Source organism: Symphodus melops (assembly GCF_947650265.1).
Source record: "Symphodus melops genome assembly, chromosome: 22".
NCBI classification, from domain to species: domain Eukaryota; kingdom Metazoa; phylum Chordata; class Actinopteri; order Labriformes; family Labridae; genus Symphodus; species Symphodus melops.
The window spans coordinates 10,585,036-10,729,214 of NC_136712.1; the positions used below are offsets into that span (position 1 = coordinate 10,585,036).

The window sequence follows — 144,179 nt, forward strand, 5'->3', positions numbered from 1 at the left end:
GCAACATATTTAAGGCAGATTACTAAAAGAGGAAGGACTTGTTGTCATTCTGAAAACACAGGCACTTTCAGGTGTGGCACACGCACACATGCACAACTGCACCTGACAGAATGGCAGAGTGACAATGGCTACTTTTGGGAACATGAAATCTGCTTAACAACGGCAAAAATAATGTAGCCTATATATGTAGACAAATGAACACTCAGTGAGCTTCGTTCCATTTTTAGCTCTATTACTTCACATAAGGGAACAAAGGTCTGCTATACTATGTTCCCGCAGCAGAGGGGGCTGCAGTTTCAGTCTGTGCATAACAACTGAGAGAACATAAAAAAGGTCCCAACATAAGTCCTATTGCCATGACCAGGATTTTTTTTTAAATGAACACACTACAACTATTCAGTCAAAATGTTTCTACAAGTAATCAAATGAATGCATTCATTGTGTGATCATGCCTCTGATGAACACTTTTGAAAATGCACAAGGACAGCAAGACATTGGTGCATAAAAATAATACAAATAAAGAAATGGATGCTGCTTAAAATTACCCTTTTAACTGATTGTGCCAACTTAAAACTGTAAATTTAACGGGCAGAATACTGTCCTCTTTCAAGAGGGCCGCGTGAACGAAACACTGAAAACCATTGCAGCACAGGTTTTTGTTGGTCGGATGTATAGCTTGGGTTGCTTTATCATTGGGGCATACATTTTGCAAGAGAAAAAATCTGGACAACTATATTCTAAACTGTGTTTACGGCCCTGATCATTCCTAATATAACTGGAAATGTAATTTAGCAATGCTATAACATTTATCAGGCCTTCAGAGCATTGACTTTGTATGTTGGTCACTTGTGCTTTCTTCTTAAGCTTTTCCACAAAACCGGCAATTATGTTAAAAAAATGTCCTTAATTATTTTATTTTTTGTGTGGTACATCTCCGTTATATAGACAAGCTTTGGTTGAATCGGGCTTGCTTGCCGAGGAGAGTCGAATAAAGCCGAAGGACGTCGTACTTCCTTTTTTTTTTTTTTTTTTTTTTGTGACGTTGGTCCCCCCGCCCCTTCTCCCGCCCGGTTCTCCCCACACGTCCTTCCCCCTGCCCGGCTACACTACAGGCTGGAGCCCCGGCAGCACGGCGCGCAACACAACACACTGACAGCTGCCTGCGACTGACTGAAAACGAAAAGGGGGAAAGATGGAGCACAGAGAAGCAGGCTGTAACATAATGTTGATGACCGACTCATACAAGGTACCGTACCCTTTGTGGTTACAGATGAAGGGGGGCCGGCTGATGGTTGAAAAATGGATAAAGTCAAGGTGGTTTCATCATCAGTCCCAAGGCCGTCACTGTGCTCTCTGTGGCCGGTCTCCGTCGCTTCACTGCAGGCCGAATGGGCAAGGGGGGAGTGGGGCCGGATCAGTGATGGAGAAACAGATTGAGATCATCCCTCTTTGACTCATCTTTCTCTGCTTTTTTCTGCCTATCGGGGAGCCAGATCCCCACCGGCTTTGCTAGTCACAGTGGTCTAGCTAACCGTGTGGGCTAGCATGTTAGCTCACTTAGAGCGCTGAAGGAGACCGTAGGGATTGATCATTGATACATAATAAAAGCTAATATTAGCCACTAGCTTAGCAAGTGATGTGTGTGGATGGGACCGGTGAAACTGCACATGGTTAAGTCTCATTCAAAAGCCCAGCTAGTGTATAATGTTAGCCAGCACGGAGCTAGCCACAGTGTCTCCTGTGCGATGCGTCATTTAAGAGAAATCAAAACTGAAAGTTAAAAAGAAACTCTTAATATGACATGGCTACTTTCATGATGCCACACACCATGGACCTTTAGGTTAAATGTAATTTTATATTCTGAACGTTATTGCAAATGTGCCAGTTAGCTAATTTGAAAGAGAGCTGGACAATAATGTAAACAGACCAGATGTGCATGTAGTGTGCGAATGAATGCAGGTTAAAACATGGTTTACAGCAGTCATGTGAAAGCATTGATGGATGATGATGATCTGAGTAAGAGACATCAGCAGAGGTTCAGTTGGAGTTTGAAATAAACCTGCAGTTTTTACACTGAGATCAGTTTGGTTTTTATAAATACAAGAAGTGAAAATTGGATTTTTCAGTTTCAGTATCTGGGCAAAGTAATCTCCAAAACATAATCAAAAAAATGTAATGTTTTTACAGTGTGTTGATACCATTATAACTGCATATAAACTAAGCACTATTTCTTTGAGATTTACTCTAGGTTTTGTTTATTTACCATTCGAATAGATAATATGATTGCTCATTTTCTGTTGTTTCCAAAAAACTAAAACATCACGTTTTCATTTCGTAGACGCCACTTTACCCATTTGTTGTTGATTTGAAAAGTTTAAGTTTGTATATTAGAAGAATTCAGAGTGGATGTGTTTCATGTACTGCCCACTGTGTGCATCTTAAACAGTCAATAATTTGTGTGCATGTCATTGTTTTTAATGCACACTGCTGATTGGGCTTGAGCCGCTGCTGTGTAGAGAAGTGATTCATGGAAAGAGACTTAACTGCTAGCAGGTGTCTGAGTAAGAGGAGCCTGATTCATTGCTATTGCAGCAGAAGTCATAGCCTTGGTTTTGTTTGCTCTGAATCCTAAAGTAAACCATTGTAAAGTAGCTCATGAACATAAGTTACTGTATATATAGCTTGTTGTTCTAATTAAATATCCAGTATCCAGGGTTTCTCCTGCTTTATTGTACATTGACAGATGAGCTGTACAATCATTCAGACTTCTAATAATTGTAAAGGCTGATTGAAGAAGGAAATCTAACTTATTATACAGAAAAAAAGCTGATGTGTTCATGTTCACAGGTAAAGGATGTTGAATTATGTTAAACCTTAGCGGTCTGCATGGGTGTCACATTTCACACTCAAGCACATTTAACATGTTGTCATTCTTTTTTGTAAACCACCCCCCCCTTTTCTAAACCGTCAAGCTGATACTATAGTCTGACTTGTTGATCCTGTAATTATGACCTCGTCATTGCTCTTCATCTTCTATTCTTAGCGTGACTGTTGTGTAATCTGATAGTCTGTTTTATATCAACATATTTTCATCTACAATACGTCAGCTTGGAGCAAACTTTAATCACACACCACAACGCTGGAACCAAGACAGGATGATACTTAATATTTTATTATTAGTGTTCATATATATCATAGTATGACTGTGCCTCAGACAGAGACGATGCACAATCTATCATGTTAGGCGTGTTCACCAAATCGACTGAAGCAGCCAGTTACTAAGACGAAACTAACCATGAAGAAACCAGTCATGTAGAAAAGTTGAGCTTTCGAATGTGTTCAAGATGTTCAGTCATGTCACATCTGGGATGCTGGAAGACTATAGCGGTAGGTGCACTCGCCCCGCATTACGAAGCAGGTTCAAGTCCGACCTGTTGCTCCTTTCCCGCATGTCATTCATCCCCCACTGTTTCTCTCTCTCCCTGATTTATTGTCTCCAAATGAACGCACAAATAGCCCAGTAATAAATCTTTTTTTTTTTCTTTTTCTTTTTTAAAGTTGTATCCGTGTTTACATTGTGTTTGAGTACACATTGTTGCCTGAAACTAGGCAACCATGCATCCGTCCTGTCCCGCCTCATGCCAGTGTGATAATAACCAAGAGAAAAGCAAACAGTGTGCCGGTCTGACCAAGCAGAAGCCTTCACTTCACTTTGTTGGTCGGACACGAAACTACGCTTCACCTGAAGGCCCTTTATGTCTCGTCTCTCTTTTACTCAGTGCTTCTCAATTATTTTCTGTTACGCCCCCCCTAGCAAGAAGAAAACTATTCGCGCTCCCCACCGTGACTATCCATCTCTGCATAACATTTTATCCTTATTAACATTAAAGAAAAGAAAAAAAGAAAGACATATGGTCAAACTTACAAACACACCGGTCTTTCCTCTTCTCCAACTGTAGTGACAGTGAAGCCAAGCGCTAAATACGCTTCGTCGTATTTCCTCGTCTTAGCTTTCGGGTGACTTTCTTTTGCGTCATTATCTTTGTCTCTCTCCGCTTTTCTTTTCATCCCTGTTAAAAACTTTTTCATGTTGGCGGTTGTTATGTTGAATAACGGAGGCTTTAGACAGAACGCAGTCGGAGCTTTCTGTTGACTCAACACTGGTAACCAAGGTAACCAGGTAACCAAGGCAAACCTGTTGTCTTGTAAGTCGTAAAATGTTGCACTGTCGCAAACGTGACAGAAGTAACAATGATAGCGCCACTGCGGCCTACTGTAGTGGATGCGCAATTACACTTTATACTAGTACGGCCCAAAAAAAAGCCTGTTCCCCAGGGTCACACGCGCCCCCCCCAGGTATCGCACCGCGCCCCCTTTGGGGGGCGCGCCCCACTATTTGAGAACCACTGCTCTAACTGAAGAAAGAGGGGAGCAGCCACGTAGCTGAGCGTGCCTATTGTCTGGAAACACACACACACACACACACACACACACACACAGGTGCAGTAAGATCGGGTCATATTAAAGGGTGTTTCCTTGTTCATTTGCATCTTAACCAAAACACTGAATTCTCGGACGCTCCAGCACGTAGCTGAGCTTCACTGTGTAGTTTGTCTTCTCTCTGAGTTTGTCCCTACTTTTATATTACTGTTGCTCTTTATGGTGTATTCTATGAGTGTATATTGGTTGTGTTATGATATTATTATAGATCATCAGTGATTGTTCTTAATCCTCAGATGTTAAAGAGCACTCAAACAGTTATTGTGTTATTGTTTTTTTTTGTTTTTTTTTGTTTACATCGACTCGTCGGCCGGCTAATGTTTGCACACACGCGGTCGGGCCTAGTGTCATGTTGTGTGTCTTGACTCTATTTTGAGTCCTCGAAAGCTCACGGGGAAAGGACAGTGACGGGGGTCAAAGACACGGTGGAGTTCATTGACATTTATCTCCTCTGTGAAGTGAAGACGTGAGGAAGCCAGTGTGCTTCTAATGTAACCCCACCCCCCCCACCCGTGTGTTGACGGAGCTGACAAATCCCACGTGTTACAAGGTTGTAGACTTGAGGACAAACCTTTCACTTACAGTCTGCCTCTTTTTATGGGAAATGACTCCCTTTAATACTGAACACGTGGAACTATTTCCCAGCTTTATTTTGCACAGATTGGATATTGAAAATGCGGTGGATTAGAAAAATGAGTGGCTGCTCCCGTCATGTTGTCACAACCTTATTTTTGGAAGAATTGACTCTCAGCGCCCCCAGTGTACTCAGCTGAAAACCCCTCGACTCATTGGGGATTTAATTGACGGCCAGATGTCTACAGTGAACTCTGAATCTATTCCCTCGATGCATGTTTGTGTAGTTCTAAAAACGGTTTATCCTTCCTGTGTGAGACGTGTCTGGACAAGTCTCAAACTTGTGTTGTCTTTAATTCAAGCTGTCTTTGTTCGTCTTATCATGCCGTTGAGGAGAAACACGAAGATTAGCCAAAGCTCACTCATTCAAGATAGAATAATAAATGAAAGAACGGGCAATGGTGGGAAATGGCCTTTGACATGCCTCGCCCAGACGGGGACATTTTCAGACTTCTTTCTCTTGTTCATCTGGAATGTTTGCTATCATGGCAGAGTAATGGCAGAGCTCCTTAAACGTTCAGCTGTGTGATCCTGAATCTGAATCTTTTTCTCTGTTCAAAGGGCAGCCACTGAATTCTTCTTCAGTGCCGAGGATGAAAATCAGATTTGCTGCCTGTTAGTGTTAATGTTTGCTTCATCTCAGAATACTGCCTCGAAAAACATCCCACAAATAAGACGTGTGACCCGACGTTTTGAGCCCTTCATTTAAAGTTCACATCTCTCTTGTGTTACAACATACCGATCGAAGTTTCATCAGGCTTTTTGGTCAAGTATTTCACATTTTGAAATGTTAAAAAGCTGTTTTACAATGCGAATATAGGACGTGATGAGCTTGTCCTGTGCTTGCTCGACACATTTGGAATAACTTAAACCACTTTGTACCTTTTATGAATGAAACGGGCACTTTTTAATTGTCCTGATAGGCAATTGAATGTGGCTCCTTTGAACAGGGAGAGCTTGTTTCCTTGAATACCTTGAGGTAAAGAACAGTACAGAGATAGCAAACCATGAACATGAATCTTCTCATTAATCATGCTGCTTAAAGTGTGCGTGTGTGTGTGTGTGTGTTGTTTGGGGCCACTGCCAGCACTATCACTCTTGGCCTGAGGTTTAGACGTATAAAAGATCCTGTTAGAGATGATGTTCTGATTTTAGGAGGTATACATTCAGGGCTGACTAAAGGGAGTCTGGTAGTGAGTCGGCCTTCATTGAGAATATTTCAGCTTTGATGACAAACACTGCTATTACTATGAGGGTTGTGCGCTGACTTTACACCCATATGACCACTGGAAGATACCCAGAAGGTTGCTGTATCAAATCCCTTTTAATAATGAATGCAACAGTGTCGGACAATTTTAGTACAGGTCGTTGTTTCGCTAAGCTGCGATGCTGCAGACTGTTTAAAGGCGACACATTGTAATCCTTTTCAACAAGTTTACAACAAGTCTCAGAGCTCCCCAAAAAAAGTCGGTCAAGTTTCTCCTTTAAAAAAATCCACCCTGATCTTGTATTTTAAACCCTCATAGTTCAGCCCTGCTCAGAACAGGCTGTTTTTGTGTGTATAGCTTTAAATGCAAATGAGCTGGGTCAGGCCACGCCCTATCCTGGACGGCTCGGTTTCTCGCTTCGTGCACAATTTCTTCACAGCGGAAAGGTGCACTCAGACGACAGGACAAACACCTTGTCGTGTGGGGTGTCACCCACCTGGGGGAGGGGCTACTTCCCTTTATGATGTCACAAACAGCCTGTTTGAGCAAAGGATGGTGGGAAAAAAAACTGAAGCAGGCAAAAGATGGAGATGATGGACTTTTCTCATAGTTTGTGGGTTTGTACATAGACTCAGGATATATACAATAAAAGTGTCCAAAAAAACATGGCTCAGAGGGAATTGCATAATATGTGACCTTTAAAGAGTTTTCTAAGCTTTTAAAATCACATTATGTCCAGTATTGAATGTGTTATATCAGTGCATATTGTAAAAACATACATATAGGCTGATACAGTGAGTCGGTGTAGTACTATATAACCCCCTTAACAACGACTCTGTTTGGCCTGTGGGAACTATATTTATGCTTTATTTAAAATGTATTGCTGGAAGTTCTAATGTGTGGTTCTCTGTCTGTGCAGGTAACACATTACAAACAGTACCCTCCCAACACGAGTAAAGTGTACTCCTACTTTGAGTGCCGTGAGAAGAGGACCGACCCGAGCAAAAGCAGAAAGGTCAAATATGACAAAACCGTCTTCTACGGCCTGCAGTACATCCTCCAGAAATACCTTAAAGGTAAGTGAGTGCTCAGATTTCACCTTTGCGGCACTAAAGGGGCCTCTCGTTGTGGCGTCGTCTCGAGCACGGCCCAGCTTTTCAGGAACAAACGCTGCCCGAGTCAACGGCTCTAAAGCCACCTTTATTAACGATTCTCCTGAGTGTTTGTGTAACGACAAATGTGTTTCCAGTCAACTTCACAAATTAAATAAGGGTGACATTACAATATTAGGATTACATAACCCAAGCATTGACTCACAATATTCTACTGTTGTTCACTTTGCATTCAGGTCACATACCAAAAGCCTTTTGTGATGCATTATGGGTCCCTTTGGGAGCATTTTACCTCTTTACTCCCTCCTCCCTCCAGGACAAGGTGGGACTCGTGCTGGGTCGGCTGCAGAAAAGCTCTGCTCTCTAGCTACTCTAGATTCAGTGCATTGCTCAAGGACTCTTCAGCAGGACAGGTGCTTGCTGTCGTCGTCTGCAGCAACAGCCCGGTTACACTCAGAGATTAGACGGAGAGTTCACAAAAAAGCCAGCAAAAGTGTTCATGTACACAATGCATTCTTTGCTCTCATCAACTTGAGTCTTTGTAAAAGTGGAGGTTAAAGCTGGTTACGGTGATCCTGAGGGGCATGAGAGAGTGCAAGAGAGACTGAAAAAAGAAGGGAGTGGAAAGAAAGAGAACGCAAGCATCTCCCTCCTGTCTCTTAAAAGGATTTCATGGTGCGGTAGCAGAGGTGCGGGGGAGAACAGAGAGAGGGAGAGAGAGAGAAGACAAAAGCACAGCTGCTCTTTCACCGTGTGCGTGAGAAAGGCCAGCTGCCTGCACAGAGCGCCGCCTCGGAGCCCTGTGATTAGGCCGAGCGTTAGAGATGCGTCCCCGATCCCTGCAACTTGTGAAACCAAAAGTGTGCATCACGATTCTCCCGGACTGAGACACGACGAGTTGGAGTTGAATCGCTGCTGAAAACATGTTCAAAAAGTTTCCCCGACGAGGACCAGACCGAAGCCTCGAGCAGAACCCGAGTCATGTTGAACGGCCATCTGCCACCACTGTGACGGCCTAGGGAAGAGGGCGAGAGGGAGATGAAGACAGAAAGAGGAGGATGAAGACAAATGAAGCAAAAACAACAAATAAAACAGATACCAAGGTCAAAGTCAGGATGCATGGAAACAGATTGACCAGTCTAATTTTGACTTAAGCAGCTGTAATGTCAGTAAAACTATGCATACAGCGAGAGAGAGATAACTGGAAGTTAAAGTGGGCGAGGTTCAATGACAGTCTAACTCAGCGCTGGTTACCTGATCCATCCCGAACTACAGTGTAAACTTGTGCGTCTTTGCTGCTTTACACCTGTTTTCCCTCCCATTCCTTCCCAGCTTTTGTGCTAAGCTAACTGGCTACTCACAGTAGTTTCATATTTACTGTAAAGACTTGACAGTGGTATCAGTGGTTTTGTTTTTTTGTCCATCCCACTGAGATGAGAGCAACAGCAACAAGCACATTTCTAGGGTACAACAGTTTCTTTGGTTTTATGAAGTTGAATGTGACCAAAAAAAACAACAAAAAAAAACGTGTTGGTGAGGGTTTGTTCGAACAAAAAGACTCCATGTCGATGTGCATGCGATGCTTCGGATTCAGTTACAAGCAACATTCGCTGCACATTCTCTTTAGTGTTTCTCCTTCTAGCGTCTCTCTTTGTTGTGTTTCTGTTTTCCCTTTTTTTTTTACTCTCGACTGTGTGTCGCTCATTTCTTTACCCCTCTTCTTCCAGGAAAGGTAGTGACTCCGGAGAAGATCCAGGAGGCTAAGGAGGTATACAGGGAACACTTCCAGGATGATGTCTTCAACGAGAAGGGATGGACTTACATTTTGGAGGTAATATTTGAAGGACATGGAAAAGCGAGTCGAAGAACACAAAAGGTTTTTGAAACAACATTTGATCATAAAAACTGCAGTTCCGAAGTAAAAAAAACAAAAAACAAAACCCAAACCAAGGTGTGTGATGGAACGGTGTCTTTGTGCATAAAGAAAGTGATATGAAGGGATTTGACAATATTGTAATGTGACGATATCACCCATCAAGGTGAAAAACTGTCTCGCGGTATCAGTGCACAGACGCAGAGCAGCAGCTATCATGAAAGAGTGTCAAACTGGAGATGAATGCAGAAGATTCCACCGACACGTTTAAGTCTTTTGTATGGCAGGAAGCATTTTGGGTAGCTTCTGGAAACAGAGTAAGAGATTAGAGGCGAACAATATGTAAGCAGTGAGAGTCGTAAGAAGAGGATTACTAGTTCTAACAATTTAAAATGGACCTGCTTTGTTTTGCATTTTGTGTTGTTTTTTTTAATTATTATTTGGTGTTTTTTTTAATTGAACCACTGACTATTTTTGCAGTTATTTTACAGAAATAAGAAGCGCATGTAGCCTAGTGGTTAGTGTGCACGCCATGTCCGGAGGCTGAATCCCTCAGTGGAGGGTCAAAACTGACCTGCGGCTCCTTTTCCGCACGTCATTCCAAACTCTCTCTTTAGCCCCGTTTCCACACAGCAGTCCGGTACGGATCAGTACAGTTTGGTTCGTTTCCACAGCCCCTATGTGGTAGGCGGCGTGTAAGCCGGATGCTGATAGCGTCACATGATAGCAGCTAACCGCTAACTGCTAACTAGTAAATTCAACAAAGTAGAAAAACGCGACCGCTCGGTAGAAACGGGGCTTTTGATAGATAGATAGATAGATAGATAGATAGATAGATAGATAGATAGATAGATAGATAGATAGATAGATACTTTATTGATCCTGAGGGAAATTCAAGGCATCCAGTAGCAGTATACAGACAGGCAGGACACAAGACATTAGTTACAATACACACCCGCTGTCCCCCCCCCCCCCCCCCCCCCCCTCCCCTCTGTATACAATAATCCCCCAAACAAGATTTAGCAGCCCCTATGTGACTAAGAATAAACATAATTATATGTTAAACCTGTGCAGTTAGCATTAGCAATTAGACTTAAAACTTATATAGCATAATGTACATAACCTGTGAGGAGAGAAAAACATGTGCTGGTTAAAAGAGACCTGTAAACAGTTAAAGAGCCTTAGAAACAAAGTGCTGACCTTTTAGAAACTAGTTACATGTGCATGTACAGAGGTGTTGGAGGTGGTGCCAGAGGTGTGAGTACAGTCGTTAAACAGTCAATGCAGGAATGTAAATTGGCTCACCAACTTAAAGGAGCAGTGATTTGCATTAAGTGTCCTAGACAATAACCTGAAACCAGGAGTGCTTAGGGTGATTATCATTGAGTGTGTTTAATGTGTAATGAAAGCCTAAACAGCAAAACATGAAAACTGGAAGCTCATTTCTTCATGAAATGATTTAAAGGCTGGAAAAGAAAAGCTTCGAGTGGAATGAAACATCTCGAAGTCATTCAATCTTTCACAGTCAATGTGTGTGTGTGTGTGTAATGTTCCTTGTTATAAAGAGGGGCCCCCTTTTCAGCACCTTGGAGAGAGCACAGCCCAGTTTTTCCCCTCCATCGTTTTTTTTTTTTTTTTCACCTCATTCCTTCATCAGCTCTCAGCAGCCTTGTTTTCTGCAGAGCGCTCTAACGTGGCGACCAGGTGGCAAACAGAAACGTGAAAGGTCGAATCTCATCATGGGCTGCGTCGCTTCCAAATCTGTGTCCTTTATCTGCATTCTGAGGTCGTCTCTTTCAAGAGGAAAATGTTCCCCTTCTATGTGAAAGCACTGCGTGAGTCTGATTCTGGGTTGGTGTAACTGTGCCTGCACTTTTGCTTTTTGTGTTTACAGAAATACAACGGACACCTGCCTATTGAAATCAAGGCAGTGCCGGAGGGGAGTGTCATCCCTCGAGGCAATGTTTTGTTCACAGTGGAGAGCACGGACCCTGAATGCTATTGGCTCACCAACTGGGTGGAGGTAAAGCTTGTTTTGTTTGTCCTCTGGGGCCAGCGTGGATAGGGGTGGTGGGGTAAATTCCTGCTGGTGGATACATGACACAAGTGTACGCATTGTTCAATTAGACTGTGGGAGAGCGAGCGGTCCAAAAGATGCGCTTGCACGCGCCGTGGTTGTGTCGGATTTTGGAGCTGAAGCCGTCCCCACGAAGACATTTTCAAAACCCTTTGCCCCTCATCTCACCGTGTCAATGTGAAGTGCTGCTCTTATAGCTGCTACGCCACGTTTCCATGCATTTCATCCAGATTGAACAGTTATCCTTAATGGATTATTGATTGCAAGCTTAACTATATCATTAACATTTATCCTCTTTTTAATTGGGAGACCGGGCAGCAGTCCCGCTCACGCCTCTTACCTCTCCTTAAATCTTCCTGAATTACAGTCGTGTCGTGTCGTATTACTCGGCGGCTGCTCAGAGAGGAGCTGTGATTGCAGCACAGTCGTTCATACAGCTTGAATGGAAAAAGTCTAAATGGAGAGTAAGGAGCTGGGAAAAAGAGACAGGGTTGAGTGTTTTTTAGTTGGCTGGGTAAACGAAGCTAAATCAAAGGTTTGCCCTGAGCAATGTTCAGTTCCCTTCAGAGCACCACATCTTTGGAATGGCTCCCGACACTGACGAATGTACGTCGAGTGTATTTACTTATTTCATTTGACTCTAAGGCTGCCTCAGATATAACTTTTTTTAATCCTCTTCATGAAGCGTGATGTTCAATTTGAAAATCAAAGAGAGGAGAAGTCAGGACGCGGCTTCCTTTGATTGACGAGTCACAGTAAGATCAAGGCAGGATCGACGGGCGTAGCTCTGCAGAGATGAAGAAAGCCAGAACGCTCCACCGCAAACCAGCGGATGACAACATGATGGCTCCGCCCACATCTAATAAAGAGCCATTCACAACCAACACAATCACTTTGTCAGACTTTTCACCTGATCCTCCACATTAAAGCACTGTGTGTGTGTGTGTGTGGGGGTGGGGGTGGGTGTGGGTGTGGGTGGGTGTGGGTGTGTCCCAGGAGATAAAGAACATGTAATAAATGTAATGGCCCGTGAACAGACTCGACACAATGACTCGGCAGAACTAAATTCATTTACCGTGAGCATTATCTCCGCTCTGTGTGTCGTCCTTTCTCCAAAGTGCTCTCTTGTTGACTCATCCTCTCTCAGCCTCTTCTTTCTCCACAACCACCAATATCATCATTCATTAAGAAGTTGTTGTTGTTGTTTTTTTACCTCAAGTGTTCGAGCAGGTTTTTGAAATTGTCTGCTGCGCACGTCTGGGACTTAATGTACATACACTCAGCTAGAATGCTAAATACACTGAGGGACAGAGTTTGGACATAAGGCCGAGTCATAACTCTCACACACACTGTCCCGATACATTTAGACTTACACACACGCATACACACGCTTGGTCAGTCTCTACAGCTGATAAAAATACACACACACACACTGTCATTCTTCATGGGTGGTCTAAAATTAGCCTGCTGTCCTTGGGCTTCTTTTCGTCTTCCCCAATGCTCTTCCTTTTGCTTTCATTGTCCACCCCCCCACCCCCCCCCAATCGAGTCCTCACATCCTGGCCTTTTTTTTAATTTATTTATATATTTTTATTCATGTTATGTTTTTCTTTTTGACTCTTCACCTTCATTGTCATCCCCTCTCTCCTTCTATGACCTCCCTCCATTTTGTTCTGGGACGCTGACCGGGAAGATATGTTGGCACGTGTGTGCATGAGAGAGCGCGAACATTCCTTGCTGAGTGTTTTTTTTGGGGGTTTTTTCTACAGTACAGTACTACCCGATAGGCCGCCATTAATCACAGAAATTATTGGCATAATATTATTGGCACATTATTGGAATATTTAGATAGTGTTCTTTGTGTATAATAATTCCTCACAGTCAGCCTACAACTTTAAAAAGGGTGTTCGTCCTATCACTGTGTTCTATTTCTCACATCAGAGATACTTCATGAAAAGGTCGACATGCAGATAAGGCACGCTGCTCGTGTGTCCCTGTCAGGACGGGAGTCGTGCTCTGGCAGTCACATGAGACCATATTATGCTTTAGATTATGATTAGTCTGAGGAGGCATGTGACTCTGCTCAGGGTCAGAAAGTGAAGAGGCACGCCGTAAAGAATTAGCACACAAAGTCAAAGAGGAACCTGAACAGGAAGTTAACAGAGACGTGTTTCTTTTCTTTCTTTTTTTTGTCCCCTCCCTCCTTTTTAAGAAAAAAAAAGTGACATTGGGGAAGGGGAAATGAAAAAGACATCCTGGTGTTTTGAATATTTGTCATTCTCCTGTGCCTGACTTTACTTCTTATTTTTCACACCTCCTTTTGTGCGTGTGTTGTGAAATGTTTCAAATCATCTCACTGGCTGCAGAACAAGTCCAGCAGCTACGCTTTCGAAAGAAGTAACCGGAACGAAACCTGAGCCTGAACCCAGCACGTGATTATAAGAAAACACCCGTAGATAACATTTGTCAGCACATTGGATTTGAACCCGCATTCAATGTGGGGAACAGGCGGGAGTGATTATGTAATCCATCCTGAGTATTATTAAATCGGACAGTATTTACCTACGTATGGATTCATGTACAGAGGCATAAGCTTACTGAGTTTCTCACACACGTCTGAGATACTAGTTCTGGTCAAATGTGTGTTTTTAAAAGGTGACTGTGAGCACGGATAAGCCACTTGTTTTCATTTTGAAATGTGTGACACTCATCCAGAGTTGACATGAGGCATGGAGGAATGTATTTTTCCCAGAGTTTGTCTTGTGTGAATAAGCAGCCCTCTTTGATCCCCTGAGCCTGTTAGCTTGGGGTCTTAGAACCAGTCGAATTCTGGGACGACAAGGTTTTGTGTTCAGTGCTGAAAAAACAGTTTTCGCTGCAAGAAGATGATTCTGCGAAATTGCTTTTACAGCTGGAGTTGATTCATTGGTGCATGCGTGAAATGGCACAAGTATCTAGGGAACTGGACTGATGTGAACTGTCCGTACTTCATTCCTCCATCAGACCATCCTGGTTCAGATCTGGTACCCCATCACCGTGGCGACCAACTCCAGAGAGCAGAAGAAGATCCTCGCTAAGTACCTGCTGGAGACCTCTGGGAACCTGGAGGGCCTGGAGTATAAACTACACGACTTTGGTTACAGAGGCGTCTCCTCTCAAGAGGTATTATAATCACAATCCATCACGCATCGCTCTGCACGCGATGAGGAGGGAGAGGTGACAAATACATGGGGATAATGTACAATCCAGCCTTCATTGGGAATGTAAATGATAGAGATCAGTTATTTTAAACGCTCATGTCTGTCACTTCCTAGTCTTAACGATTAAAAAAGATTTAAAAAAAAAAAAAAAAAAAAACTCAACATAAAAACACCTCGGACCTAACATTTTCTCAAAGTTTATAAAATGAATTATTTGAAAAGTATAAATGTAGCCTCATTCTATCGTGGCAAATTACTCCATAGTACATGAATACACTGTTTTAATGTATGCTTTTCAATGTTACAATAATGACGGGGTCCTTGGAAAAATTCCTCGTCTGAAAGGGTTCCATGGTCTAAAGAAGTTTGAGAACCCCTGTGTTACAGGACAGCTTTTGTTTCGAGCTTTAATATTTAAGATTGGATGTTACTGAAAATGTAACATAAATTAATAGACGACAAGCTTAATAATGGGTGCCCAAAGTAAAAGGATTAATTATATGAAAAATAACCTTATAAAAGAATCCCTTGCCCTCTGCTCAGCATATTTTTAAAATATGATCAAAATATTACGTAGAAGTCCACCAACCCTCGTCTCCAATGATTCATCTACTTCCTGTTTGCAGACTGCAGGGATCGGGGCCTCTGCCCATCTGGTCAACTTCAAGGGCACAGACACAGTCGCTGGCATCGGCGTCATTAAGAAGTACTACGGCACCAAGGATCCGGTGCCAGGCTTCTCAGTGCCCGCAGCAGAGCACAGGTAACTGACACCCACACACTGTGTTCTGACATGGCAGTGTATGCTACCTGTACACAAGCCGGGGCCTAGTCATGACAAGACCCGATACACCTGCTGACCGCCGAGCACACCACAGGTGATACGTCCAGATTGCACCACCTCTTTTATTTACAAAAGGTTTTTGTGTATGTATTAGTTTTTTTTACGTAAAAAAAACCAAAAAACCTCAACGGACCGCTCATTCAAAACAAATATTCACCTTATGACATTCAACATTTTACTTTTTTATCTTTCCTTTGAGCTGTGTGCTAACTTTCTATTTACCAGAAGGTCCTAACTTTATTTCAAAATAAAAGCAGGGTTTAATTCAAAAAGCAAGCACAACTACTCTCTACTCTCTTGCTTAAGAACAGTACAAACATTCAAAATAAAAGCCCAACATTTTTTTTGAAATGTGAAATAATGGAATTTCAAACATTAAAAAAAATAAAAATAAAATCAACATTTTGCAGTTTATCACAATAAAAAAAAGTAGTATTTTGACAGCCTGAGAATATATGTAGAGTATGTAGCCTGTATCTGTTAGCTGTAGAGAGCTTCCTAGCTTTTCCAGAGGCCTGGTAGTTCACCACTCACTTTTGATAATGACAGAAACAATAAACGTCCTCCGAGGTATGAGTGGGGTCTGCCAACATGTCCAACACTTCTTTGAACACGCATGCAAAGAGGAAGAGAAACTTTTGAGCGTGACATTCTGCCTCTGGAGGTCGCCGAATTCCTGCGTAAATTGTTAATTAACGGCATGCGTTCACAATCCGAAGGGGCCCACTGCCTGTCAGCGTATTTACTGAAACCTTACTTTTTTTTTTTATTAACAAACTATAACTAAAGTTAAAAAAAAGTTGGTTATCTGCAAAGTATGTCAATGGAGAGAAGTTATGATAGATCAGCCAGAGAGAGAATTAACTCATCATTTGGCTGAGGTCGGTGGTAATTTGTTTCCCCCGTTTGCAGTGTCAAACTAATTATCTACTTCATATGTGCCATCTTTTTACATGGGGCTGTGATTGGCTGGAGCTAAAGGCTGTGATAGCCAGCTGCCCTAAAGCACATGTGCCTTACATGTCTCTGCGGGGTTTTATGGCACTGATCTATTTAGCCTACACACATATACATACATACACACACACACACACACACACACACACACACACATATTCCCCCTCCCTTTCTGTTGCTCTCCTGCACACACAGGCTCTTCTTCCTGGCCACCAGGGCAGTTACTGCTGCTCCAGCGCACCCTTCTTCCCTTGCACCAGTGCATTGTGGGATGGTGGCAGTAGTTGTCATGGTAACCGTTGCGCAATACGTCCAGCAATACCCCCCCTTCCGTTCGAATCTGTCTCGACCTCAGAGGGAGGAGCCACGGGGAAATTCCACTTTGGTTTTTAATGGAGAGGGAAAGGGCTGGGTGCTGGAGCAAAGTTGTGTCACCTTCAGAGTTTTTAAATGTAGAACTTGGAGCGCCCTCTAGTGTGTGAAGAAAATTTGAATATTAAAGGGAATAAAAAAAACAATAGAGACCAGTTTGCTTCCTTAAATATAACTTTTAAGGACTAGTTTGTAACTTAGCGCCTGGAATGTTCACTCCGTTTACAGGTTTCACTTTGTTTGTATCGTAGTGGCAAAAAACGACTAAATCTCACAGCCTCAAGTTCATTAAGGTCAGATTGGACTTGGTAAAATTACGTCTTTTTTCTTTGTAGATTCTTTTTTTTAAACTCACCTTATTGGACAAAAAAGCTTTTCTCTTAAATGCCATCAGCCTACAATAAGGTGAAAATGTAAATCGTGTTTTGCACTGCCCTCTGCTGGTTCATTGTCTTGTGACAGTGCTTCCTCTCCATATTTCTCACCTATTATTAAACGCCCGTCATGTTAAGTGTTTCTTGTACTCACTGTATCAAATTCCAGATCTGAAGGTTGCTTTTCCTTCACTGTGCTCGTCACTTTTTCTCCCCAGTTTCTTGCTGTTAAAACCCTCCACTCCGTTTCCGTCTTTGAGTTTTGAGTAAATGCTGGGAAGTGGTGTGCTGGCCTTTTTTTTGGGGCTGTTTTTGGATCAACCTTAACACTGATTTCGCTGCCCTTTTCTCTGAAGTACCATCACAGCGTGGGGGAAGGACCATGAAAAAGACGCCTTTGAGCACATCATCAAGCAGTTCCCCAGCGTGCCTGTGTCCATAGTCAGCGACAGCTACGACATCTACAACGCCTGTGAGAAGATCTGGGGAGAGGACCTACGGGGGCTGATAGAGAAACGCGGTGCAGACGCCCCGCTTGTTGTTCGACCAGACTCTGGGAACCCTCTTGATACAGTTTTGAAGGTTTGTAGCTTACTATTAATTTCTTTTTATTATTATTTTTATTTTTTTTAACATTCTTGGTCTTAAAAACAAGCCAAGGCATTAACGTTCCCACTTTTAATCGCTTCAGGTTTTGGAGATCTTGGGTAAGAAATTTATTCCAACGGAGAACTCAAAAGGATTTAAGGTCCTCCCTCCTTACATCAGAGTTATACAAGGAGACGGAGTCGACATCAACACACTGCAAGAGGTATGCACCACTGCTTTAAGTTTTAAATGTATTACTCTTTAAGAGACGGAACAGACTATGGGAACAAGTTCTGTTGCAAACTGTTTGACTCTGTGTGCTTTTCCTCACAGATCGTGGAAGGCATGAAGGAGCACAGGTGGTCCATTGAGAACATTGCCTTCGGGTCCGGAGGGGCTCTGCTGCAGAAACTGACCAGAGATCTGCTCAACTGCTCCTTCAAATGCAGTTACGTGGTGACTAACGGCCTTGGGGTGAGTACCAGCACATGTGAATGTAGTAGCTGTTGAACTACCTTAGCTTTTTTTTTTTCTTTCTTTTTTTTCCCCGTCACATATATACTGTATATGCCTGCAAAGAATGATGTCTGATTGACTTGATCATGTTTCTCTGTGTGGTGGAAAAAGGTAAATGTCTTCAAGGATCCAGTGGCGGACCCCAACAAGAGGTCAAAGAAAGGTCGCCTGTCTCTGCACCGGACACAGAGCGGAGACTTTGTCACTCTCGAAGAAGGGAAGGGTGACCTTGAGGAGTATGGCGTGGTGAGTTCAATGCCCACATGTAATCCACAGACACTTTTTGTACACACGTAAAAGAACTCCAGGAGGTTCATGAGAACAACATTTTTCTTCTTTTTTTTTTCTGACTTTTGTGTTTTCCGTTTTCCTCCTCATCAATGTGTCCTTCTTTCTGTTTCATTCACCCTCCCTCCTCCGACTGCAGGACCTGCTGCACACCGTCTTTCAAGACGGGAAGATTGTGAAGATGTACACATTCGACGACGTCAGAGACAATGCGAAGCTGAAAGAGAGTGAGCTGGAGGAGCTGCTGCACTGAATGCAGCACTACTGAACCCCCAACTTTCCCCCCTAACCCCCCACCCACCCAAATAACCCCCCCTTCTTCATTTCACCTTTTGCCTCTGACGTCACCTCCGACAAACGGTGGTAACGTGCACTGCTAGTACAACCCACTCCCCAAAATATTCCTCAAAACCTGAGATCTACCTTCCACAGAACTTCCCTTCACAATTAAAAAAAAAAAAAAAAAAACCTACTCTGGGTCTCGAACAGAGTCAGGAATTTGGAATCTACACACACCTGAGATGTAAGACATTAAATACAGATGAGTTAGAGGGACAGAAGTCACCATAATGACGACTTCTTAAACCTCCGCCCCAAACTTGAAAAAAAACAGACAAACAAAAACAGCGTGTTCCACTGATAGGTTAGACATGTTGAAAAGCTAGACTGTGATTGGCCATCGGGGGGCGAAGTGTGAGCAGACTTTTTCATGCTGAAACACAAGATCAGAAGATTGTATTGTTTTTTTTTTTTTCTTTCAATAAGCTCTGAGTGCAGTGAACCCACGCTAAGTCCAAGTGAGGACGATCATGACTGAGAGATATACCGAATTATGAAGCCACGCCCACACCAATGACTGGCCCCGTGTATTGTGTACAGAACTGTTTAGAAAATATATACGTGTCTGAATCTACTTAGCTTTGTCTTTTATGTAAAGGATGATGATGGTAGTGTATAATGATGCACCAATAACATTGACCCACAAAACTGTTAATATGTTGCTTCATAATTATTAAAGCTATATTTCTGGCTGGTCAATAAATTCACCCACCTAGCTTGCTCTTTAGCTTTGGCCCAAGTTAGTCATCATATACTACCTGAATATTTTCTACTCTTATTCTGCCAAATCATATGTTATTGGTGCATCTCTGAAGTATATATTAATGATCATCTACTTGCCATTATGTTGTCCAAAGAGTATCGCCATAATGACAGATAATTTAAATAATGAGATCATTTCCTTGAGATCATTTCAAATTCTAAATGAGCCCAATATCTTAACAAGAATTTCAATTCCAGTAAAAAAAAAAAAGTTTGGGATTAAGCCTTCATGATGGTGAATGCTCTGAAAACCAGTCTTTGGAAGACCAAGAGTAAAAAATAAAAAAAAAACCTACACTGAAATTGTCTTCACCGGACTGAAGATGATCTAATTAATTGTGTTCGTGAAAGATTAGATATGTGGCTCCTGGGCAGACATATGTTAAATGTTGGTTCTGATGTGCGGGAATGATAGAACGTGTGTGTGTGTATGTGTGTGTGTGTGTGTGTGTGTGAGTGTGTACTGATAATTTCTTCCTCTGAACGATCGTCTCGTATCCCTTTATGCAAATGAACTTATTGATCGAGGGAATAACCAAGAACACTCTTCCATTGACTTTGCCGGCCTTTTATTTTGAAAGGAAAACGCAGCGTTGTGACATACAAGTGAGTGAAAGTTACCAACGGTCAGACCAGTGAGTTTCAGACCCGCATAATGTCGATATCACTGCCCTAAAAGAGGGAAGAGGAGGGAAACGACTGTTTCCAGAAACATCTTAAATATTCCCAGTGATGGCAAATTGTACTCCAGTTTGGATTTGTTGCCAAGTGAACCTCTCCAGAGTGGAGAGTGCCACGCCTCTTTGTGTTTGTGTTTAGTCACATGGCTGAGTTGGCCCTTTTCGGAGCAAGGAGTTAATGACATCACAGGTTAAAAAAAAAAAAAGTTTGTTTAAGACCAAAAGCAAGATGTTGTGTGCAGTTTTCACTGTGTTTGTCCTACTTAGGTTTTTGGCACATATTATGTAGACGCACTGCCAGTAACAACTCAAAAGATTCCAACATGTATTTCTATCTATGCTGGTAGCCACACTGTTGGATTTACTTTTATAGATTTAATTAATAAATCGAAAAGTAGTTTGAGACCAGATACCTGCAAAACTGATGACATTCCTATCAGGCTCAACTGCAATTTGTGGGTTTCCAAGGTGCCACATTCTGCTCAAATACCAACATATAGCTCCAGGTGTGGCCTTAAAAGGCTGCTAGCATAGCTGTAGACTTTCTTGTAATTATTTGTTACACACTCTTTTTGGGCCCCAGCTGCTTTAAAATTTACACATTTTCTCCAGGCAGCTGACGACTGCTAACAGAGTCTCTTAGCTGTTAGCTCCTCCTGGGCAGCCTCAGCAGATCTATTAGGGCATCAGTGACCTTTTCATTAACCCTGCAAGTTTTCTGCATTTTTTTTTTCTTTTTGGGGGGGGGGGCTTGAAGATACCTGTGATGTCACTTACTCCAGTTTCCCGCTCTGGCTCCGACAAAGCTGCTCCTACACGGACAAAGCTGGCAAAGAAGACATGCAAAAACCAGATCACACTCGTTTAGTTTTCCTTTCTCTTCTAACCTGTCACACCATTTGTTATCCAGCTTTTTCTGAAGCAACAACACAGTTCACCGTTTGTTTTTGTTCTCTTTTATTTCTCAAATTAAATTCGTAAAATGTTGACGTCACTATTTCGATACTGTCGGTTCTTACCTCAAACTTTATTTTGTATGACCAAGGAGGGAGAAAAATGCCAGAACAATTGCAGTAAATATCTTCATTTACAATGCGGCCATACTGCCTTCTCACTTGTACATACAACAACTAGTTTGACTGAAAGCAGTGCGAGCAGGTTAGAGAGACAACCACACTAGATAGTATTATTATTTTCGTTGTAACAACTGTTTTTGTACCAACAGAAGAATATCCAAAACAGCTTGTGTGAATTGGGCGCGTGACTGTTTTTGTGACTGTCAAGCTTTTTAGCTTTTGTTTGCGCATGAGTGTGTGAGTGTGAGTGTGTGTGTGCGAGTGTGTGACTGCCTTCTGTATATGGATGAAAAAGTGTTTGTGGATACTTTATTTTCTTTATGTTGTTGTTGTTTTACTTGTATGTATATGTTGGTTGTCCCAAGTCCTCTCCCAACACAACTGATATTTTAACTAATATAACTTACTATATTGTCAACAATACATTGATTAAAGATGCCACCCTGTCAATTTGAAATGATTGGTTTTTTTAACACACACACATATGGCTATTTTTTGTCTGACCTCTGTTTTAGCTGATTTGAACTGTACATGTTCAATATTCCAACTAAGTTTGATTACCTATGGCAAGGGTTGCAAACCTTTTTTTCCTTGGCTTGTAGCTAAGGACACGTCACCCTCAAAGTCCTTTTTTTTTTGACTCATGTTATTTCTTTGTTCCGCGCTCAAGTACGGTTCTTCTTTGGCCCTGGTGCAGATGGAAGAGGTGTGCTTCGGCACGGTACAGTTGCTCATGCATGAGCACAAGCGCAGGTAGACAATGTATACATGAAGTATCATCAATCCCCACGTCCGTTGTTGTGAATTCCCGGAGTGTTATGGCTGTAGCTGACTAAAGTGACTTAAACTGATACATGGTGTCAGATCAACTGAGCCCCCCTCAAGACCTGCACAAGATTTTAAAGTTATACATTGCTGCCAAAAATGAACATCAATTTCAATGAAGTGTGACATCATGATTTTACTTCAAATTTGCTTAACTCATTTTGACAACTTCAGAGCTGTTTCCACAAATGTAACTGAAAACTTTACTTTTAATGTTTCATCAATTGAGTTCTTGTCTGTCGTCAAACTTCCTGTTTTTGTATATACAGCTCACAAGATAACACTGATAAATGTGTTCTTACTACCAGTATACAAACATCAAAGATGTTCTATCTTTTCCTGTGCTCTATTAAATGTGAGTTTCTGTGTCAGATAGGACTGACTTGAATTTGATGGATTCAACTTTGAGCTGAAATACTGATGACTCGTCAGACTTGATGTGCAAATGTTGGTAGAGTCCCTCTTTGAATTCATTCATTCAGGCGCATCTTTTTAAAACAAGAGTGTAATTAAAAGTTTATTAAGTTAGGATCATTGACTTAAACGTAGACCGATATCTAGGAGTAGTCAAACTTACCAACTTCTTAATTTTTTGTCCACCAGTTGCTTTTGGTCCCACAGAGATTGCCCTGGCCTTGGTTGAAATACTTTCAAGAGTCTGTGGTTTGATCTGAGAGTCATATGACCCAGTCAGCACCGAGGAGGCGTCACGCAGGATCTGCGAACTCAGCAAGGAGGAGGAGGCCGCCCGCGTCCTCTGGCGGATGGATCCAATGAAAACGCAGCTGGACGCTTTTGATGCTTCTCGGTGTTCGGAATAAAAGTTTGTCTTGGTAGTTTCCTTGAGTTACTCTGCATAAGTTTTCCTATGGTAAATGACTGAGCTGCATACAGTTACATTTGTTTTCGGTGTGTTTGATCGCATTTATCGTTCGATAGTTGCAGTTTTTATTGGTTTCTTCCATCCAGTAGAAGAAAACCAAAATTAACTTTAAACACTTTGAAACCTTTCAAATGCGACGTTTTCTTAAATCTGCAATGTCTTTCTGTTTATACGCATGACGCAGAATGTGCACGTAATTTGGCACCCTTTACGCTTTTTATCCTCCTTGCGTATTTTGCGCATCACTGAGCGGAGCGCGAGGTACTCGATTTTCAAGCCACACTACAAAAAAAAAGAAAAAAATCGAACTAAACTAATAACTTTTTTTCCATTGACTGTCTTTAGCGTTCTTTAAATGCTTAAATATGTTATTGCAGTAACTTTGATTGTGTCACTTAGATGTTTGTCTTTTTATTAATTTGCTTTAGCGGAAACTTGTGTTGTCAAACTGACTTTGGATCACATCTGCTGGTCATTTTTTGCAGCGTCGGCAGCAAAACCACGTCATTCAGTGAAAGAACTCCCTATTTTTCTCTCTGTTGGTCCAACATCCACATATAAGAAACAACTGGACCAAGATTTTGGGTCAGAAGCACAGTCATTATGACCGGATTTCGGCTGAACTTCTCACCGCTGAAGGAGCCTCTTGGCTTCGTCAAACTAGTGGAGTGGGTAAGTTAGATGCATATTCTTTTTTCGTCCGTTAGTGCTTGTGTCAGTATGTGTGGGAGAGGGAGAGAGATACCCAGAGGACAGGGAGGTTCAATCCTTGGATTTTCCCTTTTCCATACACTCTTGAGAAAAAACCCTATAAAGTACCCCTCATTTGTTTCGGGGTTTTCTTATAAGAATGCATATGACATTAATATTCATAAACCACACAAACATGACCTTAGAATGCAAATACCAACTTTTCTCTCTACATGCAGCTTTGATGTTTTGCACTTTAGAAGACTGAATAATATTTATACAGTAATGTAATTTGGTTCATAAACCTTAAGATCTAAGCTCAAGAAGTGTTTATTAAGCAAGAATAATCCAGCTAATGCCCAATTATAGGCCCGTTTTCCATGAAATATTTAATATGGACTGATTAAAAAGTTTGAATGAACCTTTTTCTTTGAAGAAAACTGAACTCAAACAAGAGTAGCTCGCTGCATTTGGATCATTTTGCTCATTGCATGCCCTTCAGAGGCAAACAGTTAGGGATTAATGCACCGCTCTGTAATAATTTAACTCGGGGTAGAACTGTGCAGGAGGTTAAAAGACTGGAAACACTTAGAGACTTTCATAAAGAAGGTCCAGTAATCAGTTTTGCTCTACACAACTGGGTCAGAGGAATCTGGCTCAAACTACAGCTTCTCTCAGCTGTTCTATTTTCTCCACACATACAGAAGAGAAAAAAAACACACAAACACAAAGAGTTATGAAGCAGCAGTAACACCCAGTCATCTGACTCCATGTGATTGTGTGGTTCACTGTGTTCGCCTAATGCCATCTGACATATTTTGTTATTAACAGGGGTCTGGATGATACATTTGGCAATATTTTATATACAACATGTAATGCTACTAATGTCCTAAAGAAGCTTCCCTGCTCAGTCAGCAGTTTGTTGAGACAGCATTTTTTGATTGCAATAAGCAGGCTCAGGAGTTTTAAACATCTGCAAACTAATAGCTGAACAAACCTAGTTTTCTTTTGATGTAGTAACAGTATTGCCATACTGAAGCTTTAGCTGCTCTTATACAGAAGTCAAAGGTTGACATATTTAACGCCCTGCTTTGCATGAATATATCTGGTAAGCACTGCATTTCAGGCTGGACATTAGAACTGAAAACATGATCAAGTTTACTTGTTAAGGTAATCAAACAAAATAAAATAAGATTATTTCTGACATTGAGCAGTTGAAAGTATGTAGGCCTGTCTCCATTTTTGAATAACATACAGTAACTATTCAAATATAAAGAACTTCCAGGTCACAGAAGTCGACAGTGCGTCGGTTTTTACATCTTCAAAAAGCTAGTTTACATGTTGCATGAGTGATTTGGCCTGAACGCTCATACCTCCATCGATATTATCATCCATGGAGTAGTAAACAGGAAGTCGGGTACGGAATAACAAAGGCTCCAAGGCTGCCACACTCTCACTCAACATATTGAATAATGATGATAAAATTGCTCATCCCTTTTTGGAGTGTCAGTGTAAAATTTTCTTTTCTATAAGAACCAATAAATGAACTTTAAATTCATGTTTGGGTAGTTTCATATGTTTGTAAAATGTATTACTGTATGCTCTCTCACAGATTGGCTGCGAGTGTAGCCTGCCTGTAGCTTCGTTTGAGTGTTTCTGGTATGTCTATAAATTGCTACAGAGGGAATGCAGATGTCTTGAATGCCACTGAAAAATAAATGAAGGACTGGTAAGATACTGCTTTGTCTTCAGAGTAGTTGGTATTGTTTGCACCAGGTTTTAACAAAAGCAACACCTGTTGCATCAAATAAGGACCAAACAGTGAAATTGGGAGACAAAATACCCGGCATTCAGCACACTGTTGAAGTAGAGAATTTATGCTTTTATTAATAATGTCAACATAAATACAATAATCAAAATGTTGGTTCCTGCTGGCTGTTACAGAAGTCATTTCAGTGGCTTCTTGACCTCGTTGTGGGAGAATAAAGTAGCTTACATTGGTGTGTGCAGCCGGAAAAACAGGAAGTGGCAGTCAGTGACATCTGGAAACACATCTGGAGAGAGGCCTCGAGGTGTGTGTGGGAATGTAACTGGATGCAAAGTACATTATGTGTTTGGGTCTTGTGGTGTGAAGGATAAAAGTTGAGTTGGCCTGTTGTAAGCATTTTTTAAGGATGTGATACAGTTTTGTAAGTTATGCAGGATTGCAGCTCTACTTTTGTCTTTGTCTTTTGTCTAATATTCAGTTTCTTCAATTTGTTGTCCAGAAAATGTATGTTTTATATATTTTCTGTCAATGATTGTGTCTCGTCTGTTGTATGCAATAATTGAAATGAACAGTGGATTAAATGCCTGATGTAACAATCTGACTGATGTGATCACCAGTTTCCCTCAGCACTTTAGAGCATTTAAATGCCTTTTGGTTAAATGCTTTGGTTGTCAAGCCCACAACTAAACTGTTTCAGTTAAATCTCACAGTTCTCATTTGTGCGGCAGGCAAATAAAAATGTATCCAGTGCTGAGCCCTGAAAACAACACTGGAAACTACCCACCAATTGCCAATAAACAGGCCAGATTTTTATTTTTATTTTTTTAATTAATGAACTTTGCCTCATGAACGCATGATTGTTATGTGAAAAGGTTAAAGACAGCAACAAAACAGCCAACAGCTGAGCTAAAGACCAGTTAGCCTTTTGATGTACAGTTTCCAACCCACAAAGACAAAATACTAAGATGTTAAATATGTTTCATACCATTACAGGGATTGGCACTGTTAATTAGTTACAGCTATGAATGATGTGGTATGTAGCGTTGGTTTACTTGTAAAATAGTTGTCACTACAGCTAATAGAAACAGAATAAATCTTGAAATTCCTGTTGTACTGTTAAACTGCTGTTGTCGTACTGAGAGCTTCAGTACAGATGTGTGATGACAGATTGCGCCATAAAGTAATGCATGCTAAGTTAAACTGATACATAATTCATGACAATGCCAGTTCAGCACAACCCATAAAGTTTGAGAAACTTCACAAGCATTCAAGTCTAAATGACCTCAATACCTACAAATTATATGATCATTGTTTGGCCGGCTGCAATTGGAGGGTTAAGCCGAGTGCCTGCCACCCTGACTAAAAGAATTCAGTATGTGTTGGTTTTAAGGAGAGTATTAGTGTCACATGGTCTACACACTGAATCAGATGCTTTCTGCCTCTGCAAGAAAGAATTTAAGAGCTGAATGGTAGCATTAGTGCAGCCATGTAAAGCCTCATTTTATTGTATTCTAGCAGATAGCCATTTTATTACTGGAAAGGATGCCAAAGTGTTTCAGAAAACATGAAGTTATAAGACATTTCTTGCTTTTTTTGTGTTCTGGTAACAAGATGGCTGGTTACGATTAGCAAAGAATAACATTTTTAAAAAGCTGTTCTTGTGAAAATAGTTGAGTAGTGAGTCTTATTTTGGCTGCCTGTGTCAGTAAAATGCTGGCCATCTGTTCTCTCTTGGTTTATAGAGTTCATCAGATAAGGATTCTTATTATATGGGAAATTTGGGTCAGTTTAGACATTGCATATAAGTGTTAAAACAACTTACTTTTTAAATGGTGAAATGCTTCATTTGATTTATTATTGTGTTTGTTTATTGGACTTAAAACAAACAAACATAATTGGTGAAATGAGAAAAAAAACAGACAGGATGATTAGTTAAAAACAGTGTTGGTAATTTTTCAAAACGAGTAGGATTTTGAAAGTAGCATCTTCTCTGTTCTCCGTATCGACCCACCCCCTCCCCTCTGTGCTCCCTCAAAAGCCACGCCCCCTCACTTACATGCACTAGCGCCATTGGTCCAGAAGCGGATTTCAGCTCTTGCTTTGAGCGTGGGCTCATGCATGCATGGGGTCGAGAGGCTTGATTGGTTGATAAAACGTGGTCGAGTGCCGACATTGGTCAACGTTTTTACAGCAGCTACAGATGACAGATTTTTGTTCCCGTTTCTTTTTCAGAGCACGTGACTTATTAGTTACTGTCAGGACATAAAGACAATTTCAACTAAAATCTTAAAAAGTGTATCTGGAGAAAATTACCGAAACTGCCTTTGTGCAGGGGGAGCCACATAAACCCAGAGGGGCTTGTCGAGTGGCTCTCCTGAAGTGGGCGTGGCCTTATTGGGCGTGTCACAATTGCTAAAGAACAACGCAAGCTTTCAACAGCTTTTCACCATCGAGGTCTTTTCATTATACAGACAAAGTTGATATAGACTGTATGAAGACCCGAGGTGGTATAAGTTGGGATATTGATTTTGTAAGTAGCAAAAACCACGGCAAATATCATGCTCGTCAATTTAACTTTCTTGACTAGATCACGCCATTCTCAACCATCACCTTCGTTTCTTGCTCTCTCTTGTGTCCGTATGAACAGCTCACTGCAGTGTTTGCGTTTGGAAGCTGCGGTGGATTCTCAGGGAGGAACATCCTAACAGTCTTATGTGGTGATGGCCGAAATGAAACTCTCAACGCAAATTTCCACTATCCATTTAGGTAAGACAAAGAATACATAGTGGGGATTTTTCAATGCTCTTGCAAAGATGTTTAATGTCCCTTCCTGAAAGTTGTGTAATATGTTGCAAAAAGATCAACAGAAAAAGATGGATGATACTTGAAATAGAAAAACCATATTGAATTCTTCTGAACACAGTCATAGTGATGGTTTTAATCTCTTTTAATGTCGGACAGGTTGAGCCAAGTCCCGCTCATTGAGGGCAACGCCACTGTCTGTAATCACTCTGTCACGTTGACACACATGGTTGGAGACTCTGCTTCCTCAGCGGAGTTCTTTGTGGGCGTCGCCATCATTTGCTTCCTGCACAGCATGGTGGCTCTGCTGGTGTATCTTGGCTACATGCATGTTTACAAGAACTCTGAGTTTGGACCCATTTTTGTGAGTATTCACCTTTCTGCTCTGCTATCAGTCAAATAATTCCGCTGCGGAAATGATTTAATTAAACACAAGGGTTTGTTGTTCACTGAAAATAAGACATTTGTAGCGTCTGTCCTGTTGAGCTGATATGTCCCTTCTTGCTTCCAGGATTTCGTTGTCACAGCAATCTTGGTCTTCCTGTGGCTTGTGAGTGCATCTGCCTGGGCGAAAGGATTGCAGAATGTAAAGTATGCTACGGACACTGAAGGCCTCAGTGCCACGCTGGATCTCTGCAAGGAGAGCGGCATCACCTGTGAGGTCACGGAGTACTCCAACCTACGGACGCTCAACATTTCTGTGGTGAGAAGAAACGCAGACAATTGAGAAGTTTTTGGTTTCAGTTACAGCAGCGTCAGCCTATTCATGCCCGACGTCAACGCTCCTTCAGCTTATTGAGACATTTTGATCTGTTTTATGCTTTAAATTACAAGAAGCAGAATGACTCGCAGTCATGAGCCTCTCAGTCATAACTCTTTGATGCTCACTGTCCCAATCCGAAGCAAATTTATTGTAATGAACAGAAGTGTGACCGGAAAGGGCTTGTGACCGATCTTACATATCTTACAGCAAGTTTGAATGTCTTCTCTCAAGACAATAAGAGACAGACTGATCTAGCTTACTGTCTCTGGTCATAAATTACAGATTTGTTTGCAAATCTCTTTGTCTAATTCAGTTTTTATGTTGTTGCACTACGCAAATCAAGGAGATGCTTTACTGATTTGTCAATTTGCACAAAGACAATGTGCAAAATCATGAATCATGAACACAATAATTACGACTTGTCTTTCCACAACTTTTAATTCATACTATTTTCTTCCATTTGTCTCTTTCCAGGTATTCGGCTTCCTCAACATGTTGGTGTGGGCATTCAACGCCTGGTTTGTCTACAAGGAGACTCGTTGGCACTCCCAGAAATTCTCCTCTCCTCCCGGACCTGGAAGGCAACATGTCCCTGCAACCATCTAACATAAAAAACAACAAAAAACAAGAACACAAACACACAGTCACATGCAAATAATCAAACTGCAGATATCAATTTGTGCCTTCCACACATGACTGCAGGGACAAAAAATGTGAGCACATGCACACTATTAGTTTATAACAGTATGACAACATGTGAGTAATAATCAAAATGAAGGATACATTGATGTATGGTCAGTTTAAAAAACAGACCTCAAAATTATGTCATTCTTGACACCCCTATGGTGTACATGAACTGAGAATAGTTCTAAAAGCAAGTTACATTTCCTAAAAGAAGCCCTGCAGTGATGGGAAGCACATAGAGGAGTATGTTTTTTTTTTATTACACATTTTTATGTTTTATTAATCTGTTTCATTTACAACTGTACTATAGCAATGTAAGAGTAAAATGAGTAAATGAACTCATTTAAAAGTGCCTTCTGACATGGTTTCTTGTGCTTAATTTAAGCAGAAACGTGCACAGACAGTGAGTGAATATTTATGAAAAATCTAAATCTGAGCATTATAGCTGAATTATGAATTGTGGGTGAATGAGGAAAAAAATTCAATTTAAGGTAACTGGCTGGGTTTATGTTTGTTATACTACATGGGCCTTCTGATGAATGTACGGTACGTTAAACTCTCCGTCTATGACATCAAACCAACCAAAAGGTTTAAATCTGCAGTATTGTCATGTACGTTGCTGTCATGGTACCATAGACTTTCTGTAGTGCAATATGAAATGTAATACTCTATGCCATACTACTACATCAGGAAATGATATTAATTGTGAATTAGTTACAAACAGCACAGGTCTGATATTGGACATGAAAGTGGGGCTTACTTTATGTGATGATGTTAATTTTATTGTGTCTCTAAGATATTAACTTGTGTGAGTGAGGGATTCATTCAATCCCTCATTTGCAGTTTGCCCGCACTTGCCAACTAGTGGTTGCTGACAGGTACTGCAATGTCTGAACAAACATCACACTTTTTTATGAAGCACACTGATCTGATTAATCCATTTGAAAGTCTTTATCCTGCACAGATTGCCCTACACAAGGTCTGTCTATGTGCATGGAGATGGATGCAGCATGATGTGCAACCAAAATATCACAAAGACAGTTTGCACATTTATTGTAGGAAGTTCTGATAGTGACATGCACTCTTGCACTTGTTTGTTGCTTAGTATGCTTTATGAAATGCTTTTTTTTGTTTTGCTTTAAGAGTGTAAGTTCATGAAGGGGACTTGAGTGAGAAGTATTTCAGGAAACTCTTGCTTTGTCTGCATCCAAAGTGATTATTTAAATTCTACATGTACCAGGTAAAGGCTTAATATTTCAAAAACTTTTTGTCGTCAGTGTTTTAAATTTGTGGGGACTCTGTCGAAATGTCTTTTTTCCTAGTTTCACTTATAAACTGAAGTACTTGATGTACTTTTTTTTTTTTTTTTTTTTACATTTTTCAGATGAAGTCATATATCTCTTTATGTTGTATTCAAAACAGTTTTGTTTTATTTGTTTGTCAAACCTTCCTGAGATAGTTGGCTGGTGCTGTGTTCTTAAACTTCTTTGTCTTTTTTTATCTGAAGTATGTGATGATGATTGTTTGCAGGAATCTCTCATTTTATTATTATTTTTCCATTGCCTTTTGATATATATATACAAATGCAAGTTGGATAAAACCATTTGAAACGACTATACTGGTTATGCCTTTTCACTCTTGTAATCCTCATCAAATTTCAGCAAGCTTTGTCAGTGATCTATTTGCATTCAACCTGCCAGAGTGACATATATTCTCTCCGTGACAAGCACAAGTTCCATGTACAGTACCTTTGTTTGTTTGTTTTTCAATAAAAATGAATGATTTTTTTCAAGAACTTGCTTTTGAACCAGCTAGAATGGTGTAACAGAATTATAATTTTGTTTTTAGTTCAGATACAATATACAAACAGATCCAGGGTGTTAGATTGAAGGTGAAAGCATTTGAAGAGGTTGAAGCCACTGTGAACCATCATGACCCTTGAAGAGACAGAACAATACTTCTCTCACTGGTTTGTGCCATTCCTTTGTGTCCTGTGACCTTGGATCATTCGGTGGTCATGCTTTGTATGTATATGTGAGTGTAAAAAAGGCATGGGGAAAACAACAGATGTGGCCTCAAGAATCTGATTTTAAAATGATATGGAATTAATTCAACAGATTATTCTTGCTTTTGAGCTGTGCATGAGATTCTGCCTAATAGATGCAAACATACTGGTTGCCCTAATTTAAGAATACAATTATTCTTTATCTCCTCCAGAGTACCCATCTAATTCAGGAGAAACAGGGGACTTTACATGACATCCTGTGATCTCCTCCGGTTTGAATTATACACCAAATAATAGCGATAGATGTAGAGGTGGATTTTAAGTACCGTATAAAGTTTAAAATGCAGTTTCTGTTTTCAGCCACAAGAGGTCAATGTAGTGCCATTAGCCCGACCTACTGAGCCACCTGAAAAACAAATATCTTGGGACAATTTCTTTCAATTCAGACATATCCAGTCAATGTTTGCCTCCCTCAAAAAATACGTCTTTATAAAAGACACCTTCTCTGTTACTCTTGCAGCTTCAAAGTAAAAGTTGCCTATGTTACAAACAAAACAAGTCATTATAAGAAGGTATTTGCTGTTGAATCTTGGATCTGACTTGCACGAGGTAAAGGATTTAGACACCTTAAGATAGATAGATAGATAGATAGATAGATACTTTATTGATCCCGAGGGAAAGGACCTAATTGAAGTAAAACAATACAAAAGAAATCGTTAGGTACAATTTTAAACAAGCCATAGAGATGCAGTAGCTGTATATGCTTACAATCTAACCAGATAAACAAAAAGCACAAAGGAGCTCAGCGATATGAACTCATATTGTACATATATTCAAGGAAGTTCTCGTCTGAAAATCTCCACCCTTAATACAAACCATAAAGATTTGCAAAATACCCAGGTGATCTATGATATGAAGCATACTTTGAAATTATGTTGTGCTTTTGCCAGATTATTTTATTGTCTCTTTCGAACTCTAAATGTCTACTCCTAACAATCTTTCAGCTTTATTTTCTCTTATTGGAGACAACAACAGTAACGTTAATCCCCACCACCCCCCACCTCTTTTTTTTAAATGTAATTTATGTGTGCAGTAAAATAGCCCAAGCATGTACTGGCACTGTTTTGTTTTTACCCCTCTTCAACATGATGTAATATTTTCAAATGCACATTAATGTCGGCGTCCAACGGTGAGAAACATGTGTCCAAAGAATAGGCTGTAAATTGGCCTTTAAATACTGAACTTTTGAACTCGACAACAGCTCCCTCTCTGTCGCTCGTGCTCTCAACACTGAGCCGAAGCCGCCCGAGGACGACGTCAGCATATCTCGTTCTTTCGTTTTTCGCCTGCTGCGTGCGAAGGAGAGAGAGAGAGAGGAAAAAACGGCTCTCAGCAAAGCAACAAGAAGGAAGAGCAATGGCGACACTGGCTCGCCAAATACCAAGTCTGGATACCTTCCTTTGCGAGCCTTGGTCTTCCTTCGTCAGTGCCACTAAATTACGTGTTGTTGACAGTAAGTTCGCACGTCGGTAGCGTTTGTTGTTTTTGCTGGCAAAGTGTCGGGAAGTGCGTGGTCCAAACTGTCTGTGATTGAGTTGAGTAAGCCCCTCCACCATGCAGGGTCTGTCAAAGCGCAGCAAAGTAACTGTCAAAAATATTACTACGAAATGCAAAATTAATGGGTTGGTTTAATTAGCCGGGCACGTGCTGGTGAGAAAAAGCTCCACGCGACGGTGCGGAGTTTGTCCAATCGGCGCGTGTCGTAATGTTACCCTGAACTGTCCAGCTGCAAGTTTGTTAGCTCTGACAGCTTCACTTGCTTGAAGGGAGCCAGCTTAAAGGCGCTAACAAGCTAATGCTAAAGTGATAGCCAGCCCTCCTCCTCGGACCAGCATGGCTCCACGCATGGCCCCAAAGTTTGTTGTGAATGCTGCTGCGTGTTTGTAAGTGGGCTGTCGTGTTTGTTCAGACGCAGACTCGCCTTTGGATAACAGCGACGGAGAGCTTTACTGCCTCGGTGAAGCTGTGAAGCTCAGCAAGGAAGGTAAGGAAGTTACACTGATGAATACATGACACTGTCACCGACACACTTATGGTTTGTTATGGTTTTATTTAACTGTATCGTGAAACGATTGTTTTCCAATCAAACCTCTTGTGAAGGATATTTTCATTATTGTGTTTAACTAAAATTTTTTATTTTTTTATTTTTTTTTCAGCTTTAATGGTAAACAACAGTAGCCTATCTGCGTTACAGTAAGCATCTTGCATAGGGCTGTGACTATAATCCTTGATTAATCCTTGAATAGATTGTTAGGCATTTCAAAATGTCAGGATTTATTTTTTTAATGCAACATCATTCATAAATTTGTTTTACCAAAGAGAAATACACCAGACCTTCACATTTGAGAAGCTGCAATCATTTCATGTGTGACATTTTACTTGAGTCATGATTCATTGACCGTCAAAATCTTTGCCTTTTTGTTTATGCCCAGGTTTATGGGCAATAATGTCACCTCGACCTGTATCATATAGTGTTATGAGATGTTACATTAGTCTCTGCTGTTGGTAATTAATATGTAGCTAGGAAACAAGGCCTCAAATGTGTTTGAGGATGAGTACAAGACAAACTGTACTTTCATCAATTATGGATGTGTTACTCACAATTCTCTTGAACTGTGTGTGTTTTGGTTATTACATTGTTGTTACATTGATACTTAATTTTCCGCTCTATGATTGTTATAGTATAAATACTGTCTTTAGCATTTGCGCTTTCATACAACACAGTCAACCATGTGTATGTGTCAGGAGTTAGGGGGTGTCCCCAAGCAGTGAGTGGGTACCTTCCTGTCCCCAGAAGAAAGAAATGGAGTTTCCCCCACACCTCACCACGTATATTTATATACATATATACATAGCCACAGGAGCACGCGCTGCACACTAACACACTTGAGTCATCCCCGAAAGTTTTAGCATACTGCAGCCCTCGTCGGGATACACTGACGCACACAAGCAGCCGGGGAAACACTTCTCACTCTCCCTGGTCAAATACCACCCCCACCTCCCACACACACACACACACACACACACATGCACACACATGCACACACTTACTCACTCACATGCCTCATCTTCCTCTCTCAGAGCCAAACCTGAGCGGTGTTCCCAGAATTGCTGATCTGTTGGCAACTTGACACCAAGGCCTGCTAAGAGTGATATGCAAGCTCACTCGCAAGAGCCCCATGAACACACAGGGAAACACGTCTTTCATGCTCTTGTTGCGTTGTGATCTACTGTACATTTCTATGTTCTGTGTTTGGTGGACACGCGTCAGGTTAACATTGCAGGACGTGATTGGTATCGGTCTTTTTCCTCACTCTGTCATATATTTACACACAAACGTACACACACACACGACTGATGACACCCAGCAGCAGCTAAGTACTGCTAGACTGTCCTATTGAGACTGCCAGCCTGTCCTTGTGACGTCTCACCTTCACTGTGAATGTCAACGAGGCGTAATCATGTGATGAATCTGTACTGTCTTCGGATGTAGCGAGAGGCGTTAACAGGGCGAGACGGGATCGGCGGCGTCAGTGGGAGGGGAGAGCAGAACTTTGTGTGTGCGCATGTGGAAGTGCGTGTATGTGCAGCCTCTGCTGCGCGTCGCGCATCTGCAACACCTCGACTGTGACTGACGGACTGAGTCACTGATATTAAGCCACATAGAAAGATGTAATGACAGCTGAGTGTAGTTACAGCACTGTTGCAGGAACTCAATCTGAAGAGGGGTTATCATCTCACGAGAAGTACTCAGTGCTGTGACGCTGCTGTTTGTGTGTTTATCACTGACTTAAGACAGGATGGAAAGCATCAGGATCATCAAGCTATTAACTCTGATATAATGTATGATAAGGATGTTTCTCAAAGCATGCTTTGAATGTTTTTCCCATACCCGATGTGCATCCAACACAAGGGAGCAAACCACATGATTTTGAACAGTTCATTAACTCTTCTTTCTTTCTGTTTTTTTTTTTTTTTTTTTTTAAACCAGAGAAGTGTCAGATATCGACTGCTTGAAATTAGTCATTCAGGAAAAGTGGTACTTTTTTTTTTTTCTTCCTGCATTTAAATGAGTTGAGCTGAAACTACTCATGACATTACGCTGTCATCTTTTGAATCAGGTCGAAGGAAATGGTGCACTTACGCTGACAGATACATGACGCATTGACTTTTGAAAGGTTACCCGTGTAAAAACAAAAAAATAAAATGGATTGAATCCAAACAGTGTACTGTAAAGTGTATGTCAAAAAAGCAACAGCTAAGTAATGACTTATAAATAATACATGATTGATGAATAAATTATGATTCTTCCAGTATTTTGATTAAAAAAAACAAAAAAAAAACAGTTTTCTTGCAAAGATGCCAAACCTTTAAGTATTCACAGATCTTCTTCTTCTTAATCAATATACAGCTAAATATCTGTGTTTCTAAGTGTTGAATGGTGATAATGGAGGGGCAACTGATAACAGAAAATGAATTTGTTTATAAAAATGATCTGCTGATGATAACATGAAACATGCAGGTTCTCCTAACTAAAGAATGCTTATAACAAAGATCATTCGGGACTATAAGAGTAATGCATTTGGTTCCTTTTTTTTATTTAAACATGAATGGAATGAGATTGTTTTTATTTATTTTTTTAATAGTAACTTCTCGACTTTAAACCACTTATCGTGAAGTCATTTGCATACTTCGTTTCAAAAGCAGCCTCAGTTTGTCTGTTCTGCCCGTCACATCCTGCTTACGCGGCGTCGACTCTTGTGTAAGCCTCAACTGGCATGAAAAAGTTCTGCTGCGCTGAAAGGGTTAAGATATTCATTTTTTAAATCATTGTCGTAAGTGTTATCCAGATAAATATCTGGGATGTTTTAGTTTGAGGAGAGAAAGATGTTGCATGTCGTCGTGTTGGAGGAGCTGCCAGCTCTTCGTCTGTGAAGGCTGGTATGCTCCAGCAGACTTTTCGGTGCTACATGTAATTATCTGGTGTGCCAGATCAAAACAAACAACTTCAGTTGAAGCGGTTGCTGTGGCCTGTGCCCTCGTCTGAAACTGTCGATTACTCAAACGCAGCTTCTACTGGGCCAGATTTCCGCTAAGTTGGTTCACTTTTGCTCTCAGTCAAACTTGTTCCTTGGCACGGCGTGGTTCTTACTCTGCTCTACAGTTTGCCAAACCTCCGTTTTCTAGAGTAGTGCTGAGTAACTGTGTGTTCTCTTCTTCTCATGTTTATAGTTACTGTTTGTTCACCAGGAAGCTCACAACTCCAACCAATGGGAAGTTGATTTACATGCTCGGTGTCCTGTGATGTGTTGACTTGCTTATTCGCTGGTGAGTGATGTTTTGGTAGGTCATTTTTGGGCCTGTCAGTCATTTGTCAGCCTGTGAAACTTGGCTTGAGAGACGCACACAATCCAAGCCGAAGAAATAGGTTACGCACTTCACTTGCATTTGACTTGGCAGATTCAGAGGAAGTTGCATTCCTTCCTTTTTTTTTTTTCTCACTACTCCCACTAAACTCCTTTTCTCTTACTGTAAACACTGAGATTATCTCTTTGCCAGAAAACGCATTTTTCTCATGATCTTTTTTTTTTTTTTGCCTAACTTTATTAAACGTTGAAAAGCGACAAAAAAATAGACAAACCGTAGTGCCCAGCTAACCTGCCAGCGTTTTATCCATCTCCTTTCAGCTGCTCACATTTTGAGGTTACGAGCTCCGATCTAACATTTTTCCGTTAAGTGAAAATCGAACACTGCACTTGATTTGCTACGGAGGGAAAGCGGTTCTTATGGAAACAGGGGATTTTGAGAGTTTGTTTCGTAGCTTTAAATCAAAGAGCATTAAAGAGAAATAATCTCCTCCTCTGTATCGACAAGTTGAACTAGTGTAAAGCGTCTTACCACAAACTGCTTCAGTGCATCTGCTTAGCATCTTTAACTCGGCCTGACGTGAAAACCGTTTCTTTTTTTCATCTGTGGATGGTATCGGTTTATTTAAAATCTCTAATACTCCCGACAGCCTTAGAGTGAGTGAGCGCGAGCGTTCAAAGCGCCTCACAGATCACATTCATGCGTGTGTTTTGACCGTCCGTGGCGTTGTGCGGAGTAGCTCCCACATGGGAGCGCGCCGGTGCTCGGCATGACGGAGACGTGACCCAGCAAGGTCATGATGCTTTGCACCCATCCATACACTCTGAGACATACATAAATTCCTTAATTCCCCCCCCCAACACACACACACACACACATACACACACACTCCCTTGTTAGCTGTCAAGAACAAACATCCACACACCACCACCCCTCAGTGATTCCGGCTAAGCCCCATGCTAATAAGTACTGTGATTTCTGTCAGCAGAGCTTGTTTGGGTACAGGAAGATTAGCTTCTCAAAGCTTAGCCAGAGGAGATAATTGCCATTTTCCGTTGGACATATTTGTTTTTCCTCCATATTTCTAATAATCCTCGGTTTGTGTTGAGTGGGTGTCTCTTGTAAACCCAGGCACAATGTTGCTGTCTGCTGGATGTTTTTTGTGTGTTTGGAAGGACTGTTCGTCCGTCTGTGTTTTTTTTTTTTTTTTTTCTTTTTTTTTTAATGCCTGTCTGTTAAGTGAACACTTATTACAATCTGGGTCTTTGTTGGGTATTATTAGCTAGAATGTGTTTGGGAGCATTTTAGTGACAGGTTCCTGGCATTATTCAACAGGTTTGTGCATATTTTAGAGCTTTGAGCAGCTCCATAGCTAAATGCTAATGTCAAGAATCCTGTTTCAAAGTCTGCTCATTTGTTCCTTTGTTTTTGCTCTCATGGGTTTTTTTTATTCTTAATGCAAACTTTGAAGAGCTAGATATGTCATAAGGTAAAGGGTATCAGCAGTTTGTTGATCAACCTTTTTGTTTCAGTTTTGATTTTATCTTGGATATAAATAAGCATCAAGCAGATCATTTTATCGCCTCTTCTCCTCATGTCTTTCCAGGGATGCTCGTCTACAGCCAGTTTCCTGCGCTGGAGGATTTTTGTCTTGTTGTCTGCCATGTCTGCGATCAGGTGGTCACTCCTCAGGGCATCCTCACACACTATGGTGAGATGCATACACACACACACAAACACACACACGAAATTCCAAGAGCCACGGTTCCTCACACACACACACACACACACACACACACACGTACACACACGCACAAAACCCCCCCCAAAAACACACCTCAGGGCATAGTCACACACTTCACAGAGGTACTCACACACACACACACACACACCCACACACTCTCCTCGGGGTACGGGGTAGCTCCTGTTGTCACACAGAAGCCCTGAAGAAACCGGCTCATACACACATTAGCATACACAGAAACAGATCCGTTCAGAGAAAGTTCTTCAACAATAATAATCACAGTAGTCCTGCAGGGCGGTCGAACTTCTCCTCCATAAACAAACTCCACTTGGTTATCCCTGCTAATGCTTACCAGGCAGATTATAATAATTATACTGGACCACATGTAGCATCATGCACAGCCTTTTCTTTAATTCAAGGACAAAACACAGACAAAACTATTTCTTAGTATGAGATAACCGTTCTTGAGTTAATACCTGTAGAGTAGGCTGATATTCTACTAAAGGCAGTTGTAAGGCAAAGACTGTTTAATTGAAAAATTGTTCTTTCCTTTCATTCCTTCTTCTTGTTTTTTAAGGAAATCTGCATTTGTAATAGGAAAGTTGCTCAAGATGTGTCAGACTTTTTTTTTTTTTTATACTTATAGCCTTACCATCATGTCCTAAAAAATTCAATATTAGTTGCTATGGAGACTGCAGTCCTATGGAACCAACCCTACTGGTCTATTTATGATGCAGCTCAGCCACAATAAGCTATCACATTTCAAATCAAAAGAGGCATTCATAGCTTTATTCAAATCATCAGAAGGACACATTTTGTGTTTTGTTGTTGAAGTGTTGATCCCGACTCTGATTGGCTCTCCAGCCTGTCCGTCTTCCTCTTGTTTGCTTCTGATGGAGGCCCTAACCGAGCGTGCTCGCATCTGCCCGCGAGCTGCTACTTCCTTCTGTTAGCAGCACGTGCACCAGACTGAGCCGTCTGTTTGAGAGGGGAGGGGAGACACATGGTCACGCTTAATGAGCACGCAGTCGCACGAGCACGGACACACACACACACACACACACACACACATATATACACACACACATACACGCACAAACAAACGCACAAACAAACGCAGACATACTTCTCCCCGCGAGGAGAGAGAGGCCGGTGGAGTTGCATGCACACACATTCTCACTTTCTGGTTCTCAGCAGAAAGAGGTCAGTGGTTTTGTGAGGCACACACACACACACACACACACACACACACACACACACACACACACACACGCACACACACACACTTATAGACTCCTGGCAGGCGCTGTTGTTTTGTCCCCACTCCTGCCCCCTGCAGGTCCCCGCCACCCCCCCTCCTCTCTTTTTGGCAGAGGTTCTGCTTGCTGACACGCACACAGAGTCGGGTAACAACAGGTCTAAAATGCACACACACACACACACACACACATATCAAATGAAGAGAGGGAATCTCCTGAGAGGTCCCTGATAAAACAAAACAATCCTCGAGCAAAGATGTGATAACAAGAACGCCAAGTCCATTGCAGACGAGTGGAAAAACTCTTTGGTTTTAATCATTTGTGATTTCTACTTTAATGCAGTGACCTTAAAGTCAAACTGTATAGCTGCTAAAGGTGATTCATTGACTTCAGAGTTCCACTTGGAGCCTTACGTACACCGAAACGCTTTGTCATGACATGAAAAATGCTCCCTCCGACCTCTGCTGAGTGCATCGCCTCTGGGGCCTGACCCTGTCAAGATATCCTCTTGATGTTTTATGCATTTCCTCCCATTGTTGCCCATTCACATCATGTCACTGTAATATCCTCAAAAGCATAGCGCCATTATTATTATTTTTCTCCTGCTGGTGGTTTCTACCTTTTTTTATTTATTTTTTTAAATATAGCATTTTGATTCATTGCCACGGCCTTGTACGTGTGTGTGTGTGCGTGTGTGCGCACGTGTGTGTGTGTCCGATCATGGAAGACTGCTTTCATGCTCGAGAGTGCATCGAATCAGCGTTAAGGCCCTGCATATACAGAAATGCATGCATGCACAAACTCACACAGACAGAGAGAGAGAGAGAGAGAGAGAGAGGGCTTGCTGCCTCAGGGGTCAGTGGCTCTGATTTATCTACGCCTAGTTTGCTGCTCAAGTTTTCCTGTGTGGAGAACAGAGAGAGTTCACAAGGTAGGCAAGAGACCTGCACTGGATGCATGCTGGGTATATTCCACGTGTGTGTGTATATATGTATATGTATATGTGTGTATATATAAAATAATACATATAGTGCATTGGATACCTCAGAAGCATGCTCCATTTAGTGGATTTGTTTATTTAAATCTCCTCAGAGAAAAGCATGCATGTATAATCTCAGCATAAGTGGCCCCAGTGGGATATCAAACAAGTCCTTCACGCTTGCTGGGGCCGTACCATACAGTCTCCTGTTAGCTTGCGAAGAGAGAAAATATGCAAAGAAATCCTTTTTAATGCCTTTTGAATGATGCTCAGATCTTATTACGGACAGATATGTTTCTTGTCGGGAAAAAAAAAAAAATCAGCACTTCACGATGCGATTCTTTCCGAATCGCTCATCCTCTACCGTACATGCTCATCTCTCCTCTCATTGGCTCCTCTTCCCTGATGGTGGCCTGCTTGTGTGAGGGAGTCAAGTGCAAGATGAAAATGTCCCGTTGCTGCTCTCTCGATGACCCTTGCAGCTTTTCTCCGTGCTGTTGGATTAATTGAGAAGAAGAACAAATCCTCTGTTTTCACTTGGTTTCGTCTCACTGTGAACTTCAACGCTTCAGCTCCTCCGTCTCTATTTCCTCTTCTCGGTTTGTTGTTGTGTTAAAGTGTGTGCGAGCCTTGGCTGTGGTGTCATCATACATTTCACATGCCCTTAACCACACAGGCTCTGCTTAGGTTTGTTGGGTTTTTTTTTTGTGGGGATGTCGGAACGTCTTGTGTTATTGTTATTGCGGCCCGGCTGTGTGTCAGCCATTAACTGAGACTCCGACCAATTAAAATGCCAGTTGCTGGTGTAGATGAGAAGGAGTTCTTTTTGCTTCTTTTCTTGACAGTGAAGCTTGCTCTGTTGAGAAAAGCAAAGTGTATGACATCATAGGAAGAGCTCACCTTTTATGCACATAAACACAACGCAGGGCTGCTCGATTCTGTCTAAAATCCTAATCCGGATTATTTAGATCGACAATGAGACAAGCATAACTACACACAGTTACTCGTTGATTTGAAAAACATCTGCATCATGTGTATGTAGTCGACATAAACGTAAATAACACTGACATTACAAACGCTTCAAATGATAAGAGAAAACCAGCAGTCGTTGATTAATCTGGATTATTTTGGTTACTTCATCCTGAGAAGCCAGAAGTTGGGATTGAAATGCTGATGCTGTAGCCGTTATTAAACGAGAGGATCTCAAAATAGTTCCAGATGAAACAGTAACACCGGCTTCACAGGAGAGCCATGTGAAGTTCAGAATGTGTTACTGTTTTTTTTTCTTAAGGCCAGTGGAATTTACAACCTGTTCGGTCATGTGTCCAGGCCAGCCAGCCAGTTATAATGTCGAGACCTGCACATCCTTAGAAAAATACTCTGTTTGGTGTGTCTTTGTTGTCTGGACTTTCTTCATCACGGCTTTTTGTACGAAGGAGCCAAATCAAATAAAAACCTGCATGCATCTTGGGGAATCTCTTTCTGACGTTATCGGCTCCAATATCCTCCGTCTCTCAGAGCTCCACTCAAAGTGCAAAATCTTCCAGATGTAGAAGTTTATTTCTTCTTGTTCATGTTTGATTTCCTGATATAAAATGTAAAAATCAGGTTACGCAAGGTGTCCTTAAATAATCTCTCGGGTAAAACTCCCCCTTGTTTTGTTAACTAGATTTGCAAATCTAGTCTTTAATCTCACTGCTTTCTCAGTAGCATTTTGGAAGCTTGTTCTGCAGTAAAAGAGGAGTTAAGTTGTTTATTCAATGCTTGTACATAACTTGCATGGCTGGAAGTGTGTGCAAGTGCTACTCTTTTTCTCACCACTGCTCTGTCACTCGCCTCTCAATGTAAACGCACCTCAGCTGAGCTCTTCAAGCCACTGCTTCCTCATCATGCAACAGCTCCACCCACGTAATGAGTCAGCAGCCAATCAGCTACCAGCTGGGCTCTCAGCATTGCCATAACGACAGACAGACAGACAGGCAGGAGATCGTAGTAGAGGAGGGTGCCCTTGTGGTCGGAGCGCCTTGGTGACCTTGCACAGGCAGCCATCCCTGCATTGTAAATCAGTGGGATTAACTCCCAGCAGGCTCTGTACTCGCAGAACGAGCGCTGGTGCACAGCATTATCATTCTGGGTTTGTACATTTGTTGTACGTATGTGCTGTGCTGACTGGCAGAATCGCTGTAAAGGATGCAGTCATTTTAAAAAGCCAGAAAACTTATGTGAATATCTTTTTACTGTTCATATCTCTTTCTCTCCTCAATCATCACCTGGACTTTTTTAATAATATTTTTTTTTACATAATAACCTTCTGCTTTTCTATCTAAATCCTCATTTTCTATTTTGGAACATAAAAAAACATCTTTTTTTTTTTTTTAATCATTAAAAAAGAACAAAATGAATCACAACAGAACGTTTAATCAAAGTGGGGGAAAAAAACAACAACAAAAAAACAAGTGTTGAGTTGAACCCACCAAATCAAAGGTTACGATTAATTTGGCTTGGCTGAATATCCAAAGTGATGGTTGTGTTAACTGTTTATACTGTTTTTGTTTGGAAATATAAGAAAATGCTGAAATATACATTTAGATCAGAAATACACACACACACACAAACTGTTTTCCTAGTTAATTTGTGCAGTAGTGCTTCATTGAACTGTGCTGTTGAACTCACTGCGAGAGGTGATTTTGCCAAATGATGTGTGATTCCATGTGTAAAGTTTTAGCTGCTGTAGCTGCATACCTGCAAATGTGCCTCTGGACTTTGATCCTTCTACTCTCAATACAGCTGCCTGTGCTGCAACTGGCCTATTTACACACCTGCCCCACACACACAAACACACATACATACACACACACACACACACTCTGTATTCTCATTTTTAAGCTCATAGGACGTATTCTCTTACATACCACACACAGATTTCTGCACACTCTGCAGCCATCTACTTACAGCCTATAGCGTGGACTGACGCACTCCCTTGCAGCATAAAAGTTCTCAGGACGCTATCTTTCCCCCGCACAGATCTATTATACTTGCACATGTGCGGCTAATCTCTTTCATACACACGCCAACAATGCGCACCCACACACACATTGCACACACACTGTCCCCAGATCACCTGCAGCACTCGTCTATTCTGAGTAAACACACGCTGGGTTTGTCGGTCGTCTGTCTGCCGTTTGTCTCCCTCGCCTGCTGCTGGTTGATTACTGATACACTCATTAACCTGCTTGTACAACATTGTTACACACTCAAAAGCACAAACTCACAACCCCCCCCCCCCCTCAAAGCATAACTGCTTCTTGATCAGGAGTTGGTTAAACACATGGGAGGCCTCTGACTTGTAGCAGTATATCTGCTGGATGCTCCGGTAGTAACAACTCCACTCTTTAGGCTGCGTGTGAGCTGCTGATCACTCGCTGTACAAATAGGAAGTCAAGTCAGTCTTTTCAACTATAATTGTAGGTTTTCATGGGCGTTCTCACAGAAATGTGTTGATGGTTACTTTGTTTCAAACTTGACTTTTTTTTTTCCTCCGTTTCATTCCCAGTGTCTGCGTTTTCTTATTTAGAAATGTCGCATCAGTAACGTCACAACGTCAAAATCAGACGCCTACTTTGACTTGTGTTGTCTGAATGCAGGTATGAAGTGCAGCTGCAGCCAGTGCACACACACTCAGCACACACACACACACACACACACACACACACACACACATACACAAAACAAAAGAAAACAGTGAAAGTTACATGTTCAAAGCTTCATCTTCAGTTCTATTTCCTTCTACAGACACCTGACATGTTACACATCCTTGACTGACACACTCTGCTGTCACTCTTTACATGGAGCACGTTTTGAGTTGAATACTTAAAAACCATGGGGACCAAATATGAACTTGACTGCAGTTGAAATGAAAAATGAATCTATATAAAAGTAAAAAAATCTGTTCACCTTCCAGGCCTTCCAATCATTTTAAACATCATTGTTTAAACTTGTTGTAGCGAAATGCTCACAAGGTCATCTTTATTGGTGAGATTCTTGACTTAGTGTGTCTCCCCTAACTTCAGTGATGTCAGGCTCGGATTTCCTGCTAGCATAAAAATGGATATCAAATGAATCTAGAGTTCATTGATTTGGTTGATATCAACTTTACGCTAGTTCAATGGGAACAATGCCAAATAATGCTCCAGGGTGGACTGTCTTTACAACAACAACGTGCTATTTCTAGAAGTAAGGCGTCATGAATGTTTAACTTTAGAGGTGATTAATTTGATAAATGTTTACATAAAAAAAAAAAATCTCTGTGAGATTTACAATTTAATACGAATGATAATGAGCTAATGTTCTAATCATTTTAGGGAGCTTAAAAGGGAGCTTTTCTGCCTTGGGGAGAAAGCATAGCTGTGAGTTGATTGGCTGGTGTGAGGAAGAGGGAGGATGTGTTGCAGGTCTGTTGAGCCTCAGGGGTGTTTGACGAGGAGACAACCACTCACGGTTGGGACTTTATTAAAGGTTTTCGGGCTACGGCTGGAGAAGGAGATATTTTAAGCCGAGGCTTGATACACATGTTTGGAAATGTCCTGTGTGGAGTATGTTTTGTTTCCCCACATACTTCTCTGCTTTTCTGACATTTTGACCCCTCTTGTTTTCCCTCCAGGTAGCTGGGGTATAGTTTCCCTGTGAGCCAGTCAGAGAGAGACATACAGTCCCGGACCACACCCCCTCATTCCCTCCCCACCCTTCTCCCACAAAGACATGCATAGCAAAAACCGTAAGTGTAAACACCACTCCTACCCTACTCCCCCCCCCCCCCTCGCCCCACAGCCTTGTGATTTATCTCTCTCCGTACAATTCTTCCTGCATCTCAGCATCCATGCACTCGAGTATTGTGATCAGATCTGGGTCAAAAATGTTATTATAATTGTTGCTCTTGGAGATGGAGTCACGCAAGGTGCTCATTAGAGTGAATAGCACTTAATTGATTTCTAAGTACTTTATTTTGAAAGGTTGTGGCATGGATTGGTGTCTCCCATGCTCCATTGCAGCCACCTGGCACCCAAGCAGGTTAACAAAAAAATTAAAAAAAGAAGTAGTTTAAGTGTCAAACTGTATCTCAGCAGAATCGGTTGCTAATTGGATGCTAATCAGATCAGCTCCCCCCCTTGCAATGCTTGATCTTTATAGTTGGAGTGTTTCATGATTCTTTGTCACGCACCTTTTTTTTTCTCTGCTTCTTTCTTTGACTGGATTTCAGAAAAGCGCCATGTGTCCCCTGTCTCCTACCGGAGCGCCCTGGTCCCCATGAAGCCCAAAGCGCCTGCTGTGGCCCCTGCTGAGGCTCCCAGTCCTGGGGACACGTTGGCCTTCAGGGTCCCTAAAGACTACCCTCACTCTCGCTTCAGCAAGGCCCCACTCGCCGTCTACCCACCAAAGGGATCTCGGATCAAGACGTGGTTGGCACACATTTATTTTCCTGATAGCTCAGTGTGGTTTTTTTTGTTTGTTTTTTTTAAGGCTTCATACCTCCAAAACATTTATTCAAACCGTTTTTTTTCCTTCTCTTTACCTCTCTCTAGTGTTTCCCTTCCAGTGGTAAGCCTGGAGAAGATGCCGTGCCTCAACCGAGCCACCCCGGCGTCCCACGTGCGCCTCACCTCCTCCACCTCTCCCTCCTCCAACAAGCCCTCATCCCTCACACCCCCGTCCTCGCAACGCTCCACCGAGAAGCTTTCCAACGGTCGCTGCGTCAGCGGGCCGTCCACGCCGCGCTCAAACACATCGCCCTCTTCTTCTCTGGACAGGCGGCCCAGTCCTGCACGATCTCCCCTCGACAAGCGGCCGCCTTCCACGCCTTCTTCCTCTTCTTCCCCTCTGGACAGAAAAGCCTCCCCGTCACCTTCCCCTGCGCACCGACCCGGCGCCTTGCCGTCATCATCCTTGTCACATTCGGAGAAGAAGCACCAAAATGGAACTAAGGCTTCCTCCAAGTCTCATAGAAGACTCTCAGGTGAGTCTTTGGACGTTTTTTTTTATCCTCGAGCGGTCGTTTGTTTTCTGGAAACGGAATCATTCGAGCTTCCATGTGCACTCACATTTTTTTATATATACGATTATAATAGGTGGAATTAAGAGTTGAAATGTATGAGTGTATGTTGAGTCATTTCCTGCCTGCATTGTTTATGGTTTGTTTATGAGTGTGATTCATCAATTTGTTAGCTCAGAACACAAGCGCACAGTCCTGAGCTGGATGAGGTACATGTTTCTTTCTTTTCGCCTCACACTGTTGTGACACAACACAGATAAACACACACGAAAATGTGCTCAGCCTCATGGAAGAATACAATTTCTTATCTCCGTATCATCTGGAGAGCGTCAGTGTTTTTAAGTTCCAGACAGGACAGACTCACCATTTTTTCTTTCTTTTTTATCTATACAAGCCTTCAAGCCTTCGTTTTGTTATTTGAAATAAACTTTGCGCTGTCACGTTCAGCTCCTGGTCATCCCAAAGGCAGACAAGTAAAAACATGCACAGCACTTAAAGACCTTTTTTTTTTTTTTTTTGCTTCAGATTCTTCTTTTTCACGTCACATTTCTTCATCCAGTGTTTCTTCTTCCTCCGCTCCTCGTTTCTCTCTTCTTTTCTCCCCGTTTGCTCGGCGTCTTGCTGTGCGCCGAGCGTCTGATTTACACCGTCTAATTCACGAGCTCCCCGCTGCCAAAAAAGCTGCTCGTCTTCTTGAGAGATTTCCCCCCCACCTGCCGTGTCTCTACATATTTACATCCCCTCTCTCTCTCTCCCTCTCTCTCTCTCCCCCTCTCTCTCTCCCTCTCTCTCTCTCCCCCTCCCTCTCTCTCTCTCTCTGTCCCCCTCCCTCTCGCTCTCTCTCTCTCTCTGTCCCCCTCCCTCTCTCTGTCTCTCTCTCTCTTCACCTCCTGCCTCGACCTCTTCGTTAAACTCTTTCTTACGCACTCCTCCTCTGGCCTGTTTTTTTTTTTTTTTCATGGTCTCGTTTTGTCTTGTCCTTTTCACTTTTTTGAGTTGTGTGGTTTCTCATCAGTCTGTTCACACTACCCATCCTGCTCTTAAAGGGCGAGAGCGTGCGAGTTTGACACGACATGCTTGTTTGTTGTTCATTTGTTTTGTCAGTCCTTCTGTGTCCATGCTGCAAACACAAATAGATTACAGGGATTACAGGGAAGGCCAGCTCTAGATTACAGCCCGCTGACAGTTCAACAGTTTACTATAACCAAGCTTGACCACAGGTTGTTGTTAGGTGGCCAGTTTGAATAGCAAAACAGAGTACTTTGTTTCTTAGCTGTGTTTTTATGATTGGTGTCATCATGACGTATGTTGCTGCCCTCTTGGCCAGGTCACCCTTAGGTTAATAAAGGTTAAATAAATTTTTTTTTTAAATCATCATGTACGGTTAATATCACTATTTCACCCCAAATGACCTGCTGTAGAAAGTGTTTAATTTCTTGTCATCATTTGAGGCTGTTGGAATGAAATGTTCACCAGCTTTATTTCTAAGATGATAAGTGATGGCAACAACTGGAACAACTGTACGCATGATCAAGTTTTACAACTAAAAGCAGATTTAGTCTTTTCACTGAAGCTGAACTCGCAACTTGATATCATCAATCCCGTAGATCTAGCAGACCAAGTTTCTGGGTGACCTTTGACCTTCTTTGTGCAAACCCACAGTGCACAGATCTGACAGATTTTGATTATTTCAGAGGATTTGTTTTATGAATTGTCAACACTCGTTTCTGCGTGAAGGTCTGTAAAACACCTTCATGAAGATGATTCCTATTTGCGCAGCAGAACTTCATGGCGCCGACAGAAACTACGTAAATGCCGCCTTAGTTTCGTTGAGAAGGCTGCGCAGGGGTTTAGCAAGCGGTGCATTTATTTTACACAGTGATCCCGCTGATGGATCTGAGCTCTGCACGGATCAACTGTGATCAGCTGCACGCTCGTAACGACTAACCCAGCCTTGGCTTGTAACGGAGCCATATACAGTAGGAGCCAATCATCACATCACTTTCATGTCATTAGTTTGTTTCTTTACACATTGGATTCCATTCAACACACTTTTCTTTACACATTTGAGACACTAGCAGCCAACTGCTAAGCTCTTCAAAGTTGAGGGTTACATTTTGTGCTTCTTTTTTTTTTTTTTTTTTAAGTCACTCTCTGATTCTATTCAGAGAGCGTTTCCTCGCGCTGTCGGTCACAGTTGACTCTTGTCAGACTGCCAGCATGTCCTGTCTAGAATGATTAGTCACAGCATGCAGGATGTGTCCAGTAGATCTGTTTGAGAGTGGTAGCATCGTAACAATGTCACACTTGAAGAGCACTATGAGACGACAGAAAAGCTGAGGCTGCATCCCAACGATTGAATAAACAAAAAGACCCACGTCAAAGAGTGAGCGATCACGAACGAGACAAATGAACAATCTTGTGACACTCAGAGGCTCGAGCGAGCAGAAAATGGGATTTGATGCTTGAAGGAAGGATGGAGACGTCGCTTTAAGTAGCTGTCTAATGTGTGTTTACATGTTACACAGGGAGAGTGTTTGATCCAAACAAGCACTGCGGAGTCCAGGATCCTGAGACCAAACGGCCTTGCACGAGGTCGCTCACCTGCAAGGTAACTCCGACGCACAAGTACTCCCATCAAACACACTCACAGGCTTCTTTCTCGTCCTGATTCTTCGTTAAAGCAGAGCTGGAGCGTAACAGCTCCTGCACTTCCCTTGATGTGCTAATTATAGATGTTGGATGAGGCGACATCTTTCAGCTGTAAAACTCAATGTAACTGCCCTTTAATTACTCCTATTAAGCTTTCCTAATCACTTCAAACTGCTTGTTAAGTAAATAAAGATGAACGAGGCCAACAGATGGACCTTTTTTTTTTTTTTTTTTTTGCGGTTGGTGAGAATAAGCACATCTACAGTATATCTTGTTTTTGTGTACTTACGGCAGCGTTCATACCAAAATGAAGCTTTGCATGTTTCCAGACAAGTTATTAGTCATCATTCAAGATACGTTTTAGTACGTTGAAGGTTCAGCCTCCAGGATCGTCTCAAAGTGAGAATAAAGAATGTTTTTGTTTAAGACGCCAAGCAACCTGTTCAAACTTCACCGGCTTCACACACTCACTCTCACTCACACACACACACACGCACACACACACAGAGTCTGATGCCCGGCTATACTCCAAAGTAGTTGGAAGGATAGACAAGCTCACCATCCACTGGCAATATTTACCCATGTTAGTCTGCTGTGATGATGGCAGCAGCATGGAGCGGCGATTATGGAGACTTTCCAGAAAGCAGGGAGCCACGACTCAAGCCGGCGTGTGTCCAAAAATCAGCCCTGCCAAAGAATGTTTGAATTCTCGTCACACCAAAACTTGAATCGGCACAGCCTCTGTGATATTACTTTACGCTCGTTAATTATAAGCTCTTTAAAGTATGTGATTGCTGTTCAGCTTTTATTTATTTAATTTTTTCCCCTTCTGTTTTTTCTCGGCTGCCGCAGACTCACTCGCTAACTCACCGTCGAGCCGTTCCTGGCCGAAGGAAAGCTTTCGACATCCTGCTGGCCGAACACAAGGGGCGAGCGAAGGAGAAGGAGGTAGTGAAGGAGAAGGAAAAAGACAGGGACCCAGGGCAGGGAGGAAAAGAAGGCAGCAGCCAGAGCGTTCTGTCACAGGAGACGGGATCTCCCATCAAGCCTCACTGCCCTAACGGACGACCCTTATCCACGCTGAAGCTACGACTGGCCAACGCACACATACCAAGGTAGGAGAGTGGAGCCCGAACACACAGCGAGAGCACTGCAGGTTTACAAAGGGTAGAATAGAATACATAAAATAGGGTTTTCTGGCAAAACTTTACCAACGTTTAAGGTGCATGGAAAAAGAAAAGAATTCTTGACGAGGACAAAAAAGCTCCCTCAACACTTAGGCTTCGTTCTTGTTTCCCCAAAATCAGATCAGAATCCGCTCTGACTGACTGACTGTCCACATTCCAGATTGTAAGTGACCTGATCTGATCTGCCTGTCCGTATTGACGCGGTCTGATCCACATTGATTTCTATGGTAACAGGTTACGAATGACAGAGAAGTATCTATTTCTGACAGAAACTTTTTTGAAGCAGTCCGTCCACGGGCTGTTGTTTTGCTTCACATTTGTTTTTATATTCCTGTTGTTTTCCTCGATCAAAAGCTTCGACTAGGTTGTAGAATGCGCCTTGAATTAACTTCCGGGTCTACGTCGTCGTTGTTATTGTCGATGGTGTCGCAGTGCTGCAGAAGACGCATTGAGGCGTTCAGATTGATTCGGATCTGGAGGAATCAGATTATGCGTATGTAGTTTAAATCAGATTTGGAAAAATCAGATCTCATGCTTTTTAGTTTCCAAACTGGCAAAAAAATAAACTACATACAATCTGGATGTGCTAAAAGCCCGATTTGGAGGTGCAATGTGAAGAAGGCCTTATAAAGAACAACTTCATTAGGCCAATGAGTTTCAGCTTGTTTCAGGTTCAGTCTCTCACGGTTTCCAGAGTTTACAAATTAAGGTTGAATTGTACATTTTAAATCTACCCTTTGACACCGAGCCTAAAAAAATTGAAGATGCCTAAATGACATTTGTGTAACTCAAAACAAAGAACAGGATTAATGCATGTCTGTGTGTTACTGTGCTGGTCTCAGACATGTGCTCAGACATCCCTGTCAGTTCCTGTTGTTCCCACCAGAGGGGGCTGTAAAAGAGTGTTGAATGAGGGAAAGGCAGAGTCTGCTGGGTGAAATAGTTCACAGAAAACATGTTCCTCTTCCTCCTTTAAAGATGATTCTCTGAGGTTGTCTGTCGGTTGTGTCACCGTGGAAACATTGAGAATGACATACATTGCGTCACATGTGACATCAGCTTGTAATACTTATCTATTTTCTCTTCTGTGCCTCTCTTCCCCCTCCTCCTTTGTTTTCATTTATTTTATCTTTGTTCTATTTTTATACCTTCTCTTCCACTTTTTCTTCCACTCTGTTTATGTTTCTCTTCAAATATCCTCGCTGTTATTCACATTGATCCTTTTCTCTACCCTCGTTTCTAAACCACTCCTGTGTCTCTCACTTCTCTCTTTTTTTTCTTCCACCCAAGGGTTCCTGGCTCCACCAGCTCCACCTCCAGCCCCCTGCCTACAGCACCCGCCCCCGCCCAGGTCGCCAACCCCGAGCAGCCAGCCCACAGTTGGGCAGCGGGAGACGGCAGTCGACTCTCGAGCGACGAGGGAGACGCGGAGACTCCAGAGGACTCTGAACGGCCAGCTTATCACTACTCCAATCACCACCCACAGCCTTTAGGGGTAAATACTACCACTACTTACACTGTCATAATCCAAAACCTTGCATTAAATATTAAACACCCAAGGCAATCTTTGCTCTGCCGGGCCTCTTTCTAAATGTCAAATAGACAAATTATGTTTGTGAGTTTTCAAGCACAGGAGTAGCTCACATTGTTTTCAAGATACAAGTCATGTATCATGTTATGCCTTTATGTTAGTTACATCACAGTCATTTGTTTGAAATATTGATAGCACGCCGCTATGCTTCCTGTGGTTGAATATGCATATTGAAAACGACTGTTTTCCTGCCAAACTGAGCAGCTTAAAGCATAATCGATCTGAAAACGGAGGATTCATTCCCTTCAACTTTCTGACCAAATGTGGGTCAAGTCTATACGGGGGTCACAGGAAGGATACGCGACTCCTTTTCCTGTCTTTATGAAACCACATGAGACTTAGTGAAGCAGTCACATTTAAAGCTGACGCTACAAACAAGGCTTTGATTTGGTGAGGTTGCTTTCCGTATACCCTCCACAGATGTTTGGACCGAAAACATTTTTAGATGTTTAAACTTGTTTCAAATTTTGTTTTGATTTTTCTTTTGCTTGTGAAATATCGCCGGCCCATTTTAGACTTTGTGTGGCCTCCTCTGCACTCTCGCTTGGTCATATGCTATTTCCATCTATGACGCTCTTTGCTTGCACATCCTGATCTGTCTCCCCATCTTGTGTTTCCCTCCCTCTTTTTATTTCTCTCAAACTCTTATTTTATTCTTGTTTTATCTCCTCTCATCTACCTGGCCTTTTTATTCCGTCCTACGTACCTCTATCTAATGCGCCTCCTGTTCTACCATCAATATTTCTGTCTATGCCTCACTTTACTTCCCATCTGTTCCAATCCCCTCCTCCTCCTGTCTCTCTCCAGTGTTGCGTATTCAGCAGCAGACTCATGGGACGGGGCCACTACGTGTTCGACAGGCGATGGGACAGGATGAGGCTGGCGCTGCAGAACACGGTGGAGAAGCACCTTAATGCACAAATGTGGAGGTGAGCGCGCTCGAACGGACAACGTGATGTTTATATGACATCTTGATTTGGTCGAGCGAAGTGTATCTCTTTTATAGATGTATATATTTAAACATTTATGTTTGGAAGGATGGGATTTGTTGTGGTGTAAACGACAGAAGGGATTACATGAAGTAAATGTATGGACACTTTGGAGTATCCCCTTGTGATGTTCCGTAAAATACACAAGTCCTTTTAATAATAAAAGTGACACCGCCAATCCAATCTGCTTTACTTAGCACATTTTAAAAAAAATCATTTACAACCAGAAAACAAAAAAGGACAAGCGCACTGTGAAACGGTTGAACTTTTTGCCTACCTGTTACTGGTGAATTCAAAAACATACCAGCCACTCTTCTTTTTTACCTGCCCCTGTAATTTAACCGGCAGTGTAATGTAATGACGTATCATATCAAGTCAAGGCTAACAGTATTCAAGTATTAGGCCTTTTTATGAAGGGAAGTGTTTTGCATTTGCTCTCACTTATAAACAAAAAAAACAAATATATCATTTTGAGGCTGCTCAGAGTTTCCATTTCAGCCTCAAAGGCTAAATCATTCAGCTGATTCGCTGCAAACAAACCTGGAGAGACAACATAATCAATTTGTTGTTTTTAAATGGACTTTAGCAGCCACTGTGACTCGTAATGTGATCAAATTCAGCCGTCACGGGAAAAAATCCCCCAACAACTCATATTTGTCGGGAAACAGTTTGTAGCTCTGCTTTGAACTACTTGAACACATTAAAATCACATACATGTAAACTTTTAGATAGACACAAACAAAGCACATGCTGCCCTCACTTCCTAAAAGGTTGGGTTGTTGTTTAAAAAATGTAATGTTTTATTACAAGGAACTTAAGTCGAATTTGCTTGCCCCATTGTCAGATATTTTTTGAATTATTTAAAGCATTTCAAGCATTTTTTACTTTTTATATCTCAAAATAAGATGTTTAAAAATGTTAAACTAACCACTACGCTCGTAGCGTTGTGGTTAGTGTGCGTGCGCCATATACGGAGGCTCTAGTTTAAATCGGACCTCTCTCTTTCTCCCCAGTCTCTGAGTCTATCCGCTGTTCTGTCTTGACATACAGACATAAAAAGCCCTAAAGATTAGATGCAGACACTTGCTAAGATTTGAGCGTCTGCAGAGCGTGCACTGATTACAGGTCTCATGGCGTTCACCTGGAGGATGAGCTGTCCAGGATCACAGTCCATTTACAGCGAGCTCAGAGCCACAGAATGCAGGGACCTTTTGGGATCTGGTTTCTATTCTTCATAGGAGAGTTTCAGCCAGTGTTTGTAAACGCACTGATGAACTGTGTTCACACACAGATGACTTCTGGAAGACTTCCTGAGCTCCTGCACTGATGTGTTTTTAATGCAGGGCAGTCTGAGGGACTTTTTCCATTTGATTTCTTTAAATTCTCTGAATGTTATTATTATCTTATATTATTGTTATTTACTGTAGATGATGAAATCCCCAGATTCTTCACACTTTTACATTAAAATAAACCTTTATTGTTTAAGGGTCTCACTACATGCAAGCACAGTCTTTCACAGAGAGGTGAACCCCTCCCCATCATTAATTCAGACACACTCAGCCCGTCGGGGATCCTCTTTTTATATTAAATCATGTTACTAATATCAGCCAGTTCATCTCATTAACTATGAACTACTCCATCAGGTATGTGTTTCACATCTTTGTACTGTCAAAGTCTATTGTTGCCACGAATCATGTTTTTGATATGTTGTCTTTGTGCTGTTTTGTCATTTATGCATTGTTTATAAAGATGGTGTTGCAATGTTTTTGGTTTCATCCATGTTTGATGAAAGAATTGCCGGCGTTTAAAGGGTTTAAAAAACATTTTTACATTGAAAGAAAGTCAAGGGAGGAGCCACCGAAGCTTATTGTTTAGAAATGGTGTCATAGTCTGATAAGATTAGACTAAATATCTGTAGACCAAACTCATTGTTTGATCACTCACAGCGTATTGATTAAGCACTGAAGGTTTAGAGTCAATCTATGAGAGTGATAATGCTGCTTTGTTTGTTCATTTCTGACGAAATGAATCTCTTCCTGTTTCAGGAAGGTGCCTCTGGCTCCTGAGAGTCTTCTTTCCCTCTCCTCCTCTGGTACCTCCCCCATCGCTTCACAGCGGACGCCGTCTCCCAACTCCGTCACTTCTCCTCTCCTCTCCCCCCCCTCCAACTGCCTCTCCTACACCGCCTCATTCCCTCAGTCTGCATCCGCGGCCGGAGCGTTCAGCATTCGAGAGGCAGCGCAGCCTGTCGCCCCAGTTTCTGCGCCGGGTAAAGCGCGAAACAGCACGCACAAAGCCAGCCGCCCATCCAAAAGCACGGAGGACGGCGCGGCGGGGTTCAAGAAGAGAAAGAACTCTTCCCACTGCTCCTCCTCCTCCTCACCCTTTTCTCCTTCTTCTTCTTCCTCGTTGACGGTGGATAATCACAAGAGGAACGGCAGCAGTTATCATCCGACGTCGCAAGGTGCAGGGGGAACGGCGGCAACCACGGTTAGGAAAAAGGGACTAGAGCGCGGGGGAAGCGGAGATGATTGGTTATCGAGAGCTGAGGGGTCTCAAAGCATCAACTCACAGAACAGGTACTAACACTGTCTGTCTTTTTTTTTTTTTACATTGTAAGGGAAGATTGGAACAAGAAGCTTTAAGGCGAACAAAAAGACGCAGTAGGTTTAAGGAGAAGTACGTGTTAAAAGTTATTATTAAAAGTGACCAACAGTGTGGCCATTTCACTGAAGCAAGAGTCTTCTCCTCAGGCCTTTTTATCTTGCCGCTACAAAGATCTTTAGGAAGTAGGTGTCGTGTTTACTTAGCCTTTCAGGGATCAGTCCAAGCTGGATTTTTGAAACGTTTTACTGGTTTTTGGATGTTATTGTTGCAGTGTCCTCCTTGAAGGTCTAAATGAAGGGTTAACACTCATTAAAAGTCTCCTCTATTTAAGGGCACACCATCAAATGAAAGGGTTTTATCTTAATTGGTCCAATAAAGGACGTTTTGATTGCAGTCGGGGATTGAAATAACCTCATTTGAGCTGGGCATAACTGGCTGAGTGATTTATTAAAAATAGAGCAGTGTGTAAACAGAGGGGACAGTGCCAGCAGTGCAGAGGCTGCATGACAAGTGTTTAACTTTCCTCTTAAATATACTGCGCTGGAAAATAAATCTGACTTTCTGTTATTAATAGAGGCAATTTTCTTCCTCTTCTGGCTTTCTCTAGTCACGAACTTGGCACGACCAGTATACCCTACTCACCCAACAGAGAGCCCTCCTGCGCCCCCCATCAGCCCCTGGCTCCCCCCTCCGGACCCTTGGCGTATGTAGGAGGAGCAGAGGGGAGGAAGAGGAAGAGTCCCAGTTCGTACAAGGGGAAGGCGAGCAAGCTGAGCAGGCCGGGGGGCTTGGAGAGCCTCTTTGGGAATGGGACTGAAAGAGGGAGAATACTGGCGTCGGGACCTGAGTCACCCAGACAGGTTAGTGTTACGTAAATACATACGTCCAGTACTAACAGTGTTCTGGTACTGGCTATATGTCGACCACCTTTAAATGTTACTTACTGTGATAGATGGATGACACAGGGATGTCTGCTTATGGAGCCCGGCTAGCAGCTACCTCCATGGATTGCACATCACTTTTGACTATAGTATCTCGTCAACTTTGACATGCATTGTTTAGAGATTTGGTTCAGACATCGCCACTGACTTTAGTTCCCCTATCCTGCAATTAACTATCAATGCAATACTGCAATACTTAAATTTTCAACCTAGAACCTGAAAAAATACGTTTAATATCCCCAAATGCACGATTAATAAAGTTGATCTTATCTTTCTCTATCAAGTTTACTTTTAAGTACATTGATGTTTTCACACATGCACAAAACTCCCAGAAATGTTCGCAAATGTTTTGAGGTGAGCTCAAGTTTGTGATAGTGAACTGACAGATTTTTCGCCCCAACTCTACCCAGATTTTTTCACATGTTCCCGTTCTACAGGGAAATCCTCACACTGTGAAGGACATATATGACTAACAACTTTGGAGCATTTCAGGAGTGCATATGTGAAAACAGAGCATCACTTTTCTGCTTAGCAGCTAATGCTAGCGTGGTTACAGGCTAAACAAAGTTGTTGATGGGTGTAAGTGTGGGGATTGTTAGTTTTCTAACATGCGCACAAAAAAAAAAAAAAGAAAAAGAAGCTTAAAGAAATAAAAATCTGTGAACTGAACCAGTTGAAAAAGTAATAAATGAAAGTAAGTAAACTGTTCTCTGCCCTCTTCTCCCTACAGGCCAAGATGCATCACTGACACAAACCTGTTTCATGGACTGAATGTTGTGCAGCTGTGCAGGCCACCACCGTTTGTGACCTTTGACCTCACCACTCTTCCACTGACAGCACCAATCAGGCTGCTTGGTCTTGGCGATGTCACCCCCCTATTTGGCCAATGACAGCGCAGTTCACCCGCCGCGACACCGGCAGTCACTTTCACTCTTCACCTCTTGCGTTTTACAGGCCTCGCCGTAAACGCTTCAGTTTATAACGAGACAGTGGAGGCCAAAAAACTTGATGTCTGAGAAGGGAATTTGCTTCACAAAGTTTTCAAGGCATATTAATAACTCCACCGCTGTATACATTCTGGGGAGAGATGCATTTAAAGCAATTGGAATTATATTTTCTTCTCTGCTCTGTTTTCTTCTGTCTGCTAACAAGGACAGTGATTGTTTTTGGGAGTTAGATGGTTGGAGAACCTACTGACACAGTAACTGTAGGACTCCTACTTGCCTTCAACTATACCACCTTAACCCATACCTCCTTAACCCCCCCCTTCTTTTTCTGTCCTTCTCTCGATTTGTGCTTCTCCTCTTCCCAATATGAAATAGCAGCAACTTTGGTTGGGTTTCTCTTATCTGTATCTTTCTGTACATCCCTAGATTTCTCTTTTTCTTTTTTTTTTTTTCGTCCTTGCTCCCCATTCCTCCCAGCATGCCTGTGTTCAAAGTGCACTTACTGCCCCCACTCCCCCCCCGTTTTTTGCGTCCCTCCTCACTAGTCCCCAGCAGTGCCACAAGAGGACACGCTCACACAAGGGAAGAAAACAACGAAAACACTGTTAGTGTTACCGTGTCAATGCATTGTATGTCAGTATAGGAAGGAATCAGATTTTATTTTTGGGTTTTTTTTAGAAGACTGTTTTGATTGTTGCAAGAAACACAAACTCCTGTCTTGTGTGTCAGGACTTGCATCCAACAAGGAATTACTTCTTCGGTGTTGGATCTCTTCTTTTTTCTTTTTTCTTTTTTTTTTTTGTATTATAATTTATCGTTTGTTTTCTAACTGACCGTCAAGGTTGAGAGACTTTTTGTTGGCAAAAAAAAACAACTTCTGTGCGTTTTGAAGAAATGTTAAAAGTATTATGGTAGTTCATATTGTTGAAAATGTGTACATATCTGTTATTATTTTTGTATTTATTATTAATTGTCCCCTTTTTACTTATTATGAACTTAAAGGGGGGGGGGGGGTGTTTTGCTACCTTGGTCCGTGGTCAATAATGTCGAACAATCTCGTGTGGTTCTCAAAAATCTTTTTCGAGAGAAGTTCATTGGAACCGTAAAGAATTTGTTCATTCAAAAGTATTTGATTGAATACTACAACAAAGCCAAAAAATAAGCTTTGACTACAGCTGCTGTGTATGTCATTCCCATTTCAAAAACAACCTGTGGCCAATTTGAGAAAAAGACTTGAAGAGAGCTTTACTCATAATTGTTTCCACAGAAACCCAGCCAATTATGTCTGGTGACAAACATAATATCTCAGTTCAGACTTTGTTATGGACACATGCCGTGTCCTAATCAAGCAACGGTGAGAACACAATGAATCAACAGCTTTATGCGAAAAAGGAAATATACCAGTTATATGCATTTATTTTGTTTGATCTTTTGGATCTTTCTTGCAGTAATGACCTTTTAAACATTCATTCTTAAAAAAGTATACTGCCTTTTTTAAAATCTTCTGGATATTGTTTCTTTCCCTAGTTTGTGTGCATGCTCCGAGTATGTAGTGTATTCAGTTTGTTTTATTTTGAATTTTTGGACAGAGCTGTATCTGATTCCACACCTTGTCCAGGTTCTCCTCTGCCTTTCAAATTGCATCTTTCTTTTTTTTTTTACGACAGTACGTTCTTGCTGCTGCCCTTGGAAAATAACATGCTTTGCATACAGTATGCAAACAGTTGGGACGTCTTACTTGGTCATAATAACACAACTTTGACCTCTCGCTCTAATTGGATTTAGTGTGTAGTTAATGATATCTTTTATATTTTTTGATTTAAAATAAAATAGAAAAAGGTGGAGGGGAAACAAAGCCATTTGCTGTACTAGCAAGAGAAACCCAGGTCCGTGAGAAGTGTGTTAAAACAGCCAAAAAAAAAAAAAACATGCTATCGACGTGCAACTGCATGTAGTCGGACATTCGAGTTATTTTTGTATACTGCCTTTGAAAAACAAGTATGTTGGCTTATTCAACCAAATCACACTAAATGATATGGACGTTTGGGCCTTTCACTTACCAAATGTAACAGATGATGGTCCAAAATGTCAGTTTCCAGTTAAACTTTTACACCAGTATTTCTTAACACCTCTAATATTTCTCTTCCCCCCCCCATTGACTTCTTTGTTGTTTGCTAACAAACAATTCTGAAGGTTGTTATGAAACCAAGCCCCAGGTTAGAATTTTCATATAAAGGGCCCCCACATTCCTGTTTGCCTGTGGTTCTTCCCTTTCTCATACTTTATCCGATGTTCAAAACTATCATTTTATTTTTCAACCATCTTAATCTTCCAGGGCCGGTTAGGTCGATCCTCTGCTGTGTTTGAGGTCAAAGCTTGCTTCTCATCTGTAAACACAACAAGTGGCGATGCGAAACAGCCATTCCTGCAACCAGAAATCTATTTCAGTATGATGCACGAGTGCAAGAGTTCGAAATGAGTGCTAGTTTAAGAGAAAACTGCCGAGTGTAAAAGGAAACCTCAAGATCAGAGCTTGCGGAGGACATTATACCCGGAACAGGAAATGTTTAAATTCAACAAGACTGAGAGGATTTCCTCTCAGAATTAAAGTGAGCCCTTCACGTGTCAGAAACAAATAGTTAAAAAAAAAAAAAACCTAAGAAAGAAATCTGTGGTTGCCTATTGGTGCAGTGATGAAGCTAAACCAACTGAAATCATTTTTATTGGCTTGACGTCAATGTGGCACCGCGAGCGCGACCCGACCTGCTATAGTACTTTCAAAGTTCTTCAAAAACTGTTCATTTAGGTTTTAGTTGTATTTATCTAAAGCCTCTGAGCACTAACGATGAATGAATTGCACCTAATCGGATGTGTTTGTGCTTCCCATGGTGACATTGGATTCATCAGATTGCAGAACCGCTCTTGGATCAGTTTAGGGATACGGGCTCCATAGTCTTTTTGTTACTGTAGATAAGCATGGTGTGTCAGATGACTGGTGAACCCCCACACAGTTTTCTCAAATGTACAAGTATGAAGATGTTTCTAAGGATGGTGTAGATGTTGATTTATGCTCAATAACTTCACATCTGTTTACAGATCAAAGAAAGAACAAGATGTTTTTTTTGGGGAAATGCCACCCAGACTTTTTGTTTGCAGTCTTGGAAACAGAAGGTTAAAGCCTGTTGCAGCTAAAAATTTTACAATGAAGCTCATGGATGTTCGATTTGAGAGCATTTTGTACAGTTGATGATTTGCTGTTGAATTTTTGTGGGGGGGAGGTATTAACCCTTTTTGTTTGAAAAATTCCTCTTCCTTTTTTTTTTTTTCTTCTTTGTTGCACTTTGTCATAACGCCTCAGATCTTTAATCAACTTCTATTTATATAAATTTTTGAAGAAGAAAAAAAACAACTGTATCTTTATATTTGTGAAAAGTCTTTTCTTGCAGCTACAGGTGAGGTAGATGAGGAGTTTTTGCTTCAAAAACCCCGAAACCAGCGTGTTGTTTTTTTTGGTTTGTTGTATCTGATCCAGACTGAAGTGAAAGTTGATTGTATGAAAAGTTGCCTTGTAAGAGTCAGGGTTGAATTCAATCTCACTGCGGTAAGGATGAGAAGAAAAGATTCCCCCAAACAACTGAACACTTGCTGTAAAAAGAAAATGGTCTTATATTCAAGCTTTTATTAAATGATTGAAAGTGGCTGTTGTGTTATTTGTAAAACAAAATGTGCTGCCTTTGAATAGGGAGGAAAATACCCACTGATGATTAATGGCTGTTTTGTGTGAAGACTTGTTATTGCGAATGTGTGTTGAATGTTTTCTGTCAAAGCAACTCATGATCGTCGCTGTGTCACAGGATATTTTTGTGTTGCCGGAGACAGGAAAAGTACTCCTCCTGTGTCTTTCAGTGTTCACAAAGGAGCTTCCATTGTATATTTTGCTCAAGTTTTACCACATTAATCTGTTGTTTCCTTTTCTATTATTGAAACACTGAGCCCTGCCTACTTCTAAGCCAAAACCTGAGTATTGTAGCAGAATGTGACACTTCTGCTTTGTCTTGTTTCCAGATTTTTTTCCCAATCAGAATCCTGCCTCCAGTGAGGATGTTCGAACCCAACAATTCCCATTGTCCAGCCTGAAACAACTCGACTATTAGAAGAACATGACCAAACAAGCTAATTGTGGTGACCCTCTGACTTTTCCTTTTTCATTGATCCCATAAACAGGTTGACATTTGAAGCTTTTAAAGGCAGGGTTGGTAATTTTCTCTACATACACGTTTTAAGATTGTGGTCTTTAGGTACTGATAGTAATTAATAACTCAAGCGCTCTGAAAAATAAACCAGGAGCATTTGTCGTCTGTAGCAATTGTAAGCCCGTAAAAACTTTGACCAATATCTGCCTCAAGGTACCAATATGATGAACCAATCACGTCTCCCTGCTCGTTCTCTACCACATGCATGCACGAGCCCACACTCAATGCATGAGCTGAGGTCTTCTTCTGGACCAATGGCGCATGTGCATGTAAGTGAGGGGCGTGGCATTTGAGGGAGCACAGAGGGGAGGGGGTGGATGCTAATGCTAACACTGAAGGGGAATGCTACTTACAAAATCATGCTAGTTTTGAAAATAACCACGCCTGCCTTCAGCTAAACGTATGGTACAGATACACAGCATAGCCCCCCATGGATACTTACTTTCTGTGATCATTGGTAAAAATAATATTGTTAATTCAGTTAACTACATTAAATGTAATCTTATTTGTTTTAGTTGTGTAAATCTTCACAGAACACAGTCTTGTGCACAGCCCTGCGTCAATGCTGAATCTGTTTCCTTAAAAATCAAGAAAATTGACACATTTTGAAGTAGCATTAATACAGCTGCAAACATGGTAAAATATGTGCAAAAGAAAGCATAAAAATAGTTATCGGCAGTAATCATGTAAAGGCTCACAGTTGTTTTTGGTTACATATATATTCAACTGCAGTTACATGAAGTCAGTTCACCTGATAAAATATGTATTTTTTTATTCATGGGATGTTTATTAAGTTATTCACACAGTCATTATGTAGAGTTGTATAGCACCTCATCATAATGTTGGAAAAACAAATATTTTGAGGTTGTCAGGATGAACTTTTTCTTTGAGGAAATGCTACAGAGAAGTTTAAATTTGAGTCACTTGTTTGTTTCTCTAGTGTCTCCATCAGCTGAATAGTTCAACTGCTCTTTTATTTTCTGTGTGATTTCATGCCTTGCCGAACAAATTTAGTTTTCCTCCCATTCGGCGGGAGTGTTTACATGCAATGTAGCAAACTGTTAGAATGCTAACGTGGTAAACATTTCAAATGCTGTGTTAGCATGCTAGCTTGAGCTCAAAGCAATTGTGCATTCTTACAAGTAGCGATTCTAGAGTCTGCCTCAGCAAAAATCTATCATGTCTGCCAGTGTAGTTATGCTTACTCCTGTTTCCCATTTCTTTTTCTATCCTATAGTTGGATAATTCCTCTTCACTTTTCTTTGTTAACCTTTAATGACAAACTTTGGTTTTCATTGGAATGATGCAAACAACACCAAGCAGCATACTGTCAGAAAGGGGGCCCTAAAGGGGGGTTTTCTACTGTCATTACAGAATTTGCACATTTTGGGCCAGTGCTTTGGTTTAAGTGTGTGAGTCCTCAGGGGGGCCCCCTGCTGGCCAGGGGCCTAAAGCAGTTGTCTGCTTCTTACCATTTTATCCTATTTTCACATCCCTATTACAATGAGGAAGTAATCACATTTAAAGTGACAGCTGCAGCATTTTAAAGCTTCCACAGTCTACTAGTAAACATCAGGCTGTGCTAGATACTGTACTGACTTAAAACCTAACATACATGTTGTAATTGAGTAACATCCCTTCTAATCATCTAATGAAATAGGATCCTGGATCGTTGCTCTGAGGCTCCTTGTCCTTCAGTGTGATGATCTGTAAGGTTGAGGTCCAGCTCTAATGACTGATAACACGAGCACCACTTGTTCTTTTGAAAGTGTGGCTCAGCAGGCAAATTAAACATGTTTGCCTGGAAATTAAACCAAAAGCACCTCTTTTTGGATCATCTAATTAATTACATAACAAGTGATCTTTGGGGAATTCCTCTTGGAGTTTGTAATTGGAGCTCAACTAAATCTTAATTCCACCCATATCATCCGTTAAACAGTGCTTATTAGCTGAACAGATGAAACTCCAAGATTAAACATTTTTCTTCGAGGATGTTCATGTGATGAAGTGGGAATTTTGCCAGCAGTACACATTTCTTTTGCTTTAATCGTACCACTTCACTGCCTTTTCTCTTTTATTGTTTTCAGCCGAAAGTGGACTACTGAGACCGTCTTCGCTCTTTCTGTTCATTCATCACAATCGCTACTCAGCTTGAGAAAGGACATTGCTGACAGTTTTCCAGCGCTGACGAATAATTTCTCTCCAGGGCTCTCGTTACTCGACCTTACCTGCGAAGCTTTATGATCAGAGGTCAGGAAAATGTAAATAGTTTTGTATCTTGTTATCTTCAATGCAGAACATTTTGATGTGCAGTTAATTGTCTTATATATACATCTATTTGTACAGTATTTCTGCATCTTTTCTTCAGCAGAAACACTCAAGATTGACCGTGAGCGTGCTATTTACCTTCGAGCTCACAATTCTAAATAATTGCAGGAAAAAGCTGATGTTCATTTAACAATAACCTCAAAACAGTTTTAAACATTTTACTGAAATGTTTTAAAAGTAAATGTTCATATGGAGTGTCAATCAACAATAATCGTTTTGTATGTAGTTACAGAGCAGTAGAGGTGGATACTCTTAGCTTTATTTCCTGCCTTTACTTTCAAGGAGAAGAGCGTTGATGTATCTACTTTACCCATCTCAATTGCAAAGAATTAGGCATTTCTAATATCTCCACTGCGTATCATCATCGCTGAACAGATAGCTTTTTGCAAATTAAACCATCTAAATGTGCAGTTGATTGTTATTACATTTTGTAATTTAATAGTACAACTAGGAAACATTTGTAGTATAATTTATCCTTTTTGTTTCTTGATCTTTTCACCCACATTTTCCATTCAGAGATGATAAACTCGGTCCTCTGGCCAACCCCTGGAAGTGCCACTGTTGTGGAGAGCAGTGTGAGTCAGATGTGACAGTCGACCCTGAGAGCGTGGTGACTACAGACTAAGAAGGAGAAAAAGAAAAAAAAAGGAACACAATGGACATAAGGAGTACTGCAGCTGAAGGCAAAGTAATAAGGAAAACACTCCTCTCACACTTCCCCTGTATAAGCCTTGATTTTCTTAAAACGTTACACATGTAGTTCATGTTCGCTTTCCAGCGTCTTCTATCCCCATCGGAAAAGTTATTGGGTAATAATGGAGAGTGAAACATTGTCAGTGAGTTGACACTTAATATGTTGAAACACACTTTACCATCAAAAGTGTATCAGGAAGAGCAATACAGTGTTTAATAGCTGATTATGTTTTTATTCTTCATTCTAAGTAGAAGACTGGGGGAATTTCTACATTTGCTTCTAACGATAAGACGGGCACTGATGATGCGTGAACATGTAAACGCCTCTTTCTAGGCGTCTGAAAAAAATCCCACAACTCGTGCTTGACTCATGTTTATTGACTCAGACTCAGCGTTCGATACCATACTCCCTCAGTTTCTGTTAGACGAGCTGTAACAGGGTGAGGTGGCCCACATATAACCAGGTGGTGCTGTTTATATCTCCCTGACTTAAAGAGGATTGCAGCCCAGTTGTCATCAACAGGAAGTGAGTTGAGCAGGTAACACCATTCAAGTACTTCAGGCATTTAATGTCATGCTCAAGTACAATAGGCTCATCAAGTGGAGAGTCTTTCTTCACAAATCATTCAGCGTTCCCTGTGAAGACTCGAGGCCCAGGAGGTGGATAGAGCCATTATGCTATTGTTCTAGAGGGCACCCATTGTTCCGACATGGTTTAGTAAGCATGAGTAAGAGTCAGATCACAACCCTAGAACCTGATCATCTGCGTCTAAAAAAAGATGCCATTCTGCCCCAAACTTGTCTCCGGGAGATATTTGAGGATCCAGTGAGAAAGAAGCTTCTCCATGAAGAATACAGTATTTTAGGGCTTCTGCCTATTATTTAGTGTTAAGGCACCACTGTAACGTGTTGTCAGCTTTCACTGTGATTTTTATTGTTATGAGCATCTGTGCGATATTTTCTTTTACGGTATCAGTGCATTGATTTTGGAGTAAAACATCTGAGCAGTATCCAGGTGTCAGGTACCTGTGCAGCAGGGGAGGCTCCAGACTTTATGGACTGGGGTGGTCTTGTGCAGGGGTGGCCTGTAGTGTGCGCATGCACATCAATGAAGAGGATTAATTCACCCCTTCTGTCTGCACTAATCACATAGACTTTTAAGTAAAACAAGATAATGGCAACATATACATCTCTTTAGCTTAAATCATCAAGGATTCAAAGCAATATGTACATCCAAATTCACAATTTAAAGTATTTTAAAAGTTGCAACGCAGCCTGAATCGAAGATTTTAACAAGTCCCACCTCTGGCCAGGCAAATAGCCAATAACAGTCAGGAATTTGGTGTAGCACCTGGGGTGGACAAGAGGATTTCAAGGGGGTCCATGCCACCTCTGGACACACTCTCGACACGCCCCTGCTGCGCATTGTTTTGGTGTAGGATCTCAGAGCACTTCCGTGGCGTTCTGCTGTTCAAAATCAGTCATGCGCTACCACGTCACCTGCAATTAGACGGTACATATTGTACATGCACAATGTTTTCCTGAAAAAGACGACATGGGTTTATTAAATCTAATCTGTGGACAGCTGTTTTTATGTATGTATGTATATATATATATTTAAAAAAAAGTTATGTTTGATGACATATAACTCACTTTCTTGTAACAGGCCTAATAGATAAACAATCTCCAAAATGTTGATCTTTACTTTTCTTGTTTCTGAGATTGAAGGACAGTATCGTAAACCGTCGGGCATTATACTGATATAACATCAGCGGTCAAATTTCTACATGTTGCTCAAGTTGGAAAGACTTCAGACACCATTATTGCTTCTTCGCCTTAATTGACCAATCCAAGAAAAGGAGGCGGCATGTGACAAAGGTCAGATACAGTTCAAAGTGAAATTACACCTGCAAGCAAAGGACACTGGCTGAAGCACACTTCACTGAATGGCAATGGTTTTGTGGTGCCTTTTATGTGTAGCTCCACACATTGTTCCAACATTTCCGTCTTAGGCAGAGCTTGCTGAGATTTTCCCCACAAAAGCAACTACTGCATTATTTTTTCATGATGGCGGTCCTGTTTTGTGGTATCCCTCATACGCTTTTTCCATTTTTCTTTTAAAAAGAAAGCCTCTCCCTATAACATACTGGATCATTTTAACCTTTCCCTGTTACATGGACCAGTTGTAGATGATGGTAAAGAGCTAATATGTGTGTTAAGTCATAGAGCAGTGGCACTAGTTACATGTACAGTACAAATGCATCTACTCCCGTCTGTGACTACTCTCCAGACAGATCGCTTCTTCCAATTAGATTTCAGCATGACATCTAACAGGCATTTTTCTACTTACTGCTCTCCTCTGTGATTTCTACATTAATGGACTGAAATTGACGCAGAGAGAAAAAAAAACCAAACACATTCCCAACAACATTGACACCTTGTGGTCAGTTCCCTCTAACACGACCCCTAAATCTCATCAGCAGCAAATCAGATCAAAAGCACTCAGAAAGAAATGAATGCTGGACAAATTATGTTAACCTCAAAGTGGGGAACTGCTCTTATTTATGCTTTATTTATTCAGATACGCCTGCTGGGATGAACAATTACTGCACAGGTCATCTGCTGAATCCATAATCACAGCAGCGACTGTGCAACTTCCAGGAATGTCAAAATTGTCACGCATCCAAGGAAGTGTAACAGATGATTTCAAATTAAATGACTCTTTTTCAACAGATCACAACAACACATATTGTATCTGATAACAAAATGATGTTTTGGGATTGTCATTTTTGCTCCGACTGAAATGCTACATAAAGAAAGACTTGGGATTTTTTCAGACCAATCTGCTCAGCTTGATTGTGTTTATCGAAGTGGATCTCAGTGGAATCAAGTTGTACCCTAATCTGCAGCATCTTCAAACAAGGCCCACTTGTGGACCCTGCTATAATTATAAACAGGCTATTTAAATAAGCAGTGTAAACTAATTATTTAGCATGCCTAAAAAACTGTCCAAACATGTCACTAGGTGGTGTGATAAATGCAGCCTGCATGTAATTGAGAAGATAAAAGCTCTGGGCTCTATTCGGCTACGTCTATGAATGCCGAGGAGTTTCTCCCCCCATTGCAAACAGCATTCTTATGATAATGCAATAATGCTGGTGCTTTAGTTAATTGTGTATAGGCGATAGTGGTGGGCACCCTTTGTTGAGAGCTCTCATGAGCCTAAAGGAAAGAGCTGGTAGGGATTATAACTCTCATAGAACTTCTCAAATTCCCCCAAACGACCACTTTGCATTCAGTGAGTTGAGGGTTTTACTTATTTGACATAGGATCTTTTGTAAAATGTATTCATGATAGGTAGCAGATGTTTTGTATTACTTTACTCATTTGAAATATATAAGTTTTTTCAAGTTATTTTTAGGCTGTTTGCTCTTATTGGATAGGACAGCTGAAGACAAACAATAACAGTGCGAGAAAAGGTGACATGCAGCAAACTGTAGAGGCCAGATTTGAACCCATGGCCACTGCAATGAGGACCATAGCCTCCATACATGGTGCGCAAAGCATAACTGCTTGGCTATTTGGCACCCCCCATGAAATAAAAATAAAAATACTAAATATAATGTATGAGTGGCTTGAAATGGCACTAGATTAAGAAGGGTTTTTGGACAACAGGTCACTTGAAATTGCTCACAATGTGTCCAAATCCAAATTTCTGCTGAACCTCAGCATCCTAAAGGCTTAATAGCCTCTCAACATCTTCTAAACCATTCTTGCATACTTTGACTCGATCTCCTAATGCAGGGTTCCAGTTCCAGTTTAATGAGGGTATCTACTGTGTTTACATTTTGCATCATTAGGTTTCTGAGCTTATCCACTTTTCTCATTAAAATGTGTCAACAGGTTGGCTTGCTCATTGGCTGGTTTGACAGCATCTTAACACAGATCCTGTTAATGGTGTTTTAAACAGCTGATGACGCCTTGCTGTCCTTAATCGTTATTGTTAACCCCACCAAGTAGCAAAACAAATAAGAAAACACACTTTGAAAGTATAGCTCTGAGATACTTGATATACTTTGATAAGATGTTTTTTTTGTCATTGTAATTCCGTTTGGACCTGTAAAACAACTACTGAAAAATGACCTAAACCTTTAGTAGGCTGGAGTACTTATTACATGTTCTACTTGTGTCATACAAAGTTTCTTAAGGCTACTGTTCACCACAATGTAAAATAGTTTTATTATTATGCCACCTCCAGAGCAAAAGCATGAATATTTCACAGACTTTTATTGTACTGCAAAATTACTTAATGTGTGTCCCAGATGTTAACAGAGTCTCGCCATATTTCTTTGGTTAGAGTAGCATACTGTACTGTTTCATACTAAGCTTTTGCATCAATATGAAATTCTTTAGTTTGAGTAAAGTTGTGCCACAAATGATTTTCCTTCAGTTAAAGTTGATAAAACACCATGATCAACAAAGAAAACCACATGATTCTTCTATAAAATAGTCAACATGGCATTTGACTGGCCTCAGCTGCATTCATGGAGGAACATAAAGTGTATTATTTTATCTCAGCTTCTTATCCTTTTATTTGTATCCACACGTTTAGCTGTCTTCTTCTCCAATCAAGTCAAACTTACTTTTCTCCATTACTAATAGGCTATGAGAAATAGTCCTCAATCTAGTCTGTCATTGCTAGAACATAAACTGTATTTCAAATACAAATAATCTACCAATGATATAATACGTATAGAACCCAGCCTTGAAAGTAGCTTTCTAACCCCACCTTCATCATTTACGTTCAACATGGTCCTATCTGTCAAATATCTGAGCCAGCTGTCATTAATTACAGACATTTCTACATAAAAGAGCTTCGTTGTCCTGTTAGCTTTATATCTGTGAAGCAGGTCTACTCTGCACGGTAAATCAATATTTCGTTATTTTGATGTTGTTTGGTCTAATTAACTTGTAAAAAATGACGTGTCCTAAACAACTGTTGTCATTAGACTGAGAAATATTGAAATATCAGCTGAATGTATACATATTGCCTGTTGCATTTAAGCTAGCTGACTGTTGAAAAGTGAATATATCCTAAATTATTCCACAGCTTTCATTTTGTAGAGCTTTTTGTTTCATGTCGTGGTTCTTATAGTTGTCTATGAGCAAATTCAAATTTTTATTTATTTTTTTTATGGACAGTTAATGCTAAAAAGTTAATGAACATAATTGACCTAGCTAAAACTCAGTTAGCTTATATTTACTCCAGTTGAATACTAAGTAAATAAAACGCGTTATAATATAACTTTAATAATTATATATATAATAGTTATAAGAAAGGAACATCAATTTCCTGTCGATACATTAGGTCATATGTAGGCTATTAATCGTGTTTATGTTAGCTTTTGAGATGTTATAATTCACCTAAAGCTGAAACAAATCATGATATCTGATTAAATAATGAGTCTGTGCTCTTAACTTTTAATTGAATTTGTGCTGCTTGTGTTGGACTTCATTAGTTTGGAGTTTGGTGGGTTGTATTTTTTTCATATGATGAATTTGTGACCAGTTATTGTCATATTTTATTGTAGTATAGAGTTTCTATAAAAGCTTCGTTATCACGCGTTGTTCACTGTTCATGTTCTCAGTGCAGGAAGTGATGTAAAGAAAGTCAACCCGAACTTGTCACATCATTAAACTGAACATGAATTTCTCAAATTCTCTGAATCTGAGAGACATACCAGATGTGTCTCAACTTTGGAAGAGACTTGTTGAGTGTTTTAATGAGGCCTACGACACATGAAGATAACTTTTTAATAAGTCTTCTTATTGCTGTTATGTCAAGTGACAGACTGTTTTCCCCGGTTTGATGTATTTTTAAATCCTTGACGATACAAATGTTTGAGTTTTCATCCCTTTATGTCGTTGAGTGTTTGCGTCGTGCTCCAGTGAAGAGCTGTGCCCTCACATGGTTGCGCGTTTTGGAGCATATATCAGAGCACTAATGTTAGCATTCTGTTAAAACCGTGAAGTGATTGAACTTATCCTATTTTTAAAAATAGTCAGGTGCTTTCTATTTCCCCAAATGCTGTCCTGAAGTCCCTCTATTTTCAGCTCCAACTGGACGTAGAGGGTGCACCTTTGCGCAGAGACTGGTTATTGCTGAGAGGCTCCTCTGGGTGCACAAAGACAGCACGGCTCGCAGAGGAACTTGTTCAGAGTGAACCGGGGACGCTGGGAGGCGAAATAAACAATCTCCGGACTCCAAGTAGCCACAGCGGCTCCGTTTCCCCCCTCTTCAAACACACAGATCACCAACGGATTCAACAAATACAAGGTAAGGACTTGTTTCGATTGGTTTCAGCGGGAGGAGAGGTCTGCGGAGCGGGTTAAACCTCCTTCGCTTTGGCTTCCCGAGCATGGTTGTTTTTGCAGAAAATGGCGTCATCGCCCTCTTGTTTCTGCTTGGCCGCGATGGGAAGAGGAATAGTTTCAGAGAGTTGTAACAGCCTGCACATGCAGCGTTTGCCTCTTAAACGATGAAATCACCAACTGCGATGTGTTATATTTCACATTTAACAGTCAAAATAGGAGAGAGTGGAGGATTTCGCTCGGTAGAAGGACGCGCAAAGATGGAAGGGTCACCGGTTCTGTGCGCCAAGCTGCTTCTTGGAAAAGGTGGCACGGAACCGCAAAAACGCAGCGATTTTCACTCACGATTATGCCACCCTAACCGACTCGAAGCCAAGCCAAATGACCGCGGATGGTTTCGTGTTATGACCAGGGAGGCGATGGATGTGTTTGTGTTCGTACTGCACCTTGTCTTTGTGTGTATTTTATTCGGGTTAGCTCGTTTTTTACGCCGTACTCCCCTGCCATGCTGCAATCGTTACAAGGGGGCCTCTCCAACGGCTTAAAAGGTGCACCACGTCCTTAGCTTTTCCTTTGATCAAGTCAAGCTTGCCCCTTTGTTAGTGGAAATAGTGGCGTTTTTCTTCTCGGCTGACAATATAACCGTGTAAAAGGAGATTTTCGGGGATAATGGGGGCGATGCAAATCGTGCCATGAGAACGGCAACTGCTCTGCGCGTTTGGCTCACTTCTTGCAAGACGAGGAGAGCCCGAATGAGTGAAATATGAAAGTGTCTTTTTTGGCGAATCATATAGTTTGCACGAAAACTGGGGAAAGTCCGGCGCTGCGCAATGAGTGTGCTGCCGCTTTGCGCAGAGCAACGGTGGCAGCTGCTGTAACCGCCGCCACCATTTCGCCGCGATATTTTTGTGTGTGTTGGCCAACCTTTTGTAAATAGTTGGGGACTCTTGGATAAAAGAGCACAATAGTATTCATGCGGGCCCTTTTATGGCCTTTGAATGCGGTCCTAAGTCCCCACTCCGGCTGTCCTGTCTCTCCCTGTCAGCTACGTGCATGCGTCCTAGCACTGGCCACCACACATCCACCATAGCGAGGCCACTCGGTTCCCTGTGCAGACGCTCTGCTGAGGTTCCTCCTGTGGCCAAAACTCGGAACTTATCGTGTGCTGAGTGTTGTGGTGCAGGCCATGCTGATCAAATCGAAACAACAACGAACACATCAGCCACGGAGACTGCACATCACTCGCTCCGTGCACATTTTTATTAAGTTTCCTGAGTTATGCAACCGCATCCCCGTTGAGCGAACTGCTCATCCGCCTCTATTTACTCGTCAGCCACCATCGGACGGGTATTTGTGTGTTAAATCTGGTGAATTGGACCAATCCCCCGTGGCGACGACACTGATTGAGGAAGATATGTTATTTGCAAATCACCCAGTGCCATTTGCGTCACAGCCCGCGGCCTCGCACGCCCATGGGGGGCGATGGAGTTGCAAATGGAGACCGTGTGTGTGTGTATGTGTGTGTGTGTGCTGACGCTGCCCCAGCTGAAAAGGAACCAATAGACACGGACCCGGGCGGCAACAATCGCCGTGCGCTTCCACTCTCCTGTAGAGCACAGACAGGGGGATCGTGTTTGAACGCGGAAGATCGCGCAGTATATTCGCGATGGCTCGCTCTCCTTCGCCCTGCCTGGGATGCGTAAGTGGATGCGTGCACACACACTGGCTAAACCAGCTTAAGGGCTCGACAGGCCGGCCGGAGAGGAGTGTATCCGTCCGGTCCTCCCCTCATGGTGCCCGATGCATGTGGCTGTGGTGGACTCGCTCATGTGTAAGATAAATCCTTCGAGTGGATCGGGATGATAACGCCGTATAGCCTTTACTAACGGCTCGGACTAAAGTCGGATTGTTATTGGGACACTGGACACGCTGCCGAGTTAGTTTCTATATCCACAGCGCGCCATGCGTTCCAGCTATGGAGATGTGCTGGGGCGTTTTATATCGAGGAACGTTTATTTCTTGCTCCTGCGCTTTTGGGCACTGCGCATGGTTTCATCCAGCAGGGCTCCGAGAACTTGTTCACGAGGCAGAAAGTCGCGAAAGTGTCAGTAAAAGTGCATTTTCAATCAGCATGGTAATCCTGTATATGGTCCTAGGATCCTATCCTATCCTATCCTATCCTGGTTGTGTTTTAGAATAAATATTCAGTGCTAACATGCTCGTACAATAACACCCCCTTTTACTGTCTGATCTTTGAAGCATGTAATGAGAATTTGAATATGAAAGAATGTTAAATTAAGTTCTCTGTATCATCAGTTGTACTGTCTGTTACACTATACACAAGCATTTAAATTGTAAACAGATACACTGCCTAATCTTGCCTTATGTTTAATGTGGCACAGTTAAAGTTGTATGACAGGATGGTGTGTTATAAACGCTTCAGAATCACTCACATGTGGATGAATAATATCTGTTCTAGGCCCCGTTACTAAACACTTTGGGGAAAATAAATTCTTAACCTGCATCCAGAAAAGTTCTTCCCTAGGGGGCAGATTCACCCCGAGAGGTCCTGAGTCAGGCCGCCCTGCTGCTGCTGCTGCTGCTTTGGGCTATTTTTATCTTCTATAATTGAATGTTCAATTCAAGGTCCGTCGGTGCAACCAGTATGTGTCTGTTATTCTCATGCCATTTGTATGACTGGACGCTGATTTTTCTATTTTTGATTTGCACGTTTCGGCCCAGACCGTGGCTCAGAGACGTTTCTAAACATGTGTTGGGAAGTTAATTCATCAGTTCTTTCAGGCCCATCAGCAGCTGTACACAGAAAACAGACAAGGCCAGTCTGTGTGTTTACTCACTGATGCTGGTGGCTTTTTATTCTTTATTGGAAATACCAAAAAAAAGAATTAAAAAGAATTAGATGGCTAGTCTAACCTTAAGAAGGAAGTGAATGTGTAACTAGGACATGAGGGCAGATAATAAAGTGGGTTATAAGGAACTAAAATAAAATCAGAAGGAAAGATTAGTTGCCATTATTGACAAAATACTTTATATTTGATGTTAAAATATGCAAATTATGATTTAAATTCATCCCCATTTGCACGTTTTCTAAGAGCCTCAGCGGGCCTCCCATTATCTCCTGAGACTTTGGGGTTGAAGCAGCCTCAGATGAGTCTTTCCTCATTAGAACAGCAGCCAGATCTGCCTTCATTTAAGTCAGTCAACAAATTCATTAACCTGCCAGGCCTTACAACCCGTCAGTAAGCAAACTAGCAAATTAGACATTGAAACATTTATTCAGACATCAATCAGAAAAGGCAGTGTTAGCCAGTTATTAAAAAAAAAACTCTCGTCCTGTACTGTTGTCTGGCCAACACCAACCTGTCAGAGAGCCCCGACGTTCTCTGCTCATTTTCAAGAAAGCTGCTCCCACAACCTCAGTTCACTTGTCTCCTTGCAATCTCTTTCAAGTTCTTTTTGGATATCACTTTTCCACAGCTTTTTTCTGTTCCCATTTTGTTTTGACTGTTCTCAAATAGCTGGAGAGCCTTGCTTTTAATCATCGTAGGCTGTGCTTGCACACCTGCCCTGAAAATAAAAAATCTTAAGACATCTTTCATGGCCACTTTATTCCAATCCGTGTCCGTGTTGATTTCCACATTCTGCTGCTCTGAGCATGTGTGCAGTGTCATCACTTTAAAATCAAGACTGCACAATATACTGTGCAGAATTTCTTTTACTTTTCTTCTCTTTTCTATATACATATATATATATATTTTTTTTTTGGAGGGGAGTTTCATATTGAGCCAAATCAGTTTATTATTACTGGCGGCGGTGCTGCGCGGTATGTTCTGGCCTGATAGGCTCATGGAAGTTATCACAGTGAGAAAAGAAACAGTGGCGCTTATGGCAGAAAATGAATTAAAACTGCATTTAGAAGTTTGTTGAGCAGTGGAACCTGGTAGGAAACTCATTTTGTTGTTCGTTGATAAATCATTTGGAGTAACGTGTGTATGTGTGCACGAGAGTTTGAAAGTGTGAAACTTGTGTGCATGCGTGCGTGTGTGCATATGTGTGTGTGTGCAACACAAATGTAGTCCCGTTTGCAAGTAAACCTGTTTTTGGAAATTTCCTAGTCTTTTTCTTTTTCTTCAAACTTTGACACTGAAGCCATGTGAGATTGTGTGTGTTCATGTGCGCATATGTCCACTGACAGTAGGAGTGAGACACTGATGAGTGGCAATGTGTTTGTTTCCCTCCTGGAAGGTCTGATTTCCTCTCCTCTTGATTTGTTGTTCTAGTTGTCAGTTTAACAGTCACAGATCTGAGACAGTGACACGTTTATCAAACATGAGACGGTCTGTTGATGAAATACACCTGCTGATTTCACCTGTTCCAAAGAAGCTTTCAGGTCGTTTTATTTCATACTGTACTGTTCTTATTGATATGTGTTTGTGGCACACAAGCTTAAATCTTTGTGTGGCTTTGAAATTGAACTTAAGTCATTTACAGAGTGAGTGTTGAACGTATCTGTGAGGATGGTAGTCTTCTTCAGGAGAATCATTCGTGAGGCAGAAGAACGTCCGAGCCCCAGAACATGAGCAGAGAGTAAAAAAGCTGTAGTTCGAAGCACAGGGGAAATCTCTAAGAGTCAGTCCTGTTCCCATCCTGTCCTGTGGTCAGGTTGTACTGATGGTTTGTCCGCCAGCAGTCGGCATCGTGTCAGCGAGCGTGGAGTCCCTCCATTAACAGGAAGTCCTGTCAGATCGCCCCCACACTGCCATCAGATATAACCGAGAGTCTCGGCTATGAGCATTTCAGGCTCCCATTTATTTTGCTGGAAACACACGCGTGTATATATTACACGCACAGTGTGCGTGCACAATCGCATAATGAAGCAAGAGAGCAGAGAATCTGAGGCTTCATCGACAATAAAGTTCTTCTCTGACATGATTTCATCCCATCAGTTGCCTCTGAGAGGACAAATAAGGATTTGTCTGATACAATAAGAGATGGAATCGCTTTGATAAACTGATTTCAGGCCGGTCTAAATGAAACCACCATGGATTATGGCTGGAGATTGAATTTAAACACATCTGGTCATGAATATGTTACACTGGACGATATATTGCAGGTGTATCAATCAAAGATGCAGCACTCATAGTGAGGGTTTAAAAATACATGTTTAAATATCACAGGACAGTCGAAGTTTTATTTTCTCCTGGATCTTTTGATTTTGTGCTTTGGACTTGTAGAGCAGGTAAACAACACCACGTCTACCTTTTCTGTTGTTTGTGCCATCAGTGTGCACCAACAACTGTAAGTCCTAATCTGGAGCTTAGATAGCTGCATGTTGTTGAACTGTCCTCAGAAGACTTTAGCATGTTTCAGGAGTAGATTTTTAAACTTGAATATGTCATCCATCAACACTGAAAGTGTCCATTAGTAAGCAGAGAGAAGATTAGGAGGCCTAACCACCGACATCAAGCATCAGTTTGAACACCTTCGCTCTCATTACCTGAGTCACAACAGGACAGCACTACCTCACAACCACAGTCTGTCTGTTGCCACGGAAACGGAAGAGTCCCTCGTGCTCGTCTGTGTGTGTGTGTGCATCATTGGCACGTGTGCTTGTGTGGCTGGAAGTGTTTTGTTTTCAGCCCGGTCGTAGCACTCGCAGCCTGTTAAAGAAGTGAGTAAAGTGAGCGTTTATGTTCTCAGACAGCTGTCCCGTTCTGGGCTTCGTTCTCCTCCGGCGGCCTCTCAGCTTCTTATTGAAACGCGTCTCAACGGAGTGATGAGGCTGCTGTTGGTCCTGGTGCGGGAATTGCAACCTTCCCAGTGCCACGGCAGATAGAAAGAAGACACCGAACCCAAGACAAACAGAGCTGTTGATTTCCAGATAAGTGTATTGTAAGTGAGTGACGATAAAACATGTTGGGTTGTAACAATTTGAAACCATTTAAGAGCACAGCCAATACAACACTTTTATAAAACCCTGTGACTGCCAGTTTGAATCCAAACATATTCCTCTGGTATCTGCTGGGATCCCAGGTCCTTAAGATCATGGTTAACAAACTCTCTAGCCTTTCTGGTATTGTTCTTACTGCTCCTCTTGGAGACATTTATAAAATAAAAAAAAATGTGAAAATTCCCTCAAGTATCTCAGAGATTGTCACATTGCTGACCCTCATATTAGTCATGGATCACTTTCTGTGAGAAATCTATTTTATGGCATTACCTCATGTGGTTGAACAAGTACCTCTTTATGGCCATCCCTGTATAGCCACGCACTGATGGCATGTGGTTGGCAGCACTTTCTCGTTACACAACATAGAAAATATTCCCTTCTTGTAGGACTGAGTTTGGTATTTTTCCTTTGCGTATTCCTAACGTCAGGACTTCTATAAAATATTATTTAGAAGTATCATTCAGATCAGACCTGGGTGACATGGAGCTTCTTATGAAAGAGGCCTTCGATGATTTCTTTGTGTACACCTCACCTGACTTGAGTTTACGGGTTAGAACACACAATTCTTTTTTGCATCACTGTGTACTTTATTTTACGTCGATGCCTCCACACAAGTTTCCACCTGCAGTGTTTTTCCTCCAGTTTCTCCTTTTGTCCAAATATTCTGATCTACGTGCATGCATGTATTTCCTGCTGATTTCTGACAGGTTGCAAGAGTGTATCCCAGCATGCATCAGGTGAAATGCTGTGAAACACACTCAACAGGTCATCAGGGGTCTTTGATGTGATTTGTCCCCCTGCTGTAGGAAACCACTGAATTGTCTTTAAATAATAGAATAAGACCTTTTTTAGGAGGTTGTTTCCTGACTTGAGTGGTTGGTATGGAAGACAGTTTTAATTTCCCATTCTAGTTGATGCTCGTGTTGATGTGCAGTCTCAGTGAAAAGATGGCAGCGTTTATATTATGCATGCATGCACCATGTAGATCCCCTGTACAATTAAGAAGACAATGTAGTCTTTGTAAAAGGATCATTTTGGATAGTTTTATGTCACTGTTGTTTTGTTTCTTTGGCTGTTCTCGTTTCCTCATTCAAGCAGCTGTCACTTGGTGGCTGTATCTTTAAACTGTTACAGAGCGCCGTGTTCAGTCCATAACTGTAGATACAGTTCCTAAACAAATGAGCCCAGTTTGTTTTGTCTGACTGTGCAGCACGCGCTGCTACGCAGATAGTGCTCAGACATGCACGTCTACTTAACGCAGTGGTTCTCTAACTTTTTCTGTTGTTCTTCTTTGGCAGATGAAAATACTTTAAAGCGCCCCCATGAACAAAAACCAAACACACTGTCAGTCTCACTCTTTAATACAGAAAAGCAACTGAAAACACGGGCCGCGTTTGAAGAGGTAGTAGAGGAGGGCGCCGGTGGCCTTGCGGTAATAGACCTCCAAGCAGGCGGGCTGGGGTTCCAGTCCAAGCTGTGGTTCTTTTCCTGCATGTCATTCCTCTCTCTCTCTCTCTCTCTCTCTCTCTCTCTCTCTCTCTCTCTCTCTCTCTCTCTCTCTCTCTCTCTCTCTCTCTCTCTCTCTCTCTCTCTCTCTCTCTCTCTCTCTCTCTCTCTCTCTCTCTCTCTCTCTGTCTCTGTCTCTGTCTCTGTGTCTCTCTCTCTCTCTCTCTCTCTCAAATAAAGGCATAAAAAGCCCCAAGATCTTTTACAAATAAAGTGCAACCAGTTCAAAGTAGAGATGGGAGCGATCCAATGTAATATCAGAATTGGGTCCGATATTGAAGTAACTTCTTTACATGATATCGGACTGACCGCGCGTATCACATCTAAAAGTGAAATTCTTACACTTTAGTTTCAAAGATTTAATTTGAAAACCTGACGGTTGTTGCTGCTGCTTCCTGTTTGTATGTGCAGCCAGCACAATGCAATGCAGAGTTTACTACAGCTCTGTGTAGCCTTGCACATACTACCAACAACAACAGTAACACTATTAGTTATATCAAAATATCGGAATAAGTATCGAAACGGAAAAAAAGTGCATCGGAGCATTTCTAGTTACAAATGTATCCTCGAACTCCACCATGAGTGATGTGTCACAGCCTTACATTTGCTCGCTGTGACAAGCGGCCCCCTCTCTGTGAATCCCTGCCTTCAATCAATCTTTATTTGTATAGCGTCAATTCATAACAGGCGTTATCTCGAGACACTTTACAAGAGCAGGTAAAGGACCTTACTGTTTGTCTGTTAACATTAACAAAAGGGCAGGTAACAAGACCATGCTCATCGTTATGTTTACAAAAAGCAGGTAAAGGACCTTACTTATGGCTATATTACAAGAGCCCAGCTGAATCCGTCATAGCGTGGCAAGAAAAAAACTTCCTTTTAACAGGCAGAAATCTTCAGCAGAACCGGGCTCATGACGGAACAGCCATCTGCTAAAGTGTAAACCTTCATGAACAGTGCCTGTATGTAACGTGTTCAACAATTGCAAAGCACGTATAGGAGCTAAAGATCACAACAATGAATGGCTGGGAGCGTGCGGATCATTTTTATTCTCAGACTCAATCTGTGAAATGTTCCACTCATATCACATACTTTGTGTATCATACGTACTTAACATATTGAACCCCTCCCTGTGGCTGCTCTCCTGTGTTAGTTAGCGCTCCGTGTCTCGTCTTTTGAAGAAATCACCAGGCCACAATTTTCCACCTGAAGTTGAGTACAAGCTCTGTCTCCCTCTGCTGGACTTTTGGTGGAACTACAACTCTGCTGGCTTGTGTGTTCTCAGCCTGGAAGCGTCTGAACGTGTAGGTTCAAGAGACGTTAACAGCAGGCTTTTTAAACCAAAGTGTCTTTTCTGTCACGTTCCCAAAGTATTCTTCATTGAACTGTCCCAGACTATTTCTAGCTTTAAGTCTGTGTATGAACTTACATTTCGATAGTTTCCCTTTAAAATGACATGATTAAAAATTGTATCTTGGACCTAGAAACAGATGATTTACTCTTAAGTAAAGAACAAGCTCTTACTCTGCTAAGTTGAATGTAGCTGTCATGCTGTTCGCTTGTTGTCGGGGACTCTTTTGCTTTATCTTCTACAAGCTGCATTAAGCACTTGTCACCTGCAGCTAATCCTACAAATACACCATTCTGCCCCTGGGACATCCAAAGTGAATCCACTGACAAATGTTCATTTATCAAAATTGGAGTTGGAGTTATCGGATTTGTTTTTGTTTTGGCGGAAACAAACCCGGAACCTTCTCAGATGATTCACTGAATCTAATGAATCACCAGTGAGACCGTTTGGCATTGCTCGAGTGAAGTTTAAAGACGCCACTCTGATCCAGTTGAATTGAGCATCCTTGTAGAGTCAGGTGGATGTGGCTGAGTTGGAGCTGTTTTAATCAAGACTGCCACTAGAGGGCAGCAGTGAGTTTAATTTCACCATAGATGTGATGTGTGGGAAAAAAAGCTCCCATTTCTTAGATGAGGTTGTGAAAATGATTTAGATGGACCCCTCAGGATAATAAGACTGAATGGGACCTTAATTGATCCTCCAGTAGAGGATTCAACAGAATGAAAACTGGTACAAATATTGATCTTGAAACGATCTCTTATATGGCAGAAATAAGTTATGAAGCGGAGAAGATAAACATTCATCCAAACTTAGAGTTCAGGTTTGAATTACTGGTGTGGAAGTTTTGTGATACTCTCCATACAGTAACAGTGTTAGCGCCATTTCAAGGCCCCACTGGGAAAGGCACCAGTACATATGCTGTGTTAAAAAGGCCGCAGTTGTCATTTGTAACGCACACGGCAAGGATATTATTCGTGGTGCAGAGTAAGGGTGAAGGTAACGTGGGTTTAATTTCCCTGACAGTAATATGCGGAGCAGCCAAATTAGCATTGTGGGAAATCTTCTCTGTGACCTTAAATGATTTATTTCTGTTTATATTTAGATCATGTTTGTGGCCTGCTGCTTTCCAAACACTGCAGCCAGGAAAGACAGGAAGCTGTTGTGTTGCTTGTGGGATTTCTAATGCATCATCAACTGGTTCAAAAGGAATATCTACACAGTGCTGTGGATGTACTGTTTGGATACAGAAGTAAAATATACAGAGGTGGTTGATCCCAATGTGCGTGCGGGTGTGTGTATATATGTATACATATTGCTGATGGCAGAATATGACAAAATGAAAAAGAAACGAGTGTTCTTTCAAATAGATCACTATTTGAAAGAACACTCTTGTTTAGAGATGTTTGTGGCAGAGTTAGATTTGCTAACCATTCCAATGTTAAACGTTCAGCTCCTCGGCATAACTTCAACAACATAATTCAACCTCAATTACTATGAACACTACGAACAAATGTTGTCTCCATCGCACTTCATTTAAATGTGAAATGTACTCGTTTCAGTGACACTACAGGTAGGCTGTGTGAAGTTAAAGCTATATGTTGTGTACAGTTTGTGGTTGCAGGAACATCTGGCTAATATGTTTACATCCATGCACAAGACAAAAAAAAAAATAGAATTATGGGAGATCTCTGAACTTTTCTCCTTAGTTTTCTCTTCAGCTCATGTGGATTGTTGTTGCACGTTCCAGGTGTGCTGGTTGTGAACCTGCAGGAGGACAGTGTTGGCAGCATGGTGAAGGCCCAGAAGTCAGCTGGAAGGAAGAGTTCTCTCTGCCAACGCAGACAGGTACCGCAAGAAATAACAATGTCTGCATGCTATTGTCATGTGTTTCTGTCCTGACTGTGATTGTAGCTGCTGCAGCAGTGCACTTTCCTGCAGAGGATTATGAAATATCTAAGTTATGAAGTCTTTACCATTTTAAGTTATGGTTCTTAGTGAACACCAACACAAGTACATTTTACACTGTGTCAGTGGAGGGATTTTACACGTCACAGCAAGTCTCACTTAACATGTTAACTAGGCAGAGGGACCACTTCTGTCTTTGCACTTCACCCTTTTGTATAAAGCTTTGTATCATTAGAAACCTGGTAGTATTTTTAAACGGTCGTGAATCTCTCCCTCCTTTTCGTCGTGAAGAGGATCCTCCAATGACGCAAAAATCGTCGTCTTGCGCCATCAGCGGCTGCTGTGGTTAGAGGGGGTTCAAACTCTATCGCTAGTTGTCCATGTTTTTCCTGAACCTATTAAACATCAGGGGCGGGACCTCACTGCCAGATTATAATAGCAATGTCTGTCAAAACGAAGAAAGAAAAAAAAAGTTCACTTCAACTTCCAGCTGATATGATGAAGGGATTTAGAAGGTCTTGTGCTCGAAAGGGATGTTCATGGCTCCTTCCCCATGCCTAACAAATTTCCAAGATGCCAGTTCCTTCTTGAGGAAATCTCAGAATCCGTTAAAGGGATACTTCACCCATTGAAACATGAATCGGTTGTGAAATTGGGTCATAAATGTAGTAGAAATGTGAAATAATTGTTTTTATTTGGTGCCTTCTTGATTGAGAAAAAGCAGAAAATCTATTTTAAACTGAATTTTATCAAATACTACAACTCCCAGAATGCACAGTGCCGAAGTCCGATAGTCCCTGATCCCACTGAACACCAGAGCGAGCCTTCAGGCTACAAGCTATAAGCTAACCTGTTTGCAGATCCAGTAAGACTTCTGAACGTACTTTGTTTGTTTCTCTTTCGAAATGGTGAATTGTTGTTTTGTACCGGGTTGTTTAATCCGAACAAGGACAAGAAGTAAGTTTACACAGGCTGTGGGTGGATACGGCAGCAGAGGAAACCGACATCCGAGGTAAGACTATGTTTCTGTGGATGAAAACATGAGAAACTCATAGTTCTTCCCTGCCAGCCTAAAATTCTTTACATGATGCAATATGACGATTTGTGCTTCATATAAAGAAAACTTTCAGAATGAGGGCTGGATTCACGATAATGAAACAAAGCTTAATGCAAATGGGTGAAGTGTCCCTTTAAGGAAACACGCGCATGTGTTGTAGACTGTAAATAGAGCAGCTTCAGTGGGAGTGGCCTGCGGTGCTGGGAGTTGTTGTCTTTCATCCACGAGCCAAAAATACACTTTTCTGCTCTTTCTCAGTCAAGAAGGCTCCAACTTAAAAAATGCATTTCACATCTCTACTACATAAATGACACGACTTCAATTCAGATTCACATTTGAACGGGTGAAGTGTCTCTCTAAATAAACAGCTGCGTTACGTTATTTGTTTGCCTGCAGCTTGTGTTCGATGATCGTGTAAATGGACTTGAGCTTTTCTACTCCAAGCTTTTACACTGCAGGTCACTCCTACACATTCACACACTGAGGACACTCCGAGGTAACTCATCCCACCAACGAAGCAGTAGGAGCAGTATGGGGTTAAGTGTCTTGCCCAAGGGCACATCGGACATGTTGCTTCACCCATTACTTCAGACATCACGTTTTCTATTTCAGGAGCCCCTCCCCTACTTTAAAAAAAAGAATTATCATATCAAAGAGGTGCATTTCACTGTTTTATAGTATTTGTTCAAACTTTGCTGTGGATCTGATCGGGTTGACGTTTGACTAATGGGGGCTTTAATGGTTTTTACATTTTGTACTGCACAGGTGGCTCCACTGAGCTTGCAGTTCAGCTTTTTCTGTCATCATGTGATGATGCTGTGGTACGCACTCTGTGTGTGTGTGTGACACACAAGTGTCCAAGTGGCCCACTTGTTCTGCGGTGATGTGCTCTAATGTGCCTGAACGCCGGAGTCATTCATCCCTCGTGAAGGGCGACGAGGACACGAGGAGCAGCAGAGACGGACACCCAGAACATGAGGATAAATGGTTGGCTGGGACAACGAGAAAGATGGGGATTTAGAGAAAAGAGAGGTCTGGTTAGGGACGCAGCCCCTCACATGCACGCACAGACACAATGCTGATGGATGCATGTGTGTCCATTGGGTCAGTGAAAAGTCACTTCTTTGCTGAAGGGTGGGTTTGTGTGACAAGGTTAATGTCGCCCTGAAAAGTCTCTGGACGCTCGGGAGACATGACAGAAACACACACACACACACACGCACACGCACACACACACACACACACACACACGCATGCACACTCTCATTTGCTCTTACACCTGCTGTGACCCCTCCCACTGCTGCCCTGCACCGTGCGCATTTTCAGTAAGCAGTGAAAAGACATGAGAGAGAGTGTGAGTTGTGTGTCTAATGCTCAGCAGGTCACACCTTCTTGTCTGATAAAGAAACACAGTGATGATCTAGATAATTAAGATTTGCAATGCAAAGTTGAGGCGAGCGATATCTTAAATCTTCTAATTAGATTTTTTTTTTCCGTTTATCTCTCTCGATGTTAATGTTTTGATTTCCAGTGGTAGTTTTAAGGAGCGTAATCTGCCTGCTGCTTTCCCAACCACTCACAGATCTGACCCGGGACGCTCAGACAGTCTGAAGAATATATGTTCATATTCTTTTCCATGTATCATCAATCTGGCAGAGAATTGTCCAGATTACAAAACACATTTGGTATTTCTCTGAACAGAAATATTAATGTACATCTGTTTGCACCTTTCAGTCCTGTGTTAATGTTTCAGGAGCTCATGTTGTCATGTGTGCTTTTTGTACCCTCCCTCAGAGTGGTGGTGAGGCGGAGATGGAGGAAGGCCAGCTCGACGCAGACGTCCAGGAGCCACCTCAGGAGCAGCCCGAAGAAGGGGAGCGGGCCCGCGACGAAGCTCAACCCGAGAGCTCGGCGGTGACCGAGGCTCCGTCGGAGAACTCGCTCCTGGAGGAAGCTCCGATGGACCCCCAGGACAAGGGCGACTCTCCCTCCCATCTCCAGGCCAAACCGCTGTGGAAGCCCATCCCTCCTCTGATGCCCGAGCTCCACGGCAGTAACGGCGCACAGACCAGGGACCAAAGCTGTCAGACTGAGGAGCAGCTGCAGTACAACAGTCACAACACAGGTGGGGAAAGTTTTCTTCCATCTGTGCTCCCTGCTGCTGTGAGTCACACCCCCACAGGCTAAAACTGTCTGTCAGCCTCCTGTGGAGCTTTAGCCGCACATCCACGTCTGACATATACATGAAAGTTTTATCAGGAACTGAGTTTATTACACGAGCTCCAGGATGACAACTACAATGGATCGAGGAACTTGAAAGTCGTGTTTAATCTCCCAGTGAAAGCTGCTCAGGCCCCTAACTGAGCTAAACTCTTGTGTTCATACCTACAAAATTAATCCTATGTATATCCACGGGTGCTACACCCTAAAATCAGGGACTATTAAAACCATTAGCTTTAAAGAAAGTTTAATCTGATGTTAATCCACATTAGTGGCTATTTATATGAAGGATCTGCATTGTTTGTTTGTTGTTTCTTGTAGTCTGTAACTTTGTTTATTAATCTTCCTGCAGAGTGAGACAACTCACCACAGGTTGTCCCGTTTCATCCTTGCGCACGCATCCAGGGGTTTGCAAGATGTCCAAACATAATTCAAGAAAGTAAAGACTTGTGATCATACTGTGAGAAAGAGCACACGGGTGTTGTGGAATTTTATTCCTAATATCAAAAAGTGAGAAGATCTATTTTTAAAAAAGAACCCCAAGATCGATCTGGTCTCAATGAACATTTATTCGAAGGCAGAATCCGCGTTGGAAGACCCCTCTCTCACACGGTGAGGAGAGAGAGGCCCAGAGAAAAGGCAAACATGAACACATATACATTTCCATCACATTACACAGGGCACTCCCCATCACCACATAGGGCCACTGCCCACCTGACAGGCCACGATCTATCTCCACGTGTGAGAAAAAGACCCTACGTGACTATTTACCAACTCCCAAGGCTGAGAAGGAGATGGAATCTAGTGAGAAAGAGCCCGGGTGACTATTCCCACATGTACAAACGGTGAGAAATAGAATAAAGGGTGAGTAATGATTGAAAACAAAACACCCAATAGGCTGTGCATGTAGACATTTCAGATACATTTTATACGACAAATTATATGAGACCTTTGTACAACGCATATAATACACGTGGAGTATCATTTTCCATAACACACATTAGATTTTAGCCCAGATTTTGGTTCAGTTCAGAAGTACTTTCTGACACTGGGAGTACATCTGTGACTGTGCTGCTAGAAGTTTCTGCACTCACGGTGAAAAAAGAAGCTGTTGACGTCTCGCGCTGTCCCTGATTGGTTGATCTTTGACCCTCTTGCAGAGAGGGGGCGTGGAGGTCAGTCGGTCACTGACCTGGCTTGCTGGGATTATGGTAGCCTGTATGGGAGAGGTGCAGGGGGGGGATGGGTTTGGGTACATTCTGTCACTCATGCATAACCTGTCTCTCTCCTCCCTCCAAAACAAAACTCACCAAATGTTCGTTTACATGTGAAGTCCTGCGTCTGTTTGTTTTTTGTTGCGTTTTTTTTTCTGGGCATGTCCGTCTTTCTGCTGCTGGCCTTTTAGCCTTCTGTCTGTCTCTCTCCACCGCCTACAACCACACACAAGTTGTCCCACATTGCTCCACTTACCCAGAACTTGGCTTTGTGTGGAGAGCAGCATGTGTGGGGCCACAAAGGGTGTCTCGAATACTTGTCTCATCATATGAGCAGACTCTACTTCCTCTTTTAAAAAAAATCAATGCTCTCATCACTCAAAACAAAACACACACATTATGTAGCTTTGATTTGCCATTAGCTCATGTAAAATAAAGCATTTTGCTAGGATTCTGTGCATATTGGCTAAACATTAGTTGCAGTTTGTTAACAGCAGTTGAAGTTCTGTGCCTGGAAGCCGAACACACACTGGCTGTTTGTCACAGCTGGTAACGCTGACAGTGTTTAATTTGGAGCCATGTCCCCGATCAACACTGTTACAGAGCGTCGGTTTGTTGCCGCAAAGAAAAAAATAAAAGTCCTCTACCTGTCACCATATTCACCTCCTAATGTGATCAACTACACGTAATCTTTTGAAGGCTCTGTCAATCTGTTTGAGAGTGGAGGTGTCTCTTTTGATTCCCGTCTGCCTGAAAAGTTCAGATGATGTCGAGGGGAAAAGAAAAAAACAGCAGCCGCCTGCTGGGCAGGGCGGCTGCTGCAAATAATGAAAGGAACATCTTTCTCGGTCCTCTTTTCTTTTTGATACTTAATAACAACAATTGAAAGCTAACATGAACTGGATGTAGAACAGGATTGTGTTGTAACTTTGGATGTTGATGGCGTTGAAGGCCTCCGTGACGCTCTCAACTGGATTTGTTTACGATTTGAACACAAGTGGATTTGTTTCGAGATCAAGACAGCTTATAAGTGTGAATGTGAGGGACAGAGGGTGATGATGCGAGGCCTGTACTGTCACACTGAGGCAGCGGATTTGTAAAAAGCAATGAAGAGACAGTCCTGTTAAAGCCGGCCAGTAAATCAAACAGACGTAAAATCCCTATGGCTGTTCTCCAGATGACCCTGCACTCTTTGCTGTTTGTATCGAGTCAAAGCAAATCATTTTTCAATACCCATTAATACGCGTCTGTTTGGTCAGTCACACTCCTGCTCTGGCTGATTGAGGGTGCAGGCTGACGTATCAGATGATCCGCTGGCTCTGAGCACATCTTTCCCCCCCTCCCTCGTCCGAACGACACATCACAGCGATTCAACGTGTGAAGTCACTGTGACGTGTCGTTCATCTTTTAAACGCCCGCAACATGTTTTTCCTTTCTGATCACAAAATAAGCTCATCTCACATTCGGTAAGCGAGACTGTGCGTGTGTGTGTGTGCCAGTGTGAATAGCTGCCTCATTCAGACTGTACTTTGTGTCTTTTCCCAGGTGATGCTGTTACTTTCAAAGAGTGTCATACTTCGATGTATTTATTTATTCTACTTTTATAAAGTGCAATCTCCCCCCCACCTCTCTCTCTCTCTCTCTCTCTCTCTCTCTGTCTCTGTCTGTCTAGGTCTCTGTGTGGAGCCCGGAGACCCTCCTCTGCTCCAGCAGCCACTGCAGACCTCCAAGTCTGGTATTCAGCAGATAATAGAATGCTTCCGTTCAGGTGTGTGACATAATTCATTTCTTACGAATGATCCTTTGAATTCGGTTACGGCACCAGTGTTTTTCTAAAAGGCACAACTGAACTGTATAGAGAAAGAGAGTGGGGAATGACATGCAGGAAAGGAGAAGCTCGGCGGCCCGGACTACAACCTGCGTACATGGGGAGCATGCAATAACCACTCTTCCAGCATACAGACTAGTTATGATCAGAAAAAAATGGTCTGCAGTTTGTCACTAGTCGTCCAGGATTCAAATCCTGATGAGAAGCACTTGAGGTAAACGCATTGTGGAAAAATCTCATTAACCACGAGGGCAATGCTTGCCAAGGGAAAAGATTTCTTTGTTGATAAAAAAAAATACTCAGTGATGATTATAAGTTTGTCTTTTTTTCTTACATTTGTTATTGTTTAATTGAGGTGGGGGTTGAGAGATAACACCTATATTTGCTCTTGCATACAGATATCTTACAGAATATTAATAAGGAGCAATTTATTTATTTTTTTGTTGATGAAAGCACAAGGCCGATACTTCAGCCTCCTTTTCTCTCCAACCAAAGCCTGCTAAATCGGTGACAAGTTCAGCCCTTACACATCCCCCTCCAAAAAAACCCCCAAGAAAACCTTCTCCTGTGTGTCGAGGCACTCATATTGTGCTGTTTATAAAGAATAGATCAGCGTTTGCACAGCAGCAGACTCTTTCGGCTCCAGTTCCTTTGTCATGTTAGAGCATAAAACCTTTCAATCTGTTTCTTATTCTCACGTCGCCTGCATGGCCACCTGCATCTATCGTACTGTTGGTCAGCGAGGTTTACCCCTTGCTGCTGTGGTATGCCATCCTGCCTCAAAACAGCCAAGCCAGTGGAAAGAGCAGAACGTGCACATCTTAAAGAGGAGAAAAAGTGACACATGAAAGGAGACAACAATGTGTGTGTGTGACCGTAGCATGTGCAGGTTCTCGCATCTGGGGGACTCAACACGAACGTGGTCAGGCAGCGGTTTTATCAAGTGTGCGTTTGTGCGCTCGCACAGTCCCGTAGACGGAGCAGTTGATCTGTTTGTGTGCAAATATGAGTCACAAATCCCAACCGAGCGCCGACTGCTTCTTCATGGACACATTTGGCATCGGACAAATGAGTCAGCGTGCTGACGACAAAGACGGGAAATGTAAAGATGATGTCAGCGGTGACGCAAAAAAAAAAAAAAAAAAAACAGCACTTAAAGTCACAAAGGCCAGGGGGTCTCACTCATGAAAGAGTCCGTAGAATCCATACGGAAAATGTACGCGCGCCAAATACCTGTGCACAGAAAACAATTCAGATTTTATAAAACTGTTCACATGCACACCTGCATGCAATGTTCACTTTTATAAATCACAATCCACCTGGAAAAGTGCACGCGTAGACTAGCCCCATGTTCCGCCCTCTACTAAAAGTTGCGGATGTGTTTTTGGGGGAAGAGGAAATTCGACCAGCTTTTGTTTCACGTATAAAACAATCAGCTTAGTTTCTTAATTCCAAGTCTTGTTTATTCTATATAAAGGAAATCAAATGTTACTCATAAACTATTCCTGAAATATCATTTATAGTCATATTGGAGCTTTCAAGTAAGATATTTAGCTTCGGGGACACTGGGCTCATCACTACTAAACAGCCTGGCAGACTTCTATCTGGCGTCTAAGAGAGTAGACGTGATTGAATTTCGATTCACGGTGATGTAACAGCTGCTGGCTCCCTGTGATAAAAGGTTTGATACCAAATGTCTTGTATCTTTCCCTGGGGTTGATGTTACTAACTGTCCCTTCTTTGTCTGGCAGGCACCAGCCAGCTGAGGCACATGCTGCTGAGGGAGGTGGACACCATCTTTGAGTGTAAACTGTGCCGCAGTCTGTTCAGAGGTCTGCCCAACCTCATCACACACAAGGAGTACTACTGCCTGTCGAGGCTGCCCGAACCCGACGGTCAGTGACCCAACACAGCGTTCAGACATCCGTCAGCTAATGCCGCGCGCATGCAGTCACATGACACATTTCACATTTCTACGTGTGCTCATCATGCCACAAGAGTGGCAAACAGCATCTTTAAAACTGTGACAGGTTTGAAGGGACTTTAATTTGATTTTGTAGCAAGTAATGAAGCATCGAGAGTTGAAAGCCTGCGAGACAAAGAGGAGGGAAAGCATCATCCCAGCAGTTCACTCTAACGAAAGATGTCCAGTTGAGGCGTGTGGACAACTTATTTACAATGTACCGTAGATCAGCAGAACTTTCATCATTCTGTTCTGTGTTTCTCCTTTTGTTTGAGAGAGTGGACTGAGCAGAAATGTAGCAGTGTTTGACACTAAGTAACCTCCAACAATAAGATATAAACGCTTCACGAGCTGGTTCAGTCCAGAAACATCTTCCTTCATGTACATCAGGTCTACACTTCTTAAACGCCGCTTTCTTTTCACTCAGACTTTATGACCTACACAAGAAATGTAGCAGTTTTGCTTCAAAGTGAAATAAATGGAATAGAAGTTTTTTTAAATTTTATTTTAACTATAAAGTTCCTGTAAAGACTTGCCTGAAACTCTAAAGAATGGGGGGGGGAAAACAGCCTTCAGAACTGAAACGAAAACTGTGACCAAAAAAAGAAGGTATTCATTGAACCGTGGGCAGAGCGTTTTGTCGGCCCCATACGCAGACCTGTGCTCACAATAAATGATTGTTTCATTGTATTTCACACCGAAGCTTCTTTCACATTCGGCCACGCCGACGTTTCTCCTCTCACCATCCAAACATCTGTCTCCTGCTCAGTATTGTCCGCCTGCACGCCGCGGCCTTTCAATCCACGACAAACATAACACACACCGTACAGTGTTCAATCCTTCAGTCTCGTCTGCTACCCAAAGTCTGTCCTCTCCTCGCCTCTTGAATCACCAAGAAAATTGACTTTGATCTCCCAGCGTTGGTGTTTTATCTACTTCTCATTAGCCACCATATGTGTCTCTTATTTTGATGCTTAGAAGTGCGAGCAGACTGAGGGAAAGGATGAAGCTTCGGAGAGTCGGAAAGTAATTTCTTTGTTACCCAACTCTCCTCTCATCTCCGCCCGAAAGAGAAATCAATCTCAACAGAAATGGTCAATTATAATTCCCTCAGCTTTATCCCCTGTAATGATCGCCGTCGTAACAGAAGAGCCTTGTTTCATCATAATCTTCCTTTCATCTGCCTGTTCTCTTAATGATTGTGTTCCTTGCACCAGCAACTTCATTTTTCTCAATCAAGAGTCAATTACGAGTGGCTGAATATGTATCGCATTGTTATTTTGATTAATGACTTTGTTGGCGTCTGTTTTTCCCCAACAAAGACGCTCCGCATTAATTCCACAGATACAAGATAAACAAAAGTGTTTTACTTAAAAAGCTTAATGTTTCTCCGTCCAGCCCTGACACTGGACTCATTCACTGTCCAAACGATTGGTGCTCCATTTTTTTTTTAAGTGCATAAAATCCAATTCCCTTCTTTCCTCCTCTTCTTTCTCTTTAGTTATGAAGACTTCTACCAAAGAAACATGTTCATTTACTAAAGGTGGATTATTGAAAATGTTGGATGGCACTACAGCCGCTCCTCTTCAGCTCATAAATGGACATATTCACATCAATGTTCATGCTGCATGTCGTTGTTTTTTTCCCCTCTTGAGGCCATCATCATTTTTTTATTTTATTTTTTATTTTTTTGCAACAAAAAAGTCAACAATAATGCTGATCGACCTGTGTGAGATTATCTCCTCAGATATTCACACTCTCATCTGATGCCCTTGTTGGCAACCAGAATAAAGACAGACCTTTTTTTTTTTCAACTGAAAAGTGTGCTGTGTCCTATATACAGAGACCTATATACCAGCATAACATTCTGAGACCATTGCACGCTCATCGTGCAGCTGCCACGGTCAACCTAAAGCAAAGGAACATTAGCCCTGATTACTTGTGTAGCTCACTGTGTGAAAAACATGCCGGCATGTATTATACAAGTAAAGCGGCCTTGTGGCACCACTTCAACAATTTTTCTGCCTCATTAGGTCATAATTATGCCTTTTAAAGAAAACAGTGGTATACTGTGAATTAAATCAAAGTTATGAGTGCTGGTTTGATACAAAGGACTCCTAAACTAAAATCCAACAAGTGACCAGCCAATTGGTCGAGGGCTGTGGGTGCCGACCTCACTCACAACTATCAATGTCACCGTATGCTGAGAGCTCAACTACCTTCTCAGTAGTGAGCAGGATTGCAAACTCGAGATGGTGACAGCAGATGGCACTAGAAAGAGCTCCACGGAAGCTGCATGTTGTTGATGTTACTAAACCTAATCAGTAAATAGTCACACAGGAAGACACATTGCCCTCTGAAAGACCCCCCCCCTCGAAAAAAAAAATATATATATATGTATATGTGTGTGTATATATATATATATATATATATATATATATATATATATATATATATATATATATATATATATATATATATATATGTCACATGCCTTGTAAAAGCTTGCGATTTATATTCTTCTTTTCTTACTCTACTCTATTATTACTAAGTATTAACTGAAAATGTAAAACAAAGTTGCTATTTTAAGGCTAAGAATGCCTCCTTATCTAAATCAAACCGCACCGGATAATAACTAATGTACTGTGGAGATGTGCATGTTAGATAATATTCTAACAAAGCAGTAGGTTGTGTGACTGACCTTGGCAGCGTCATGTTTTGCCGACGGTCTCTTGAAGTGCTGCACAAGGCGAAAGTTTAAGACAATCACTCAAAAACACAGATCAGCAAAGTACGATAAGATGCAATGACTTTTCTGCTGCCATAAGAGTAAGAACTGGTTCTACTGGTTCCAGTCTAGTGTTGGACCTGTAGTAAACAACTGAGACTAAACACCAAATTTACTGTTTGCTTTTTTTCCCCCGATGTTCTATAGTGGATGATCGACAGAGTGTAGCCATGAAGGACTTAGTGGATGCCATATATCCCAGAGCTGAACGGCCAGACTACGTTGTCCGACTGGAGCCCATTCAGACCACGACCAAGGCTGTGTTCCAATACCTCACCACCGAGGAGGAGCTGGCTAGATATCCATCGCACAACCCCAGGTGCGTGGATTGCTAGTGGATGAAAGTGCACTCAGTCTACTGCAGTTTTATTTCTGTCGACTTCTTGTTTGAATGGGATTCCAAGTCACTCTCTGCTTTCCATTCATCTCAGGCTGTTTTGTCTCATTGTCCTTCACAGTGCCAGGGAGAGTCCAGTGGCTTGGGAAGGGGAACAAGTGGAGGGTGTAGAAGGCAACAAGCCGAGCCAGCAGGGGGGGCCAGAGAGCCCTGGGCTCAATCACGCACAGAGGAGATGGGAGGCGGAGGAGGAGAATAAAGAGGAGCAGCCGCAGCCTGAAGACGAAGAATCCACCAGCGGGGTAGGAGGCTGGAGACGCTGCTTTAACTACCGGGGGACATGATGCTTTTGAAATCAGAAGACAGGCAGTCCACAACCAGCTGTTGATCGTAGTGTGTCATACCTGTTCTCTCCCACCTGTCCAGGTTGAAGATGTGACAATCTCTTGTTGCCTGTGCGGTCAGGACTTTAACTCTCGCCGCAGCATCAGGCGTCACTGTCGAAAGATGCACCAGACCAAACTGGAAGAGCTCCGAAAGTTCACAGAGACGCGTACAGTTCCCACAAGCCTGCTCTCTATGGTCAAAGGTAAGAAAAGTCATCTTAATGAAAGGTAACTATCAGTACTTTAATATGGTGATTAGGAAAACTACCTGACATGGACCTACTTTTAAATTGGCAACTTCAACTTTGAGTGTGAGTACAGGGTTTGGTGTGTAAGAATTTATTCACACTTGACCAGTTTTTTTTTTGTTTCTTATATCACGAAGGGAAATTGTGCCTGTTAAAGAAATTACCTGGAATTAAAAATTGAATTGTCTGCTTTTATTTTGGAGGTCGTCAGAGGACTCTTAGCACACCGACTGGGAAATCCTGCCCAGTGTGCCTCAAAAGCTTTGCAACCAAAGCCAACGTGCGTCGCCATTTCGACGAGGTGCACCGGGGCCTGCGAAGGGACACCATAACACCCGGCTTCACCTCTCGGCCCGGCCAGCCCTTCAGTCTGGAGGCCACGCCCCCCAGGAAGAGCAGCAACTCCTCTCCAACGCGCGGGCAAAACGCCAAGTCCCCCCCCGTCAGCTCAAAGACGCCGCCTCCAAACCTCAACCAGTCCAAACCTCAGAGTCCGGCCCCAGCCTCTCCGCAGGCGAACCCGGCGTCATGCCGCTGCACTCTCTGCAAGAGAAACTACAGCTCCCAGGTTTGTTGTCCTGTTTGTGACACTTTGTCATGTTGTCGAATTTTTGTCTGGGTCACGCCACTCAAATGAGCAATTATAGATTCAATCCGAACAAACAGCGTTAAATACAAAAAGACACTGAAAACTAAAACGTGTTTTCTTTCCATAAAAAACTTGAATATCAGTAATTTGTGTCATATTTTGATTGACTTTGGATTGTATAAAAATGAGAGGGCCTCCCAGGCACTTTAAAGTCTAGGGAGTTATCTGGGTCATCCTAAGTGTATATTACTTCTGTCTCTTCTCCAGAAGGAAAAAGTCTTGTTTTTGTTTCTGTTTCAGCTCATGTTGAAGAGACACATGCGCATCGTCCACAAAATATACAGCATCAAAAGTAACAAGAACGCCACCACGCCGACTCCCTCCACTCCAGCAGCCACTCCAAACAGCAGCAGCTCTCACGTCGCACCAAGCAACAACGTGCAAGTGAAGGAGGAAGCAGTGAAAGCCTCGGAGGGAGACGAGGAGGAGGAGGAGGAGGAGGACGTGGAGAGCAGCCCGGCGCCCTCGCCGAGCGGCAGCACTGGAGCGGCTAAAGGTGCTTCCGTGGCCCAGAAAGCCACGAAGGTAAAGGAGGAAGACGCTCCCCCGAGCCCAAAGGTGCCGCCTTCCTTGTCGTCTTCGAGCTCGCGCGGCGGAAACGTGTGCAGCGCGGCGCTGCCCGCCAAGTTGACCAAACTCTCCGTGGGCTTTGACTTCAAGCAGCTCTTCTGCAAGCTGTGCAAGCGGCAGTTCAGCTCCCGGCAGAATCTAACGAAGCACATTGAGCTGCACACGGACGGCAACGACATCTTCATCAAGTTCTACCGCTGCCCTCTCTGCCGCTACGAGTCGCGCCGCAAACGCGACGTCCTTCGCCATGTGACCGTGGTTCATAAGAAGTCATCCGCGTACCTGGCCAAGATCATGCCCAAACTGGAAAGCCGGGCGGTGAAGAGGCTCGCCGAGGTCGTCCTCAACAGCCCGAACCCCAGCAAGAGGACGAGCAGCAGCGTCAAAGAAGAAGTGAACGGACGCCACGTTTCCTCGTCGTCCTCCTCTTCCTCCCCCTCCCCCCCGGTCACTCGCAAGCAAGAGTGCACCGCAGCGCCTTCGGCCACCACTTCAACTTCCTCCTCCTCCTCCTCCTCCTCCTCCTCTTCCTCCTCCTCTGCCCCGCCTCCGCCTCCCCCCATCACTCGCAAACAGCAGGACCTTTCATCGCCCGTGTTGAGCCCGTCGCCCCCCGTCACCCGCAAGCAGGAGAGACAGCAGACCCACCAGCAGCATCGCCCCGTCAGCCCCCCGCTGACCCGTCGCAGCGACAAACACACGCATCAGCGCAATTCCTCCTCTGGCAGTCAAACCCCGCACACCCGACGACAGGACACCCAATCAGAGAGCTGCGGCACAGGGTCGTCCACTGAGGTCAGAGTGACCAGGAACTTCTCGCTCCACGCCTGCGACCAGTGTGGACGAGCCTTCGCCAAGAAGGTAATGGACTCTGACCAGTCTCTCCTCTTGTAAAAGAACAAGTCAAATACTCCACTGCATCAATATCAGTGTGAGGCTAATGTAAAGACTCAATGGAGGGTTCAATGGGCTTCTTTTTTTAATTTGGATCAAAATCCTTTTATTAAATATGACTCAACATTTAGAGGTTTATTACATACATTATTTAAACTCTCAAGATTGTTCCTGCCAAAAATAACACAAAACCACTTGTTCACTCTGAAATAAAATACAAATTAAAGATGTAAAGCATGTATGAACCACATCAAAAAAAAGTTTTTATACATTGATTTGGTGCCTGTGGCTTTTTATCTACAATGCAATAAATATGTGTAGAATTCTAAAGGTTTAATGCAGAATCAGATGCAATATCACTTTTTACTGAACACTAAAGAAATAACCGAAATGATTGAAATAGAAATTGGAAAGTAATCACAAAGCAGTAGATGTGCTCGTCGCAGTTTGTTCATGATCAAAATAACACTAACTTCTATTTATTAGAGCACTTTCTAAAATCCAAGTTATTAAGCCCTTCAAAATAAAACAGACAGGCCATAAGAGTCCTTTTTTTTGAAGTGAGATTGACATGAAATAAGTTTTTCTAACTCAAACTCTTCAAAAGGTTTAAGTCACGTGAAACTCGCTCCCTAATAAAGCTCCATCAAGATTGAAAGGGGTCCTTAGGAACGCTGTCACTCAATGTGTTGGAAGCTGAATAACATGCATACTTGACTGAATGAATTTCTTCATTAAAACACGAACACCTGATCTTATTTTTGTGTTCTTCTTCCCTTCAGAGGTACCTGGAGTCTCACAAGCGGAGTCATCGTAACGCAGTGACAGCAGCAGCCAGCAGGAGGAAAGGAGTCAGCACCCGCTCCAAATCTCTGGTCTGGTGAGACGCACAACACTGTAAGTATACCGAGTCTGCTGAGACTGTGTTTCTTCACGCCTGTCTGCACCTCCTCTTCTCATTCCCCCCTCCTTCTTCTTCTCGGACTCACAGTACATATATTCCCACCGTCTTGTTTTCTCTCGGCTGCAGCCGTGTTTTCAAAAACCACAACGACACGCCGCCGTGTGCTCTGCTCTTGAGCACGTGTGTGAAAGTCTGTCTGAGTTTCCTTTTGTGGTAAAAGATGCGTGTGTTGTTTGCGAACCTGACCAAAGAATGAGGAGGGGGAGTCATTCTGTAGACTTTAATAGACCAATCCTCCGTTTCCCATCTTCCTCCTTTTCATTTCTGCGTTTTAATCAGAACCATAGGCTTCGTTTTCTTGTCTTGCTTTTTGTTTATTTACCTGATTCCTCCTCGTCCTTCTGTTTTGCTCTTTTCTCACAACTTTAACTCTTCTTCTTCCTCCTCGTCTTCTCCTCTCTAGTCAGTCTGCCGGTGTTTATGAAGGGGACACACACTTAGGAAGAGGAGACCGGTACGATGAAGAGTTTCAATTTCGACAAACAATGGAGGAGTGGAACGAGCTGAGCGCAGAGATGAAGGAAACAAACAAGAGGATTGAAGTACAAAGGATTTCCTCCTTTTGCTTTGGAACCAAATACATTGTTGGAATCCGACACAATTTTTATTTTTATTTTTATTTTTTTGTCTGTGTAGTTAAATTATGAAGCCAGTCCACTGCTACGAGAAGAGAGACTGGTGACAAGAAGACACTGCGGCTGTTTCTATCTGTGTTTACTTACAACAGTGTGTACATAGAGTTCCATATGCAGGACTGACTCGTAGGGCTTTGCTCTCTGTAAAAATCCTTCAGCAAAGAGACAACAGAAGGACGAGTGTGTCCATGAAGAGGGAGGGAATCAACTGGATCGTGGACTCGACAGACAACTGGAAACAATGCACACAAACCGACCTGCCTTTTTTAGCTATCAGCATTTCAAAACAGTTTGAAAAGTAAACACTTCCTTTTCTTCCACAGCCTGAATTTGTGTTATCAGCTTTGCCGTGACCAACAGCAGCCATTTTTTTTCATCACAGGATGAATTGTTTGATTGATTGCAGGATTTGGTCAAAACAAGGAAGAAAAAGAAGAAAAAAAAAGTTTAATTTGTAGTTTTTCTTGAAAATTACATTTGTTTTTTTTTGTTTTTTTTCCTAGTTTTTGAAACTCTTCTATCCATTTCCACTCCTGTGTGTTTTCTTGTTATTTTCCCTCTTGTTTGTCGGACTGCAAGGGGGAAAAAAAATGTTCAGAAGACTTTTTCTGACTTTGACCAACCCCTGTTCACGCCCTTAAATCTTGAGCCAACTAGTCCAAATTCTCGCTGTCTTAAGACGCCCGTTAGCCTACGCCTGTGAGCTAAGGGACCGAGACAGACAGAACACCAACACCAAAAGAAATCACCGAAGTGGCACTAATTATGACGGGCTGAAGGTGACGCAATGACAATACAACCCTTTTAGAGATGCTTGATGAATATTAAATCACACCAGCTTTACGTTAATGTTCTGCTAAACGCGGATTATTTTTTACATTTAACAGCTGACATTGTTAACTCTGAGGTGTGCAACCACAGGCGGAACATCCAAAGCATCAAATGAACACGCTTATCATCCCCTTTATTGTAAATCCCTCCTGCTAATGCGCAAGAATCCAATTTACAGTCAGAGGGACGAGACGCCTGCACATACTGTATAATTGCTCTTGTGTGTTTGAATACGTTATGTGGAGAAGTTGCCGTCGGTGTCACAATAACTCTTATTTAAATCGTAGCGACCATTAATTAGTGGCTTATCGCGTTACTCCATGTGGCTCTCCAGAAATTAGTCCTCGACGTCCGATTGGCAAAAGTGCATCTTCACAGCAACGTGGCGCCCAGTGATTTCTTTATGAGGCAGTCGTGGTGGGATAACAGGATTCAACTGATACCAGCTGTTTGTGGCTCTCATCCTGACACAACGGGGGCGAAAAAGAAAGCTCAAGAGCTCTTTCCTCCAATCTGTACAATGTCGATTACACATCAAATGCTGTTTCTCACCTCCTGTCAACTTGTCCAAACCTTCACCTTGCGTGGAATCTCTTGCTTTTGCGGCCCGACGTCGTTGTCGTCGTCGTCGTCTCTGCTTTGTGCTCAAACCTCCACGGGCAGCTTTTGTTTGTTCACAGCAACAGTACCCAGAGGTAGTCTAGAAACACTGGCACGTGGTTCAAGAGGAAGATATGAAGAAAGACCAAATGTAGATACGTCTTAATGTTCAAACAGAAAGCCATGAAATGGAACAAAACCGAGAGAAAGTGAAAGACCAAACTTTCTTTTTTATAACTGCTGCAACAAGGTCTTGAAAACATGTAAATACGGATTCATCCTGGACCGGATGATATAAATAATAGTTATATCAGTCAAACTAGTTACTGAATTGTACTTAACTGTTGGTTGACCATTTCCTTTAAACATGTCTGACTAGTTACAATCTGTACGCTTTACGTTGTTCCACCATTAGTTGTTTTGTTTTTTTTCGATCTCATTCCTTTTAAAGAAGGTTTTGTTGGATTGAGTCATGAAGACCTCGACATGTTTCTTTGTGTTAGTATCACTTCTCTCATCATCAGTTGTAACGTGTTACTAAAGCTCACCTTCTGCAGAAACCTGAGGAGAGTTCCAGAAGCCTTTCAGATGTGACAAGAATGTTAAAACGAACCACTTAATAAATAAAAATGTACTGCTTCAAACCTCACCGGGTGACTTTGTGTGGCTTTTTCTTCTTTATATGACTCATAAACTTCCATCAATCATGTTTGTTTACTGTGTTTGCACAGAGGGGATTTCATTTGCCTTCTCAGGAATTGCTTCTTTCGACATTTGCATTTTCACCTTCTTTTTTTTTTTTTTTCTTTTCCTAAGATTACTCGTTTCCCTGCCTGCATTATTTCCTGTGCTGCAATACGTCATTTCTTTTGACGTCTCAAAGAGTGATACAAGGATTTATGCTGTGAATTGAATATGAGTTTGAACACATAACGAAGAGCATATGGTAAAAAGAATCAGTCTCTTTCTGCACTATGAATTAAAAAGTTTAAAAGCACACAACAGTTTCTTTACTGCTGCCAAGAAAACAAGGTTTGTTCTGTTGTTTGGTGTGGAGGTACACTTGTCAACAATGTTGGGAGGAGGTAAATGATGTGAAACTGAAAGATGCATCCAACCTTTTCCTCATGTATGAATGTTTGCATTTTCCAGTTGAGCAGGTTCTGAAGATGGTTGCATCATGGGATATGCAGGACAGGATTGGAAAGTCATGGTATCTCTGTGTTCAAGCTTGTAAAAACAAAAAAACACTCAACACTTCAAAAAGGTTGTATTTCTCAGCAGCCTCATATTGAAAGCCATGGCTAGTTAAAGACTTGTACATCTTTTATTTTGGAGGGTTCTCTCAATAGACCATGAAGGATCCTCTGGCCAAACAAAGAAACATGTCTATCAAGCAGTAGAACTGTCATGGACAACTCTGAATGGATGTGGATGAAAAAATACACCACAGCGACACCCCCCCCCCCCCCCCCCCCCCCCCCCGCCGCTGCAATTACAAACCTTTGGTCACAAGATGGCGCCATTGCCCTGAGTTCCTTTCACCTTCTTCTGCAGTGCCAAAGTCACAAATTGGACATGTTGCGCACATCTTCCACATTGTCACATGAGTGAACACCCGGGTCCGCTTTGATTGCCTGCTTTCTCTCTCCTCACAGCTTATCAAATTGTTATTACACAGCAGATGGGACGCGGTTCATTTATTTAATTCCATTCAGCCCCAAAGAGCCGTGCGTGGCGCTCTGCTTTTACAAGGGGAATCAATGGGCGCTGTAAAAATGGATTGAAGTTGAGGCAATTAAAGAGTGTGTGGCGCAACGCCTGTGTGAGCATATTTTTATGACTTATTAATGTGTTCAAATAACCAAAGCTTTCCACTGTGGAAACTATCGATCCGATTGATTAGTCATAAACTTGATTGAATGTGCGGACGACAGTGGCGCAATTAGAAGAAGATTTGGTGGCTGGAATAGGCATATGTTTCATGTTTGGTGGTGGTGTTTCATCGGTTGTGGAGTCGTGCGCTGTCCCTTTCAGCACCGACGACCGACCTGAGGAGTGTGTGTGTGTGCGCGCGCGCGCGCGCGTCAGTGTAGAAGCGACACGAGTGGACTTCACGCGGGGAAAGGGTCTATGCGCCAAGTGCGTAAAGCTTCGAGAGGGAGAAAAGGAGCACCGTGGATGGAAATCAGGTGGGTTTTACCAACAATATTGATTATGACTGACAGATTCCGTCTATGATGGATTCTCCCCTTCTCTCTCTCTCTCTCTCTCTCTCTCTCTCTCTCTCTCTCTCCCTCTCCCTCCCTCGCTCTCTCTCTCTTTCTCTCTCTCTCTATCCCTCGCTCTCTCTCTCTTTCCCTCTCTGTAGCTCACTCACATTCTTTGGTTTTGACTTCATTACAGGCAGCCTCCCTGTTTTTGTCACATTAAACAAGCGCAGGCGTAATTGCGTTTCACCGGGAAACTGCGCTGCTGGTCACGACTGCGCACTTTTTAAAAATTGAATACTTAACATCGACCACCTAAAGATGCTTTTCATTGTCTTGTCTTCGCCATTGGGATTATCATATCGGCTGTAAATCCGTTTGCTGTTGTGGAAAACATCTCTCTCTCTCTCTCTCACTCCAGGAGGACTGATATATTTGGGCGTAAAAACTGCTGAGCTCCGCAAGGAAGTTGCCTGAGGCGGACAGGGACCCTGAGGAGTCCGTGGGGGAGGCTGGAGAGACGGAGCTCCTCACCCTTCACACGCTGTCGGATCAATTTGATTTCCTGAGGTACTTCATGCAATCATTCTGTATTTTTATTTTTTTTAAGCACCTCCTGTTTTTCTCTGGGTGTTTTCCCTCTAGTGATGAGTACTCTGGCTTATTTATTGTCTCAGTTCCTTTTGCTGCCTATTTCTTATGGGACTCTATTCATATCCCGATTTATTCTTTTCATTTCACCTGGAATCTGCGTTAGGTGAGTAGAAAGAGGTATGTTTCATTTAGAGGAACTCAATATTACCCTGCTTTAAACAGCCATGAGCAAAAGCCCCATAATTTGCCTTCCCTAAAGATATCAATGTGATGGTGTACCTCTGCTTTCACAGTGGATGGCACTGTCTTAATTAGGGTGCAATCAGAATACCATCAATTCTGTGCAGAAAGGAAGCCTATAGCGCTGTATAATGAGCTCCAACCATAGACTTTGATCTCCCATTTTTATATCTGAACCTGTAGGCTGCGTTTTATCTCCAGACACATGACTTAATCATGTTAGAAGCATGGGCTTTCAGAAATAAAGGCTGTGCTATAGTCTGTCTGTTCCTAAGCAATGTAAGCTATGGGACTTCAATGAATTATTATGTATAAAAATCAATCCAAACATGACATAGAACATGGGTTGTAAGTCTTTCCATTTGGTGATGTTGTAGAGAAAATGTGTAGGATTTGCACACAGTTTTGATTAAATGCCGTGCATGGGTGTCTTTTCCATATACTGTGTGTATTTTTAGGAAATGCCTCATTATGAATGTATTCACATAAGCCAGTGCCTCACTGAATTAGGGGGTGTATCCACAGAGGGGGTGTGTGTGGGTGGGTGAAGATGGAAGGATCACCATTCTGCCCACGATCTTGATTGATTCACAGAAAAATCCGCTTAAAAGTGGTGAAGACGGTTGAGCAAAAGGCATTAAGAAGAGTAACATATCAATAGAAAGAGACGTAGAAGGAGGTGACAGAGATTGTGAGGTAAAATAGACAGAAATGGTTGAATGGAAGCCTCAGAGAAACACCTACTATGATAGGGAGAGAGAGAGAGAGGGAGAGGGAGAGAGAGAGAGAGAGAGAAAAGCTATCAGTTTTTGAAAAGAGCAGCACACTCCCCAGAGAAATGAGGAGGTGACGACGAGGAGACAGTGGCAGAGAAGAATGGAATGATAGAAAAAGAAAAGGTGTGAATGAGAAAAGGAAGAAAAAAAGCAGATGGAGACAATTAAAGAATCTAGGGAGGAGGAAGAAGTGAAGGAATGTGGGAAAGGAAGCGGGGCAAGAAGGCCAAATGAGAGGAAAAAATAGATGCAGAGAAACCAAAAAGCAGACGGGATAAAACAAGTGAAGAACAAGAAGTGGGGAACACTCACCTGCACAGCCAGGCAGGGGTTTAAATGAAAACGAGGGATGAGCCAGCTGAAGCCTCCCAGGGTTTGACCCTCTTCATGTTTGAGTCAGGGAACCTCCTTTTTGGTACGTTTGGTGCCTTCCATTAGGCTGCCACATGGGGGGGGAAAGTCTTTCTTTTTTTTTTTGCCTTTGTAAGGCGTCATAAAGGCCAAGGTCTCCCATGGGTGCTTAGGACTAAAAGAGTAATAGCCGAGATCAGGTTGTTGGGTGAGAAATACTGTGTCGATGCACCGTATGACCACGCAGTCAGACAGGAGCGTCATCAGCGTAAATGAGACGTGAAACATTTAATAACCTCAGGGCCTTAGTTCACTCATGAAACGCATACATCTGATTTATGTTGACACATCTCCTAAGAGCGTTGCATGTAGTTACATCATGAATTAACTTTTTTTTTTTAAATCATGAATATGCTCTCCCCAGATTAAAGACATCCATTAGGTCAATTTAAGTCCGTGTGGAAGCTCCCCCTGATGGGAAGATCCCATTTCCGAGAACGGAAAAGATGAAACGCCAGAGAGAGATGATCAACAGAAACTGAGTCTGAGAGCTACAGTGGCTCCTATTAGGGCTATATTTAGCCTGAGTCCAAGGAAAAAGTGTTGAATAAACAATATTGTGGCAAGAAGAGTAGTGGCTAACCTATATGTAAAGCAGGGGTTCTAATCATAGAGGGTTGGCTGAGTATGAGTGGCTTTGACCTAATTCTTTACAGGGAGGAAGCAGCGGGGGAGAGACAGCTTGCGCCAATGTTTTGAAGTTGGACCGCAATACCCAATTTAACCCACTAGGTGTGAGAGTTACACATGGCTCCTTGAAGAAAGCTTTAAGCGTGTAAAAGAGTAGTTTCTGATCCTTAGGCAGTAGAAAAGATGCTGTTAAAATAATCATCAGGGCCTCATATGACATGATGGAGGGACTCTGGATCAAACCAGAGCAGAAGGCCTATCAATGGTGTAAAAATGATCTTCCACATTCAGGTTGATAATGTGCTTTAGAGATGTGTACAGTACAGACAGTCACATTTGCAATTCATTAAATTACCTCACTCTAACTTCCCCAAAGCAAGCCTGAAGTCCTTTGGCCCCTTTGGGTCCATTGCCCACGGCAGTTTTACCTACTTGGTATTCTAGCCTTGAATATAGCCTGAGTTCATAAATGCATATAATCCACTCTTGGATGTTTGAAAGTGAAATGTGAATATGCTAATGGAACACTATAGCTTCCATACTCCTAGCACTATAGCAAAGAGAGGGTTAGCTTAGCTTAGCATAAAGACTAAAAGCAAGGAGGGATAGCTTGCCTATTTGTGTCCCTGAGAGAAAAAAAAAAACTGCCAGTTTAACTTAAGCCCAACTGAAATGTTTATTTTTTTGCTCAGTCTGGGCTAAATGATGAGAGGTTTTGCAACAGATGGACCTGCAATAAACAAAAAAAATCCTCTTCTTTATACTTAAGATGTTTCCTACTTTTCTAAGTCTTTTCAATAAGGCTGAGCTAACTAGCTGCTTGGTGGACACCAGAGTTACATTGATCCTCATATGTAAAGCAGCCTTGAATTATTAGATGAATCCAATATCGTGAGTAATTCTTTACGCAGCAAATGTTTTTTTTTAAGAAAACGTGACTACTAAGAGATCTCATGCTAACAATTGATCTAGCTATGCATACCTGTTTTCAAATCTGTTCCCACAGTTTACAAATACATGTGCATGGATATGCAATTGATTGGCACAGTTTCCGAAACTGTGCGCACAGATTTGTAAACTGTAGGAAGGGATTGACGAACATCCTTTTTGCCTTGCAGGGCTCCATATATGACTACTTAAGGACAAAACTTTGCAAAAACTTTGCTCTGACATTCTCCACCATTAATATCCTGAACTGAAAGCACATTAGCTGAAAGCACATTAGCACTTGTATCATGACCAGGTTGGTTCACTTTTCAGCACATAATGCTGTTAACGAGTCAAAACAACATTGAAAATTTAAACTACCTCTTAAGATTTCAAGCCCTGTGTTTGTTTGTTTGCGTATGTGTGTCTGTTTGTAGCTAGCTTAAGAGGATGTAATATGTTCATTTAGCTGCAGCAGAAACAACAGGTGTCGTTGAAAGATGCAGCATGCTTGCTCCAAGGTGCCACTCTCGTTTTCACCGCCGTCTCCTGTTTCTCTCACACTGTCTCACATGGTTTCACTTTCTGTCTCTCCTCCTTCATCTTCCCTCTCCTCAGTCTGTGTCTCTCTCTCCCCCCTCCCCCCTTCCTCTCCTGCTCTCCTCATCTCCGCTGCAGCAGGTAGTCTGAGCCTCTGCGCGTATAGCCCAGGGTTCTCCACTGTCAATTTAACAGCTGTTCCACTCATCGATATGCCAAGAGAGGAGTGTGAATGTGTGTGTTTGTGCAGAGGTGATTATAAACTGACAGACTTTGGGTTTTCAATTATAGAATGTAAGTGCAAATTTGACAGCTCCTCCTGGAAAGATACACATGTGAGTGTGTACAGGTAAATGAGCGTGTGTGTATTTGGGATTTTTTAAAAACATTTTTATGCTTGGCTGCATTTTTCTTGAGCCCGTGAGTGTTTTACTCATGTTTGTCATGTGGACCATGCATCCCAACAGCCAACAGCAGCTTGATGTTCACATCACACTGGTGCTCAAACTTCCCCTCTCTCTCTCTCTCTCTCTCTCTCTCTCTCTCTCTCTCTCTCTCTCTCTCTCTCTGTCTCTTTTTAACAGGCTCTGCTGAAGATGTGACTTGTGGATAACAGCATCAACCAGAGCTACATTTCTACAGTACTGCCACATTTGAACGAAATCCTTCTCTGCATCACGCTGCCTTTTCTGGAATATGATTTGCTCATGGGGCTCGGCTAGCTCCACCCCCGGGGACCTTTTCCCCTCCCTTTTTGACCAATAGGAAGACCCCTGGTTGTATTCCTCAATACTCATCCTGAGTTTTAGAATATCTTTTGTAAAGATCACATTGGCTGTTGTCTGGTAATCATTAGTTGATCATGCAACCACAGTGGAACCCGGCATCCTCCCGAGGTTCTCCCTCTGCCTTCTTCCTGCTTATGGCGACTTCCTACACCTGGCTCCTTCCTGTCACCTCCCCTCAAAGGATCCCAATAGACCCCCAGGCCGCACCTGAGTATGCCCACTCCATCCGTCTGGATGGGGACATCATCCTCGGTGGATTATTTCCTGTGCACTCAAGGGGGGATCGCGGCACACCCTGCGGGGAGCTGAAAAAGGAAAAGGGCATCCATCGTTTAGAGGCCATGATGTTCGCCATTGATCTGATCAACAAGGACCCCGAGTTGCTGCCTAACATCACACTGGGGGCCCGAATCTTGGATACCTGCTCCAGGGACACATACGCGCTGGAGCAGTCCCTGACGTTTGTGCAAGCCTTAATAGAGAGGGATGGATCTGATGTTCGCTGCGCTAATGGAGACCCTCCGATCTTCACAAAGCCAGATAAAATCGTAGGGGTGATTGGAGCTGCAGCTAGCTCTGTGTCCATCATGGTGGCCAACATCTTGCGCCTGTTCAAGGTAAGATTTAACGAATCTCTTCCTGTCTTTGTTTTTATCTTGGTGTGAAGAATTCAGTGCATTCGATTTGCACCCGTCCCCTTACAGAACTTATTTCTTCTTCAACATTTTTTAGCCTGTGCGTTAGCCTTAAAGATCCCAAAGTGTGGATTTATCTCCCATGTATGTGTGGGGAGAGATGTGTCAAGATGTTTCAAGTGGTGCTTGTAAAGAAAGCCTGTGTGTGTGTGTGTGTGTGTGCGTGTGCGTGTGTGTGTGTTTGTGCTGGGGAGCTTAGATCATTCCTGGCTTGTGGTCGAGCCAAATAAAAATGGCTGCCAAACACGGGTATCAATTACAGCTGAAATCTGTCAACAGCCACTTCATTCAGTGCGTGCGCATGAATGTGTTTGTGCGGTGCCCGATTGGACATGTCTTTGTGTTGATGTGTTTTAAACATGTGTGGGCTTAATTGAGCATCCTCAAGGGTTCTCATGTGAATGCATGTGGCTGTGTTCCTCTTCTTTGTGCTGCACCTGTCTGCAATGGAGAACACTCTCTAGGTGTGTGTTTGTATGAGCACTTTACGAGTGTGTGTGTGTGTGTGTGTGTGTGTGCGTGTGTGTGTGTGTTGGCATTGTCATCATTAGCTGAACAGGGGCTGATGGATGGCCGTATGATTGTGAAATATGGTTCCCGTAATGACGCCCATGGCATTTCACATCCACATCTATCCCAGGCACTTGCACAGCAAGTCTGTGCGTTTGCTGCCGCATGATTTCTGGTTCCTTTTCCCTCAGAAATCCTTACCTTAGTGTGTGTGTAAAGGTGTGTGTGTGTTTGAAATGCTTGTTAACAACGACTCTGTGCTTTGAGTGAGAGATTTGCACATTAAAAAAAACAACAACGAAACGTGATTTATGTCAGGTTCCTTCACAGAGCGCCTTCTTGACTGCACACTGCCTCCTTCACATTTACCTAATGCGATTAGGTGTGTCCTCTGTGTGTGCGTGTGCGTGTGCGTGTGTGTGTGTGTGTGTGTGTGTGTGTGTGTGTGTACATGTGTGAAAATTGTATATCAGTGTGGGAGTGAATCTTGAGTGTCCACCGATGTCTAACAGCATGTTTGAGTAAGTGTTCAACTGATTGTATGTGTGGGAGTTTTAAGGATTAGTCAACGTACCTGTGTGTGTGTGTGCGTGCGTGTGTGTGTGTGTGTGTGTGTGTGTGTGTGTGTGTGTGTGTGTGTGTGTGTGTGATGGTATCAAATAATCCAGCAGAAGCCTGTGACATTGGTATTATATGACATAAGACTGTATCTCTCTGCACGGTTTAACATGAATAATGCAGCATGCATCACAGACTGTAAATAGTACTGTATGTAGCATGCACACGCGCGCACACACACACACACACACACACACACACACACACACACATGCTGCAATAAACATATGTCTTTATAAATGGGCTAATCTGACAGTGCCAGTCACAGCTAGTCGCCCACTCAACACAAGGGGCTCAGTAGCCGCAGCGAGTGTGTGTGTGTGCGTGCGTGTGTGTGTGTGTTACTTCTTATCTAGCTGCAGACAAAAGAGATTCAAACAACAGATTGTGTGAAAATTCCACATCCAAATCCCCAAGAAAACACACGCTTTCTTTTCTAGAATTTTTTTTCTCTTCCGGCAAGGAAACGCTCGGCTCTCAGTCACAAAGAAAATCTGAGTTGAACCAAAGTTATTGGTGTCCCTTTTGTTGGATTTTCTTTTGAAGATAATCTTTAACCGTTCTCGCTTTGTGGGGATGATACAGAGTGGAGAGAGGGGATGACATGAGATGTAATATGAAGAAACTTTGTTAATCCTTTTGGGGAAACCAGGCTGTCCCAGCAGTGTAGCTCAGAGGAAATTCCAAAGGAACTTAGCATATAAAAGAAACAGTGCAAATGGAGGTCATCCAAACACACGACGCAGGCAATTTCACAACTGCATTTAACGTCAACAGATGGATAACAGTGTTTAAAATAGCTGTGATGTATTATTTTGATGGCTGTGGACACGTCACTTGTGATAACTTTATACTCACAGGCGTAATGGCTGACGTCAGAGAATGTTAGGCGTGTGAAGGGTAAACGTTGTTGTTTCCCTTCTGTGAACGTTGGTGTCACTTTGAGATCGTTTGAACACGTACCAACACGTTTCTTCTTTTCAGAGAAATCTTGCTGGTGCCGTACGCCGTTATTAATAGTGTAACGAATGATCGGGGGAAAAAAGTCTCAGAACAAGACTTTATACGGCTGTATCCTTAAAAAGAAAAGGACATGTACCACTTAGTGGTGGTTTTGTATGTGCAATTAAAAAAAACATTTTTAAGGTATAAAAAGAAAGAATCGCCATCTGATAATACAAAACTAGTTGGTTTGTAAAAAGATCATGATTTGGGTTAAAAGACACACACACACACACACACACATGCCGATGTCGACATTTTAGGTATTTTCTAATGTATGTATTTTTCTGCTGTAATCACTGATCCTCAGTAAGTTAATGCTCATTGATTGTTTTTGTACAAAGTATGTATTTACAGCACAGGATTTTTGAGCCTAAAGGACTTTTGTTCATTTTTCAAATCATTTACAGGCAAATTTATCAGCTTAAGTTTTCACTTTACAATCTTATTACATATATAAACTTGTGTATATTGTGTATATAAACTGTGTGTGTGTGTGTGTGTGTGTGTGTGTGTGTGTGTGTGTGTGTAACGGGGGACATCCTCACTCTCTCACAATGCAATGAATGGCGCCTCTTTACTCAGTGTCTCTCACGCTGTGTATTGGACGCTGACAATGAGATTCAATTCATAAATTGATAAGTGGTGTGTGTCCCCTGGTGAGAGCAAATGGAATGACTTTGCCTAAGGGAATTTAGAAAACACTGTCTCCCCTTTCATTCAATCAGCGTCAGTTCCACTTGATTCCACTTGGGGCTTTCAAACACACGCACGCACACACACACACACACACACACACACACACACACACACACACACACACACACACACTCAGACTTTTTTTTTTTTCCTTTTCAAAAGACAACTTATTATTTGTGTCTCTGCTGGTGGTTTTAACAAAGTTATGTGTTCCAAAGCCAAGGTCAGAAGCCGAAATCTTTCCCACGCTCTCCTGTAGTTCGGCTGTGCAGGAGACGGCGTGTGAGCAATGTGTGTGGGTGTGCTATTACTCAAGGTTTGCATCCTAGTTAAGTATGTCTTATATGCATCCATCCATCTGTGTACATATGTATGAGGAAAAATAGCTCCAGACGAGCCTTACAATTGCTTCCATAATTCAGCCGCAGCCTTCTGTCCTCTCTACCTGTCGGGGGAATTAACTACTGCACCGTGTGATATCGCTGATGTATTCATCTGCTTGTGTATCACCATCGCCATGATTGCTTTTCTGAGGACTGCTCTGTGATATTTGAGGGGTGGATATTGTGCCACGCTTTCTGCGACATGAGCATCCTCGGTCCCAGGAGGTGACACTATGAGAATGATTCCACAGCACATGCATAAAGGAAATGTTTTTTTTTTCTTCCTCTTCTTCTTCTTCTTCTTTGTGCAGAAAATCTGTTCTGAACACAGCGCCCGCATGCACATGCAAAATCAAATCTTACATTTTCTGCCGTTGAGCAAATTAGCGAGAGCAAATGTTTGCTCAAACCCCTTGAAGTGTACAGAAGGCTGGGGCTCCTGTGCACTTAAAAGCTGTGCCTGAACTATCTTCTTTTCAGGCACAGCAACACCCTCTGAATTACAAATCAATTTGCTTCACGAGGATGGCAACAGCTGCATTAAAATGCAATTAACAGGAGATGCGCTAATTTTATTCAGACTGCAATTCAGACCTAATTCCTTGCTGATTTGCTATTATGTGCCAAGGTCAAGCAGAGTTTGGGGTACAGTCTTGTCCTAATCCTGCAGACTATTTGATTAAATAATTACAGGCAAGGGGGGAAAGAGTGTAAGAGACATTTGCGGGAAGAGAAAGAACAAGGGTGTAGGACACTAACAAAGAGAAAGGCTTTAATGAGAGAAGAAGCAGAGCAAAGAAAGACAAAGACAAGATAAAAATGGCAAGGAGACAAAGCGAGCTGCAGCTACAGTAGCATCCTCTAGAGTGTAATGATGTGGTGTTGATTGCTTTCATTGAGGCATTCTGCATTGAGAGGGTGATGATAATGAAGGCACAGTGCACACTGAGCAAACAGGGAAACTCATTAAGACACAAGTGGGGCTCTGTTTTTTTTTTTTTTTTTTTGTGCCAACTTCCTTGTTTGTGCCTGAACATGTGTGCACTCACATCGCTTCACTTTTGGCAGCAGGAAAATATCGGCGTCGTGACAGACTGGCAGGACGCGATCATCCAACCTCTACTAACGAAGGCAGACTTAATGAGCAAATGGTTAATGAAGGGAGACTTAATTGTCCTTCTGAAATTATTTATTACTTTAATTTATTGAGTGTTGCCTGGAGAGGAGTCATTTACAAGAGCCGTGTGAAAAGTGCGAACATGTTCTAAATTGGATTTGTTAGCAGTTGAATAGAGCAAATCCTTTTGATCTGGGTTTGGAAGTGACTAGCAGGAAAGTTGGATGTACAGTTTTTCCAGGTATTAAGGTGCTTGAAATTGTGTTAATGCAAAGCTGAACCGGATTTTTGAAGTGCATAATTTGTCAAACGCCTTCCTTAAAAAGGCAACGTTTGCTTTAAAGCGCTCTACAGTCAGTGCAATGCATCCATCTTGTTTACTTCTTTGAATCTTTCTTTGTGGGCCTCTATATGCCTTTATTTGACAGATGGGACATTGGATGGAGTCAAAGCAGGGCAAGCAAGGAAAGAAGTCACAAGTGGGATTTGAACCTGGCCCACCTGCTTGAAGGAGTGTTTTCATAGACTTTTGATAGTTGCAAGGAATACTCTAATATAATATTTTTATTTTATTTAATTTTTACTCACATTTTATAAGTTAGACAAGTTATATTGACACCTGCAGGAAAGGTAACATTTATGTCGTATTTGGGAATGTAACGATGCAGCAGAATGAGTGACCTTGCTGAGTTTATTTTACAGAATGTGAAAATGATCCTAATTCACAACCTACAAAAATCAAAAAGAAACTATTAGAGATTCGAGTGAATGTTTCCATGTTGTATTTGTAATGCCTCGAACCGCTGCCATGGGAGACAATTGACAGCACGCTAAAGAAAACAGACTTTAACATTTCACACAGCATTTTTTTGAAAGATTTATTTTTGTATTTTTACAGAGATGGGACAGTGGAAAGAGTTGTAAATCAGGGAGATAGAGATTGGGGAATGTGGGAACAGTGCCACTGGTCAGATTCAGGACACAGGCCGCTCACGAAGAGAACTACAGCCTCCATACGTGGGGACACGCTAACAACGAGGCTACTAGCGCCCCCCCCCACTGCAGATTTTATAATAAGTGATTAATTTCATTGTTGCATGAAAGCAGGTTGAGATTTTTCTCAGGAAACAGTACCTACATATGTGCAGGAGAGAATCAGCACAAAGAAAAGATGCACCAGTTTGTCCAGAGGGGGCGAAATAATCCACACAAACCTGACGCTCCTTACAGGACACGTGTAACTAAGACTAGTTTTTATGTTTTTCACTACTTCTGAAGTATTTCCTGAGTTAGGTTCATTGCATGAAAACACATTTTCAAAGTACAACAAAGGGTCAGAAACAAAAAGGGACTATAAATATAATTACCAGACTTCTCTTGGAAGGTGCTGCTTTCTGCTGCAGCCTCTATAATCCACCATGCACACACATACACACAATCACATATCAACACAAGTACACTCACAGCTTTCGACAAAATGTAATTTAAAGTTTAATCAAGTTCTCTGATGAGAAAGCAGAGGTCAATCGAATGAAAGTGCTGATGTGTTAATGTGTGGATTTATTTGTGTCCACTTGGCCATGAAGGTGTGTTTATGTGGGGTTTCCTGAAAGGCAGTAATTGAATGTGTGTGTTTGTGAGGGAGATGGAAAACGAGATAGAGTTTCTGTATTATCTGCATGTGTGGAGAGCATTATAGTAGAGTGAGATTCTATCTGTCCTCTTCCTTTCATCAGGCGTGCGGCTGAATAGAAGATCAGATAAAGGGCAAGTGAAGCCATTACACATGGGCAGGCGTTGATTTGTAATAGCAGGTAAATAAATAACTTGTATCTAATACAATTGGTGACGGCTGTGTCACATTTATATCGTACGGTAACATACAGGAACATTGTCACAGTGGACACTTGCCTTTCCACTTTTGTCTGGTTGTAGAGAGACTAATGTCCCCGAAAAACAAAGCCTATCCATTTCTGTCATAGGTCTATATGGAATAGAGAGAGCCTTTTATCTCCAACGTATGACCCCCACCCCTTGCAGCTAAACTCGAGGGCCCCATGAATGAAAAGTCGACTCCTCCTCCCTGGCCTGAAGAGAGGGAGCATCGAGAACAAAGTCATGCCACACAGAAATAAAAAATGTGGTTATGATTTCATGTTCTTCTAAAGCAATACCAAACACACAAGTCTAACATAGAGTTCATTATATTTTATGGAGTTAATTGTACTGAGTACATTTTACACACTTTGAGCTTGAACATGACAAACTCTTCAGTCACAGTTGATCTGTGACTGTCGTGATGCGGGAGCTGTCCATGGAACTTCAGGTATTTGACTTCTCCTCATCACACATTGATCTACAGAGCAAGATTTCATTCAAGCGTTTATCTTGCGGATAACGTCAGCGATAAGACAAATGTACCTTCCATACTTTATACTTAACTGCTTACAGGACATATAATGTTCCAAATATAGACCTTATTTTAGGAAAAGTGTTGTAGAGCAATGATTTGAAAAAAACGTTGATTCTATTTTATGCTGAAAAGACAGTATCATGACGTGTACCCCATATTGTGAATACATATATAAATCCTGTATGTAAAAAAATAAAATAAAAATCTGACAGGCATGGAAGGACCCTTTGGACAGCTGCCCCCCCCCCACCTTGCAGGGGTTATACTCTAAAACCCAGAGTAGAGAGAGGGAATTACATAAGATGTAATATGATGGAACTTTGTGAACTCCTCTGGAGAAACCACAACAGCATGCCAAAGACGAAATTCAAAGTGAACTTAGCTCCTTTTGCATCTTACTCAAAACTTACTTTAAAATGGAGGTGCCGCCAAAGTAATGGGATTTGCCTTTTTACATTTTCCTGTGGTATTAGAAATAAGTTGTATATCAATACTGTTGGCCATATTTGAAATGTATGCTCTTAGACAAACATGATTCATTGGGGAAATCCGATGGCAATACAAAGAGGTCTTCATGTACTGTATGTGGGTCATTTTTAAAGTAAGGCAGAGATACTCCCAATGAAAACCCAATTGTTGACATGTGTACAGTAAAACTTGCAAACAACACTTTGTAAAACACTGTTGGGATTTGGGGTTCTATGTACTGCAAACACTAAATTCTCAGCTAACAGCAAATTAGGTGTGAAGATGTGCCAATGTGCACAGTATCAGGACCTTGGACTGCTTACATAGAACAAAAACATGAATTGTGCTACTAGTCATACCTCTGTTCAAAAAAAATATGTCCACTGTGAGTGAGAGATATTGGTTGGAGAGAAAAAACAGCACAACATATTTAGAAAAATATTGGTTAATCATTTTTGGCATTTATTGTGTGTTTCATGTGTATCAGTGTTGTCGCACAATATTCTGCCAAATCATCATGCAAACAGTGTCCCTAGTTCTACAAAAGGGTAGCATGGATCAAAGACTAAAACTAAAACTCAGCTTGTCATTCCAGCATGACTTCCAGTTTTGTTCCCCGATGAAACGTTTTCAGCTCACATGATTTTGCTGTTTGTACATTGACAATGATGCAGAAGTAATAGATTCTCTCATTTCAAACAAATGGACTGGACACAGAGAGAAAACAAGATTGAGGGAGAGTTTGCACAGTGGGAACTGGTTTCTAGACTACAAGGCAAAATATGTGCCTACAAAATAAACGCTATGCCTGCCCATAGTTCATTTTTGTTATCATGACAATTACAGTACTATTTAGTGTGAATGCTTCAAATTTGCATTTGCGTTTTAATTGAATATAAGTTGTGTAAACTATATGGGGTTCAATATTAAGTCAAAGAAGGTTTTTTTTTTTTTACCAAATTTATAATTTTTTAGACAAACCTGGCTGGATCAGACATCAGTGTGACATAACGCATGCGGGACGTTAGAGGAAACTATATCTTTTCCAGTTCATACCTGGGGGAAACCAGATACAAGCAAGCCAAGTAGGTCATCTTTTCACTGCAAGATATTGTCACGTTTGGATGCCAACAAAACGCTGCATTCCATTTAGGACTGTTAGCGTCACTGTCCTGTATTGTGTTGACTTGCTCACTGTTACAGAACACTAAATGGGACGTAACCCTCATTAATGTTAATAATTGGTTTCACCTGTGCTCCTTCCCTCACGTGACAAGTCAAATAGCAGTTAGCTGTAACGTTAACTATTTGATGAGCTGTGCGCATATTAATACGAATGTTTTTAGAAAAGAGATATTTTAAAGTTAAATGTGAAGTAACTGACTATCCTTTAGATTTTTCTAAATTTTTCCAGTGTATATAATAAGCTGAAGTGAATTATTTTAAAACGTCGTTCAGTTTTCTAGTAGCTAGTACTTTAGATAGCATAGAGTACTTATTGGCACCAACTAAACTATTGAACTGGAACAAACACAAGTACTAAGGGACAATGCTGGACTTTGGATATCACCACTTCATCTCCTCAAGTCCAACAAATGAGAAAGGACTTCAAAACACGTGAGTCAGATTTTGAGACTGTTTTTCTTATGTTAGGCTATGTGAGTTTGTGTTGGAGCATCACTGAAAAATCACAAAAGGCAAAATGTTTTTACCATTAATTCTCCTCAGACATTCAGTTATTGTTTTAACTTAAACTCCGGAGCTCTGTCTGCCCTCTGTGGTTTTGGTTTTCAGGGGATGGTAAATGTGCAAATACAGCACCTATCAATGGATCTGTTTGTGTTTTTCGTCATGTTTTTATTTTTTTTATTTTTTTAAATGCCAAGTGAAGAGGACACACTCTATTTGCAGAGTGTCATAAAACTATTTGCTACAGCTTTAAACTCTGTTTGAATATACTTATGCATGCACACTGGATTATGCAACTATACAGGTGTGAAATTTGGTGGCAGCTTGAAAGTGACTGGCTGGTATTTGTACGAGGAAACAGAGCTTCTGCTGAGGGTGTCAGCTTGAGTCCATGCATGGGTTGTTGCACACTTGCTGCTGTGTTTGTTCGATGTCTCTCTGTCAAAAAAGACCAAATGTTGTTGGCTGTTGCAGCATTTGTTGTATCGGAGTAAAAAGAAGTGAATCTGTGCTGAACAGCTGCCTCCTGATCTGCTTCTGTTATCACAAATTATCTGATGGTTTCTCGCTGGTGTCTCTGTAATTGATCTGTGCGCCTGCTAAATGATCTCATTAGTTTGAAGACTTATGGATGTTACCTTAAATGACAGAACCAACACTTGGGTGATAAGTTCAGCACCATCCTGTGGAGCTGCATGGGTGGAGACGATGTTCATTACTGTTCAGACAGTGTCTAGCCTGGAAAGTAGACTTACCAACATCAAAAAGGATTAGTTAGTTAGTGCGCCCGTCCCCATGTATGGAGGCTATAGTCCTCAACATGGGCGGCCCGGGTTCGACTCCAGCCTGTGGCTCCTTTCCCGCATGCCAATCCCCACTCTCTCTCCCTGGTTTCCATCTCTATCCACTGCCCTGTCCCTCAAAGCCATAAAATAAATCTTTAACCAAAAAAAAAAAAGAAAAATGGATTAACACTGTAGACGACTTGTTACAGTACTCAGCCTTAGACAGGAATTTGAAATATAAACTACAACAATTACATTTTTAATCTTTTTGGAATAAAGAAGTTTCTGTCAGTTTTAGGGTAACATACCAATTAAGACTTTTTTTAACATTCAAATGTGAGAAGAGTATAGGTCAGATAAGGAGAGGGAATCTAAAACAAGTCAGAGGGAAAATTCAATACTTTTTCTCTTATATATAGATTCACCTCCTAATCCATATTTACTCTGTTGTTAGTCATGTTCCTATATTCTCAGCCATGTTGTTTATTTTATTTTCCACAGCCTCTGCCTCTTTTCCATTCCTCGTGAGGGGAGAGTGAGGCCCGTAAAAAGTGATAGGACAGAAAGAAGCAGGCCAGTAAAGGTGATAGATAAGGAGCGGGAGGCAGTTAAATGGTAATCGCCAGAGGAAGAAAGTTCAGTGAAAGAGCAGGGGAGGACTCGGGGGATAAAGACGGGTTTCGGAAGGTGTTTTTACATCTTGCAGCGATGTTACATTAGATCAGAGAAAACAGGTGGGAGGAAGAAGGAAAAAGGAGGTTAAGTGTTTAGTGTTTCCACTTCCCTGCTTTTCTGCTTCTCTGCTCTTGGTGTGCCTCAGTCTACTCTGCAGCCTTTTTCTTCTTCTGCTGCTGCTGCGGCTGCTTTCGCCTGCTCGCCAACTCCTGCAGTTCTTTTTGACCGTGTTAATAGCAGGGCGGTATTATTTATGAAAGAAAGGCGAGAAGACATGGAAAGAACATTAGCAGAAAAGACAGGGTTCTCCTGCAAAAAGCACTGTCTTTAGGACGAGATTGACAGAATGCGTGGATGCTTGTCTTAGTGTGAGCGTTTAAAATAGATGTCCTCTTTTGGAGATTTATATAGAACATGACATATGCTGGATATGACACCCTTCCTCTCTCTCACACAGACACTTTCACGAGGTATTTAAGCTCCTCCATCTTCATTTTTCAAATGGCACTGATCAATGTTATTGATTTATTGACTGACAGGAAATACAATGGGAAACGGGTGTTTATTTATGGCATGTTGTTGCTTTTTTCCCCCTTCCTATTGGGACGCTATCTTCAAAGTCACATCGATTCACCACGAGTTGAGAGTATTTGCTGCATGTGTGTTTTCTTTTTTTGGTCTGTGCAAGTATGAAGTATGGAACAGAGGGAGAGTGCATTACTTGCCAGACTTTGCCAATTACCCCCCTAAGCTAGAGGTCAAGGAGGATATTTCTTTCTTTTCTCCCGTAATACACATTCATTGGTTGCCAGGAATCCCCTCCTCTCCTCGAATCCTTCTTCTGTTTTCATCACTATTATATCATCACATTCTCCTCTCCTCCAAGCTTAAAACAAGTCGTCTTGTGAAAAAGATGAATTCCACATTGTGTGGCATCAATATTCAGGCGTACACTGTCAAGTCAAATACTGTATAAGGCATTTAGAAGACAACACATACTCTGAATGGCTTTTAAATCTGCCATTAACCTTGCAATGGTTGAGACAAAGTCTGAATAAAATTGCTGTTTTGACAACTTTTAGGAGTTGCGAGTTGATGGCTTGTAGTTCCATAAGCAGAGTTTTACTTTTAGATGTAATTACTCAGACTTTAATTCCCTGATTGTCTTTCAAAAGACTACGTAACAATCATCCCTAGGCAAGAATGACAGTGTGTGTGTGTGTGTGTGTGAGAAGTCTGCAGGGATCACCCAGAGGAGATGATGAGGAAAGAAGGATGCCATGACCTCTGTATAACAAGTAAACTGTTGTCCAGAGCCAGCAGTCTGTTGTGTTTGGACATTGTGTACATGTTGTTGCTTTTAAAAGCTGTGCAGGACATTTTGAGGGCGCTGATACGCAGCACTGTGCACAGTGAAATTTGGTAAGAGATATGTTGCTGCAAAGGTCAGCAATGACCTGGGAGTGTATTGTAGCTGGATGTAGATGAAGTTGAGACAAGAACATCATGATGTAATGTGATTGTAGGCTTCAATTGAAGTGAATGGAAGAAGAGGATATTTTGGAAGTGAAGTCACTTGAGGTTGTCTCCTCAACGTTTTATTCCTCTTTTCTGTTATTTTTCCTTATGCATTGCTTTTGCGCTAGCCCCCAACCTTACCGCCCCCTCTTCTCTCCTTCTCTCCTTTGCTTTCCTTCCTCTTACTGCCCTCACTGCCCTAGCCGGGGGCGCTCCTCCTCAGAGGTAAGGCAGCACTAAACGGCCTCGGTGCAGTGTCCCCATGTATTTTTAATGGCCACGCCCGTCATGCTGGAATCTCAGCTTGAATTATGTATAGTGGATGAGTGAGAGAAGAGAGAGAGAGGGAAAGGAGCGAGGGTGGACACAGGGAGGAGAGATGAATGAAGAGAGGGTATAAACACAAGAGAAGGATAAAAGGTGACATTGCATATCATTCGGACAAAAAAAATGAAGGGAAAGTGAAAAGTTGCAAAGGCCCTAATGGATTGAAAAAACAAGGATAGAGATGTTAAGAAATAACTGCTCTGACAGAGGAGAGGAGAGTCGATCCTCTCACCTCCCTCCATTATGCCTTCATCTTATCTCTCTGCACCTCTGGATCTTTCTTCCCCTCCTCACTCGACATCCCTTCATCTGTTTTTTTCTCTCTCTGGCGTCTTTTCTTCTGTCGTTTGATTTCATCAGCTCATCCCTTCCCTCTGTCTCTATCTCTCTCTTTTCAATCCCTCGCTTTCTCTTTTCCCCCAAAACTTTAGCCTCCTCTCTGTCCTCATCCCCCCCTCCATTCATTTACTGTCTCAACCCGTGTCCCCCGATCTCCCCGTTCCACCTCCTCAAATGTTTGCCTTTTTGTGTAGGTAACTGTAATAATGTAGCGTGGGAGGTGGGAAAGTGTTGTGAGAAGGTGGAAGAAGTGAAGCATATAAAGAGAGGAAGACAAACACAGATATGAAGAAAGTTGAGGACGCTTGTGGCTCAGACTTCAGATTATTGATTAGTATCATAAGCTCTTTTCTCGGCTTCCCCCCCAAAAAAAGAAAAAAAACACACTCACACATCCGTCTTGGTAATGGACATTGGAGGGTGGCCGACATGCTCACCATGAGATAATGGAGCATATCTGTGACTCGCCTATTCTTCTCTTTTATTACTTTCTCTCTATCTAATATTTAAAGCAGCTAGAATCTGTGTGCGTGCATGTGAGTTTGCAGCTTTGTGTGTGCAGAGAAGAGCATGTATGTGTGGCTTTCCAGGCAGTTAAGGTCGAGTTTAGCCATTGAAAACCGAACAATTGTCTGCCTGCCTGCACAGTTTGAGAGGGTCAGACACTGTGAGATAGGTGTTGAAGTTAACTGTGCCGTGCAGCCGGATTCACAGCACTTTCAAATCATGTGCATTCAGTTTAGTTTTATAGAGACAATATATTGCTGTATGTTCCAGAGCAGTGTCATTCCTGTGTATGCAGGAATAGATCACCCTGAGCAATAAAAGTATCTGTATCATCTTTCCCTGAGTCCCATTTTTAAGATGGAAACATCTTCCTCTTCATTGCGTTTCACGAGTATTTTATACAAATTCAAAAACAGCCAAAAATCTCTCCCCCCCCCCCCCCCCCCCCCAAACAGCTCATGAGGCATAATCCAGCCAATACCAACATACCAACATACATATCTCATTCATTCCTCCCTTGCAGTTGTTGCTTTGCATAAAATAAACGCAAGCTTAAGCTAATCCTATGTTTAGATGTGTATATATATTGATGTTAATGTCTATAAAAACCTCAGTTTGAGTGAAAGTGTGTGAGTGAGTGTGTTATACTAATGATACAAGTGTGTTATACTAATTAAGCACAACAAACGTTCAATCACATGCTCACACAAGCTCCTGAGTAGAAATTTAAAAAAAGGCAGATTTTAGAGGTGTGTATTATCCATAGTGACTTTAAATGTGTTTGTAAGGGAGAGGCTTAGAGAAAGTTAAAATGTCTCTGTTTTAAACTTGGTGTTGAAGCTGCATATATGTTTGTATCACATGAAGACAAAAAGTCTGATTCCTATGCCGGAGCAGGATGGCAACAACACGCCTGTCATGGTAACAGAAGGACATGACAAGCATACTAGTGTTAGGGTAAACAGAATTACCACTTGATATAGTTTTTCTTTGAAGGAAGAAATGTAAACTTTTGGCCATACTGTTTCCTGTCAAAAGTGACTCACAGTGAATCACATGCGCAGCCTTACTTGTTGTTGACTCCCATTATGGCTCCACTTCTGATATGGCTTTGAAAGCTGGAGCTAAATTTGAAGGGTTACGTGATGAGAGAAACCTTGAGGCTTTGGTATTTTGGTATATTTTTGATATTTCTGCACGACGTCTGTGATAATTAGGATGACATTTGAAAAAGCTTTGATGTGTTTCCTCTTGTCTGTGAGGGCACATATGAACACAGAGAGAGAAAAAAAGTCTCCTCTCTGTTTGGTTTGCGCTTTGCCTTGGCCTCTCCAAAATGTCTTCCAGTCATTTCTGTGAAGTCAATTTAATGGGCCTCATCGCTCAATGTTGAGCTGGTGATGAATTTACATGATTGATTATGTCATGTTTTGATGCGACAAAAACCACAGACTGTAGGGAAACCTTAGCTAACATAACAAACACCTGCTCTGATTTTTTAAATTTGTTTTCTACTGTGAATTAAATTAGCTTAATATCAAAACAAGGGAAACAACGTACAAGCAAAGCATCCCTGGTGTCAACAGTTGATGATGAAGAGGAAATCACTGTACCAATGAACAGTCAAATGAACCAAAATGCCAAAATAGCATTTAGCTGCTTCTTAAAACCTTACATAATTAATTTGAATTTGCTTCATTAGTTCATGCTGTGCTTTCTGTGGAGAGGAGGGGAAAAGCTGGAGAAGGTGCTAATGATGGAAACAGTAACTTCACAAACAAAGATAGACAGTAAAGAGAAAACGAAGCACGAATGTGACGGATACAAACTGTTTCCATTTATTTCTTCATTGTAAGAAAAACAAGACATTTTTGGAAAAATACACAATTTAATCACTTTAAGGGGTGACACATGCTTTCAACCCCTTAAACATGTTTTAATAGACGGGACTGCTGTTAATCAATCAACCTAAATCTTTGTGTTATGACAATTTGTAACACATTTTATCTTAAGACACCTCGCAACAGAGCAGGTTAAAGACCCAACATTAAGCACACCAAGCAAAATGTTGTAGCAATGAAAAATGTCAGGCAGAAACCTCGAGCAGAGCCAGACTCGTGCTGAACAGCCATCTGCTAAGCCTGGAAACTGGGATAGAGGGAGATACAGAGAAAAACTGAGCAACTACAACAATGAACAAGATGGATTTATAGCTACAGTGTGTAGTGCTGTGTATGAACTCAGACTCTTCATCAGTACTCGGTTGTCACACGATAAACAGCATATCAACATTAACCCGGTGTTCTATCCTTGAGTAGGGTTATCGCTACTGTAGATTCTCCACTACTTAATGTGTAAATCACAGCCTGCTGCTCCACGACTTTAAAAGAATAAGAGTATATTTATGAAGACACAGTGGTGAGACCCAGGAGCATTATGGAAGTGAATTAAAGCATACTAGTTTTTCCTTTACTGCCAAATCAGTTTGTAAAATAACTTTTTACAACTATGGGATGATTATTTTTTTTTCAGTAATTAAGATCCATAAAGAATACTGTAAATCCTAAAGACTTTGTTAGTCCTCTGGTCGCAGCATTGAAGCAGATCAGGTTGTTTGTCTGGATATAAAGTTTTTAGTCAAGGCAATAATTGTTGAGTGGGGCTTCAACACTGTTTCTCCTTTTGAACATCAACATGTTATTCTTTAGCACCAATGGGACATTCACGCAGCATGGACACTTATTTAAAGCTGTGATTTCACTGCCTTGATCAGTGAGACTAAAATTGAGCATGATGTTTTTTGTCCCACTTTGATGCTCCGTCTTTCTTTGACTGTTCTTTCCTCTAATATCGTGTGCCATTATGTCCTTTTCTGTCACTTGCTGCTCGCTGCTTTACAACTTTGCACCACTGACATTTTGATCACAAGCTCACTTTTGAAACCACCAAGGAGCTGACAACCCCCTGTTGATCTTTTCATTTTCCTCTTGTGCTCCAGTCACTTCTTTAGTCTGTCTTAACCTTCAAAGGGCATCATTCACAGTGATGTCACCCTGCCAAACACCTGCTCTGTCTCTTCCACCCACACACACACACACACACACACACACACACAAACACACACACACACACACACACACACACACACACACACACACACACACACACACTGAGGCTTCAACAGATGGCCATATATCTGTTAGGGCATAGCAGTGTTCCCACTAACATTATATTAGGGGGGCGGCCCACTACCCCAACCAGGCCCCCCCCCCAGGGAAAGAGAGTGGGGAATGACGTGCAGTAAAGGAGCCTGAGGGCAGATTCGAACCCAGGCCGCTGAGAGGACTACAGCCTTGTGTTTATGAACAACACTACATCTTAGTTTATCACAGTCTCAACTCCCCGTCTTTGAATCCGCTGTTTGTGGCCTCCTGTTTTGCACACATTCCTTGGAAGCTTTTGCTGCAGTGCTTTGAAGAGTAAAATGAAGATTGGCACGTCATCATCTCCTCATAAATAACAAAATAGAGCCTGTAAGCTATTTTGGTTGCATACCTTTTTGGTAGCTTTTTGCTAACTGTTCTGAGGGGAGTGTGTCGGTGCATCATAACTAAGTGCTGCAGGGACAGAATAAAGGACAGCTCTAATGGACATAGTGTAGGTGAGTACAGGACAAGCAGTGCATGTGCTTGAGTAAAACAGTTGAAAGAAGAAATGATTTGAATATTATAATTTCATATCATGTAAAAATCACAATACCTTCATTTATACACTGAGAATAAATCTAAATAAAGATAGGATCGACACCTAAAAAAGAAATGACAATAAAAAGTCATTAGTTTATATTGAGTTCATGTGAAAATGTAACTGAAAGTCAAGCAAACATCAGTTACAGTTTGAATTTACATAACTGTGTGTTAATGTTTGAGTTTAGGCCTGGATGAGACAATAGTAATTATTGCAATATAATTTTTCTTAATATTTGTATTACCAAAGTTTGAGAGATTTAAACCTGTTATTACACCACCCAACCACTGGGGGGGCGGGGGGATTACAGATTTTTGGAGCTGACTGACAACACAGCCAAAATGATCGACAGCAACACTGAAGAAAACGGATCTATAGATATATAGATGATTTTTATCATGATACGTTTTTTTGTCACATCATCTCTAACTCTGCTTGAGTTAAAGTTCAATTTGTAAATAGAGAATGAGTTCCTTTATATTTTTGTTTGCTTATTTTTCTGATATATAATGCGGTCTAATGGTAATTACCCTCCTCTTCAGACATTTGGCAGCTTTTCTTTAGTAAGTCTGTCAGTGAACCTAAGTCTGTGTATCATAATACCTGTTGGCGAGGCAATTGAGAAGGCCTTTGGGGGTGCTTACCACTGCTTAACTCCATAAAAAAGCAGCTTTGCTACAATACATAAAACTCTGAGCATGTTTCACTCGCTGTCTCAGAGGGGATTTAACTGCTAAGACAAGACAAGTAGCTCACTGAGCTCCGTCCAAGTGGAGCTGGACACCTGCCAAAGTTTGTGCACGGAAAAATTAGTTTTGCGCTCACAAGGATGCACATGTACACCCCGGGATGCATACACGGCAGGAAGGCACACACCATACAGACGCATCACATTGAAATGAATAAACTATTATTATTCTTATATGTTTCACTCTAAAAGCAAAACATCCTGCTCATTTTTCTTCAACTTTTCCACTGATATTATCTGTTTGAACTGCAGATGGAGGCAAAATGCAATAATAATAATAATGATAATGATAATTATAATACTACATTTTATTTAAAGGCGCCTTTCAAAACTAACAAGGTTACCTTACAAAGCAAAAATATAAGCCATCAATGATATGATAAACTCACATCTTACTGTTTGCATTCTGGAAAAACTCTCTCCTGTATCTTTATCTTCTTTTTAGCCCAAATAGGAGCTCCTGACAGCAGGAACCAAAACTGTCAGAGACTCTGAGAAAGATGAACACTGCTCTTATTCAGTCAAGGTTCAATGTTTTTTTTTTATTTTACTTTGCTTGACAAGCACTCTTCCACATATAAGCCAGCTATTCTTTAGGATAGATGCTGCAATATGCTAAGAAGTAGAACTCAAAAAGAATACTTTATTAAAAAGGTCAAAATGTTGAAGACAGTAATTAAACATAAGAAAATAAAGTCTAGTATATTTAAGTTCTTTTTGCTTTAAATGTCCACCACTATAACATTTTTATAGTTTTTGTTTGAAAATAAACTTTTATTTTGACACACAAATAACAATCAATCCAAGATGCTACGGGAACGTCCCATAAATAGATTCTGATTTGGGAATTTTCCGGAACTGAACCAACTGAAGTGTCCTTTTTTAAAGATGCTAAAAAGGTGAAGAAGAATTTAGGCTCGTCTTTAAACGACACTGAAACATTCTCTGAACTCTTATGAGTCCCACTGGGGCTCAGCTGACTTGCTTAAGTGCATTTCATGTTTTAAAAATAAAAAGTACTCAGGTTTGATATGTTGGGTTTTCTTTAGGTGGTTGATCCCTCCAGCTTTGTTGCAAACTTGTATGCACAAACATGCGTCATGCATCTTGGAGCTGCTTTACAGGCTGGAAGAAATACAACAAGCCTGCTTGACCTACTTTGTGTTTCCTGCCTCTGAAAGCTGTAGTGTTGTAAAGCCAATTTAAACCAGTTTATAAAGGGCTCATTAATCTTCAATCATAATCTAGGACAGCTACTTTCAGTACAAATATCTTAACTTCCTATTATAGAAATTCATGAGTACATACAGTAAATCCTCACAAACACATGAATAGTAACTCTGTGTATGTGAGTCTTTTACTATTCTTTGAACTAAATATCCATCCCTATGTTAAAGTACTTTGAAGAAGAAAAATAGCCAAGCTGTTATTTTGATTGTTTCTTGTGAATGGGCGAACGTCTCGTCCCTTATGGTCTAACTTCAGGATTGTTTCAGGCTTGTGAGGGAGACTGTGGTGAAACCATCTCTAAGCACGTGGGTCTTGTGCCACTAATGGACTAAGTCCATTATGCCGAAGTGAACAGTTGGTGTTCTAGTTTTAAACCACATGGTCATCATAAACAACAGCGTCACAGTGAAGTGTATTGTGCATAATGGTTGCTATAAGCACAGAGAGGAACAGAAGAGGTGTGTGGAGGTTCTTGGGTAGGAACTCAAAAAGAAATGTATGAGAGGACATTTAATATGAACATTTTCTCACAGATACGTCACAGAAATCATTGTTTTCTCTTATTTTTTTATTAAATTTACTGATAAGATAATTTGTTTTATTTGCACTGTGTGTGTGTGTGTGTGTGTGTGTGTGTGTGTGTGTGTGTGTGTGTGTGTGTGTGTGTGTGTGTGTGTGTGTGTGTGTGTGTGTGTGTGTGTGTGTGTGTGTGTGTGTGTGTGTGTGTGTGTGTGTGTGTGTGTGTGTGTGTGTGTGTGTGTGTGTGTGTGTGTGTGTGTGTGTGTGTGTGTGTGTGTATTATTTAGTACGAGATGTCATCTTGTTGACGTTATTATTCAAGTTTCCGGCCCAGAGTAAGTCGTAGGTTTGGGCGGTATTAATTCCCTTATACCTTTATACGGTTTACACGGCATATGACAGGATTTGTAAAAAAAATTAGACGTTTGAAGAAGAAAATCTTCCATTGTTGTCGCGACAACATCAATGGCGATGGTGAGTTTAATTTCTCGTAAAATACGTGAATATGAGACACATTGTTTTTGAAGGTCTCTCAGTGTAACTGTCTTCCTGCGTGACAATTTCTATTGTGTTGAATAACATCAACAACGTGCGGTTTCTGACAGTGCAGTGTCCACGCTGACAGGGGGTCTACATAGGACCTGAACCCTGCTGGAGCCTGCTGTGCACGGTCAACTACAACTCCTCACCTCAATTAGCATCAGTTTAACAGAAAAAAGTTTTGTATTTTCAAATTCCCTGTTATACCTTCATACGGTGATACCGCCAAAGCCTGGTGAGTCGAGTATTTAGATAACTGAATATGCCCATCCCCTCTGTGTGTGTGTGTGTGTGTGTGTGTGTGTGTGTGTGTGTGTGTGTGTGTGTGTGTGTGTGTGTGTGTGTGTGTGTGTGTGTGTGTGTGTGTGTGTGTGTGTGTGTGTGTGTGTGTGTGTGTGTGTGTGTGTGTGTGTGTGTGTGTGTGTGTGTGTGTGTGTGTGTGTGTGTGTGTGTGTGTGTGTGTGTGTGGCATTAAACATACTTTATGAGAGTGAGGACGTTCCAGTAGGTTTAGACTCTGTGGAAAGAGTGGGCACTTGTTTCTGTACATCTGTGTGTTTGTGTGAGCGAGACGGACAGCAACAACGTGAGAGGAAACAGGAGTGGGCATTCCACAGTTGAAGGTGCCATTATAGAAATGGGAATTAGATTTACACTGCTGCAGTGCATGTGCGTGCACGCACACACACACACGATCAGGAATTCCACTGTAATTTCCTCCTCTCTGTGTGCCAGCAGCAGTGCTAATGTGTTCATAGCTAACCTCCACTTTGCACAGACACACAAATGCATTACACACACACACACACACACACACACACACACACACACGTCCACCCGCATATTTAGAATAGCTAAATCAACAAAGAAAGGCCTATTCTTCCTCTTCCTACCTTCTTATAATTGTGAATTGAGTTCCAGTGCTGTTGTGTGATTATCTTATTATTTCTTTGCAAGTGGGTTCTGTATCTCTCACATGGTCTCAGTATTTCTCCACAGGGTGCTGTTAGACCTGTTTGACTCGATGAGTGATGTATCTGCAATATAATCAAACATATGACTGGTGAGTGAGTGTTTGTGTGTGTCTGGGGTCTGGTCAAGAGGCCTGAGGGGTACTGATTAATTTAGCGAGCTATTGGTGAAAACACACCGCCTTGAGGTATGGCTCTCTGGGTGTAACACATACATACACAAAGACACACACACACACACACACACGTGCACACACACACGCACAGATATGGTCATACTTAAACACTCATTTTAAGAAGCAAGACACAGAAACCGTTTTGGGTTCCTGAAAGAAATTGACACACAAACACACCTTGTAGGTCCATTGTTGTTGGTTTTTCCTTTGATAGAGACACAGTGAATAACGGAGAGAAAGCAGAAATCGAGAAAACACAGAGGAAGAAGTGTCAAGTTGAGGCCCCGTCAGTTTTCTGCTGTCATTGCAGGTTTCTGGCAGCCAAAGACAACAAAGGGGGTGTGTGGCTTTGAAGGTTTGTGTGCAAGTAGACGTGCGATGTAGCAGCAAAGTGCAGTGAGTTGTCATCACCAACACATTTCATTGTGCTTACAATTTCATATCATAACAGCTGCCTCCTCATGAAGTATGCACATAAAAAAGAGAGAATATAAAAACAAGTTAACTCGATCTTTGTCTTCCTCAACATAATCTTACTTCATTTGAGTCATTTTAATTTTTTCCCGATAGTTACAATAAACTTCTATTGCTTACGTCTTGAATTCTGGTTAGGAAGAACACACCCCCAGTTGCTGAAACATTCAGGCTCCCACACATGACAAAATGGACAAAACAAGTGCAGCATCATAAACAGGCAGTAATCGTTTCATCTCAATGATCTTGTTTAATGATTCTTCGAAACCAAAATCATAATTGAAGTGAACATTTTATGGATTCCCCTGACCGAGCTGACATTTTCCTTAAATGAGTGCTGCCTGGTGGATTCCTCGTCATTCAGAAAACATGATGAGTCATGCTTTGAGCCAAAGCACCATTCATACTCTCTGATTCTTAATGGACTTTGGCACGCCTTCCTCTCAAATACAAAGAAGGACCAAGATATAACGAGTCACTTTGAAGCGGGCACCACACGGACACATGAAATACATCCAATCAAATTCAGTTTTCCACCAGGTAATCTCTATTTTATATTCCCATTCATCAGAAGAGTTTCCCTGCTTGTCACTGGTCCTTCCATAATTTTAATAACTCCTGAAAGTAAGCACTGCTTAAAGGCAGACTGCCCCTCCCTTTTACTAATGAAATGATCAGTAATTAAAAGTCTTTCAGACAAGTTGATGGGACGGGGGAAGGCGAGCCATCAGAGGTTACAGAGAAGCAGCGGAAATACTGTCGGGTCATTCCATGCCAAGTGGTCCAATTTTAGAAATCTGCCCCACCTCATCATCTCAGGTTTTGATGAAATTTGGTTTACAGGTTGGCTTGACTGAACATGTGCAAAATGGTAGCTCTGTAAGTGGTATAGTTCCTGAGGTACAGTACTCCCATTTCCCCCCCAAACAATGGACTTTGGAACGGCCCTTACACAAAAGCATTTTAGGAAACCTTTACTCTAAGTGCTTTGTAGAGCTAAAAATGACAGCAGCCTTCTCAATTTTTGCCAGGATTTCAAAAAATGTTTTTGTTTCTGCCCTAGTTTGCTTAGTTTATGCACAAACTGTTATTTAAAACAGAACAAATTACCAGTGACACTGACCTGTGTCACACATTAATAAACTTATCTCCTGAACATGGTGATTGTATAAACCAGATTTTTTTTTCTTCCCTGGAATGGCGTATAATTTTAAATTAGCTGGGGCCAAATAAGTAGTTTTTGAGAGTCCAAAGTTGTCCCTAAATGTGTCTTAAAATGTGTCTTAAACAAGGACACTTGGACAGGATGTACAGCTATTGATAGACACATTGACCATAACTATGGTTAATCTATGACCCTTCAGTTTTAAGGCTGTGACTTGGATCACTTAACCAGCCTGCCAAGTTGTCTACAATAAGTAGAACATAAATAATTCCACATTATTTACACGTTTACCCTTTTTTCTTAAACCATGCAGTGGATATTTTTACTTTTGGCTCCACATCTGTCCCCGTCTTGGCTGTGAATGGTGTGCTAAAGGCTTCTCTGTGCACACTTATCATGAAAAAAACAAAACAGCATTGCACACATTGGTGCTACATTTGTTTTGATTTGGGACAAATTGGGTTAAATGATGTGGTTGTTAAATCAAGCCTTTTCTCTGCATCAGGCAGTTGGGTTCTTGCTTAAAAAAATATTTGCTGCTTCTCCCAACCATCTGTGCTGTCTTCCACATCCATGCTGGCAGCACTGATAGAGGGTCCCAGTGCTGTTTGTGTTTGGATGTGCTTTAACTTCTAATGTGGTTTTGCTCGCCTAAGTCGAGGTTTAGACGATTATTCATAATATTACTGTTTTTTTAAATGTGTATGTGATTAAGAGTGTGCACTTGCTGCATATATTTTTAACGGTTTCTTTGCTTTCGCTTAATCAACTTCTTCAGCAACATAACCACCCACTTAATATGCGCTGCCTTTTCAACCTCTTTCACACATTTCTAATTTTGCCCACTCCTTCTTCTTCTTAATTTATTCTTGTCTCTTTCCCCCATCATGTAGAGGTGCATTAATGTATCGAAACATCTATTCTTGGTTAAAATATTGATGCTGTTTTTTTTTTTCCCTCTGACCTCTCATTCCGGCTCGCAGTAATTATGGCTGTTAATTGGGCCCATAGAGAGAGAGAGAGAGAGAGAGAGAGAGCGCACGCTAGCTAGCTAAGTATGAAGAAGCAGATAGGCTTGAATACAAAGCAAAGTTTCCTCAAAGCTCACCACAGAGAGGGGGAATTTACAATTAAGAAGATTTGTATTTGAACATGTGTATATTTCAGACAAGATCTGATGCACAGACAATAAGTACTTTTTAGTAAATGTTCTCTGACTGACCACTATTTATAGACGGCAGGGTGGATGAATAGGAAGTCAGATAAACAAAAATGGCACATGTAGGAAAGAGAGAGGGACTCTTCTTGTAAAAAAATTCATCACTTTTTTTTCCAAGTACAGTTAACCTCATGAAAAGGGGAAAAAATACGCACCAGACTTTCGTTTTTGTTTTTTTGTTTTTTCCCCCAAGGCTTTCACATGCTTCAGCCACTCTTCCTCACTCATGTATTCACTCCCTGTGTGCAGACTTTTTCCACACTTCACTTCTTAATACCAAAACACACATAAGGAGTGTTTTTGTTCTAATTTGGGCATCACAGCTGAACGGATTCGGAAAGTGAAATGATATTTCCAATGGGATCGTAGTGTCTGTTTCTCTTGATCAGAATTGTTCAAATTCTGCCCTTGTTACCTGCCTCAGATAAACTTAAGCTGCTCTCACTGTACATCAGTGTTACAATAAGATTTGAGATTGTTTGATTATTTGAGATTCCTTCTATGTAGATACGGAGAGAAACATAAGAACAGGCCTGTCTTTAACTTAGCTTCTCATTGGCCAAAAAAGGTGGGGAACAGTGTATGGAAGGCCACCACATGATTGGCCAAATAAGGGTATCTATCAAAAAGTCAGTGAAAGGGCAATAGTATGTAGGAGAGGCGACACCCTGATACAATGTGCAGCTATACAAAGACAACATGAAGCAAATGTGTATGTTGAGGGTGTTGCAGGTCCCTGTTTGTGTTAATACTAGTTTTCTTCCCCCTCCTCTTATTCTTCTATTTTTATTCTTTATCTTCCACCTCCCCTTTCTTTTCCTCCTTTCTTTCTACCTATATTATCCTTTTTATTATTTCAGTCATAGTGGGATGTAGTGGTGTCCCTCTTTTAGTTGCCCCCAGGCCCTGCGGAGAGGGCCAACTGAAAAAGTAGCCCACTGCAGGCCCAAGTTTTTGTTGCCCCCAGTTGCTCTTGCCTTGTCCCTCACTTGTCTTATATTGTTCTGCATCACCTAATAAAAAAAAGTCAGTGTTGGCCTATTTGATGCAGTACATGGATCTTTATAGATGTAATGTTTTTGTATCCGAGGCTGGGTTTGGGGATTCTTGTCACTATATGATCAGGAAAATCGAGTAAATCTTTGAAAGGTAAGTCAAAAGATGGTTGGTTGTTTGTTGGTGGTTTGACAGATGCTGATTGTGGCCGCAGATGTCTTCAATGTGTAATATTGTTATAAGGTCACCACAATGCAGACCAAATGAGTAAGTCCTATAATAGAATAAATTAATATTGCTAGTCGATAAATTGTTTAATTACAAGGTTAATCTCTTATAAACAAATGGGAATTTGATCAATGAGTGGGGAAAAAAAGACATTTCATGATCAGTTGACAATAGGCAAAATCTGACGAATCATGTTTGGCTACGTAAATGTTTAGTCGAGACCGTTCAAAGAGAGAAACTTCAAAAGCTCTGCATCTTGTTTAGTATTTCTTACTATCTTTCTATGATTTCAGTGGCTTATGGGGATATTTCTGTCCTTGAAGGGCTGTTTTGGACTAGTCATAATGTTTTATCATCATGTGGGAGTGGTTTGGCAGGAGACTAGCCTGTTTTAGTAGTCACTTCTGAATGCACACGCTGACATAATCCTGAACACTCACATTTCGACTCTCTTCCAGACGGTAGTATACGTCGCCCATAGGCCTCCATAAAGCCAAAGGGCTGGTACAAAAACCAACCGTCTGTGACACTAGTCTGGAGAGAAGGTCACTTTCTACACACAGCCAGCACAACTATACACAAACACACACACACACACACACACACACACACACACACACTGGTGTGTTAGAAGGTCTCCGGGTGCCTACGGCTTTTAATTCTCTCCTCCTGTCATGCCTGACTGGCACCTCCGAGGCCAACACACACACACACACACACACACACACACACACACACACACACACACACACACACACACACACACACACCTAGAAACACATCCAGACCTCAGGTAGCTCAAACTCACACACATCAATCAAACTGCTTTACTTCTATGAGTTAGGGGTGGCAATTTACTGTTATCTCTGCAGTCGAGTACTCTAATTACCTAATGAAAGAGTACTAGAGTACTCGCAGATTATTATTATTTGCATGATTTTTTTTTTTTTCGCATCAGGCGCAATATTTTTTTATGCCTGTAAATGCCTGTAAAATGATATAAACATGGTATGCAATTTTAACGCCACAAATCTTGCACTGAACATCCATTTCATCGTTTTGTCATCACTTTTCTTGACTGACATATCGCAAGTGTAGCAGACAGTTCTGTATTTGTTGTGCTTTTGCTTTCTGTCTGATTTGTCCCTTGAGAGTTGCCGTATCTCCCTATTGTTTCTGTTGACATCTGGCTCGTGTGTGCTGAAGCCGTGGCCGGAGAAGTCATACTCTTGTATCCCGTACTTGAGTGCTCGAGTGCTAGTGCCCATCCCTACTATGAGTCAGCAATAAAGTGGTTAATGGTTATATAATTCAAATCAAAAACAAGCTTTATGACATAAGTACAACTGAGACAGACAGACAGACAGACAGACAGACAGTCCAACATTGGCCTGCAATATTTCTTCTTTCTCTCTTGTAGAGATTTTAATACACACATGCCCGCTTCAGCGACTTCTCATTCAGTGTGGCATTGAGCCTTCAACCTTCAGGCAATGGAGTCCTATCAGCTATTAGAGTCTCCATTCTGTCTTTATTGTCGCCGCAGACATTGTAGTCAAGCTTTAGAGGGGTAAGTAGATTGAGTGATAAACTTTAACTCGTGTCCATGTAAGAAACCATCTGAGTATGATATGAGTCTTTGTGAGATCTCAAAGGCTTAAATGAAAAAGGTAAAAGTATGAAGTAAGATAGCAAATCTCAGATACATTTCTCCACCAGACCTCGTAAAAGAACTCTTTACTTTACTAATGATATTGGCTTTTACTCCAGGAGGTCTCGTTTAAAATGAAATTGATTTAATTTTTATTTATTTTTTTTGTAGCGTTGCTGATCATTTCTATGAAATCTCATGACATTTTACTCAACATGGTAATTGCTGACATCTTGACAATATTACAGTAAAGTCCAACAGGATAAGGAGGGAGATGATCAGACAGACCCTGTAGAAAGAAACCAACTAGAAGTGGGGAAAAAATACCAGATCACTTTTTTTAAGGCAAAATCACGATCCTGATTTCATCCAGGCCTGGGCGACATGACCAAAAATGTTATCACGATAAAAATGTCAAATCAGTTGATATTGATAATCATCATTATAAATGTTAAAACTTTTATTCTTTCAAACTTAAAAGCTGCTTTTTGCTTCTGAGTGAAAGTTGAAGAAACCAGAAGGTTAAGGGTCATTTCACCATCATAAGCTCAGTGCATACAGCTGGTAACACTGCTATGACAGTTAGCTGCTCTCGTGATTTTTTCTTTAGATGATCGTGAGATGATTGGAGCTTCTCATTGTGGTGTTGATTAAATGCTGAATCATGTTGGTTGTGCTTTTTGTGAAGTTCTCTGTCCTATTGCAATGTTTGCACACAGTTTGTGTTATGTTCTCAACATTTTTCATTTTCTGTCTTGAAAAGCAAAAATGCTTCGACTGCCGTGATAACGTCTGCTGACCCCCACAATGTTAATGCGATTCATTTTTCAGAGTACGATTCAAACCTTGACACCTTTTGTATCACTTTTTAACTGTCTCACGATTAATCTTCATATCCCTACTGCAGACTGTTTACATCTCTTGAGCTCATTAAGGGGGCACATTGTGAAAAATCCACTTTTTCAGTGTTTTTGAACATTCAAATTTTCTCAGTTTGTGACATCACAAGTTGGATCCCTCCCCTGGTAACTCCACCCATGAACTCCAACTTTAGCTTTGAGTCAAACTTTTGCGCAGGTCCACCATTTTTATTTTCACAGGGGAGCGATGTCTCCTGGAAAACTCAGGGGGGGCTCATTGCATTTAAAGAGAGGCACACCAAAACAGAGCGTTCTGAGAGCTGGTTTCTACAGGGTCACAAACCTCTCTGCTGCTTGATTCATGTTATATTTTGACTAAAGCACAGCATGTTTCCTTTAGAGCTCAGGGGACTGTTTGAACCGGTGAAAAGGGGGATAATATGTCCACTTTAAAATAGTTGACAGTATATCCGAAATATACTGTAAACCTTCACTGTGCAAACTATGCAATAAGTCCAGTTTACTGTTTCTTATGCCGTGTCTGTTTGGAAAATATGTGTAGGAGTATAAACTGCAGTATGATAGTAATAATTATGAACACTAAAGCCCAGGTCTACGATCTCTTTGTGTTGGCAGATCGTCAACAAATAAAAATCCTTCAAACTCTAAGATCATTATATGGCACACCACTACAACCAACAGTGTATACTCCTATTTTTCTGGTATGATTGTACCTACTTTTTTTTATCTTTAGGCCTGATTTCACTCTTCCTCATCTTAATGTTTGTTTGTTTTTTTGCCCATGACACAATCCAGGTTTTAATTTACTCGTTATACTTCCTTCACTCCTTGTCTTTCTCGTCTTCCTCTATTCATTCTGTCTCGTCCTTCTCCCCTCTCTGTCTGTCTATGGCTGTATAACTGATGATGTCGGCTGTTTGTCCTCCTCTCAGAGCCAAGTCTGTATTTATCTGAGGCTGTTAGGCCATGAAAACCAACATCACCCACAGCAGATGAGCCCTGAAATTCATTTTGGAAGAACATGAAATAAAAAGTTTTTTCCCCCCCTCTCTTCATTTTCTCCTCGCCGCTCGTCTCCGCATGACTCTCCCTCCACTTGTCCCGCATTTCTTATTTTGTGTGGGCTGCCAGAGAAGTTTTGTTCCATTCATTGCATTTGTGTGTGAATGATAGCGACAGCTTTTTGTGTGTTCCCTCTGTTTGTCATTTCTTATGAATTTGAAATGGAGAAGGGGGAAAGAAATGTGAAGAGACTTAAAAGAGGGACGGAGGGGGAGAGAATGTAATAAGATGTTGAAGGTCATCACTAGTTTCATCTTCGGGTTGTTATGTGATAAGATTCAGGATTAAGTCACCCAACATAGTAGTTCTGTTGCATACTACAGTGAAATTTAGGTTTATGACGGGGGAGCATACCAGAAAGGTACTTGGGTGCACAAGAAATGAAATGTGGTTGAGGGGCATTGAGGCAAATCGTAGAACGTAGAATTTTTCTACCAGAGTTTGGTCTGACTGTACAAGGTAAGTACCAGCTTGTAAAGAGGAAGCTAAAAGGAACTTCATCAGAGTATCTTCAGAAATGACAGTCGATGCTGGAGAAGTTGCTCTGCCCAGGAGGTTACAACATCCTGATGACATGAATGTACCTACAGGGATCGCTTGGGCATAAAAGATGAAACTGTGTACCAATGATGTAGTTCGAGTCCCTCTTGCCAGCGGTGTACCCCTTTCACAACTTGGTCTGTGGTATATAAGAGGGGCATATTGCTGGGCAAAGAGAGCTTTGACGTATACTCCATTGTGACAAAGGAGTACTTGGGTGTACCAGAGGTGGTCTTGGGCATGACAGAGGGACTCTTGGTGTTAGTGTTTGAGTGGCACTGGGTATAGCACTGAAGATGAGATGTGAATTAAGGATTGATTTTTACACACCTCACCCTTGCACACACCACAACAAGGCTTGTGTGTAGATTCATAGTGTGCATCGGAGTGTTTGTAAGTTTCTGTACCCTCCAGAGGTGACTCGAGGGCTGCTTGCATCTAATCTTGACTTTCTATTCATGCAGGAACACAGAGTCGAGGTGAGAGCTGGAGTACACTTGTGTGCTTGTTTCTGTGTCATCCTGTCAGACGGAGGGCTAGAAATATGCATGCGCACACCCAAATACAGCCTCTTCCTCTCATGCGTTTTGCATCTGTAATCATCCACAAACTTACAGAAATGTATCGCACACACACACACACACACACACGTCACACACCAACTGTGCAGTCATCTCTCTTGTAGGTGTATGTGGTACAGTTGAGAGGAAGAAAGAGACGCGCATGTGGGAGAGAGTGAGCGGTGAGAGAGACTGAGTGAAGACCTCATCAATTATTCATGATGAAATTGGGCTTGATGTGTACTGTTAGTGAGAGGCGAGAGTGTGCGAGACAGTGAGTGAGTGAAGGTTTTAACAAATCTGTTCGGCAGTGTACATTTCAAAAAGGCTTTTACAATCCCACATGATAAATCATGCAAATAGGATGAAATTGTTCTAATGCGATAGGCTGCAACAATGTGAAACTCAATGGCTTAGTTTGTCCTTTAAACAAATATGTGCAGATAACCTTATCTGTCAAATCTAGTAATCCTCCCGAGAATTTCATTTAAAAAAAAAAACGTTTATCAAGATTGCAAAATGCATCAGTAAACAAAGCAGAAAGGTATTTGTAGTTCCTATAGGGAGACTGTTGAGTACATTGATACAACTTCCAGAATGACATGTTGTTTTACTTCCAGACACCAACGACAATAGAGTATTTGCCAATCACAAGAATCCTTTCAATGCAAGAAATATAAAACAAATATGGGCACAAAACTATGATATCTGACATATTGCTAGCTTTGCCTAAGATAACTCTGCTAGAGTCAATTAACTGAAACTTTTGGAGGGGGGATTAATAAATTATGGTATTGGATGGCTGCATTTGTGGGCCCCTCATCATTTTAGGTTCTATCTGACACTGATACAGTTACTTGTATCAATATCCAGTCAGATCTTGTACTTCTTGTTTCCATAAAATACTTGTAATTTGTTTTTTTAACAATCAGGGGTTAGTACAGTTTGTCATGGGTAACAGGGAGCCAGTAAAAAAACAGATGGGACTTCTGCACCTAATATTCAGAACCACTCTTGAGTTTAAGTGCAACGGAGTGCAAGTGTAAAAATGAATATAACAAACTACAGCTACTCTTTATTATGATGCTTGAGCATCTAATCCCACACTCTACTTGGGCCTGTGTTCACTGAATTACATAATATCAGCTGAGTAAACTTGGTTCTGCTTTGAAATCTAATCCTTGCAGCTTTGTGCTCCCAGGGTGTATACAAGTATCAACACCTTATAAGTGACCTTTTAAAATGAAAAGGTCACATGAAAAGACGTAATAGAGTTCTATGTAGCATGCGTGCATATCAGTGGACACCCGACAGTTTGAAGCCTGTGACCTCAGGTTGGACAGAGCAATTCAACCTTAATAAGTTGAGTGGCAGGAGAAGCGCCGTTTGCATTTCTAACACATTATCTTTTCATGTCTACTATGCACATACTCATGAACTAGAGGACACATGATACTACTCATTGAAGATGGCACACACAATGACTAGCACACACTGTCACTAGAAGACACTCACATTTGGGAAAGGAAAGCCCACATTCTTATCTGTCATCCAAGGTTTTGATTGTGTGTGAAGATTTGCTAAGTCTATGATATAAGTAAAACTTTTAAACTCCCTGTGTTAACATGTTTCCACCTCTGCCCTGCTAATCACTTGAAGAGAGGGAGAGTAAGAACGTGAATTAGAGAGTGGGGGTGGGGGGGTGAGGAGGGTGAAGGAAGGGAGACAGATTTAAAAGAGATAAAAAGAGCAAAAAAAAAAAGCATCAGAGGACTTGAAGGCATGTTTCCTAAAGTGGACATCCAGCAGTCAGAATTTCTCGAGAAAGAGTGGAGAGGAGGACGGTCGGTGATTGATTCGGATAAGGAGGGTTGGGGTTTGAGTAGCAGGAGTAAGAGGATAGTGGGAGGAGGAGTGGAAGCACACAGAGGGGGAAAAGAGAGAGACTGCAATTAAAGCGGAGGAAGGAGGAAAAAAAAAAGAAGCAATGAGGGAGCTGAAATGGAGAGCGTAGAGGGAGGGGAAGAGAGCGGGAAGAGAGAGAGAGAGATGCAGAGGAATAAACCTTTAGCTGTCAAGATCTCATCAGAGGAAAGTACAGCCTCAGGGCTTTACCACCTCCTACTAGTAACACTGGATTAATCACTAGCACACACGACAACCACACAAACACAAAATCAAGAGTCCATGAGAAGTGGAAAGGTGTGTCTGCCAGCATATTAAATGGAAACTGTTAGCTTAATGAATGATATCACTGACGTTTGTTCATTCTAATGCAAGTGTGTCTTTGTATTGATTGATTGACTGACTGTCAGAGCTGACCTTGTGTCATGAAAGATGAAGCAAAGAAACTATTAGAGCAGAGAGAAATCAAATTGAGACTGTCAAGCTCCTTGTCATACAAATTGTTGATGACTTTTTCTCTGACCAGACGCGACTGAATTTGAACTGTATAATTTTGATTGGTGATCAATTTGTTGGCTCATATGTTTGCACTCTCCTTCGTACAGTTCTTTGATTTATACTTACAAAACATTTTTGTGCAGGTCAAAAATGGGAGATTTTTCTAAAAGAGTAGAATTCATCAAGCTTTATTCATATACAGTCACACCTTTCATGCAAATGAATTGCAATTGAAAGTGCTCTAAAGCCATTGAAAAACAAGAAATAAATTGAACATGCAATAGTAAAAAAAAAGCATACTGGATTTAGAAATGGAGACTACAAAGTTGTCACAATGGCAGCATTTTTTTAACTACAAAAAAATTATATTAAAGTTTCTATATTCAGCCTTTACTGGTTTGAGATTCTCTTCAGTGTTTTTTCCAGGTTTCTTGTGCATGATTAGACACATCTATGTGCACAAATTTAAAGTCATCTTCTCCTGCATCCTCATGTTGGCAGTAGCTGCATGTAACGCTCGGTCCCTCCCCGCGAATGAACTTTGCCAGTGTGATATCACTGAGTCAAACCCAATGGCTCGTTGTAGCGAGACCAAGCTTGTGCTGCACGCCCATGTGACATCCGTGCTGAGAGACTGACCAATTACAACAGAGCAGAGCGGCAGACCAATCAGATCAGACTAGATGTCTCACCATGTGGGGACCCTGATGTCGGGGAATGAGAGACGCCGTGGAGCGGCTGTACAGTTAAACAGAGACCTTTTTTTCAAACATTAGCGATTGTGAAGGTATTTAATAGGCTCATAAATTAGATATTAGAATCCCCAAAAAGAGCAGAATATGGGACCTTTAATGTTAAGGGAAAATCTTTTTCTTGTCACTGAAAGTGAGCCTGTGGAGAAAGCAAGTTTTCCCAAAACACAGGAACATGCCACTGCATACAAATGTGTGTAGACCTGCTGCGGCTCTCAATTGTTTGTTCCCTGACACCTCATGCCACTTGGCGCTGATAAAGATTTATCTAAACCTAGTGTAAGCACAGAGGAGTAAAGAGAGGCGGTCTGCCAAAAAAAAAAAAAAAAAAAAGGAAATAGAAACACTGTTGCAAGGCAACAAAAGATAATGGTACATTTCAGATCACGAGCTGAGTATTTGTGTGTTTTTCTCCCAATGATGTCCTTTCAATTAATCTCTGTATTACTTTCAGGCTTATCTCTCCTGATTTGTTCCTCACATCTTTAATGTTCTCACTCACTCTCTTTCTGCCTGTTCCTTTAGAATCTCTGCTCTCATACCGCTATCTCCATCTCTTTGATTGTGTGTGTGTGTGTGTGTGTGTGTACTGAGTGCCACTTCTTTTGAAAAGTCCCGCAGCCTGTTGTAGTACAAGCTGAAAGAGATCCTCTATATCTTGGGAACGGGGACGCAGCTGTACTTCTCTCCAGCAAAATTCATATTGTCACATAATACTTTGAAGTTATAAATAACGTCTCCTGTGTTTGATTTTTTTTTTTTTTCTTAACTTCTTGCCTTCAATTGGTTTGGCTTCACCCTTTTAGAGAGTGCATGTCTACATGAGTGTAAATTAGGGAATGGTTATTTTTTGCTGCAGATTACATAGCCAAGGAATAAAAGCGAGGGCTGATTGTCAAAGTGCATTTTGGATTTCTGAAGAGATCTAAGTGGCATTGCGGAGAGGCTTCGTGTGTGTGTGTGTGTGTGTGTGTGTGTGTGTGTGTGTGTGTGTGTGTGTGTGTGTGTGTGTGTGTGTGTGTGTGTGTGTGTGTGTGTGTGTGTGTGTGTGTGTGTGTGTGTGTGTGTGTGTGTGTGTGTGTGTGTGTGTGTGTGTGTGTGTGTGTGTGTGTGTGTGTGTGTGTTGGAGTAAGTGAGGCATAGGACAGACTCTGACAGTAAATCTGTGGGTGTTTTTTTTGAAGCAGGGATCGGTCATCTGTCAGTGTGTGAATTCTGCCTGACTAATGTAGTCTGTCTTATAGAAAGTTACTCCTGTAAAAAAATAAATCACTGTGACAACTGATGGAGAATCAGCCCATAAAAAAAAATAGAAAGTTACTCCTGTCCATCAACATAGTGGTGTCTGCTCACTTTACTGAAATTTAAATATTTAAACATTCACCCGTTTGTTTGCATATATATTCCTGCAAAACACAGTCTGCTCTCTTCAGTTGTAAATATTTTATAAATCAATATCTGTTTTTGACTGAAATTGTCGCACTCTGTCGCTGTTTTCTCACGAGCAGTGGATCTGTTGTAGAAAATCCAATTTTGCGGTCCTCTCTGTCAAATACACTTCCCCCTATATTTGTCTTTAACCTTTGAGTAAGTTGCTAACTTTACAGAAGTGATAGAAAGTTTCTTGTTTATGTTTCTGAACAATATCCACCTGGATTACCTTTGCGAGTTTGGCGTTTTTTTTTTTTTATGCCTTTATTATAGAGGGAGGAAAGTGGATAGAGTCGGAAGGGGGGAGAGAGTGGGGAGAGACATGCCGGACGCGAACCCGGGCCGCCCGCGCGCGAGGACTGAGCCTCAATACGTGGGATCGCACGCACTGCCGCTGCGCCACCGGTGACCCCTACCTTTGCGAGTTTATGTCCCAATTTTTTATTTTTTTTCCATTCGCATTTGCTTGGCATGTCACAAATAGGCAGAATCCTACCACTGAAATTGGATTTGGCCTGTCTTCACAGGAAACAAAATGAGTTTTTGATTTTACAAAAAGCCTACGTTGGAATTCAGTCAGCGACTACGTTTACATGCACATCATTTTCCTATGAAGGTCCATATTCTGGTTTAGGCAATTTTCCTCAGAGTGCGGCGCTACTGAAATATTCCCATTTACATGTTAATCAGCATATTCCTAATAAACAGTAAAAGCCACATAACACGTTTACATGACCCAATATTTGTGTTGATACAGGAGTCTTTTCAATAATCAAAAAATGAGCTTAATTGGGTTATGTGTTGACATAACTCCTAAACAAACAGAATATTGTCGTTATTCCATATATATATATGTATATATATATATATATATATATATATATATATATATTAAACAGTAAAATGGAATATGGTGTGCATGTAAATGTAATCAGTAATAACAGACGACAGCCATTCATTTATAGACTTCATTCCCCGTCCGCACGTTAGCACAGTGAAATATTTGTTTTTGACATTTTTTTTTTTTTTTTTCTTCCCCACAACACTCTCTTGCACCATGGAATATCTTCTGGCATGGAATGGTACACTTTTATTTTCAGTGATTGTTATCCAGGACCATGTTTGACATCACTTGACAATATGCCAAATTCAATTCTGAATTAAGCTCACAGTTGCCTCTGTCACTTCATCTCCGTGTCTGTGGTTGTATCCATCTTATACCCTCAGTCAACTTGTGATTGTGATGACTTGTTTGTGATGGCTTGATAAATCCTTTTTTTTTCAATCTTTCAAATTAGCTCATCTCTGCAGAACCAAGGCTCACACTTCTCCATTATTTAACACATTTTCTGTCTGATACTAAGGACTTCCTATCATGCAGGCCAACTTTTTGCATTTGCATGTAAAGCACAACAACAATTCAGAGAGATGACCTTACACTGTGTTTAATCAAATGATCGTATGGTTTAAAGAAATGCATGTGTCAATGAAATGAAGATGATCCAGGAGGACCGTCCTCTGCTTCCTCTTCTTTGAATTGAATACCCGGCAGTGCTCGTGTGGAACATTGTTTGACATTGGAAAAAGGCTTGCCAAGCCATATTAGCTTTTTAGCTCTGTATTGTCAGGCCTGTACCTTGATCTCTGTCCATCAAGTGTCTTTAACTCCTCATAGAAATAAATGAAAATGACTAGATACTGTATCTTGGGGCCTGAGTTGTCTCCCTGGTCACATTTTCTATTCACTCATATTATGCAAATACTGAAACCTACAGAGCACACTGGATTACTGAGAGCTCCTTATCTTTCCTCTGAAGAATCAGTGTGCAAAGAATTTAAAGGTAAAGATTTGGACAGCTTTATGGATGCTTGAGACCTCTTTTTGTTTGTGTCTGTGTAACTGCACTACTTTTTTCTGAAGGAATACTAGGTATTGGAGCTGGACTGTCGTGTGTGCAAAAGTATTTAAGGACATCTAAAAAGCAGTCTTCAAGGTGTGTGTGTGTGTGTGTGCGTGCGTGTGTTTGCGTTTGTGCATGTCAAGGCTACTCAATTAGCTCGAGCCTGAATCAGATATAGGGACTGTAGCTCTTCTCTGAGAGCTCCTATCGGGTGACACATTGTCACAAAAAGACACCACATCACCCGGCCACACACACACACACACACACACACACACACACACACACACACACACACACACACACACACACACACACACACACACACACACACACACACACACACACACACACACACACACACACACACACA

At 41.7% G+C, this 144,179-nt stretch overlaps 5 protein-coding genes across 10 annotated transcripts in view; all 5 read left to right on the forward strand.

Moving 5' to 3' along the window:
- The first annotated feature begins 1,052 nt into the window (after positions 1–1,052).
- Positions 1,053–21,856, forward strand: nampt1 (nicotinamide phosphoribosyltransferase 1). The gene is made up of 11 exons (XM_079334732.1): positions 1,053–1,246; positions 7,261–7,417; positions 9,181–9,284; positions 11,221–11,349; positions 14,407–14,565; positions 15,230–15,366; positions 17,507–17,732; positions 17,842–17,961; positions 18,072–18,212; positions 18,366–18,500; positions 18,682–21,856. The coding sequence occupies exons 1-11, from the start codon at positions 1,193–1,195 to the stop codon at positions 18,793–18,795; spliced, it is 1,476 nt and encodes a 491-aa protein (XP_079190858.1). The 5' UTR covers positions 1,053–1,192; the 3' UTR covers positions 18,796–21,856.
- An 850-nt stretch (positions 21,857–22,706) lies between these two features.
- sypl1 (synaptophysin-like 1) lies at positions 22,707–31,428 on the forward strand. 3 transcript variants are annotated; one of them, XM_079334827.1, is made up of 6 exons: positions 22,707–23,095; positions 23,593–23,779; positions 28,213–28,331; positions 28,527–28,731; positions 28,879–29,070; positions 29,605–31,428. In XM_079334827.1, exons 2-6 carry the CDS (start codon positions 23,711–23,713, stop codon positions 29,734–29,736), a joined length of 717 nt encoding a protein of 238 aa, XP_079190953.1. In that variant the 5' UTR covers positions 22,707–23,095; positions 23,593–23,710; the 3' UTR covers positions 29,737–31,428. The 3 variants fall into 3 exon arrangements, with proteins under 3 accessions (XP_079190953.1, XP_079190954.1, XP_079190952.1); XM_079334828.1 differs by having other exon boundaries at positions 22,707–23,057; positions 23,536–23,779; XM_079334826.1 differs by having other exon boundaries at positions 22,707–23,057.
- Positions 31,429–33,075: 1,647 nt separating this feature from the next.
- Positions 33,076–61,886, forward strand: atxn7l1 (ataxin 7-like 1). Of its 2 annotated transcripts, XM_079334958.1 has the most exons (12): positions 33,076–33,332; positions 33,789–33,863; positions 38,853–38,957; positions 46,486–46,684; positions 46,808–47,238; positions 49,803–49,885; positions 50,779–51,041; positions 52,404–52,608; positions 53,512–53,633; positions 55,739–56,272; positions 56,908–57,160; positions 57,972–61,886. In XM_079334958.1, exons 1-12 carry the CDS (start codon positions 33,236–33,238, stop codon positions 57,987–57,989), a joined length of 2,385 nt encoding a protein of 794 aa, XP_079191084.1. In that variant the 5' UTR covers positions 33,076–33,235; the 3' UTR covers positions 57,990–61,886. The 2 variants fall into 2 exon arrangements, with proteins under 2 accessions (XP_079191084.1, XP_079191083.1); XM_079334957.1 differs by lacking the exons at positions 33,076–33,332; positions 33,789–33,863; positions 38,853–38,957 and adding an exon at positions 45,896–46,002.
- A 9,691-nt stretch (positions 61,887–71,577) lies between these two features.
- Positions 71,578–100,400, forward strand: znf800b (zinc finger protein 800b). Its single transcript, XM_079335818.1, has 12 exons — positions 71,578–71,799; positions 82,410–82,507; positions 85,419–85,749; positions 88,731–88,826; positions 90,638–90,781; positions 93,785–93,956; positions 94,096–94,276; positions 94,401–94,563; positions 94,812–95,176; positions 95,498–96,688; positions 97,504–97,618; positions 98,089–100,400. Exons 2-11 carry the CDS (start codon positions 82,451–82,453, stop codon positions 97,603–97,605), a joined length of 2,802 nt encoding a protein of 933 aa, XP_079191944.1. The 5' UTR covers positions 71,578–71,799; positions 82,410–82,450; the 3' UTR covers positions 97,606–97,618; positions 98,089–100,400.
- Positions 100,401–101,387: 987 nt separating this feature from the next.
- grm8a (glutamate receptor, metabotropic 8a) overlaps positions 101,388–144,179 on the forward strand; it is a 216,077-nt gene continuing 173,285 nt past the window's right edge. For 2 of the 3 annotated variants that reach the window (XM_079334722.1, XM_079334720.1), the window contains exons 1-2: positions 102,046–102,531; positions 106,664–107,484. In XM_079334722.1, coding sequence (XP_079190848.1) covers positions 106,942–107,484 — 543 coding nt within the window. In that variant the 5' untranslated portion in view covers positions 102,046–102,531; positions 106,664–106,941. Of the gene's footprint in view, positions 101,944–102,045; positions 102,532–106,663; positions 107,485–144,179 lie in introns of those variants that run through there. The other variant, XM_079334721.1, reaches the window with a different exon arrangement.

Excerpts from the sequence above, each read along its gene's own strand:
- nampt1 (XM_079334732.1), top strand. The coding sequence starts at position 1,193 with ATGGAGCACAGAGAAGCAGGCTGTAACATAATGTTGATGACCGACTCA. Across the intron at positions 14,566-15,229 it reads GAGGCGTCTCCTCTCAAGAG|ACTGCAGGGATCGGGGCCTC; the intron begins GTATTATAATCA and ends TCCTGTTTGCAG. Across the intron at positions 17,733-17,841 it reads CTCTTGATACAGTTTTGAAG|GTTTTGGAGATCTTGGGTAA; the intron begins GTTTGTAGCTTA and ends TAATCGCTTCAG.
- sypl1 (XM_079334827.1), top strand. The coding sequence starts at position 23,711 with ATGACCGGATTTCGGCTGAACTTCTCACCGCTGAAGGAGCCTCTTGGC. Across the intron at positions 28,732-28,878 it reads CTGAGTTTGGACCCATTTTT|GATTTCGTTGTCACAGCAAT; the intron begins GTGAGTATTCAC and ends TCTTGCTTCCAG. Across the intron at positions 29,071-29,604 it reads GGACGCTCAACATTTCTGTG|GTATTCGGCTTCCTCAACAT; the intron begins GTGAGAAGAAAC and ends GTCTCTTTCCAG.
- atxn7l1 (XM_079334958.1), top strand. The coding sequence starts at position 33,236 with ATGGCGACACTGGCTCGCCAAATACCAAGTCTGGATACCTTCCTTTGC. Across the intron at positions 46,685-46,807 it reads GGATCTCGGATCAAGACGTG|TGTTTCCCTTCCAGTGGTAA; the intron begins GTTGGCACACAT and ends ACCTCTCTCTAG. Across the intron at positions 49,886-50,778 it reads CGAGGTCGCTCACCTGCAAG|ACTCACTCGCTAACTCACCG; the intron begins GTAACTCCGACG and ends CGGCTGCCGCAG.
- znf800b (XM_079335818.1), top strand. The coding sequence starts at position 82,451 with ATGGTGAAGGCCCAGAAGTCAGCTGGAAGGAAGAGTTCTCTCTGCCAA. Across the intron at positions 94,564-94,811 it reads CCTGCTCTCTATGGTCAAAG|GTCGTCAGAGGACTCTTAGC; the intron begins GTAAGAAAAGTC and ends TTTATTTTGGAG. Across the intron at positions 95,177-95,497 it reads AGAGAAACTACAGCTCCCAG|CTCATGTTGAAGAGACACAT; the intron begins GTTTGTTGTCCT and ends TTTCTGTTTCAG.